Genomic DNA, 144,179 nt, shown 5'->3' with positions numbered 1-144,179 from the left:
ATAAAGCAGTGTGGTTTTGGCTCAAAATGCAATTGCCCTTTATATTACAAATCATCAGACAGTGCACATATATTAAGTCTTGCTACCCTGTAAGTGTAATGTACTTTCAATATTATGTTTTCCCCAAATTTATCTTACATGAGTCTCAACAAGTATGACCACAGTGACCATGACAAGTATGACCAATTTCTATTAATATTATCATTATTATTATCCTGAAAATACAGTTTGACTAATTTTTAAAACTTGAGCAGCCTACATTTTACCTGCAGAGGCTGAATACATATTATTCCTTTTTTGACCCCCTTCCTCTGCATGAGAGATTGGATTCTGGTTTGCTAGCGGACTAAGTAGTGTAATAGTGGCAAATTTCATTTTGTGTTTTCTGTGAGAAGTAAGGTGTGTAGTGTTAACGCAATCCTGAAATGTACCTTCATTGCAGAATTTCTCCAGTAGTGAAACTTCAAAACAACCTGTATAGTCATCACAGTCATGAAGAAAATCTTAAAATAGGAGTAGGTCATAAGCTACTGTCAGATCATTTTTCTTATTCTGCATGCAGGCTGAGACAAGGATTTTTGTTGTATGAATTTCTCCACCCATTGAAATCATCCGTTTGCTAATTCTGAGGCTTAAAGATGACAGTATAAGTCATCTTTGTGTAAGCTTTTGAGGTATTTCACTAGTGACCATTATAAATAAGACATTCAGCTAACAAGCTTGCCCCACATTCCCAGTGGTCTTCTGAGCCTCTCAAGTTGCCAGTGGCCCCCAGTAGTCCTTTTCCAGTTGCCAAAGCTCCTTTTCCCCTTTGAATATTTTGATGTGCTATCAATAAAATATCTTTCTAGGCTCTAGAAACACAAGGACAAGATAAACTCTCATTTAACTGAATATCAACAGAAATAATAGAAAGGCAACCGTGCCGATAATTTTATTGTTTTAATTTTGAATACATGAAACCTTTTTTAATTATTATTATTTGGAAACTCAATTGTAATTTAAATAATGCACCGCAGCATTTTCTGTCTGTCGTGAATCTGACACCCGGGCCCTAAAAATCGTTTATGATCACATAGAGCTACCCTGGTGGGTGCCAAAACCAGAACCTTGGCGGAGCCTCTGAGGTTTGACTGGATGTTTTCCCACACTGCCTCATTTTCCCCCTTTGCTCAGAAGTGCTGAGAAGATGCGTGTGGAGAGGGAGGGGACCCGAGAGAAAAATGTAAATCATGGCAACCTGACTGTCAAGAGGGTATCACTTTTTAATTCCTCGCTCATGTTCCCAGCGGTGGTGGAGCTGCAATATTAAATTGTTTTATTTTACTCCTAGATTTGTTTTAGAGGTGCTGGAAGAGATGCAGTCCCAGCCACTCGAGCACAGAGGTAAGGGACCTTGCAGCAGAAAGCTCGCCTAGAGGTTTTGTTCCCCTTTGATAGGTCGGGCTGGCGCTCGTTGCAGGAGCAGCTGGGAAGAAATAATTAGCATAACAAAGAGCTATATTATAGTATTGCATTGTGCATTTCAAGCCTTCAGATACCTTGACACGTTTGGTTGCACGTTACATAAATCTGAATTCCAGGTAGAACTGGAAAAACACAAAATAAAATGAAAATAAATAGATGCCCCCACATTTAAAGTTAACACAATTTGAATACTCTAATTGCAAATACAGAAATCCTCAGAGTTTTGAGTGTAGCCATGCTGCAAGTGCATTCGTCTAAAACCTGGTGCCAGTGGCCATCGGCGTGGCCGCCTGGCAGTGAAGGAGTGTGGTTCTCCCCGGCTGGCAGGAGGGTTCAAGGGGGATGCAGGGCGAATTCTTGCCGGTGTACAGGAGCTGATGGACTGGGCTGCGTGGGGCACATGAGCTTGGGCCAGCGGAGAGGAGCCAGATGGCCGCAGCCTCCCCAGCAGCCACTTTCTGCCCCTCTCGGCACAGAGGTGGAAGGGCCGTGCACGGGCGGTGCGTTGCCAAGGAGAAGGCTGTGGGTGCAAACACTTCTTGTTTTGCTCCGTTTTCATCGTTAGCAAAGCCACGCTGTGGGGACATTGGGAATTTGTACTGGTTTGGTTGCACAAGAGGTTATGAATTCCATGGAAATCATCTTGCCCTGCGCGGGTGCCTTCCCCTGGGCGCTGCCAGGTGTGGTGCGCTCCCCTCTTGCAGCAAAGCTGCCCCACGTGTCTGCTCCTGCCCCATGGCAGAGGCTGGACGGAGCCTGCTATAGCCTGTGGCATTTGCAAAACCCGTGCTCCCTTCCCTGGCTCATGTGAAATAAGCTGCTTTGTGCAGCTTACGTGCTCCATGCCCACCTGCGGTCTGGCTGCCCACTCACCACAGCCTACCTCTCTCCTCCCTTTTTTTCCCCTCTTTTGTCTGTTTTTTGGCTGAGGAAAATTACCCACCCCAGGAGTTAGAAGAAATGCAGAGAATGAAGTAAAAGGAGCAAAAATATCCCGGGAAAGGTTTTTCAGAGCTGATCCTCCCCTGGGTCCAACGTCTGTCAGACACGCTTGCAGTACGCAGCTGCATTGTGCTGTCGGAAAAAGGGATTTAAAATCTCACCCTCATATGCAACTCTTTCTCTTGCTCTCTTGGATCGAGAGTCCCTGGCAGGGCAGGAGAGTAAATCCCAGCTTAGGAGGGCGGCTGTCAGCCCTGCAGGCAGCCTGTATTGCAGCAGGGAGCTGCGAAAGCTGTGTCATCCATGGTGGTGATTTCTGCAAAACCTGAATATACTTCATCCAGATATTTGTATTCAGCACAACCTCATCAAGCAGGGAGATACAAGTTGAGCAAAGAGCATGGAAGATCCTACTGCTCTGTCCTGGTTGTGCATGGGATAGGAAGGCTGCTGAGCCACTAACAGAGAGAACCTGGGGGAAGAACCAGAGGCAGACTTCGAGGAAGGACAAAAACAGGGCATTACAATAACACATTATGGTTCTTAAATGGTTGTGGTAGTTTTAGGAAGCTGTAACTTTCAAACTGTTACTAAAAACGCAATGTTGTTTAGGCCTTATGCCTCTGATAGTTATAATTAGTAGATAGTAAAATCTATCAGAGAAACATATTTGTCAAAACTAATGAGACTTTTTACATTTAAAACACTGACATTGGGTTGTGCTTTCCTTCACAAGTAACATCTAAAATAAGAGTTGTAGTTGAAAGAGATTCGTGAGGAAAAATTACATAGATCTATTCTTTTGTTTACTTTGTGCACTTGACAGCCCCTGAACACAGTCAGGTTTTCCGCTTTGCCTGTGCAGTCTGTCAGTCAGTTTTCTGACGTTTGTTTGAGCCTTTCACATGGCAGTGGAGAAGACAGAACTGTTTTTTATAAGGAAAATATGTCCGTGAAAACACGAAGGGTGCCGATGGATTCAGCGGAGGGAGAGCCATTGAGTGATGCTTTACATTCATTCATTTCAGGGTGGGGGGATTTAAACAGACTGTTTCTTTTTACAGCAGAGAATGCTTCTTTGCAGCCCGAGAACATAAAACACCACACAAGAGCACTGATGACATTTTAAAAAGCAAGAGCTGAAAAAGCAAGAATCCCAGGTAAGCTCCCTGCGGGTTTGGGAGTGTGGGGCAGTGCTAGCCCACAGCACTTTAATCCTGTCCTCACAGTGCACAGCCACAGACCCTGGACAGTCTCCTCTGTCTATAATAAATACAGTGCACCCCACATGTGAAAAAAATCTCTTTCTTAGGACCTGCAATGGTGCTTACTCTGGGTCTTGCAGAGTCACCATCAGGTCTGTTCTCTCTGAGCCTGTTTCTACCACGGCTTCAGAAAACGGGTTGTTCCTTTCTGTAACAACCATATAGCTTCATCAACCATATCCATTGCCAGTGTCCATTTTCTACACCTCACACTACTTACGTGGAAAAACAGGCTCTACTACTCTCAGCCTAATTTCACTCTTTCATAAGAAGCGTGGTCAATTTAAGCAAAGCATGCCAGACTTAGCAGAGGATGGGCATGTAATATGCTCTGGAACACCTCCAGTGAGACCAGTAACCCAGCATGGGGGCAGGCCCCTGGGCAAGGTTCATCAGAGGAGATCTGCTGGGCGTAGCAGGACACTCATGGAGTCGTCATTTCCTCTTCCTCACAGAGCTGGACTGAGGAAAAAGAAATCAAGCAGGATTGAAAAGTTTTTGGGGTCAGTGAGAGCAGCTGGCTGCAGTGTTTTAAACCCTTGATGCTTGCCAGACCCACTGTACTTCCTTCAGGCCAAAAGTATACTGCAGAGGTCTGTAAGACATAACCTTCCCTGAGAAACAGATTAGGAAGATCAGAGAGCTCTGTGTGTGGACTTTCTGTAGGTATATCTGTATGCAACTTCTGACACCTACAAGGAATGACAAATATTTGGAACTGTGAGGTGACAGCCAAATCTGCACAGTATGAAGGACCTCCGTGCCCCAGCCCTGTGTGTAGCTAAGTGATCTTCTTCAACTGCTGTCTATTTGTCCTTGCATTAGTCATGGGTCCTGACTTCCTTGGGACATGCAGATTCTGCTTGAAAGATCTGCTGATGTTTGAGTGAGACTTGCTAAGAAGAAAAAGCTGTGTTATTGCTCTCGTATGGTTGTCTGGAGAAGAGCTGTAGTCTTGCTGAGGCTCCCAAAAGTGTGGCTACATGGCACCCAAAGGTGCTCCAACAGGAAGATATATCTTGGGCACAGCACTCCACTGTAGGTGACACCATCAATCCACTCTCCTGCCCCTGCTCTGCTCCTCCTAAAGTCTCTCTGATGCTCAGAGGCTGTTGAAGGGACATGACCACATCAGCTCCTGTGCCTTTGAACCTGGGAAAATGGAGGTGATTCGGTGGTGTCTGAACTACAGCCTTTACTCTTTCTTTTTTTTTTCTCTACATCAACACTCCTTTGATTCAAATTCTTTCAAACTCTGCATTTTTGGACAAGAACTGCTGCCAGACCCTCTGCTTTGAAGCAGAAGAGAGACACCTCCATAATTTCCCCAGCCAGTGCCAGAATATGGAGGAAGTCTGCCACGGTGCATGCCCCGATCCTGCTTTGGGGAATCACTTAGAGCTGTTCCTGTTTTGACAGAGCTCATTTACCTCTCCCTAACTGCTGTAATCTCTTAAGAGTGCAATTCAGGTTGTTAATATGAGTACCTTCATAAAGAATTTCCATATGCAAATTCCCAGTCTGAACTTTGCTACAACAAAGTCTGTGTTGCCGGAATATATTTCTCTGTATCCACAATCATCTTGTTTTTATCCTCTGTGCACCATACCCTCCCTTACCTGCTCTGAACTGCTTTCCACAAGCTGGAAGTTGTGAGTGTGAGTCTAATTTCACTCTTCAGTAAGCAGGGAATTCAGAAAATTTAGAAGTGCTGGGATCAACACCAGGCACTCGCATTTGTGATAGCTCTCGGAGTTAAAACCGTGAGTGTAGCCATGTAGCTGCTACGCTGTCCTTCTCTCTGAAGGGGAACCTGAAACCTCTCCAAAGTTGGCTGCCCGCAGGCAGCGGTAGGCTCTGCTCGGTATGCCGGAGGGAGGCTGGGCGCAGCTTGTCGGAGGATGCACACATGTGTGCACACATTTGCTGGGCTGTTTCCTGGAGCCCTGGCCTTGTTCTGTCTTGTCTCTGGACTCCTTAAAGCACGGGCCATTAGGACTGTTCGCTCTGGCATTTGTTCATCCCACATCCTTCTCTGTATTAGACAATGTCTACCTTACAATGTCTGATCCTGATCCAGCAGAAAGTACTCCGTTAATGTGACTTGAAGAGAGGAGCATATTTTTTCCCGGCCTCAGTCTGTGAAGTTAGTTACAGCGTGCTGCTTTGTACATTACAATCAAATCAAACTTTCTTTCATCAGCACCAGCGGCAGCACTTTACGCCTAAACCCATGACATGGAGTAAAAAACCTATGAATCCAAGTCAGAGCAGGAACTGACCTGAAGCCATCCATGGAGCCTCAGGTCGAGTCTGCATCTATCTCCTGTCGTACTAAGCTGCCAAAGACAATTATCTCGAGACAGCCTTTCTTGTGTCTTTACATCTCATTAATTGGTGGGTCCTGCTCTCTGTCATGCTGGCACCTCATGAAGAGTCAAAAGCAGGAGCAGGAAATGACATGATGAGTCAAACCATAGAAATTCAATGTCATCTGTCCAATAAAGACTAGAATTGGTTTAATGGAGGTTGGAAAGGGCATAGCATACATGGAAGTGTGCTGTTTACTCTCTGCTGATCTTGGTCATGGGAAATGATGGCAAACAGAAAAATAGATGTGAATGTACAAAGTGACATAAGGGCAGAAAACAGCAACACGAAGACACCAGTGGGAAAAGGACTATTTAAGATGGCTCTTGGCTATAGAATGGGGCAAGGTGAAATTAAATATCAAGTAAATATCAGCAAGATCTGCTCGAGTGTGGAACAGCCTCCAGAAAGAAACAGGGAGAGCCTTTGCTTGAGCCACTCAAAACTAGCCTGAACAAGGTGCTGGGAGAGATACACTACAGAGAACAACTCTGCAACTGCCATAGGGCTGCAATGATCTAATAGTTTTTTCCCACCTTTAATCTCTGTGATCCTGCAGTTAATCATCACATATTCATTGTGAAATCTCTGCTCAAACTATTTGTTAAGCTTCTATCTAACTAGTGAAATGTTATATTCTCTAGAAAGGACAAACCTAGGAGTTTTAATCCAAAATTATGCCACGCAGTGGGCTTGAAGCCATGATTTTGCAGGCAGAAATTTGCAGCCAGGTCCAAACTTTGTATCTCAACAATGGGTAGATCTGAAATGCAGCTTCTTTGTTCCTGCCTTGTGCTGCTGTAGAAGCTGCTGCCAAGAGCTATAGATAGTGAATCAGAGGCAGGTCCTTTTCCAGAGCAGTGACAGTGACTAGCAATCACAAATAGCATTGGACTTCTTGAATGTAACGGCGTGAACAGAGGCTGGTTGTTCCTTATGCTGTTTTTCCCTTGCATCCTCCCCCACCATTTCTTTACAAGTGCAGAGGTTGGGACTTGGTTTTGATGAAGACAGAGGTGGCCAGAAAAGAGTCCAGACCATTTGCGTGACAAAGCTGTCTTCCTGAAGCTACAGGAAGCGCTTCCTCTGGTTTGTGATCTGCAAAGCATTGAGGTGGCAGGGGCAGCCGCGATCCAGAAATTTGTTTTTATCACTCTGAAAGATGATTATAGATCTGTTAGCAACCGCATGGCGCTATGTAGGCTTGCACAGCAATTACTTCTGCAATTACTTCTACATCACCCTGCTGGTTGTAAACTTTAAGAATATCCCAGACATAATGTTGAGTTTTGGGCTGATGGGTTCCCAAGCAATGAACTGTCAGATGAGCTCTGGCCTATCACTCTTCCTCGGTTGTGGAGCAGGCGCAAAGGAAAGCAAATAGCACTCCAATTGAGGGCTTGTTGCTGGAGGTTATCTGTAAATTAGAGAACGTGGTGATGGCAAAGGTCTACCAACAGCGGACTGGAAGGACACAGAGGTGGGAGAGAAATGTGCTGTAACTGGGTCGTGAATTGAAACATATTTCTCTGAAATTTGCTGCCTCCCTCCTCTGACTCCAGACATGGACAAATAGCTTCTCATTAGAGTTTCCATCTCCTTCCTTTATTTCACCACCAGTTTCACATCGCTCTTCCTTTGGTTTTCTTTAAGTTGATCTTCTCCCTGATGGTACTTTTCCATACGTATGGACCAGTCCTTATGCAGCTGCAGAAGCAGAGAGGCCTGCCCTGTTCTTACCTAAACATTTTTATTAATAATTCCCTTTTCCTTGCCACATTACCAGAGGGTCCTGACAAAAAAAAATCGGTAACTCTGACTTCCCTTGCAAACTTAGTATTCCATGCTCACTACATGCAGCATAGAAAAAAGAAGTCAGGTTTTTGCATAAAAGATACTTCTTCATGTGCTTCCCGCAATGAATTTGACAGGATATGGTTCAAGAATGCACTAATGTCTTGATGATTTTTGCATCCAGATTATGCACATTAATAACATGAGCAGTTCCTGAGTATGAATAGATGAGCTGCTTATGGGATTTTTCGCTGTGTCAAGCATGGGAAGCAGGTGAAGCTGGAGGAACTGGAAGGAAGCAGTCTCACTTACAAAGACTGTCATTCTGAGTTTGAATGTTTTTTTTTTTTCCACCCAGAAACTTCTTCATGATCTGAAGTTTGCAAGTGGGTTTTGTATGTGAGTTCATTTTATTTCCCAATGTTGCTTTTGGAGTGCAAAGGGGAGGTTGGAGATGCTGAGGCAGCTGGGTCTTGGGAGACAGTGCAATGCTGATGATCCTGTCCACCTTCCTGAGCCTCTGACTCATTCCTGGTGGCTCCAGGAGGAAGAAGCAGCAGTTGGTTATTCAGGAACTGCTTCAGGAGAGGGACTGCATATCATTCTGCAGCTTCTGCAGATCAGCTGATAAAAGGCTAGAAGTAAGCTCTGCAAAAAACTAAGGAAGGAAAAAAAGTAAGAGCTTTGCCTTACCCAGCCTTAATGATGGCCCAGAACAATTTCTGGGGAGGCCAGACCCATAAAAAAGCCACAATTCAGTTATGCCTGGGAATAGAGTAAACAGAGATCAACAATAAAGCAGCTTTTGTACAAGTTGGGAGGATGCTGTAACATGCCAGGATATTTTGCTAGTAGTGCCTTTCAGGGCTATGTTATGGCAAGTTACATTTTGCCTGGGCTATGTCCAGAGATGATCTTCCTTTTGCGTTTCTTCTTTTTCCATTAATAAATTTTCTGCTGCATTCGGCAACGGAGCAGAAGCGGTTTATGTGCTTGCCTGGCATTCTTAAGCAGTGGAGTTGGAAGTCAGGCTAAAGGAGTCTTACATAGAAAGGGCAGAGGAGTGTGTTAGCATAGTAATGCTGCATCTGCCAACAGATACACTGGTTAGCAAAGGTTATGAGCTAAAACCCACCCCGATATTTTGTACTAGCTTTCTCAGTGGCTCCAAAGAGGAGTGTCTTTTCACCATCTTTCCAGTTATGCTGCAGATGACTGATCTGTGCCTTTCTTGATTTCTTTCACGATCCTTTCCTTCAGTGGACTTTTCCTGGACTGCATCAGGAAAGATCCTGTCCTATTTAAGAACATTCTTTCTGGGCAGAAAGCCTTGTCTTGCACATAACTAACTTCCAAACCTGCAAATTCAACCTCATGATGAGTGCGTGTTGAAGTGGCGTTCTGTGTCCAGGGCAATCATCAGATAATGGCCCAATTCATCAGGAAGCATCATGAGCACCAGGTCTGGACCACAGTATCAGGGTAACTCTGCTCTCTTCTTATCCTCCTCTCTCTTCTTTCTCTCCTGTGGTTGGTCCAATTTATGATTGTGGTGGGTTGACTGTGGCCAGCTGCCAGACTCTCACCCAGCTGTGCTCTCACTCCCCCTCCTCAACAGGTCAGGGGGCAGAAAATAAGAGGAAGGAAAGCTCACGGGTCAAAATAAAGACAGGGAGATCCCTTACCAATGACTGTTATGGGCAAAACAGCCTGCAGTAACTCCTCTTCTCTGACCTGGGTGTCTGCAGGGCTCTTTTTCGCATTTTTCCTCAAGCTTTCCCTGAGGCACCACCATCTTGGCTGCGGGGCTCAGCTGTGCCCTGTGATGGGTTCATTGGAGCTGGCTGGAACTGGTCATGTCCAGCACGGAGCAGCCCCAGCCTCTCCTCACAGGGGCTACCCTGCAGCCCCCGCTGCCAGCACCTGGGCATGGACACTCAGTGCAATGACTTTCGCTCAGATGGTCAGAAATTCCTTTTTGAAGGGCTAAAGTTGAGTTTTTGCTCTCTGTAACCCAGCAGTGACATGTTGTGGGTACCTGGGGTGTCTGCTGCTGCCTCCAGTGGGTGCTGCTGATGGAGCTGTGGTCAGAGGCACCGAGCATGGCGTGTGGGCGTGCGCCGGGGCAAGCACTGCCAAGCAGGGCTGGTGGCGGAGGCAGCCAGAGGTACGGTAACAGGGTGTCTGTGGAGGAGGGAGAGGGGTGTCTGTGGGGGGGCAGCGGTGGGCCGTGGGTGAAGCCAACCCTGGGCTGCAGCTGCCTTGTGGCGCAAGCACTGCTGCATGGAGCATACAGCAATGTGCACGCATGAGCACGCAGTGGGTGCTATGCCCCGGCAAACCATTGCCTTAGCCTCAGAGTGCTCCAATCCTGAATTTTTGTTTGCCTTTTAAGGCTTCGTTACTGTCTACATTTAGCCCTCACCCAAGGCTTAAACAATAACCAGTTGTTCTATCGCCCAAGACCTCTCCCCAGCTGAGAAAAGAAATTGGGAAAAGGAGGGAGAACTTGTGGGTTGAAATTTAAACAGATTTAATAAAGTAAGAAAACCAATATCAATACTAGTATAAAAGACACAGAGTTATACTCGGCCCACAGAGTGGTGGTAAGTCCCACCAGGGATCACAACCTTTGAGAAGAAAGCAGAACAAAAAGCCCCGCTCATCTCCAGCAGCTTTCCCATTTATAGTGAATGTGACGTTAATGTTATAGAATACACCTGTGGGCCAGCCTGGGTCAGCTGCTCTGGCTTTCACTGCTAATGGCCTTGGTCACCATCCCACAGCTGGCTACAAACTGAAACAAAATGTAACAGAAAATTGATTCTATTAACTTCATCCCTGCAAAACCAGGACAGTTACAGACTGGGGACCTTTGTCACTTGTGTGTATGGCCAGGGTCAGAAGTCTTCTTCCTTTAAAAGTCACAACTTGCCACCAAGTCAGTCCCTCTCTGGCACTTGCAGTTGGCCAAGCGTTGCCCACGCGATTGTGTCCTGGTGGAAGGTGATGCTCAGCAGGGATTTCTCAGAGCTGAGACGGAGGAGGTGTGAGGGTAGTTTTCTTCTCTGGGCTGAAAAGATGGCAGCAAGAGAGAAGCTCTTGAACAGAAGTATTTCAGGGAAAGGCAAGGAGGAGGCATGGGCGGCTGGAGGGAGGCTGGGGCTGAGGCTTTTTGGATTTCCTGAAGCTGTGGGATGTGGGAAGCACCGTGGGTGACAGACTTGGACGGAGGTGAGGAAACGGCCCAGTGCGCAGTGGGCACGGGCCCAGGAGGAGTGTCAGCCGCCCTTCTGCGGGAAGCGGTCCTCCCCCGCGCTGGGCAGTCACGGACGAGCTGTGCTTCAACTACCAGCTCCAGCAAAGCTAGCACCAAGCTCTGCCAGCTTCGCAGGGCTGGTCCCATCGTTCCCGCACGGCAGGGCCCTGGCAGTCTCCCGTGCCCCGTTTGCAGCCCAGCGCAGCCTGGCCCACAGAGCAGGGGTTCCCAGCCTCCTGTGGTGAGTCCTGGGGGGCTGCACACCAGGGCAACGCTGCTTTCCTAGCTGCAGGAGCCAAAATGTCTAACTGTTCGCCAGTGTGTTTTCTGACTGTGTTTTATGTAAGAAGCCAAGAGCTTTAGCTCTTTTTCTTTCTAATCAAGAATTCATCAAGACAACTGCAGCTGAGCATGGTTTGAAGTAACATGCTAATATGGGCTCCTGTTGAAGTTTTAGTTTTGCAGACGGTTGCGTTTTGTAACAGATGCTGGCATGAACCAAACTCCTTGATCCAAATACCTCCCAGGTTTTAGATCTGAATCCTGTATGTTCAGAACGCTTCTACTTAATCATTAGTAAATCAGAATATTAAATGGCATCAAAGTGTGGCCATGAGCTAGAGATTTTGTTGGTGAGGTTTAACCTTTGCAGTTTCAGAGCCAAAGCTTTGCATAAAGGAGAAATTCTAGGGTAAATGTAAATAACACACACACACACACACACACAGACACACACAGAGGTCTGGAGGATTAGCTGTCTCTTGTCCAGAAATGCCACACCTTGTAATTAAAGAAGAGGCTGTTAGTATGCGACATAGGAATGCAGAGGGTGTGGACCATCTCGGATTTACAGGCTATCAAGTTTATGAAAGAGACTAAATGCTGTTTAGTGTTACAAAGGTGGTAAGACCTTTGTTCAGTGTTGCCCTAAAAATCTGGCAAGCCGCTGATGGGAAAACACTTTGCAAGTAAGGTCTTGCTAGGAAAAGAATATGTAGGAAAAATTCAATAGGGAAACTCCAGTAGCTTCTGAAATGACTGCTTTCCTTCATGCACTGCAACAGGATAATGGTGTATAGACTGAACGTGAATGTGTGTGCAAGTTGCCTACTGTGAACTGGAAATTTTGACTGAGTATTTTAATTTAACTTTACAAGTATCCATTAAAATAAAAGTACATGAGTGAACTTGAGTGCCAAAATAAGTGCAACAAAAGCATTTCAGTATGTGAAAAACAGTATCTGTGATGAAGATCTGAATGTAAGCACAGGGCTGAGGAAATAATTTTGGTCGTGTCCTTTCCAGTGAGCTGCTGTACCTCAGGATATTTATAGCTTTGTAGAATAATGAATATTAACACTTGTCATCTCATATCCAAAGTGTCATGTTAAAAAAGGGATTTGAACTCTAGAGATTAATGCAGTGAAAATTATGACAACATTTGGCTCAATGAAAGAAAAGCTTTGAGTTAACCATAAAAGGTTCAAAATGGGTCCAAACTCAGGGAAAGTTTTTTGGTGTTTTTTTCCTTTTTTTTTTTTTTTTTTTTTTTTTTTTTTCCCATTTGACAGACCACCACGGTGACTCTGTGCTCAACGCCATTGTGTCCACATCTCAGATCTGAGTAAGGCTGCCTCCAGGACTCCTCTACCGGTCAGTCGTAACACCTGTCACTAAATCTAGTGAATTTTGCAGTGATTTTGGTACTCATGAATGGACTAGAGAAGAGAATTGAATCAAATGCACTAACAGCGTACTAAAAAATAATCAGAGACCTACTCTTGTACAGCTGTGCTCACTGGAAGTTTGCAACAGGTCTCCTGCAATGAAGGCAAACTAAAGAGACTCAATTACCTGTCTCTTCTGCCTGGTGAATATGCTGTCTTTTTCATTCTTTTGCATGGGCAAACGTTTCACTTTTCTGAAAGAATCGCAGAAATCCCCTCCTCTCAAGGCAATTGGACTTTTAATAGGATAAAGAAACATTAGCTACAGTGCTCTGAGTAAAGGGGGAAGCAGCTGATTCAGATATCTGGAGTCTGGAGGGCACGATTATAATTCAGAGCTTGACCTCCAGTTGGATGGTGTTTCCCTTCCATGCTAGGGCTGGATTTGGTTGTGTCATTACAGACACACCATTGTGAGGCCAGATTTTGCCCAGCTGCTACATGGGTACACAAAGAGCTGAGAAAGCTGCAGGGAGCCTCTTCCTTGCATGTTCCTGGACAGCGGCCAACCTACCATCAAAGGTTGCTCATTCCTTGAAAAAGCACAGAGCTTGCTCCATCCCCCAGCAACGCCATGACCGAAAGGTGTCCAAAGATAGATGGGAAGGGTATTTCCAGTGTCCCGGTTTCTGGGACAGAGTGTACAAGGTGGGCTGGAGAGGGAAATCTGCAGTAACTGACAAGATAAGCAATGCTGGAATGGGAGGGTGGAGAAAACCATCTCTCCGGGACAAGATGTAAGGCATGATAGATCTTGTAATGGGTGAGCTGTCGTCAAATTTCTAGTAATCTTTAGCAGCGCGTTTCAGTACTCCTCTGACTGATTTTTACATGCACTTGCAAAAACTCCTGAAACTCATCTGTAAGCTGGCCTGCCTCTGACCAGCACAACTCTTTGTGTGTGTGTTAGTTTGCATCAAATACAGCCTAATTCTTATGTAAAAATTCCATGGGAAAATCCAGGAATGACTGCATAACTGATTTGGTATGGCACTGGGCTTAATTGTTTTCAGATTTCAGTTTTCAAGGCCAAGAAACCAAAACCCTAAATAATGTTTCATTTCTATCGCTTTGCAAACTGAGTCTCTGTGGAATGCACAACTGTAGCACTCAGCGCTGTATATAGAAAAGCACTTTCAGTGTCCTGCAGATGTCTGCTCAGTAGCTTCCATATGGCAGATTACTTGTTATTGGACCAGACTGTGCTCATGCTTGTGCAATTCTGTTGCAGTTGGCGAGGATGTAAGGCAATCACAGCTCAATCTAGCCCGTTGGGTCAAATAAACTCTCTGCACACTCGAGTAGGGGGTTCAAGCTGAATAATGTTGCTGGAACAATTTCTAGCCCTCGCTCACGCTGGTGCAGCCCCGCCTTTCAGAGCGCTTGAAAGGCTTACAGGTTCGGTAATGGGTAAGAGTTCTCTGCCACCTGGGCGCTGGGCTAGGGTGGAAACTCTTGGATATTCCTGGCACCTGAGAAGCCTTTATTGGCCCAATGCAATAAACTGGTGGTCTTAGTGAGGCGAAGGACCAGATAATTATAGAAACAGAATCTTCCTCCAGAAATCGTTCTCCCTGTCAAGGCTGAAATATTTTGGCAGGAACAGCTTCCTCAGTGTCTCTCAAGCTCTGTATTTTTTGTGGCTTAAGAGAACACTGCATTCACTCAGGGTTTTGAGCCACCAAACTCCATTCTGTTTTCTATTTATAATATTTTCCGTGTTGTTTTTTGTGAGACTTCTGTGTGTATGTCTGAAACAAAGACCAAAATTTGAATTTAGACTCTGCAACCCAGTCTTGCCAGTACTGGTGTCTGCGCAGCCTGGCTCCATGCCCGCTTGGTTTCATGCTGGTGGCACTACGATATGAGCAGGATATGTTTTGTGACGGTGTCGAGTGATGGCTGGGAATTGTTTCTTGCATTCACAACCTCATTTTGAGATATTTTTGATGCAAATGTGCTGGCTTCAGGCAAGTTGGACCCACCTAATTCAGGTCAGGTCCAACCTAACAAATGAAAGCTCATGAGAGCCCACCTGAGGATACCCTAAGCTTTAAAGATCTTGTTATTTAATCAAACCTTTGCAGTAAATCGAAGTTTTGTCCAATTAAAAAAACTGAATTTGACCTAAAGTTTTTAGACAGGTACTGCAGTTAAAGAAGAGTTCAGGCAAGGCATTAGGGCACCGGATAGATAAGGCAGAAATTCAGTGATCCTAACTTGTCTGCTTTTGCAATACAGACAGTGCGGACACATAAATAAGAAGGTTTCTTCTTTTGTCTACCTTGTTTTGGTTTGCAATTTGCAAATCATATTTGTAGCTTAGCTAATTTGGAAATGGCAGGAAACTCCAGTCGAGTTATGAAGAGACACTCGCCATCTGCAGTCTAGCAGTACTTGCCAACTATATGTTTGGGACACAGCAGTCTAGGCAGAAGTGGTATCATCTGACCCTAATATATCTACTTCTCAGTTTATGGTGTTGTAAGCGTATCAACAGAGCAGCTCTCAAACATGGCACATTTTGAAACAAGTAAATTATAGCACTAATCTAATGGCTGATTTTGTTTTTCTGACCTACTTAATTAAAAAAGTGTCTAAAAATGGAAATGCTGTTTAGCTTAACGCGAAGACAGAGCTGGCTTTTTTTTTCTCCCAACATCTGTGTCCAGAAAGGAAGAAAAATCCTGTTTCGACTGGCCTTCCTCCACCAGTCTCTCTTTTTTTTTATTTCTTGTCTAAAGCAAAGTAAGTTACATAAACATTCCACCTCTTTCCATAAATTGGCTGCAGTTTCTGAACAATAGAGTTACTGTGAAGAGAAGAAAACCACAGACACACCCCACAACTGTTGGTCACACAGCCAAAGAGAACTAAAGACACATTCTTTGAACGTACCAAAAAGGAAATCCATGGTCTTAAGGCAAGACCTTTTATGTTATGTTTGGAAATGTTTCTCATTTCTCTCTTTCTTCCCCCACCCCCGCTTCTTTAGCTTTCTTAGTTCAACATGTTTGAGGGAGTGAAATGGCTCTAGACAGAACTTTATTCTTTGTCGAGATGTGTTGATAGTATTTGTCAGTACTCACTAACCTGAGACTGGATAGTGAAAGAAAACTGAAAAGTGGGATTTTAGAAAGAGGAATGAAAACATGTTACTAATAATGCCTTTGAGGCTTCCTCAGTATAAAAAAATAATTCACTTGCAAGAAGAGAGAGGCTAAGACAGAAATCTCTGTTTAAAGCTGATAGTTCTCAGTTGTGAAAGTAATAATTCTCTTCAGAGAACAATAACTCTGTAGAAACAATTGTTTGCCTCTCTGAAGCATCTCAACACGCTGTCCAAATGGGAATTCACACCCATCATAGCCTGCATTCCCCAGCTGGGCAAGCTGATCCACTAGGAGGGTAAATGGTCCTGTCAGAGTCCCACTACAGCAATAAATACACCCTGAATTACTCTCCTCTGCTGTATCCACCAGCCTGCACAGCCTTCTAGACACAGAATACCAAGTGGTTTGGCACTGTCTGTCGATATTCCCTCTTGGAGGCTCCGGGATTATGATCTCAATGAAGGCAAAGTTGCCGCTGATCTTCCTGGGAGTTAAGCAAGCGTAAAGTCAGCAGAATCCTGCAGGCACCAGGAATGCACCACAGAGCGATGCCTATAAATCAGCGACAAGGTGTCTACTCACCTCCTGCTTACTGGTATGTGCTGCAGATATAACAGCAGCCCTGCACGCAGCTGTAAAACCCAGCTGCTCTCTAGCCAGCGAGAGGGCACGGCGAAGTTCGCCGGCTAGCCTTTGCAGCAGCTCACACTCAAGTCTCCCCCCAGCAGACCCAGCCAGGCTTGAGCAGCTGCCCCACTCTCCGGACGGCTGCCAGGGCTCCCTGCTGCACGCCAGCCCTGCCGTCGCAGCCCTCCCCGGCGGGGACACTTCCCCTTGTGCCCCCATCTCTTGCTCCAGAGCAAGTCGGAAGCAACATTCAAATAATCTGCAAGGAGTGCCTGCGTTTCTGAGTGCATCTCTGTATATGTTACCGAACATGCTTTGTTCAGGAAAGCAGCAGAAGTGAGCAAATGTTATACTGGGTAAGGAAGAAAACAACGAAAATAGCTGCTGTTCTGTTAAGGTACCAGCAGAAAGCATGTTCACTTTTCTTCAAAAAAAAAAGAAAAACAGAAACATTCAGAATAAGCTTCAAATGCAAGGAAATAAAGAAAAGGCTTCTGAAAACTGAAGGTGAATTTTTAGAACCTCAGATGGGTCTCTGCAATTTTATTCGGTAGTCATAACTTGCAGTTGTTTGTGTGATGGCACTACTGAGACATTTAGACAGGATCGGGCCCCTCTAAGATACACCATGTACATAAGCTGCTTCCAGGCCTCCAGCTTAAGAAAGAACACAAACAAAGAAGGAGAAAAATGAAGAATTATAATCACTTGCATGCTATTAAACCCAGATATATACAGAAGCTAATCTGGTTTTAGACCCTGCAGTGGCTGGTAGGAGACGTACGCAGCATGTGGACTGAAAAAGGTTAATTTTTTCCTTTTGCCTGCCAAATCGTTTCTCTACTCCACCCTTGGTGTCCAACTTTCCAATCCCTGAGTCAGTGTCTGAAGTCAAAACAACCAGCTGGGCCTCACTGAACCTTTCACTGTGGGAAAGCTCAGCTCAAAATGGCTGCATTGTTTCTCTGAAATCTTATCCTCAGTGTTTAATATCCTCAGCAATTCACAGAATTTTCAGGATTGTGTTTTGGCCCTATGGGAAATGCTGACCTAAATGGTGTGAATTTTTTGCTCTTATGTTATAAGGGAAAATATTATGAAAAATTAAACTATCCATTTACTATCTCTGTTGATATATTTTATCTACCACTTTGAGCAGAAAGCTGCAAGATTGAACAACATACACCTTTTTTCAGAATAATTCCTTAAACAGAATCTGATGACCTGCTAAGATGAGAGACATGACACTGAATGTGTCATAGTAACATATACTAACGGAGAATAGTTTGTCACAAGGTTTTCAAACTGCCTTACAAAATTACTCATGGGCAAAGCATGCGGTATCTATTAATGTCTAAAGATCCTTATACAGGGAAAAAAAAAAGAAAAAAATGTGATTGAGAGTAGGATTACAGGGCACAGGAAGAATCTGAGAACGAGAAGATACATATTAATGTTGGGTATATTGTTGTGTTGTAGCAATGCTTCCAAAATTTTTAATATTGAGGTACAGCAAACAAAGGCCATGTTTGAAGAAAACACAGGAGGATCTCCAAATATAAAGCAATAGAAAAAGTGGCACTTCAGTATAAGCAGTCTGTTACATTTTGAAGGCTGGGAGGAAAGCTCTGCGAGTATTTGCTGTGTGTCAGGCAAACAAGCGTGCCTCCCACTAAAGAGTCTGGTTTAGTGGTGCTAGCTAGTCTCACGGGTGCACTTGTTGGAGCAAGTGTCAAGGCAGGTCTTGCGGGCTGACCTCAGCTTTGGCAAGGAAAACCTGAGGAGAATCCTGTTAGTACAGTCTTATTCTCAGCTGTGAGCTGAAGGCCAGAAATCCTGCCTTTGGTGGTGAGGTTTTAATATCAAGCCCATATTGTGACAAGGTCTTTGAAGTCAGTGGCATGGTGAGGACCTGTTGTATAAATTGCTTGTGTGTACCTGGGAAGGCAGTGGTTAGGCAGGCTGGGAAGCAAAAGCATGACTTTTCATAGCCAAGGTGGAGGGCTGTGGAGTGGAAAAAAATGTAGGGTTTGGTTGGTATAAATCATCTGATTCCCTCATTAAGACCTTGATGTTGATACAGTATCTGTGATGATCGGCTTATGATGATCATGTAGGAAAATCACATACTGGAGAAGCTCTGGAGCTTCCAGTCATTACAGATGTGTAAGTACTGCTGGAGACTTCAGTCTTACAGCAGACAGCCTTCTGCTACTGGACCTTGATCTCCAGCATATGCCCATTTCCATGCCATTCCATAGCCTTGCTCCTATATATGGTCTTCTTTTAGTGATAAGCATTTTTCGTCTATGGGACGTCTTAACAGTGAACATTTCTAATCTAGTCTTGGGGATGGGAGCCCAGGTCTTGAGATATCTGATGACTGGTATTGTTTTGTGTGCTCAGCTTGGAGAATTAGGCAATAAGTATCACTGATGCACAATGTATATGCTTGTATATGTAAATTAGGTTCTTGCTGTTAAACATATGACTGTGAAAGATTTGGTCCTCCCATTTAGGGTTTTTCCTTCCTTAGGGAAAGGAATCCATTTTATAAAACACAGATATCAGACGTCCAGTTCAATTTTTCACTATTACTTAGTTTACATGAAAAATCACCACTGACTCATTCCTCTGCAGTTCAATGTTTGGACAGTTCTCTTCTCCATTGCTTGTGAGGGATCCCTCCTCACCAGCTTGAAATTTGAAAGATCAGTTGTGTTACAATTGCATTAAAAAAGAATGTTGCAATTGTGACCACAGCAAATTATACCAAAAGATGTGTTGCTGATCTATACAAAGAATGTCATAGCCCTTCCACAGCTATTTGCTTTGGCGTTGACGATGGCAGTGTCCTTGGGCACTGCGTGAGGATCATGCAGGCGCCGTGCAGGCGATACTTGGGCTTTTGGCTTTCTTAAGAGCAGTCTGCCAGACAGATCACAGGGACTGTGCAACTGAGAATTCAAACTGATTAGACATGTGTTTTTAAGTGAAATTGGAAATGAGGAGATCAGTGAAGACAGATGCTACATTATGTATAAAAATCTGCAACTTGGTTAAACTGAGTTTCACATGACAATATGTCCTTATAGTGATCTTAATAGAGGAGAACTTTCCCTTCTGTTGACTTTTCCTACTTCTCCTGTTCTTTGTACTGCAATAGCCCTGAGCCGCCTTACTATCCAAATCCAAGCAGGACTTGTAACAAGGCCTCATATTTCGTAACAAGGCCTCATACTTCATAGCAAGGCTTTATCAGCTAGTGTAATCCTTAAATCTAAGCAGCCCACCATAAAAATTACAGCAACAGGTATACCCTTGAAACTTGTCTATTGGCACAGCTGACACAAAGTCACAGCTCAAGGGCTTGATCCACCCTAGAGATATGTGAGGTATCTGAGCATGCTGCAAGGACTAGGAAGGACATCGTGTGATGACCTTAGGGCCATCATGCTACTGAAAGACATAATTGAGATCATTGCTTACAGTCAAAGCAGACTGGCTTTACAGCTTCTAATTTCTGAAAAAAAACACCTTTCCTAGTGCAAAGTTGCAGCCTGGTAGACATATATAAACATAGTCACAGGCAAACATCCCTACCTTTTGAGAAATCACTGTATGTGTGTTAGGCTGTGAGCCAGTCTTGTATAGCTACCTGAAATCCTGATACCAAAGCTGCAGGAGATGTACTCCTGGGAGAATCAGAATATTTTTTTTTTTAGCTAAATTACGCACAAATATCCTTATATAGTTCATCATTCCATTAAATCTTTATTCCATTTCCTTGTTAGTTGGACCAGGCAAGTTTGTGATGCCCTCAGCTGTACTGTGGTCTGTTTTTATTCCTCGCTGTGTTAATTTTTCATTTTATGTTATTTTCATTAGAGAGAGTTTATACTTTTTCTTGTTTAGCACTAGCCAGAAATGCCAGTTCTTTCTACTTGAAGTCCCCAGTCATGCACTTCTACTGTTTTTCCTCAGACCAAAACATAATCTTTGTAAACGTTACTACCTTCTACAGTGACAAAAACATGTTGTATTTTCCAGTAAAACGTCGCAGGTGCCAAGCACAACCCAACTGGCAGTCTGAAGAAACTGTCTCCCAAAAAGGTTGGTGAATAATGTGCAAACATGAGATGTTTTTCTAAAGGCACTTGCCAGAGCCCTTCTGACACAACAAGCTTAGAAAAATATTTGGCATCAAGCCCTTCTTGCAGAATTTCTCCATTTGTAGACAGTGGAAAATGCCTTCTTTTCATGTATTCAGATCTTCTGGGTCAGTGCATAAGCAAAGCCTTCTATCTTTAGTTCAGCAATGGCTGGCAAACACACCCATTCTTTAAGCTTTTACTAATGATACAATTCTTTGTTTAGTTGGACCATTTCAGTCTCCTAGCTCCTCCCTTGAGATGAGAGGATATTTTCTAGGGCAGGAGCCATAGGATGGATGAGATCTTTTGGCTTTTTTCTTTACCCTGGGGGGAGTATGGTCCCCTGCACCTACAACTTGCCAGTCCTCCTGGGACAAGGAACTTACGGCATTGCAGAACAGAAGAGATCATATACCTCTGCATAAAAACCATATGCCGCTGTCCTAGTTTCATTGGGATTTGGTTTCAGTTTGTGGCCAGCCATGGTGATCAAGGCCCTTAGCAGTTAAATGCAGGGCAGCTGACCCAAGCTGGCCCACAGGTGTATTCTATATCATTAACATCAAGTTCACTATAAAAAGGAGGGCTTGCTGGGGAGAGGTGGGGCTGGTTTTGTTTCTTTTTTTTTGTTTGTTTTTTGTTGTTGTTGTTGTTGTTTTGTTTTGGGTTTTTTTGTTGGTGTTTTTTTTTTTTAGCCTCACTCTTTCTCATTCCTAATGATTGCTTTTTCCTGGAGCAACTTGCTGCAACTTTGTAGCTAAGTATAATTTTGTGTGTTTTGTATTATCATTTATATTGGTTTCTTTATTTTATTAAGTCTATTTAGTTTTAAACCGTGAGTCTCCCTCCTCTTCCCAATTTCCTTCCTTGGTTAGGGAAGGGACACTGTGTGAGAGAAAAACTGTTACTGTTTAGCCCTGGGTGTGGGCTAAACATAGACAGCCACATACTGTGAACAGGTTCAAAGACTGGGAATGAGGATTTCTCAAAGCCAAGCAGATGTGAAGACTCATGGAGATGAGGGAAGAAATGAACTAAGGTTACTCTTTTGTGCCACTAAGCTATCTCAACAATCTGGCTGTAGTCTTGGATATCTCTGTTCCTTCCCATCTGGCTTGCAGGTCTTCCTGTAGACTTCCTGTTACCCTTCATCAGTTACCTTTTATACACTATATCATGCTGGGTGGGCTTTTCCTGTATTGCAAAGTGCGAATTTATTAAGTAAGTATGGTACAAATTCTGAAGCAGGTCATGGTATGTCCACAGCAAGCTGGTAAGTAAGTCAATAGAGCAACCCAACTCCATATGAAGGCTTTTCCAACTATGCTTTCCAGGTGTATCTGCCACCCAGTTCTGAACTACAACAGAATATCACTTTTTTTTAGAACTCTTTCATGAAAAATGCAGTGTTAGTCTCTATTAGAAGCCATGGACTCAGCATGTGGACTCTCAGGTTAGACTGAGACTAGATAAAACCCAAATAATATTTGTGACTTTTTCCTAGTTTCATCTCTTGCTACTCACATTTAAGTTATTACAGAAGTTATGATGAAAAACCCCACTGGTTTATTTCTGCAGAAGCCAGGGTACAACATCAATAATCTTTTATTGCTGAAATCTTTATGCAAAGCAACACCTTTCTAGCAGCTCATCACTTTTTTTTGCATAGTTTCCTTATCCTGGAAGAAACAGGTGACCAAGAAATGCAAAGAAAAAATAATTTGGGGTTAAGTTCCAAAGAACAATTCCTTAAACATGCTGTTCATAACTCAAGCTGCTTTATAGTTATTACGAATCATATATGGTCATACATTTCACATGCACTGGGGGTAATTTATTCCATTGCTTAAATATCAATTAGTTTATAATTACAGCACTTGAATATTAATAACATATGTAGGGGCAAGTGATCCTGCAAATATTTCATCAAAATTCTTGATGATGTAACTGTCCAGCTGCTATGTTAAATAGGCCAAGGTCCAAAGGCTTTGCTGCATTACCCAATTAACAAAACCAAGGGCCTTTTTCTGTACAGAAGGTGAATCTTCATACCTACTCATACCAGATAATAAGGCTCCCTTATCAATTAGGCTCTCAAGGATTAAATTTTTTTTTCTATTTTAATTGCTGTAATTGCCCAGAGCCCTCAAATGCTCAACCCTAGACTAGATGGAGGTCTGCTAACATAGGTTATGTTCCTCCATTAGGAGTGAGTTACTATGCAGGCAGGTAGCACCATACTCTAATGTAGGCAAATCCTAGATGTAAGCTTGTCCCATGGACATAATTTCTGGGTAACAGCAGAAATAATTACTCAAAATCAGAGTTAATGCCATGTGCCCTGACTGATAGTAAACTAATAGAAAGAAAGCCTGTGACTTGTGGCTGATAATGAAATGCAAAATATCTTCCTGAAGGGTCTCTTCATAGCTATGTAGAACTATAAGAGACTGCAAGATACGGTCCTTCCCTCATTCTGATTTACACCCACCTATCATTTCTGGCAGCTCTTTGTCTAATTTGTTCCTAAAAGTCTACAAGGATGGGAATTGCAGACACTCCTTTGGTACCCTGTGCCAGTACTAAGATACACTTCTTTAGCAACTGCCTGCTCCCCACTGCTCTGAAACAGGTTTGGCTCTTCAATTTGTTTGCTCTCCAGACATAGCAGGACACTGGTGACTCATCTTAAAGCATGCAGATAATACGTGCTTTTCAGGGAAGAACATATTTGGATGAACAATCTGTAAAACTGATGTTTCTTCCTCTTTCAATTAAACTGTTTGGCAAAAACAGATATTAACTTTGCTTTCCTGTTAAAAAACTGTTCAGGAATTCTGTGGAACTGGTCCCACCCAGCTCGCCGTGACCAGCTGGTTGTCAGTGACTCTAAGTTCTCCATGGGCCAGCTTATTTTTCATACCATTGCAACCGTCCTCCCTTGTGTGCTTGTGCTCCCTTGCAAAGACGTCGCAGCCAAGCTGTGTGCTTTGTCCCTCCCATGCACTTGGGCTGGACGTGAGGCTGGGCGCCCATTAACTCTGCCCGGCTGAGGGGCTGGATGTGCTTCTCCTACGGATGTGCGGACTTTGGGTAGGTAAGGACAGGATAGCCCTCCCAGACAAAAGAATTCCTTGCAATTCCTAATAGGAACATAAAATAGACCGTAAGAGAAAAAGCAGAAAAAAGGAAGAGAAGCTCTACATGCCTGCCATTTTGTCTAGTAACGAACAGGGACTGGCTGTTTCACGCAGCTCGGTTGGAGTCTGTGTTTCTCATCTGTTTCCCATAGTAGTTCCCTGTCAACTACCAGATCCTTAAAAAGAAAGTCACTTTTGTCCCTTTGTTTCAATTTCAAGGGCCTTTGTTATATCCTGAGTGTGGAAATGTGGATTTTTGGCTTGTAACTGGAAACTAAAAAAAAAAACAAAAAAACAAAAAAAACCCACCAAAACACTTTTCCAGAAATTAAACTACCACAACTAAAGGATGCCTGGCATTTTTTTTTATATGTTCTTTATACATAGATTGTTATGTGACCATAATTTAAAACTATTTTCTTTTAATAAGCTTACTTCTTTTTATATGGAAGGGAGACCCAAAATTCTCAGTAGGCTAAAATTCACTCATATTTTGTCACAACTGGCTAAAGCAAAATTCAAGTTTCTGCAAAAACCGTTTTCCCGGGAGACTGCTCCCTGTCACTGGCAGCCAAATAAGTAATAGACAAAACAAGGGCTTCAAATAAGCTTGTTTGGGGGTTCTCTCCACAGGCAATGGCAAATACAATGAGCTTGGGAATTTCTTGTTAATTCCTTTTAGAATAAGCATGATAAAACTGCGGGCCACTTAGCAAAGCAGGGATTTCCCTAAGTGCAAATGCACTTTCAGACATGTGCCAGAGAAATTGAAAGTTGCAGTAGAGAGAGAGAGTAGCATAGTTGGTGGTGATGAACCGGGCAATACGTGGCCTCCCTTGCCTCCTGCAGCCACTCTGGAGGGGTGGCCCAGGGTGAGGGTGCCCAGCGGCCCCCAGCAGAGTCATCCCCAGGGCCACAAAGATGGGGCTTTGAGACGACATTTCAGTCACAACAGTTGCAGCTCAATGCAATGCAAGGGGTGGCCCACAGAAATGTGTATGTAGAGCCTGGATGGCATTGCAAGTGTCATCTCCCACAGCAGGCAGGCCTGCCCACCGCCCACGCTTGCAGGCTGCGGCAGAGGGTTGAGGGGGGCACATCAGGCTGCTCCACGTTACTCCCAGCCCTCACCTAGGATGGTTGCTAGCAGGGGAGAGAGAGGGAGGGCACCTGGCATCCTTTTGGGCACTGTTTCCTCTGGCATTGCTGCCCGTGGCTGCAGCAGGAATGAAACAGCAGGGCTGCATGTGGCAGCATCCAGAGGGGACAGTGTAGCAAGGGGCCCCCTCGGCAGCACTGCAGAGCGAGGGCATGCCCGAGGGGGCCATGCCATGCTGGGGGTGGAAAAAACCACTTTGAAGACTGGAATGGAGAAACAAGAGAGGAAGGAAAAAAAGATATGTTTGGTACAAAATGGAAAGAATCTAGGCGAAGAGAGTGTCCCCTGTGAAAATGGGTAGCGTAATGAGAGAGGAGGGTCACTTTTACTGAACAAGCAACTGGGACAAGGGTGTGATGAAAGAGAGCAATCCAAACCAGAGGTCTGGCTGGCAAACTTCGATCATCCTCAGAGATCTGGTCTTTTTTCTCTGCAGACCTGAGCTCTGAAGGGCCTTGTGCAAAGAAAGAGCCATTTCCATTTTTCTGGAGATTAGGAAACTGTACAATATTTGCAGGGAGAGACTCCTCTAAAAACGTTATGGTGGCGTGTGTTTTTTTATTTGTTTTTCCCAAAGGGGGTTACAGTTTTCATTGTTACGTGCTGCATTTAGGGTTTGTGTATCTATGGCAGTTGTACAGTTTCATTCTAACAGAGCTTTATTTGATACTTTAACTTAATGGACACGTTCAAAATCCTAGAAGTATTTCCCCCCCTATATCTTAAATTGACTTGCTATGCATGTGTATTCTGTGTACTGTGTATCCTGCCATGCATATGCTTTTCCTCTTTCTTTGTGCATATCCTGATGATATGCTATGGTAGCACGTTCTGGTAATAGACTGGAACAATAAAAACACTGCTTTGTTTTTTTTCTTTCTTAGAAAGAACCACACTCCATTAGCAAAGATGTTGAGAGCTTACTCTCTACTACAGCTGGTCCTTTCAGGCATTTATCTTACAATACCATCAGTTCTTGGATGACATTCCCTTCAGTCAAGCTACATGCTTGCCTTTCTAAATTTAAAGCTTGCTTAGTTAACACAGTCTTTGGTAGGAATCCATCACTCAGCAAGTTTGTTAAAGGTGTGATGTTATCGGCAGTTCAGTTTCATGATTTTCCACGTGCTGCGGGACTGTACAAGAAAAGCAAAGCAGCAGGGGAAGCGTGCATGTTAGGGAGGTTTACAGCATAGCAGAAAGCTTCCTGATTCTCAAACAAGTGGGAATTCCTTCTGATAACATGGGATTACAGTGGATTTGCAATCAGGACATTGGGTTTTGCTAAATTGGTGTATCAAAGCTTTTTCTCTGTGTTGTCAGCTAGTTGAGTGATGTTTGCCTGCTCCATTTAAGATGAGAGGTTGAAGTCGGTGTAGAACATTGCCTGCCGAATCTTGTAAAGTGACAGTGACTGCAAGGCACGGGGCTAAATGAGGGGGACTATATGCACACTCTTTTTGTGCTGTGGCGTACAGAGGGGCTCTGTGGGGAGATCAGAGACCTGGGAGGCACAGCATGTGTATGCAGGGTCCTGCTCCTAGCTTCATACCGCTGTGTTTGGGGATGTACCTGTACAATGAGGCCTCATATTAAAGCACAGACTGTTTATATTTGTGTGGTATAGTGCTCTGAGGTACTCATCCACCATCATCCAGAAGGGAGACGTGGCTAGAGAGCACCCAGTCTTCCACCCAGGCTGCCTAGGATTTATGGTGAGATCTTCACCATCAACTCTGTACAAGGAGCTACCTGCGCCTTTTTGTTCTCCGTTTCCCAGGACAGAGTAGTCCTTTATATCCCATTGCTTAACTCTGGAAAGTTAAACTAAATGACCAATACAAAACTAAAATATGAAATAACATTATTGCTAAGTTGTGTCTCCAATTTCAGAGCTGCATACTGTGGCAGACTGTGACTGTGCTTTTGTCCAAAAACTTAGTATGAGTCCAGGAGAGCAAGGAGCTAGAGGTCAGTGGCGTTGATGTCACAGTCACTTTGCCTCTGTGAGAGAATTAATAAAGCTTCATGCAAGCAGAAAAGTGAAGGATCGAAAGGGTGAATGAAACCAGAATGAAAGGCAATTGCACATTTTCTCATGTTTGATGCAAATCCCGTTCAGTAAAAGATGGGCCATGTTCTCTCTCCTTTGAATCTAAGAACAGCTGTAGTGGGTCAGACCAGAGATTTGCCTGTTCCAATGTCTCATGCATGATATGGGCTAATAGCAGAGCCCCGAATAAAAAGTTTATATACTAGACAAGCATACAGCCCTGTTTCTCTCAGTGTACCCTTCCAGTTTCTGGAAGTCTGCAGCTAGGGGTTTCTTCAACCAGAGATTGTATCCTCATCTCCACGCTGAATAGTTTTCCATGGAGTTTGGCAGGGCTCAAAGTCATCTCATTCACAGAGCTGTCTTTGCTTTTGAAGATGGGACACGAACAGGCTGTAGAAATACAAATGACCAGTCCACCAAGAGCTGGTACTTACCAACTCTGTGTTGTGAAAATGAGTTTAACTTCTTTGGTGTTACTCATGACTCTCACTTCTTCAGTGTCACTCGTGACTCCTACAGATGCAAGAAGACAACAGGGCCTTTTTTGTGTATTGTTTAACAGGCAATGCCTGTGCACACAGCGAAAACTTCAGATTTAGCATATGCTGTCAGAAGCTATTAGCTTCCGCCTGTTAACCATAATTTTTTTTCAGAAACTAAATTAAAATGAAAAGCTCCTGAAGACTGCATAGGAAGTCTGTAATTGATATGAAATGAGGATGATGTGCACTTTGCATCATTTCCTAAAGAGCAGCTTCTGGTACTTCTCCTGACCAAGGATTCAATGGAAGCAAAAATCTTCAAAGGAAACAACACTTCGTAGGAGTATCCAGGGTGCTGGGTATGCATGTACAAGACTTCTTACCCAACGTGTATCTGCTCCTTTTACGCTTTCCAAAGGGAGGGACTCTAACCAATTTTTATGGAATAGTCAAATAATTCCATCAAGCCAAATACAAGGAGGAGCAACATTTTATATTCCTTAATTATGCTAACTTTACTTTTGACTGCGTGTTATACATAATTCTGCATGTGCCCAGAAAAAAAAAACCCAGATAATCCTACATACACCCCAAAGCCCCCCACACTCTGATATGGGTCTTTTCCAGATCATAAACCCTGCAGGTGACTGTTAGGGGACTGCTTGTACACTGTCATTATCACAGTACAGGAGCTCACTGTGCTTGTACCCTTGCCAAATTCCCAGAGATTTCCTTTCACATCAGATTGTATGATCAGTTCCCATTAAAAATCCTCAGCCTCTGTATTAGCATAAGCACTGGTCAGGTTTGAAATATACTTTGGCCCTTTATAGAAAAGTAGAATTTTCAGAAGAAAATTAGTGCTATGATCTAATGATTTAGCCTCCCTCTTTTTGTAAAACATAAAAAATTGGCAGTATCCTCTCTTTGGTAATCCTTTCTCGGAAAAACTAAGCTTCTTAATAAATCTCAGTAGCCATGGATGGAAATCCACCAACTGCAACAGTGTTTATTGACCTTTCCAAAGTGTTAGATTTAATTAGACTTTCATTAGTACAACTGTACATAAATTAGTTACGTCAGCTCTTTTCCATGTTTGCACTGATGAGGGTCTCAGCTTCTTTTAGCCTTGACTGGTTCTTCGCTTTAAAGGACATGTTCGTGCTTTAGTCTGCAGTGTGTTGTGGAAATACCTGAGCTGACTCAGATACTTGGATCAGTTTAATTGCAGTGGCCTGGAGATGAGCAGAGAGCTTACCCCGCTTCTTGGCAGGCCTGCAGTTTGACTGTGTCCAGCATTTGAGCGGGCTCATCTGAAGCCAGCTTAGCCAGTTCTGCGCTACGCTACGGTTGTAGTGCAGACGCGCACCTCAGAGGTTTAGTGGTGCGTGATCCTTATTCAGTAAGCCTGCTGAGGGAGCATCTTGCACCAAAGGAAACAGGAGTGGGGTTTTCATTATATACTTTTCTGCTTTCTTCCATGCTTTCAATGTCATACCAAAGGCAGCTGTAGTCAGGCCCAGGAGGGTGTCTGGTTTTCTCCAGCTATATTATTAGAGCAGTACATCTATGGAAACATGACTACAATATTTAGGAAGTCTTTGTCTATCCAATTTCAGTCTCATGGTGGACACGTATCTTTCCACATAAAGGGGAGTATGGAGTGGGAATCAGAGAAAAATATCTGATGTCACACCAAACACAGGTATTCAAACCTTTAGTTGCATCAACATGTTTATTATGAACACTTACCTATCAAACTGCTTATGGTGCCTTTTCAGGATATTTTTTCTCTTAGTAACACTGTCTGAAGTTGTAAGAATCCCTTTCCATATTTAAAAATACTGGCCATAGCCATATGCCCATGCACTCAAATACATACAAATTATAGAAGATAGATAGGTAATAACAGGTGTGGTTTGCAGAGGAAAATCTTCAGAACAATTCAGAAAACTATTATTGATTATTATGCAATAAAAGTAACAGTAGAGAAAACATTTCAGAATGATAAACAGATTTTTTTCATCCCCTGTTTGCTCAACCAGTTCAGAGGGGGGATGTCTGAGAACATTTCAGAATGATAAACAGATTTTTTCATCCCCTGTTTGCTCAACCAGTTCAGAGGGGGGATATCTTAATCTGCCTGAACCAAAATGTATGTAAACATAATTCCTGATGTGATTCCAATGATATTCCCAAATATTACTGTTGTGAGGACTACCGCAGACACATCTGAAAACTGATCAGCTGCACAGCAGATTCACCCCCAGACTTGTAAAGCTAGCCTTGGGTTTGTTGAGGGTATCTCATACATTTGTCCACCTAACACCTAGGCTAAGGTGCAGGTCAAAACCAAGGCTACGGTACTGGAATCTTTTAAGATCCCACAAGCCACAACAAACACTAAGACTGACAGGAATCAGCTGTGCCATGACAAATACTGTAATGCTGAGGGGCTAAGGACAAATCCACACATGGATGTGATACCTCAGTGGGGGGTAGGAACTACACACTAGTTTTCAGAAGATCCCAGTGTTGTGTCGCTGTACCATGATGAAATAATGAAAGCTTAATGTAATGCTTCTGATTAGTTTTTTCATTGGTTAAGTGTGCTGTCATTTGATACGCTGATGGAGAGATTTTTTGGAGAGGAGGGGCTGAGCCCTGTGAAACCTCAAAGCACGCACTTTCCATTGTGGGCAGCTCAGTTAAGCTCTTATTAAACTCAGCTTTTTCTAATTTTGTAATTCACCTCCAGACATTTGTTTTTGCTCCAAACACAATATTAGCTGTAGATGTTTGTCTGTGTTTGTGGTGTGGGTTGTTTCATTGCTTCTTCTTGTCTGGATTATCCTTTTCTACTGTCAGGTATCAATTAAATATTTGATCTTTCTTTGGCTATAAAATAGCTTGCTAATCATCAGACTAACGCTCTTGAATTCAGGACTTAATTGAGATTTACTGGTGAAAAATATATGTATTTAGATACATTTGAAGTAAAATGTTCTTATTATAACTTTTTTTTACATACAATGATCCATAAGCTGCATAAGTTTTCTGGCATCGAAGACAAACTTAGCTGAAGTGGATTCACTTCAGTATTATTTCTTAATCCACCAGAACGTGCTTTCCTTTTCCTGGAAAAAACCCTTTTCAAGTCAGTTGCTCAAAATGTATCAAGTGATGAACTGCAGATAGCAAACTGAGCATTTGTTTGAGTTCATGCTTATTACAGCAGTGTTCTGGAAAGTGTTTGTGCTTAGGCGTTTAATAAACTCCCTCTAGAGATCAATTACCATGATTTGTCTAGTTACTATGGCTAAGAGGTTTTGGGGGGCTGTTGTTGTTGAAATGTTTTGTTAAACTGAAAGAGGCTTGAATGCTTTTATTCAGGCAGAATAAAAAGAGAACAGGAAGCAGAGCACAGTATCTCTAAGGAAAAATAATAATTGAAATAGTCTTAGTAAAAGGACTATGCAACATTACCAGGTCTTGTAGGACAATTTTGTCTGTGTGTTTTAGGCTTGTTCACAGGTAGCCCAGAATATAGGTCAGCAGGAGGAGATGTGTAGGAAGGAGGATAAGCACCGATAAGTTAATACTCAAGACAAAATTTTCTAACTGTAAGGTTTCAGTATAATCAAAACCAGTTTAGCATTTGAGGAAAAGCACCATGAAATGGAGTAATGGAATTAGCTTTTATGTTTTTCCAGGAACCTAAACCACATTTCCTGTCACAACTGTATATTATTAATACAAGGCATCTGCTAAATCAGAGCTGCTCTAAAATGTGCACAAATATCATACATCTGGTTTAAATAATTTATTTTTTGACGTTTGTGGTGAAAAACTAAAGCAAGATGCTGCCTCAATCCATCATAAAAAAAGAGCATGATTTGGAATACAGCAAGTTTTCAGCATGGTCTCGCCGACAGATAGTATAACTCTGTTAATTTAGCAGCCAGGACTGTTACTGCCTGCATTTTTATGTCTTGCTTCCCTTTCATTTTGTATTCTGTGGTTGCAGCAATTAGTTTCCAGTCACAGAGGGAAATGAGCAGCTATCTTGAAACTCACTCACTTTTCTCCTTTAGAACTGGAAGCAGAAAGTTGTTTGGTTTCTGATTTTTGGGGGGTGGGGTATGAGACAAAACTCATATTTTCTCACATTGTAACCAGCCTCTGAAGGCTTAAGGCAAAAGGCCCAAAGTCTGATAATGAAATGGGATCATCTCAGGAATATAATGTCGGGAATATAATTTCCCAGGGGACTAATGCCCTACCCAGACATTTTTCCACATTAATACTCGGTCTGGAAAAAAAAAAACATCTATTACCACATTTTGTTATAGATTACTTCAACATATACCAAAGATGACAGAGGCTTCTCTGGGAGCCAGACAAGCCTGGAAGTCTGGCGCTGAGTCCTGGACTGTGAATCAGGACAACAAGACTCAGAAATTCCTGTGCAGTTTCCCCAGCCCCTTCCCAAAGGCCTGCGTGGAAGGGCTCTGGGTAGTGTCATAGGTACCTGTGCCTGTGCGCTGCTTGTGCCATGTTAGCCTCATCAGTGTGATGAACAGTGGGAGAGGGTATCTGAAATCTCACCTGATTGCACTAGATGACTTACCAGATGCCTCTAAGACCAGCATAAACTTTGCACAAATGTAGCTGTAAGCTGAGATAACATGAGAGCCCTGACGTGGAGATCAGTTCCCTTGCAGAGCTGGTTTTCCAGCCCTCAACAATTCGTTTTATGCTGACACCAACTGCATCTTCCCCCTCTCATGCCCGTGGTGTCAGTGATGCTTGACCACCCCAGCCTTGGTCTCCGCTCTATCCCTTCTCCTGAACAGCTCCACCTGTTCCCACAGATTGTGCCCTGAAAAAATCCCCTCAGCACTTTAAAGGATTTGTTCTCAATGAAAAACTAAAACATACTGAAACAAGCAGTGTGAGGAGCCCCTCTTCTGCTTTCTTCATTATTGTAACTGTGTCTTTTTTCATCCTTGGTCTGTTGTGATCCCTTGGCCATGTTATGTCCAATTCAAGGATTCTGAGATTAAAGGACAAAAGTGTTAGCTAGTTCATGTCTGTAGTGCTGAGCAGGTTTATACCAGCTGAGCATCTGAATCTGTGTGTGCTAAAAACCCTTCTGCAGACTATTCAAGTGACATTTCACATACGGACGGAGGAACCTGCCTATCCAGCCGTACAGCTGGTTTGAGCCCTGAATATTTTGGCTGTAAAATAACGATGATATCCAGAACCCAACAGTGAAAGGAGAATTTTTATAACTTTTTCTTAGAAGCAGATCTGGGGATCTGAAAGCCAAGCTGGGTGTTTTAAGGTTCACACATCTACTAGGGTAAAGATTTTGCAATTATAGTTAATTAATATTTTTTTTTGGTTGGTCAACCAAAACCAAATCCTGCTCACCCAGTTCAGATTGTGAAAAAAGAAAAAATTGTTTGGAGTTTAGTCTCCAATGGGACTAATTATTCTCTTTCACCCATCACATTATAATCCTCTTCAGAGAAAAGAAAGAATAAATGTTCTCATTAAATTCTGAAACAGGCATTTTTTTCTGACAAGTTGCTCTTCCTTTGAAGAGGCTAATATCTGATGATGGAAATTGTAAAGAACAAATAAAAAAGCTTTGTAGAGAATGATTTACTCAAAATTACACTGTCAAAGAGCTTTTTTATAATAATAAAAAAATTCACAATGTTTGTGATGAAAACACTATTGAAACTGCAATCTGCTTACTCACCTGGTGGTATTTTCATGTTTGTTCTTAATGAACACACTCTGTGTTTTGTTATTGTAAGGCTGCCTGGGAGAGCTGGGCTGGTAGCATTGACTCTTTCCTCAAAGACAGAAGGCTCAATTGAGCAAATCAGTCCTATTCAGCAAACCACCTGACAGCACTCTCAAGTTCCATTAAATCACATGATATTCTGACCTGGAGACTAAAGGGTCCCTAGTAGCCAAACAAGGCTTTTGCTCTCATTCCTTGCAGTAGGACCAGATGTTTTGGGTACAGTGTATGTATCAGGGTGAAACTGTGTGAGAACGCTCTCCTCAGTAGCTGTGTACACACGGTTCCAATTTCCCTGTGAGAGCAGTGTGTGTTGATATCCAAGGGAGAACGGACTGCTGGGTGAACGAGAGTTACCTCTTATAGAAGACAGAGAGCAGTTTAACACGTTCAAAATCAAATTGTTTTGGTACTATGCCAATTCAAAAGTGAACTCCCTTAAGAAGGTAGACATGGTCAAATGAGGCTCCTGTGGACCGTTATGAACCTGGACTTTTTCTCTCAAAGAGTAATTTCATCATTCCTGGAAGCCCATCATACAAGTGTGCCTGATGAAACACACCTCTTGGCTGCCAGATGAAAAAATAACTTTTCCTTAGTTAAGGAGTGTCTGTCCAAATGAAAAAAAAAAGCAGCTCCACACTTAGCAGATCTATTTATATACATGAAACAGTGTAATTTGGACCTGTATGATGTTCCTACCTGAATATGTGAAAAAAACTTCCCTCTCATACCTAGGAAAAACTTGTCTTAGCTGGGAAGTAATTCATCTGGAGAAGTGTAGTCTGCAGTAGGGAATGGTTATGTACTTCTCCAGGCCTGCCTGCCTGCCAAAGCGTTATGCAGCGGAGAAAATGTCCCAGAGAAGATCATATCCAATTTTGGTGGTACTGTGCTTGTAAGCTTAAACGAGTTATATGAGGGCAGCCGTAAGACTAAATGGTGGTTGCACCAGTTTGACCGAAGTCTCCTGAACAACACGTCAGTGTTTTAAACGTGCTTGCCTGCCCCGCTGCCACTGGCTCCTGCTATCTGCTCTCCCTCAGCTGCAGGACTTCTCAGTAGCTTGTTCTACTCTCAGCCTTGGAGTTTGTCTCTGTGGGTACCAGGTCTGGATCCATGGACTGCTGCCATGTCCTCTGTGAGTTGTTCTGTGTTACAGCTAGTGTTATCCATCAAAACTGGATTCATTGGTTTTCCTTTTGATCTACATCCTTTTTCAGGCTGACTTACTCTCAGTTTAATTTTTTAATACAGCTACTATCTAGTGTAAGTAAGGTATTAGAGACTCTGGCACTTTGAGATTCTCTGATTCAGACACTTGAATCGCTACATGGCTAATACATGCTGTCAGCCAGCTCCTAAAACAATGTTAGAAAAGAGCTGCTTTGCCCTGGGAAAGTGGCATTATCCTGTACTAATTTTTAAAACTACACTGCACCTATTCTGTGTGCTGTTAAGAAAAAAATATGCTGTGGGCCATACCAAAGAAATATGTATCCCACAACTAAGTCCACATGATTTTTTTTTTTAACACACAAGTTCAGACATGGTTTTTAAGCATGATGGATAGAGAACAATGTCCTGTTTGTGTGGGTGTGTGCGCTGTCAAGCAGGCGAGGTTTAAGTGACTGCAGATTTTTGAATGGGAATCAAAAAAGGTCATTTGGAAACAGGCAACATTTGCTCCTGCACAGTTTGTGACTAAACATCTGGGATTCACAGAGGCCACTAGAAAAAGGTATTAGTAGTAAACAGGATTTTGCTGTTTTTTTCTACAGAAAGAGCAATACCAAGAATAAAAATGGTAACAGAGTAGAAAATCATCAAAATTTGTGCTGTGTGCACTTAAGCTTTTAACAATTATGTTGTTGTTTGGTTTTTTTCTTTTTTTCCACTCAGAGCCTCAAAAATTGACTAATTCTAATGAAAACAAAAAGAGGCTGATGTTACACAGTAGTGGAAAACAAACCAATTTGTTGAAAATTACTGTTGGAAAGTATTCTTTGCTAATAGGTCACATTTATCCTCTTGAAACATTGTGCAAATTTTTAAATTCTTCTGAAGCTATAGTGAATGTTTTTCATCTTTACAATAATGTTTTGAGGAATCACAGATAGCAGGCATCTCAGAAGGGGAACATAAGTACCCTTCTGAAGCAGTTTTTACCATAATATCATACTTCTCTACCTATTTTCTCCCCTCTTCAGAAAATAAAAAAAAAAATTACTTGCTTTCAAGCTATAATATCTTAGCAATTTCTTCATTTATGCCCTTCAAGAAGGTATATATCATAGTTACAGTTTTTTCATCTGCCTCTTTTCTGTTGATTCCCCCTATTTCAGAAAATGGACATAAATGAGAGTAGCTATTGATGTGAAGAATACTGATGCACTATTTTAACATATTTATTCCCTGTAAACATTCATTAGTTAAAAAGGAACGCTTCTCTCAAAGGACTTCCAGCACATTCTTAAAACACAATTATCCAAATAGACTACGCCAAGAGCAGGCATTGCCCAGGCATTAATAACCCAGTAGCTGAAGGCTTGTTGGCTTTCTTACCAGAGCCATTCTCCCAGCTTCTCTCAATTCGGGAAAGCAAATGTGCCTTGCAGCATGCCCTGAAGGATGGTAAAGTCAGACTATTATTGGCAATAGTTAGTCTTTAGAGGAGAAGCATGAAGTATTGTTCTGAGCACAAGACAAAACCTGAAACTCCCAGTCCCGGCTCTGACTATGATTCTCTCCAAGGCTTTGGGTAAATCACTTGATCTCTTCACCTCAGTTTCTTTATCTGTAAAATGGTGATAATATCACTTTGTTTTGCCGAGTAATTTTACAAAATGTTGGAAAATTAATACTTGGAAAACACTTTGATGATAAAAAGTGCATTTTAAGAGTGAGGTTTAATACAAACAGCTCATAAGAACGGTGTTCAGCGCTCTGTTATAAAGTAATCGGGACCAATTAAATGCTTAAGTCATACCGCAGGACCTACAACTGTGTTTTTAGAGCAATCCACAATAGCATTTCTTTAGAAAAAGCTACAGAAAGTGGAAACCAAAAATGCTCCCCACTGTTTCCTTGTGGTAAGAATGTTGCAATAGAAATAGTGGAGAGAGAGATTGTTCAGAATATTTTACTCAAAATGTCCACAGAGTGTTTCAGTTGAAAACAAACGGACAACTCAGTGGAGAGTCATACTGGGCATGAGGTTGCCTCTGAGTGTAGGTCAGCAGCAGTCCTGCAGCTCAGGTGTCTTTCTTTTGTGTTGCAAAGTAGCCATAAATCAGGTGGCAGCAAGTGTGGAGCAGAACAGATCAGACCACGTGAGTAGCAAAAAATGGCATAAGAAGGCAGATTTTTCTCAAAGACCACACTTTAAAACAAACAGCTATTTCAACCATGAGTGGAGTGGAGGACCTTTATTTTTTTAGCCTTGTTCTCTATGTGTGTGCTGCAGCTCTGAATGATGAGACTAATTGAGCCAGGTCTATTGTCTGACCATTCCTCTAGGACCTCCTTTCTGGAGAAAAGGCTGTCAACAGTCAGTTAAATGATGGGCTAATTCCAAAGAAAGATGGTCATCTAAAACAGAAATTGGGTAAACTGCAGGTACCTAGCTGAACACTGCCACTTAAAACCACTTAATGCCAGTGGTGCTGAAATGCTCTAACACACCTCTGTTTGACCCAGAATATCTTCAGGCACCTGGAGCTCTGTGTTATTTCTTGTGCAGATTCCCTGTGTCCCAGGGAGTGCTGTGAAAACTTGTAGGGCATCTCTGAGTTCGATGACCATCCCTCTGTACTCCCCAAGGGCTGCTAGGAGTATGCTTGCCCCAACAGCCAGAGCAGGTCCCACTCTCCACACCCTCAAGGCAGCCATCACCATTTTCTATTTAAAATACAAATGGTTATGCCCCTTTGGCACAACCTGTAGCTCAGAGCAAACCTCAGGATGTGAGTGACAGATCTTGTATTCTCTTCAGCCTCAGAGTTTCCACCTGTCTCCATAACAGAAGTGAGCTCATGAAAAACCATGTAGTGGGGAAAGAGAGCTCTCCGCTTTTCCATGGAAGGGCTATCACCTGACAAAAAAAAAGAATGCAGGGTATCTGGGGCCAAAAGGAGAAAAAAATGCAAGTGTGGTGCTGTACCTAGTATCTGGGACACTCACGAGGGAAAGGATTTTTCTGGTTTTCAGTCTTCCATATAATTGTCTGTATTTTGCACTAAATCTCCATTGGCTCAACTGTGTAAACCACTGTCCAGAGACAGTGACTCTCAGTTGTCTCCTCCAGGCAGCCTAGAGGATGATCTGTCTTGTAGGGCTTGCATCGTTTGGATGGGCTGGTCCTTACTCAGTTCGTTTCCCATGTCAAGATGGTGTTTTAAAGAGGTGAATCGTCTTCTCGTTGAGGCAGGAAGATTATGGCAGTTCATGGCAGATGTGAGGTTTGGAACCTATTCCATATCTACAGTAGTCAATGAAGATGTTGTGCACTGAAAGCAGAACCTTGTCCTGAGGCAGCAATTTGATGTATTTGCAAATCATGTTGCAGTTATAAGCCACAGTTGGCAGTGATACACTTTTTTATTGTACACAATGTTACTCAGTTGATTTGTGCTAGTTGCAGAGCAAAATTTTGGCATTTCAAATAGCTGTCAATTTTTATGAGTTAAATGCAATTTGTGCTAATATTTTAGCACTGTTATATGAAGAGATTATCTGCAAAGGGTGAGATGTTGCTGGCATTTTGCACAGGCACCAAAGAGCTTTTCAATTATTTTTCCTATTGAAAGGCATCATTTCAAGAACAATCTAAAAAAATGCTTCAAGTATGACAGAGCACTTCTTATAATTTATATACATTTATGGCCTGTTATGTAAACACAGAAGCAAAATAGAAGATATCTGCATCCTAAAGTCAGTTTTTTTATGACTTGGAAGCCCATCCTGGAGTACTACCCTCTCTTCAAGGAAAGGTGAGACATAAAATGGAGACAAATTAGGGGGAAGTCAATACACAAATCATAGAATCATAGAATGGTTTGGGTTGGAAGGGACCTTAAAGATCATCTAGTTCCAACCCCCCTGCCATGGGCAGGGACACCTCCTACTAGACCAGGTTGCTCAAAGCCCCATCCAACCTGGCCTAAAACACTTCCAGGGAAGGGGCATCCACAGCCTCCCTGGGCAACCTGTTCCAGTGTCTCACCACCCTCACAGTAAAAAATTTCTTCCTAATATCTAATCTAAATCTACCCTCTTTCAGTTTAAAACCATTATGCCTTGTCCTATCACTACATGCCCTTGTAAAAAGTCCCTCTCCCACTTTCCTGTAGGCCCCCTTCAGGTACTGGAAGGCTGCTATGAGGTCTGGAGCCTTCCCTTCTCCAGGCTGAAGAGCCCCAACTCTCTCAGCCTGTCTTCATAGGAGAGGTGCTCCAGCCCTCTGGTCATCTTCGTGGCCCTCCTCTGGACTATCTCCAACAGGTCCATGTCCTTCTTATGTTGGGGGCCCCAGAGCTGGACGCGGCTGGTCATGTTGAACTTCTCAACCGTCACCCCCAAGTCCTTCTCCTCAGGGCTGCTCTCAATCCATTCTCCGCCCAGCCTGTATTTGTGCTTGGGATTGCCCTGACCCATGTGCAGGACCTTGCACTTGGCCTTGTTGAATTTCATGCGGTTTGCACAGGCCTGCCAGCTCTCAGGCCTGTCATGGTCCCTCTGGATGGCATCCCTTCCCTCCAGGGTGTCAGCTGCACCACACAGCTTGGTGTTGTTGGCAAACTTGCTGAGGGTGCACTCAATCCCACTGTCCGTGTCACCAACAAAGATGTTAAACAGCACCGGTCCCAATACCAACCCCCTGAGGACAACCCCAATACCGACCCTCTTTCTCACCACAAAGAAAGCAAGCTTCTCAGATAAAGCATTTGTTTTCTGAAATATTCTTAGAGGAAGGCTCCTTCTGAACAGTAATATAATGTTAGCTTAGTTCTTAAGATGTCATCCTTGTACTCAGGTAGGAAACCAACTATAAGCTTTTTATTTACAATACAATGTGGAGGCAGGTGCAGACTGATCTAAGCGTGCATACATGTAAAGGAAAAGAGACCATAAGGCCACAAATGCACCAGGTGGCCAAGGAGCATGCGTGACTGTGGCCATGAATATACTTGCATTGACTTTAGTATTCAGTGACTTTTTAATATGTATGTCGTGGTAGAGCTTAGAAGGAACAATTGGCAATTAAAGCATCATTGGCTAGGCCTCACACAGTCATGGAACAAGACAACAGTCCCTGAGGGGAGGGCAGCCTGGATAATAATAAGGGAAATATTGGTGTTGCTCATGGAGTTAATATGTAGCAAAAGTCGTTCACAAAAGGTATCAGAAAGTATCCAATCCACTTAGAAATGTTTGTAAGAAATAATATGTCTACCAGACAGTTGACGTAAAAGACTGAGGTCTATATATTTGCCAGATTGCTATGAGGGAGAAGTTTCTGAGTCCTCTGCTGGTTCTGTCTGGACAGGGCTGTATTGGCTCCATTTGTGATGCTGGGAACAGTCAGCTCCACTGAGCCCTCTTAGTTTTGCAGACCTTAAAAAGACAAAAGAAAAATATTCTGCCAAATAGAAATAATCAATGTGGAATGTATTCCCACTCTGTTACAAAGATATGGCAGACAATAGAAAGTAGGGGATAAATCAGTAAAATGCAGGTGGTTGTGGTAGCTGAAATGATCCTTTACTGGCTGTTCATATGGTGAAGTGATATGAAGAGATGGAGAGTTTAAAAAATTTGCTCAGTAGGCAGGGGGAGAGAGCGTTCTCTCTGAATATTTTTTGTCAATTACCATATAGCAATCTGAGATGTATTTTTTTTGCTACATTTATTCCATTCACTGAACTGATTAAAAAGGCAATGTTTTCAGGAATATAGCTGTGGATTAAATATAGATGTGCACAGATAGGAGTAATTTCTTGTGCCACTGAAAAAGATGTGTATAATATGGTATTATAGAATGAGATTTGCATCTGATTTACAACCTCAGTATAACTAAATTTAAAACACCTTTTTGATCACTTACATTTTGTCAGCTATTTGCCCTGTTGGAGGTCAGGTGGGAGTCCTGCCATCGTTTGTAATAACATAAATTATAATTGAGTAAACTGGCTGTGATCTGGCCAGAAATTTTTTCTGAATTTCATTCCACTATTACTTAAAAATGGTAACAAAAGTAGTACCTGAAGTAGGGAGTTTTTTGAAGAATCCCTTTTCTCATGTTTGGACTGGACCATCTGTTCTCTCCAAGGATGACAGAGATACTGAAATACTGAAGTGTTTAAATACTCCAGTAGTGGATTATCTACTTCCTCACTAGGAATCATGGGAGATTTCAATATGATGGGTAAGGTATGTAGGAGTTGACTCACCATCCCCTTAACTCCCATCATTTCACACTTAAAGCTAGACAACTTCTAAGGAATATTGTGGGAAAAAGAAAAAAAAAACCCTTTCTGTTTAATAGCTGGCTACTTAGAAACTAAGACTCAAGCATGATTAACTAAGACTCCAACATGATCAAGGTAGCACAGTTGAACCTCACCCCAGCTACAGTAACTGTACACAAGTGGACTGTACATCCATGGTGAGAGCAAGGCTGTATGAGTTCACTTACAATACTGCTTTCGTCAGAGGGAAGAATGGAGTAATCAGTAAAGAAATCCATTAAAAGGCTCTGACCAGGAGCCATGGTTTTCAGGGCTTTAGTTAAGCAAAGCAGGTAGTATAGTGACGAGGAAGCCTCTGAGATGTTCAGCATGAATCCAACAGTGAGCTGCTTAGTTACAATACTGTATTAATTTACTGTTTTTTTTCCAAAAGTAATTTTATGAATCCCCAGTCAGAAGCATGATGGTAATTTTCCAGCTTCAGAGCATGAAACAAGTTCTCAAAGATGCAAGGGATTCATTAAAAGGAAGCCAGGAAAATTATTATACCTGCATGCACAGCAATACTGACTTTGCCATTGCAAGGATCTCTTTATAAACAACGTCTACAGAGATACGGCTACAGGTGATGGGGAAAAAAAATTCTTGGAACTTCACAAAGAGCCAGTTTCAGGGTTGGAGGTCAGAGGAGAGAGGAACCTGTAAAGATGGGGCTATCTGCAATGCTGACCAACTTAGTATAATGTTCGCTTTTCATTAAGCCAAGACAAACAAGACGAAAAGGGCAAACTTGCACGTTGTCTCCCTAAAGTCCATAACTCTGTGCCTGACATCTCCGGAGGCAGGGTTCACATTAACTTCAGTTGTGTGCTATTTAACTTGGCTATTGGAGGACTCACTTGGCTCTCTTTGTAAATACCACACCTTTTATATTTCTGACTCTCCCCATTTTAATACTGCTGTTTTGCTACGTGGAGATTTCTTGTCGTACTTGAGATTTCTTCTAAATATACATAGTTCATCCTCCTGTCTGTTCCTGAACTTCTAATCTGCAGACTCTCAGTGGGTTCTGATCATGTCCCATCATTCAGATGTTGCACGCAGGGGGCATTACTGTGTGATTCCCAGAGGGTGAATGAAAACAAGGGGCTTGGTTCAATGCTGTGAGATACCAACCTGTGAGGGAAAGCTCTAGGGCACCACTTGTAATTCCCAGGGGGACTCTATATTCAGAAAAGCAGTGAGAAGCCCTATGCTTTCGCCTGCATGAGGACTTTACTGCTGGATTCATAAATACTCATTTTGACTTCTTAACCGCAAGCGAAACAAATGGCAAGTTGAAAAAAAGAGTTTCCCCAAAAATGCGAGCTTCGGTTTACTTTCCCAGCTGCAAAATGCCTCAGTTGCCCACCTTATTGCCTTTTACACCCCCACTCTGCCTGTCCCCATGGCCATGACAAGGTCCTAGAAATGAGGAGTTCCATAATGAGCTCACGTCAGAAGAACTTGCACAGAAAGGCAATAGTAAGGGCCCTTTTAAAAGGCCTTCTGCTAGCTCTGTCCTCCTTGATTCTGGAATAATTTGCTTCAGTTTCTAATGATCACACCTATAACTAATCACATAAGAAAGGGAGACTTTCACCAAATGGCGTTTGAACTTTACAGTCCAAACCCAGCACTTCCAGCTCAGGTGCTATACCAGCTTCAGAAGAGATGGAAACAAAAAAAGGGGACATGAACATCTGCCAGAGATGAACTCTCTTCTAGCGATGCCTGAACTGATCTGCAAGAGGCTCACACTGCACCCTCCACTGTTCCTCAAGGCCACGGTGGAGATTGGATGCCTTCCTGCTGACTCCCAGTAGTGAAGATGTACATGGACCTTTTTGGCAGGTTGTTGCCTCTTCACTCTGTAGGCATTCTGGCAGAAAGTAAGAGTGGTGCAAACCTTCAAGCAGAAGTGATGGTCTGAATTTGTCCTAGAGAAACACCTCGACCACCACAAATCATCATTCTGCCCAAGGTGGATTGCTTTTTTGGTCTCGGAGAAACCTGCTGCACGTGTACTCAGCATCACACCACTTTCTTCCCAAAAGGCAGATGCCTTGAAGAGGCTGCCAGCCCTGTGCAGCTGCTGGGACACAGGGCAATAGACATTTAGAAAAACTTACCTCCTTGCTGATAAATGAGAAGTGGGGCTTTCTGCTGACGCTTTTCTAGGGGTTTTGCTCTCAGGTTCCTCCGCTGCCTGTTGGTGACTATAGTAGCAGCAGGACTTGCTTTTTATTCATGCCATCTAAAATGGTGAGGGCCATGTCAATACGTAGGTGTTTGTGTCAGCAATGTTCAGCAGCTTAGTTTACAGCTAGTCTTGCAAAGTAATTCACTGAGATTCTTGCCACAATATATGAAATTCTTTGAATAAGGGTGGAAAAAAAAAATCATCTAATGTAGAAGTCCAGGCAGTGAGATCTTCCAGCTGAGACCATTGTCAGAGTTTGTCAGTGTTCCTGCTCCATGGGCTTGGCAGTGACCTTTGTGGAACGGTAGGTGCTCACCTGGTCACAGAGGATGCTTGGGCTCCTGGATGTCACCACATTACTAATGACAAAGATGTCCTTTTCAGTATAATCTGATGTAAAAGCTGTAACTTGTTATACCTTTTCCCTTTTCTGAACTGCAGTACCGCTGTTTGTACTGTTTGTGTTATACAGCCATCTAGAGGGCCTGCTGCCTGTGCAGACTTCACGCTGTTGACCAGCAACCACAAAACTGCGGGAAAATACAAGCTCTGCTGACTCTCAGTGGCCAAACTCGGCTGCAATGCTGTGGGTATGTTTTTCCAAATTCAGGAGTGCTGTTCTGGTGCTGTTATGCAGGTGGTGTCATATTTTTTGGGGGGAGAAGGTACCGACTAAACTGCTGAGGGCAAAAATTAGGGAAGAATTGTCAGCAGAGAAGAGGATCTGGGTACCATAGAGAAGAACGTACCTGACCTTGAGATTTTACAGCAGTTCTACAGAACAAATGCAATATCTTACATCTAGGGGCTATCAAAATTGACACTGTAAACTGAAGGTGAGTCGTTGCCTGGCAAAGAGAGACGGGACGAAAAATTGGAGTCAAAAGGCAAAATGATTAGAAACCACTACATGACTCTGATGGACAGATGTGGTTCTTGGAGACACCAGGAGATGCATGTCTGCTTCAGATAGGGAAGACTTAACCCCTTGTACTGATGAGACTTCACTTGGAGTATCAGACACAAGCCTGGCTTTCAAAGATCAGGAAGTGGGAATTTGAATATGCAAAGAAGACCTCAAGGTGATCAGGGGAACTGAAACCCTATTCTATAAGAGGAACTTAAAGATCCAGCAAGACAACATCCACAAAGGGATATGAAATGTTTCCCCCATTAAAAAATGACATCACTGTTGTCAACAACAGAGACAGATAAAAGTCACATGGTGCAAGATCAGATGAACATAAATTGCCCAAACCTTTTCAGCTGGAAAGTCAATGTGTTTCTAACACTAAGAGCAGTGAGGTTCATTAGCCGTGTGTGAAGTGCCAAGAGGAGAGCACCCTCTCCCCTTGCTAAAATGCAGGTTGATCCACGAGGTGCTTGTCAGCACCCACACTTCCAGCCTCACATTCCCGCTTTGGTGATGCTCTTCAGACCTGCTAATTTTGCAAGTTGTGTCGTGATGACTGTAAAAAGTATCCCTGCATTAGTGGACCTTGCACTCCGGCCGGGGAAAAAAAGTCTGTGAGAGACTGTTACAGACATCCTTTTGGTCTGAATACAATCCTTCAATTTTACTTCAGCGTTAATTTACACGACATCTCTTGGAACAACTTTTCAGAGACTGATACGTTGAAGAAGATGTCAGTGTTTTCACTCTTCCTTGTGGCACTTGACTGTCTTGATGGACAAGGGGCAACGGGCACAAACTGAAACATGGGATATTCTATCTGAATATGAGGAAAAACTTCTTTACTTTGAGGGTGACAGAGCACTGGAACAGGCTGCCCAGGGAGGTTGTGGAGTCTCCTTCTCTGGAGATATTCAAAACATACCTGGACACAATCCTGTGCAGCGTGCTCTAGGGAAACCTGCCTTGGCAAGGGGCTGTACTACATGATCTCCAGAGGTCCCTTCCAACCCTCACCATTCTGTGATTCTGTCTCCCAGTGCCATCTCTGCAGCTTCACCCAGCTCCTGTAGAACACTGAAGCTGGCACCCTCTTCCCAGGATGCCTTTATAAAAGTGATTCTCTCTTACAACCCCTCAGCTGTGAGGGTGCCCGCACTCGCAGTCAGGTCGTGATAAATGCTACGGAAACACTGACCAGAACGGTAACTTCTGACCCGAATCGTTCATGCGTTTGATACAAGCCAACTGACAGGTTCTCAGCACATCCAGGCAGACCTGCCCGGCACGGTTCATGCCCAAAGGCAACGGTGTTTCTCAGTAACCGCGTTCTGCTGCAGCCCCCCCGACATGTGTCGGCCGGGCCGCAGCCGCAGCCGGCGAGCAGGCGGGAGCGGGGCCTGCCCAAGCCCCCGCTCCATGGAGAAGCCGGCGGGGCCTGGCGGAGCCGCAGCCCCGGAGCGGGCGCCGCGGCGAGGCCGGCGCAGGCCGCGGGGTTCGTTCCGACGCGGCGGGGGGGCTGCGGCGCCGCCCGGCGGCCGGGAGGGGGCGCGCAGGGGCGGGGAGCTCCGACCCGCTCCGCCCGGCTCCCGCCCTCCCACCGCGGCGGGCGGCCGCAGCCCATAAGGGGGCGGGCGGGGCTGCGCCCGGGTGGTCTGTGGAGTGGAGGGGGTGTCGTGGACGGAGCTGCCCCTCGCCGGGGCCCCGCCTGCCCGTCCGCGGGGCTAGAGCCTCGTCTCGGCCCGCCTGGGGCTGCGGCTGCTTCTCCTGCTCCCGGCGGCAGAGCCCTCCTCAGGTAAGGGGGGAGCGGGGTCCCCCCCTCCACTCCCCTCTGTCTCGGGTTGGCGAGAGTAGCCGGGGTCCGGCCCTGGCCTTAGTCCTGCCCCGAGGGACCCGCCGGACCCGGGCCGCGCCGAGCCCTCGGCCCCGGGGCCTCCGCAGCAGTCGCGGCCGGGCAGGACTCGCGTCCCCTCCCGGCGGCTGCAGGCGGAGCCCGACCGCCCGCTTGCCCCGAGTCTGCCCCGCCGCAGGGCCCCGGCAGCGCGGGGGCTTGAAGTGCGCTCGGTGGCCGCCGTTCGGCCGCCCGGGTCCCGCGCCGAGAGCCCGGCATGCGGCAGCTACGGTGCGGGGTGCCCCGCTGCTCGGTGCCCGTCCGTCTTCCGTGGGGAAACCTCTCCCGTTCTCCCTTTCCCCGCAGGGAGGTGGCCGGCGGGGTCTGCGGGGCAGCAGCTCCCAGCCCGATGCTGCTGCCGGCCTGGGAAATGCGTCTCTACGGGCTCCTCGCCGTGGGCTCTCATCTCTATGCTTTCTACGAAGCGCACCAAGTGTCCCAAAGTAAGTCTGCGATGGGGATGTGCTTGGACTTGCAGCGCTTCCCACCCGTGGCTGGTCAGGCTGCTCGGCTTGAGTTGTCCTCTCTGTGTTGGCTTCTACTTTGCTCTTCTGCGAGTAGCACCTGTGCTCTTCCTGGCTGCAAACCAGCCCTGTGCGAGGAAGTGGTAGCCATGTGCAAGCTGGGCAGAGAGCTTTGACCCAAGGCTTTTCTGCCTGAGGTGCTGTGAAGGCCCTTAGCAATGGTGTCCTGGTACTTAGCTAACAGGGAACTAATGAGGGAGACTTCTGAAGCTCGGCTACTCAGAGGAAGTTCAGGAAAGTTGGATCTGAATTGGGGTTTTTCCTGACTAGTCTTGAACCCTCTCCCCTGCAGCCCTTTGGAGGTGGGTGGTTCAGAAGCAGCTGTGCCTCCTGAATGGTGCTTGCTGGGGGTTGAACCTGGGAGGCCTCAGGGCAGGTGGGTGCTGCCCAGCCTGGAGATCTGGGGCTCCTGTGCTGGGTTGTGGGCTCAGAGCAGTGGTTGGCTTTAGGGTTAGTTTGTTTTGAAACACCTCCCTGTGCCATGTGTAATCTCTTGGCAACTGCTACAGTGGCTTGGTTTTGGTTCAGTGGGACTGTGTAGTGCAGAGTAGGTGTGGGGTTTTAAACAATTCAAATACAATTTGTAGATGAAAAGAAGCTGTGTTCTGGCACACTGGTATTTTAAGGGAAATGAAAGTAGTATTATCTAATAAAAGTATAGCTGGTTAGAGAGGCTCATTGGGGAAATGTGTATTGCATCTTGTTAGGCTTTAATCACAAGGTGTTCTACATTAATGACCCTATCTGGCTCTCAAAAGTGCTTAAGGGAAGGACAGGAGTGCTGGAAAGGCACTTGCAGGGCAGTGAGGGAAGTGCTGGGGAAATGGGTACAGGGCTGTGCACCCACATGCATGGGATGTCTTCTGTGGACAGGGCAAAAAGCTGCATGGGAAGTGGGCTCTGGAGGTGCTTCTCTGAGTGACTTTGTACTGATCGTTGTCAGGGCTGTGTGTGCCTTCTGCTCTGATGGGAAACACCAGGCAGCCCTAAAAGGAGGGAAACAAGGGTTAGTGTAGGTCCTGTGTGATGAAAGCTTGGTTGCCACCTGCTACTGCCCCTGTTGCAAGGGGGAATCAAAGCATAGGCTCTGGCCAATTCAGTGACTTTGCCTTTGTTGCAGGGCAGAGCCATGGCCTGGTCAGGCAGCTTGCCTAGTGAGTGGTGACATGGTGACGTGCCCTTCCCTGGCTCTGAGTGTCCCCATCCGCAGAGGCAATGCGGGAACGTGTTGCTCTTGAGCAGCAGAGGCTGCATCCCTGACTCTCCCTACTCTGGCTGCTATGTCCTTAGCAAATGTTTGTTCTTCTCTGCAGAGTATGAAGCTGCAATGGATAGAAGGTTTGGCCTGGAACCAGGGACTATCTTTCAGGGTCTCAAAAAGGTAGGATTGATGACTGGTACCAGCATCTTTTATTTTGTGGCAATAATGCTGATATCATGTCTCCATGCCCTTTGCTCACTCAAGCTTCTGATTTAGCTTCAGAGGTTCGTAGTAACTTTGCAGATTTGGATATTCGTAGTTTACTTTAGTGTATTTGTTTCTAATGAGGAAGAAGGACTTGCCAGGTGTGTCTAGATCTAAGAATTGTAACAAAAGTTTTGCTTCTTTTCTTGATCCCTGGCCCAAGTGTTTTTTCCTTTGTTACATCACTTAATAACCTTCTGTTTTACTCTTTGGCCTTAAAAGCTATGATCACCCTTGATGCTTCCTGCAGCCCTTTTCCCCTTTTTCCTGTCACTGGGTGGTTTAGATAATGCTTAACATTAGTGAAGACATGTTCCCCTCTTGGTTGGCCTGTAGTCCAGCATAGAGGAGAAGAGATTTTTGAAGTGTAAGGGCTTAAAGAAACATGGTTGGTCTTAAAAAAAAAAAAAACCAAAACCTCAAAAAACCCCCACACTAGCACCCCTATACCCCAAACCAAAAAAACCAACCAACTCCTCCCCCTACCTTGCTTGCTTTTGACCTCACATCCTTTTGAAGAAGTGCAATTAATATTGAGGATGACTTACACAAGACCAGGAATGCACATCTGTGGAAGTATTTTGGTGTTTAGGCCCACCATCACTGCTGGTAAGGGACCCTTGACATGTGCTTTTGAGAAAGACATGAAGCAATTGTGGAGATGAACTTTTATTGTGGCTCTGTATGGGACATGGGGCTACCAGCTGATCCCTCTTACCTAATTTAGATAAAAACCCCATGTCACAGGAATCTCAAGCTGACCTGACTTCATCTGATCCCACCTAGGCTTTGTTGAAACAAGAAGTGAAACTTCTGTTCCACCAAGGTGCCTTTTCACCCAAACTCTTGGTTTTCCAAGGCAGAGCAGAGTTGATCTTGGAATCCCTCAGGAGAGGTGAGGGGCACATGCAGGGAAGGCAGTGCTTTGCTTCTCTGTTGGCTTTCTTAAAAGCTCTTTCTTGATAGGCTGACAGAAGTTGAAAAAAGAAAAATTCCTGGCTAAATGTTGCATGAGTTAAGTATAGTACAAAAAATCCTAAAATTAAAAGGATTAGGGCAAGCAGAGGTGTGAATTTCTTAGGTTTGAAGAGATGGTCAGGAACAGTTGTAGCAGACTAATCTGTTGTTTCCTGAGAAACTTCCCAATGGGGAACCAAAGCAAGGATGTGTTGGACTGGGAAGCCCTGAGAAGTGGGACCCTTGTTCTAGGCTGCATTTCTGTGTAGTCACCAGCCTGTTCCCCATGTCCTGGGGAGGAGGTGTAGGTGCTTCCCTGCCTGCTTTGTGGTTAGAAAAGTCCCATGGCATTCATAGGGAATGGCAGTGATTGCTGCTTAGTCAGGTTCAGTGCTAGTGTGGGGTTTAGGAGTCATGACACCATCTAAAGCTCTTTTTCTTAATTTCACACCATTGAAAGTCAAAATGGAGCTCTTGGAGCTCACTGCTGTAAGTGATCAGCCTGTGTTGCTGAAACAAGACATTCCCCAGATGTTGAGCTCTGTGGTGCTGTGTGACAGACCTAGTGTGTTATGGATGTTTCCTTGTCCTGTAAGAGCATGCTTTTATGGCCAGATACATGTACTGACCAGTTCCCTTGGTGCCCCAGGACCCCATGGACTTTGAGTGGAGCTACTGGATTGAATGGGGAAGGGAACGTATACTGTGGCTTCTGGCTGGTCACCTGCTGGTATCACAAGTGTCCAGGCTCTTGGTGGAAAAGGTATGTATGGATTTTCTTCACAGCAGGGAGTTTCTGTGGGTTTCAGTTTACTCTGGGCATGGGAAAGCTGGCACTGAGGCTGATGAGTGTGGGAAATGCCATTCTGTGGGGTGAGTTGTGTGAGTGGGTCTGTAACAATGCACAGGTGAGAGTGAGTAGGTAGGTTGTAGGCTGCCTTAGGTCTATGTTTGGAGACTTCAGCCTCCAACCCTTGAAAGCATGTGCTTTGTTGTGGACTGTTAGCCAGTGTCATATGACCTGTACACAAAAGAAGGGTGTAGTTATTCCATTCCAAGACTGTAAAGTGATGACTGCTTGGGTTTTGGCATGATTGCTAAATGATTGCATGATTGTGCGACATGACTGGCATGTGGTGTCACACCTGCTAGTTTGGGGAAGGAAAGGGAGGAGTAATGTTCTCTCCCAGATCAAGGAGGCTCAAGATTTCACACAGGCTGCTACAGAAACCCCCTCCCTTCTGTTTTATGGATACAGTTGGGTTTCCCTGTACTGATTCATATGTGTTCTTAACCTTGTTGACTGCATTTGTTTCTACTATAGACCCTGTGTAGGGCAGCACAGATATTGAGTACTTTTTTTCTTTTAGAAATAATCAAACTAAAAATTGTTCATTTTTCTTTTTCTAACAGTATAAACCATGGTGCTTGATGGTTTATGGAATGGCTGCCTGCTGGTTGTTACTGGGAATCAAGGGCTTTGCTGTCATTTTGTTACATGCAACTATTTCATTTGCGGTGGCTCAGTTTCAGCTGTCACTCCTGACATGGTTGTGCTCTCTTATCCTGCTATCCACTTTACACATACCAGCTGTGGAAGAAGCCAAGGTAATGTGAGAAGCACTAATTAAGCATCAAACTAATTATGGTGGTGTTTGTCCATTATGGCAGCTATCTTTATGACAGAGTGCTGTCCCTTCAGTTTATGTGAGCAGAGGTTGGCTTGAAAAACCTTGGGCAGTAGAGCTGCAGTGACTCATGCAGGAGCTTCTCCAGTTAGAAAAGTTGTATTTCTCAGTCGTGCTGGCCAGTGCATTGAGATGAAAGGATGTGCCTTAATGTGTAAGCGCTATTCAGTAGAACTGGAGTATGATAGTACTTTACTAGTGCTCTAGTAAACACATTTCTTGTTCTTTGGAGCTATAATCCTACCAATTTAAGGTGCTGTTTTTTGGGTTCATATCCAGGAGTTGCTTAGTCAAGCCTGACCATACTTTATTGGTGACTGCAGGCTTCTGTATGGAAAGGGAGACTGTTTCTCTACCACTTTGATTTGTATGAGACAAGCTGCTTGCTCACAACGGTTTGGTGCAAGCTCAGCTTTGCTCTTTCTGTAATGGCTTTTGCTGGACAGTGCAAATTTTAGAGAAACTGCTGCTCCATTGTGAGGAAATGCCCTTGCTGCATTTACTTGGACTAAGGGGAAAAACTGGGCATATGTTATAAGTCTTGTTGTTCTGATATTCGGGGGAGGGCAGATGAGTGAGTAGGGTCTCTTCATGTGGTATAGACAGATTTGTGTCTCGCTGAGAGGAGGAAAGGGCCTGCTGCAATACAGATGTAATCAGCCAAATACATATGCTGATGTTTCTAAGTCTTCTGTGATGATGTGTTTTTGTTGTTGGAAACAAGTGTGACAGGGAGTGTAAAAAAAACTTGATAAAGGCTCAGTAACATCTTTCCAGCCTTGAGCTTTCTCAGGAGTGACAGATGCTCTTCAGATCTGAACTGCAGCCTTGGCTTCAGCCCTAGCAGTCCCTCGGCTGTCAGTAGCATTGCCAGCTGGTTTGGATACTGTATTACTGGACCAAACCTGAGGGAGAGAATGGCATTCCTGTAAGAAAAGCTCTCCTGCTGTCATAGTTCTTCACAACCTATTATGTTTCTGAAATCAAGCTGTTGTCTCTTTGTGCTGGTTGCAGTAGCTCTGGAGGCCCTTCCTCCATCAATGGCCAATGCTTGTTGTTCACACATTAAGTAGTGCTCTTCACTTCAGGTGCTCATTCCATCTGCTGTTTGCTTTAGTTGCGTCCTGCTGCCGATGACCCTGAAAGTTAGGATCTGGGTGGACATCGCTGTCCTGCCATATAGAAAACACAGCATGGCACCATTGTGATCTGGCTCTATTTTGTCTTGCAGAGAAAGTGGTACGACACAGAAAATGAGTATTATCTGCTGCTCTTCACTGTGTCTGTCCGCTGTCTTTTCTGCACTAGCTTCAGCCTGGAGTACTGCTGGCATGGACCTTCCCAGAAGTCATCCCACTCGTTCCTGTGGATGCTGGCATACGTTTTTTATTACCCCATGTTCCACAACGGACCCCTTATGAATTTTGATGAATTCAGTAAGCAGGTAACAGTGTTTTTAAGATCACACAGATTTTCAGTGCATCTGCACCTCAGGTGAATTGAGGGAAGAACTATTCAAGTGGATGTGATCTCTTTTGCAGCTGCCAAATCCAGACACAGACCTTGTACTTTGAGGAATAGATTAAAGCATGATAGGTTGATTTTTTTTTTTCCTCATCTTGAGATTTTTTTTAATACTGATCATGAGAGAATGTTAAGTAGACAATTTCATTAGTTTTCCTTGAGATGCTCTTTTAATGGTGTATTTCATAATGTAGTTTGCAGCTAAGCCTGAGTTTCTATTTATTTTCTAGTTATGTACTTGACAAATTGATATTGATGAGACTTTAAAACAGAAGGTTTTCCTGATGTTAGTCTGTATCTATCATCCTTTTCTCTGTAAGTGTTTAAGTATGCTGCATGCAAAAGGGAAGGCTGTGGTTAGAAACCAGTCTTGAGTATTCATGCTTGTATGCCAGAAGTGGCATAATACTGAACTCACATAAGGCTGGTAACTAACATTGACTAAATAGTCAAAATATATTGTCAAAATAAGACTTTATATCTAGTGCTTGGATGGAGAGAGTTTGATTAGACTCCAATGTTAGAGAAGGTGGAAAGGAAGCAAAACAGTTTTTAAAGGCTGGATGATTAATCTTCTGTATCAGACTCTGATCGCTCTTTCCTTCTGAAATAAATATTTTCCCTCAACAAGGTACTTTGAAGAAAAAAAAAAAGAAACCTACAGAAAAGTTTTCATTCATGCATATTCTGACTTCAGTAAAAGCATCTGTAACTGATTCTATAAAATTTTTCCTCTTTACATGTGGTTTGAAGGATTTCGATTTTTACTTAGTCCTTAGCTTTAGATACCCAACCAATTCTTAATTTCTATCTTCCACATAATTTTGAAAATATCAAATAATGTTCTGGGAACGTGAAAACTGGACAGTTTTGGGCATAGCATTGGGAGTTTGACAGTGTCCTGGATATCAACTTCAAGACAAACCTTCTTCCTCAATTTTTTCTAGTTTACAGGATGGTTTTTTTTGTCTGACATCAGGTTCATCCCTTCAGCCAGGGAGCCAGTGACACATGTTGTTACATTAGGAGCGTGTTCATAAATTTAGCATGTAGCTGCTGAACTGGATTTTTGTTTTCCTTTCCTCCATCAGGAGGATGTTGTAGGAAAAGTCCACATAGACTTGCATAGAAACTGAGGTAATGGGTTTTTTTACTGTTTGTTGTTTTGTAGCTTCTGAAGTGTGTTAAATTGCACCTACATTCTTGTACCCTTAGCAGAGGGAGAGTTCTTGTTTTTTCAAGAAATGTTTCAGAAGACCTATGAGACTCCCAAGTTGAGAGCAACCTGGGGATAGCTGGTAGGAAAAATTGGGGAGGGGCGTGTCTTGCATTTGAAACTGAGCTCATCTGATATGGCTCAGCAAAGACCCATGCAAAGACCACCTGTATCCTTGATGTAAGGAGTAAAAGGAGGATTGAGAATGGGATGCCTGTATGTGCAGTAGGTTCTCATTTAAATATGCACAGACCTATTTGGTTAAAGCTGTAAAGATGGAACAAACTGAACAACTTTAATGTGTTTCTTGTTGGTGTTTGCTGAAGTCCATTGTTAGAGCTCTTACCTGAGCAGATATTGCCTTGACAGGTGAGGTTGGAGAAGGGTTTTGAAGTTTGCAGTGCCCAGCAGTTGATTCAAAGTGCACAATACAAAAAGTGTCTTTATTGCTGCTATCAGAAAAGACCACCTGCAGAACCCCTTAACTGAAGCTGAGACTGAGATGAGGGCTTCTGCTGAGCACACTGGAAAGCAGAAGTTGTGGAGATGGAGACAGAGAAACTGCTGTATGGCCTGAAGAATGGAATACCAATGCTGGCAATTGGCATCCATTGTCAGGCAAAAATGAGAGACTGTGACACTTCACCAATGGCCTTGTTGAATTTCTGTGTTGAAGCAGGGTATAGCAGTTGTAGTCACAGGTTTGAAGGCCTGTTGTGCAAATCCCTGTGATTAAATGGTAGTTTCCAAGCTTCCATCTAGCTGGTACAAATAAACCTTCAAAATTAGTGTCCTGCTTCATTTGTAAGTGAGCAGAGCTGCCTGCATGTTACCAGTACTATGTGCTTGCAATTATGAGGGGTTTTGACTTTGCAGATGAGTTGGTTGCTTATCTTGTACTTGCAGTTCTGGTGCCTAGTTACAGACTGGAGAAGATGTTGCACACACACAAAATGATGGATGTACAAAACATGATTAAATTTTTAGGCAATCGTATGTTTCTGTTATTTGATCATATTTTCTTTTACTGCGGTAAGAAGGTAAAATAATAGTATACCAATGTGTTTACTATAGTTAGCAGCATAAGCATTTGGGGCATCTTGAGAAGCCTGTCAACTGCAAACCTTGTCTTATCTGATATTTAACTTGCACTTGATGTGCTGAGCCAATGGCAGTTATGTAGGTCTTGCTGACCTTGGTAATGCTACAGGAGGAGAATAAAGAACTGTCCTCAAATAATCACTCTTGTGCAGCTGGTAGAAGTTCGAGGTATTTTAAGAGCAAGCAGTCATTGTTTCTGTGTTTGGTAGGGCTGCTGCTTGGAAAACCTCCTTCATAGCTATAGGTTCTTTAAAGTTTTTATTATCTCTAGAGGTTGATCAAGTTACAGGAATTAAAATATTAAGTGTCTCATGTCTGGTTTCTGTTCAGGTTAACAGCACTTGGACTTTTCTGCAATGTTTTGGTGCAGTGTATGTTCACATTTGGCATCTTGTTGATTGCTGCTGCTTACTGAGATTGAGAATGGACAGACCAGTCTCCCTCAAGAGTATGTCAGGAATTTCCAAATGGTGTACTCAAATGGTCCCCTTAGTAATAGTAATGAATAGCAAATGAAATTTAAAAAAAAAGTCTCAGGATGAGTATTTGAGTAAAACAGTCAGTTATGTGCCATATAACCTCTTTGTTTTTCTTTAGATGAGGAGAAAAGAAGCCTTCAGTTTGAAGACCAATCTCAGCATCTTAATTGTGGGCATAATTCGTATTTTCTTTTGGTGGTGCCTGGCTGAGCTGATGATTCACCTTATGTATATCCATGCTCTCTACAGCAGTGCTTCACCTTTGGAAGCTGCATCGTACTGGGCCTTGGGTGAGTATAGAAACAATAGCAGAAAACTTCCTTCTCCTCTCACTTTAAGAACCCCAGTCTACTTCTCTTTTCTGTCCATCTGTAGGTACTTATGAATAGTACATTATGGCCAGTCACTGTCAGAAAAGTGATCTGCAGACTCTTAATCACAGAATCAATCAGGTTGGAAGAGACCTCTGGGATCATCGAGTCCAACCATTGCCCTGACACCACGCTGTCAACTAGACCATGGCACTAAGTGCCGTGTCCAGTCTTTTCTTAAACACATCCAGAGATGGTGACTCCACCACCTCCCTGGGCAGCCCGTTCCAATGTCTAATGACCCTTTCTGAGAAGAAATGCTTCCTAATGTCTAACCTGAACCTCCCCTGGTGAAGCTTGAGGCTATGTCCTCTTCTCCTATCACTAGTTGCCTGGGAGAAGAGGCCGACTCCCACTCCACTACAACCTCCCTTCAGGTAGTTGTAGACTGCAATAAGGTCACCTCTGAGCCTCCTCTTCTCCAGGCTAAACAACCCCAGCTCCCTCAGCTGTTCCTCGTAGGTCATACCTTCCAGACCCTTCACCAGCTTGGTTGCCCTCCTCTGCATTCGCTCTAACACCTCAACGTCTTTCTTGAAGTGCGGGGCCCAGAACTGGACCAAGGTGTGGCCTCACCAGTGCCGAGTACAGAGGGATGATCACTTCCCTAGACCGGCTGGCTACACTATTCCTAATAGAGGCCAGGATGCCATTGGCCTTCTTGGCCACCTGGGCACACTGCTGGCTCATGTTTAGCCGGCTGTTGTTCAGCACCCCCAGGTCTCTTTCTGCCGGGCTGCTTTCTAACCACTCTTCCTCCAGCCTGTAGCGCTGCATGGGGTTGTTGCGGCTGAAGTGTAAGACCCGGCACTTGTTCTTGTTGAACCTCATGCCGTTGGTCTTGGCCTATCTATCTAACCTGTCCAGATCCCTCTGTAGGGCCTTCCTACCCTCCAGCAGATGGACACTGCCACCCAGCTTGGTGTCATCTGCAAATTTGCTGAGGGTGCACTCAATCCCTACATCTAGATCATCTGTAAAGATATTGAACAGCACCGGCCCCAGAACTGAGCCCTGGGGAACACCACTAGTGACTGGCCGCCAGCTGGACTTTGCCCCATTCACCACCACTCTCTGGGCTCGGCCATCCAGCCAGTTTTTAACCCATTGAAGAGTCCACCCATCCAAGCCCCTGGCAGCCAGTTTGTCTAGGAGGATGCTGTGGGAGACAGTGTTGAATGCCTTACTGAATTCTAGATAGACTACATCCACAGCCCTGCCCTCATCTACTAAGCGGGTCACTTTGTCATAGAAGGAGACCAGGTTGGTCAAGCAGGACCTGCCTTTCATGAATCCATGTTGGCTGGCCCCGATGCCCCGATTGTCCTGCATGTGCTGTGTAATGGCACTCAGGATGATCTGTTCCATCACCTTGCCTGGCACCGAGGTCAGGCTGACAGGCCTGTAGCTCCCTGGATCATCCTTCTGACCCTTCTTGTAGATGGGCGTTGCATTTGCTAATTTCCAGTCAGCTGGAACTTCTCCAGTGAACCAGGACTGCTGGTAGATAATAGAGAGTAGTTTGGCAAGTTCATCTGCCAGTTCCTTCATTACTCTGGGGTGAATCCCATCCGGGCCCATAGCCTTGTGTGTGTCCAATTGGCACAGCAGGTCACTAACCGTCTCCTCCTGGATTACAGGGGATTCACACAGCCCCCTGTCCCTAACTTCAGGCTCTGGAGGCCAAGTCTCCTGAGGACAACCAGTCTTGACATTAAAGACCGAGGCAAAGAAGGCATTGAGCACCTCTGCCTTTTTCTCATCCCCTGACACTACACTACCCTCCTCATTCAGCAAGTGGTGGAGGGTCTCCTGGACCCTCCTTTTGCTGTTGATGTATTTGTAGAAGCTTTTCTTTGTTATCTTTGACTGTAGCAGACAAATCAAGCTCTAATTGAGCTTTGGCCCTTCTAATCTTCTCCCTACATGACCTGGCAACATCCCTATAGACCTCCCAGGTTACCCGACCCTTCTTCCAGAGCAAGTAGGCTCTCTTTTTTTCCTTAAGTTCTAGCCTAAGTTCTCTGTTTAACCAGGCTGGTCTTTTTCCCCGACAGCTTGTCTTCCTACAGACTGGGACAGCCTGCTCCTGAATATTTAGCAATTCCTTTTTAAAGCACGTCCAGCCTTCCCGGACTCCTTTGCCCTTCAGGACCGACTCCCAAGGGACTCGGTCCACCAACCTCTTAAACAGGCTAAAGTCTGCCTGGCGGAAATCTAAGGCAGAAGTTCTGCTCTTGCCCCTCCTTACTTCCCCCGCTATTGAAAACTCTAACATTTCATGGTCACTATTCCCAAGACGGACAACGACCCTTACATCTCCTACTAGTCCTTCTCTGTTCACAAACAACAGGTCAAGCAGGGCCCTTAATGTAACATGTAGATCCTCTAAGAAGCTTATAGTTGAACTTATTGAGCTGCTTCCTAAATTAAAAAATATTCTGTATTTTTTCCAATCAAAAGTGTGTGTTTAAGCTTTGGTCTAAAGTGGCTTTTCCCCCCAAGTCATAGAAGTGGACACTTAAAACAAAAAAAGTTTGCTTAGGGTAGGGATGGAGGACGGGAGGTGTTAAGAATTAGTGTTCATTGATCTCCTGTGTTTGATGTTTCTAGTTTGTATTCATGTTGAAAGGTAAAATGACAGTGCTCATGAAAAGAGCAGAGGGAAGGAATTGCAAGCAAGGTGACCTGAAAGTAGCAGTCAGTGCCTCTCAGCTCTGTTTTCCTGCTTGACTTCCCCCTCTTCTGCCCCCTCCCAGCTCCCTGGTATTTCATTAAAATGCCAAACTGCGGGGGAAAAAATGAGCACTGACAAATGTAGCATAAAACAGCAAGAGCCTTGGGTGCTGGTATGTAGGTAGATGTAAGCTAACCCATAAGCCACTGGCATATGTGGTTGGTTTGATTTTTTTCTGCTGTCCTATGTGTATCACCAGGTAGGAGGAACAAAAGCAGAGAAACCCCAGGCCTTAAAATTGGGTTCTGAAAAAGCCTTGGTGATTCCTGAATTGAAGAAGATGCCTCTTACTGTACAAGCAAGTAACAGGGATCGATACACACACTGGTATGGTCCTGTGAAGCATTCGTTGGAGGTCATGTATGATGAGCAGGGTGTGTATGGAGGACACTTGTGTATTGGACTCTGGTCAGTAGAGGGCAATGTGTGTGCTTTGTGTGTATATACACTTAATATATGTTTCAATATATAATTTTTATGTATAAAAAAAGAGCAAGACCAGAGGGAGAGCAGAAAGTAAGAGGTTTGCCTCCATGGTTCATTATACTCCATCGCTGTTTAGAAAGTGGATTCTGAGTTTTCATATCTGTTCTAAATGTCAGTTCATTGATGAATTAAATCTGTTAGCTCCCAGTGCTGTCTGTATGTCTGAAAAAGGTTTGCTGTGTTACTGAGCATGTGGAACCTGGTAAGTGCTGGCCACTGGATAAGGCAGGCAAGGCTACAGAATTAGGGATGAAATACTCCAGCTCTGGTGTTACTGGTGGATTTCTCCCTCCCTTCAAGACTACCAATGTTGATTTTAAAAAAGAAGTGAAAAGAGTTACTTTCCAGACAATAGCTAAATAGGCTGTATATTATTTGACAGAATATATCCTAAGAATTAAAATGCATTTTGAAAAGATGATTAGAAAAGGCTAAAATGCCTCAAAGCAGCAAGTGGTGAAAGTCACTGTTAAAGCAAGTTTGGACTGTAGAGCTGCCTGATTAAAATATGATCATTTGAATTGAGGCAAGTCACCTGTGGAGACCCTACTTTTAGGAGAGGTGTGTTTGAAGTGTTAACCCTATTTTCATTGAGCTTTGTCTTTGTAGTAATGAAAGCAGGTGTTTAAATATTGTAGTACAAATGAGATTTTTGAGACAGAAGTTTGCCACTTCTTAAAAAGTTTTCTCGGCAAGTGTTATCAGAGTGATTATACAGGTCTCCTTAGACTCAAACCAGTGACAGGCCACTGTTGTGACTTGCTTTAGGGAGCCACTGATATATGAGTAAAGGTACTGGTAATATTTTCTGTTGATCCTCACCAGATCCTTATGGATCTTACCATACTTCTGCACCAGTTCTTGTACAGAGCCAAAGACTCCCCTCTGTTATTTTGCATTCTGTGTTATTAAAACCAATTGTATCAGATAACTGAGTCTTGAGACCAAGGAAGCAGCTTGTTGTTGACTCAGGAGTTAAATCCAGTTGATGGCCGGTCACAAGTGGTGTTCCCCGGGGCTCAGTATTGGGGCCAGTTCTCTTTAATATCTTTATCAATGATCTGGATGAGGGGATTGCGTGCACCCTCAATAAGTTTGCAGATGACACCAAGGTGGTTGGGAGTGTTGATCTGCTTGAGGGTAGGAAGGCTCTGCAGAGGGATCTGGACAGGCTGGATTGATGGGCCAAGGGAAATTGTATGAGGTTCAACAAGGATAAGATAAAAGCCGCTATGGATTCCAGTGATCCAGTATCCTGGGTGAACTGCAGCATACCAGAAGAATAGCCACACTGGGCCAGATCAGAGGTTCATCTTCTCTAGTGAGTAATGTTTGGATGTGGTACATAATGAAGCCTGGGAAAAGAAATAAAAAATAAAGGGCAGGTAGATTGATGATCCTTTCCAACATATGTTCTTTGGGCTTCTGTGGCTGAATGACAAATTCACTGACGTGTAGTAACAGGGAGCTCAACAGCACTAGTTGAAATATCGTAAATTAAGTGATTTATTTTTTCCTTCACTATAGCAACATAGAATATCAATGGTAAAATTCACTCTGGTGGAGTGCATTTGGTTATATAGAAACTGGAATGGATGTTGAGTATTGCTAATTCATTTGTGTGTTAAGTCTGATGCTGAAAATGCAGAGGTTAAAAAACACTGCATAGATCTTCCTTATGAGGCTTTATGTTTAGTCTGGTGATTCAGCACCACTTACTCATCTCTGCTCATCTGAACAGAGCTTCCTGTCAGTCTCACAAGGTATAGGGAATGATGAAAGCCAGAATTCTGCATGAAAATGTATTGTCTAATGCAATTTTTGCCCTGGATTAATCCAGGATATTAATAGATATTGTAATTGTGAGAATATACTTGAATAGGAATCTGTGTGTATGTGTGTTGTCAGAGGTGTGTGATGTAGAGACATACATCTGAGATGTATGCTTGTATGATACAATGTTGTAAGTGTTCTGTGGGTTTAATGTATTGGTCTTAACTGTATGCAATTTGTTTGTTCTAGTGAAGCATGCACAAGTTAGTGTCAAGTAGATATTATTGTTCTAATTATTAACTAGTCTCTAGTACTCCAAAAGGGTATTTATTTTCAGGAGCACCAAGTAAGTCAATCTAGAATGATATGATCTGTTCAAAGGTGGAGCCACCTGGTTTAATCTGTAATTGGTGATTTCATCTTTTAATTTATTAAAAGAAGAAATATTACATAAGTTCCTCTTTGAAAGTGAGACCTACAGAGCAGTCCATGTAAGTTGGATGTAGGGTGCTGGTTTTGATGTGTTGCAGTTCTTTTTCTAATGAACCCACAGATAGGAAACTGATTTATCAATTCGTTTTAAGGAGCACACAGTGTTTTGCTGTTGAAATTAGGGTGTCTGTGCATGAACAGAGTAATCTGAGTTCCCCCCACCCATCCTGCAAGATAAACATAAAGATAATCTGATAAAATATTTGGCATCTTGACATCTGTTTTGAAAACTGGAAATGCATCAATCGGAAAGCTTATTAAGATGTTATTCTCTAAAACCCTAGTTCTATGCTGTATAGAAAGAAGTGGTGGTGGTGGTAAGCTAAATATTTTAAAAGTTTTCCTGCAGGCTAAACTTCCAGATAGCATTGGCAATTAACCTACTTTTATGACTACTTTAACTCATGTGATAACTGTTGATTTATTTAGAGTTCTTTCCTGCAAGTATTTACTAATGAACATAATGCCTACTGTAGCTGTTTTGGGAGTATTGAAGGTAGATGGCTTTAAGGCATGTCTATCCTTGAAAAATCTTCTGGTTTTCTTTAAGTAACCTGGAAGACCTGTCTATGCCTTGGCCAAGAGTCCCTTGGCAGCTCTGTTTAGTCTTGTTTAAGTAACTTCACTTTGAGATCTTTATGTCCATTCAACTTTGTTTAAAAAGAAGCACTTAAGACCCCAGAGCAAACATTGTGGTATGTACTTTCCTGCCACTGCTCCATATGTTTTAGGATTTTTCTTGCTGCTTGTGTGCTACTGGAGGGCTGGGATATGAAGCTGGGCTGCATGAGTCCCTGTAGTACCTTTTTCTTTCATCATTCCTTTTGATTTTGTGAGCCAGCATCTCTTTCAAAGCACTGCCAAGAAGCAGTGAAAAACACTGAGCACTATGAGCCTAATTATTAATTGCATTATTTTCTGTTCAAGTAATGAAATTAGGCTGCTTCATGTTTCTTGCACAATACTCTTTTTCAATGGCTAGAGACAGGCGTAACAAAATTGAGTTGTCATTTTTGTGTTTATTCAGGTGAGTGTAGCAGGTATGAGTGGGTAGTTAGCCCTGATGGGGGGACAGCACAACACGATGTACGTGGAATTGCTGGCAATGGCTGCAGAGCTCTGCTTACCTGGCAGCTTGTGCTGAGTTGACTTGGCTCTGTCCTAGTGATATATTCCTATGAAAGCTTTCCCCCAGCATGAGGTGTAGCATCCTGCTGTGATCAATACCAAACTAGGAAGGTCATAGTAGATCCAGTCTCAGGGCTCTTGTCAGGGTGGAGTGTCCTGCTGTGAAGAAAGTACTCTAGCCCAGTGTGTAAAGCTTGTCAATAATCATACTCTTATTGTTTGATTAATGAAGCTGGAAATTCCTGATACATCTTATGATTGTTGGCATTATTGCTGAATTACATCTGTAGCCTCTCTGCTTCAGTGCAGAGCTATATTCTTTCATGGAGATTTTCGTTTGAGGGAATCCCTGCATAATTTTTAATTTTTTTCCTGTAGGCGGAGAAGCATGCAAAAAACTAAGAAAAAGGGTAAATGAACCCCTGAAGCCTGATATTTTGAACTTAATGAGATGGCCCCAAATTCTGAGCTATTTTAAATGTCTGTTTCCTGTTAGACTTGTGCCATGTGTCACTAACCCTTTTGAAATATGCTGCATATTTATCTCTGATACGTGTTTTCTGGTTGAAACCACCCTGGTACTTGACAGAAACAAGCATCTACAATCGTTAATGCCATAGGGTCAATGTAGCTGCAAAAAGGGTAAATTTGTGCTGTTGTTGCTCATAATAAAAGTGCCTGCTAAGTTACAATTCTTGGTGGTGAGTTTGGTGGTGGTTTATGGACAGAAAAATGCCAAGTGTGGTTTCTAATACCTGGATCAAAATCTTTTGTCACTTATTAAAATGTTCTGTTTGATAACTTCTGTCAAAAAAATCAGGCAGAGTTTTGAGTATATGAAAACTACAAAAAAAAAAAAAATCTGTAAATATTCTAAATTCAAATTCTTTGACACAAAGTTCTGAAACTTACGCAGTTTTGCAGTAAATTTAAGGAAGGCAATATTTGAAGGTCTATAAATGCATTTTTAAAGCATAGGAAAATTTAGAATACTTTAAGGATTGCAAGATGATAAATTGAAAATATCAATTTCTATAAATCAGTTAATTTAATCTGGGACTTGAAGCAGCTTGACTGTTGAAGTGCATGGGTTTAAGACTGTATGGATGCTTTAAATTGACAATTTTTTTAATCCCTTGACATGTTTCAGTTTTAAAAAGAAATTAACCTTGACTCTGAATCCTTTGAATTAATTTATTCTGGGGAAAAGATAGCATTTTTCCAATACTTTTTCCCTTAGGTATGTTTTTAATATACACTTGATGCAGGTTGTTTCCAATTTAAGATGATGCTCATGTGTGAGTTCTTTTTGAGCTTTAAGTTGAACACTAGAGAACAAATTATGTGATATTGTTAATGAATTTGAGAAATTTAGCATTGATCTTAAATTGATTTTTTTTATTTCATGTTTTTAAATTGGGTGAAGCAGTGTACTTCTGGCTGCTTTGTGCTATAGCAGAGCAAATGCAAAGCAGCTGGAATGTCTTGGGTATGCAGGAAGGTTTAAAGCCTGTGCCTGTTGCCAGTGCAGTCCAGCAGCTGTGAATCTTGCCCTTAGTGTTCCATGTGTGGCCAGAACTCTCTCACAGCTGGGATGAGTTGAAGACAATGAGAACTTAATATACATATTTTGAAAGGGACCTTCACAGTGCTGGTATTATAAGTCTTAAAAATACCACATGCAGAGTGGCTAGTGTGTACCAGGTTAATGATCGGTGATGTGATGTCTCCATTTGTTTAAGATACTGGCTGTTGAGCTGTCTGCTAGTTAATAGTAATGGCAACTTAGATGTATGTTATTAGAGATGGTGAAAATGCTTTTTTCCCCCTGAAACTTGCGTATTATAACTTTGTATCTGAGATCTTGGGATCTTTCATCATTGTATTTAAAATATATTGATTTTTCAGTCTCAAGAGGGTGGTAGTCCGTGTCTCTAAACCTGCCTTTCCATCATGCACAACCAAAGGATTTTGAATTTTATCAGTGTACAGACAGCTGTGATCTTGATAATCGGCTTGTGTGGGTGTCAGCATTCAGCTCTCCAATGAAATTTGTCAGAAAAGAAATGAGAAACCAAATGAGATGGGAATTAAAGCAGAAAGTTGGCTGTATGGATGATTTAGCAGTAATCTAATGTGTAGCTAATTGGCTGGTATCCAAATTGTGCTTCTGATTGTTTGTTTTCCTCTGGGGAAGAATGTTACTGAATACTAGATAACTGCTTTCCTGAAGGAAAATACTGTAAGCTTCATGTCTAGGTATTTTGTTCTAACATAAATTTTTGTCTTGTATGGCACAACTGTTTCTTATATAATGCACGTGGATCATGATATTAAACCTAAAAATGTAGCAGCAAAATGCTGGCCACGTGTAGGCCAGCAGGAGTTTTGCAATTTACATTATTAGTGCCAGAATTTCACCCTAGGTTGTTGTATATTAGATGAATTTTTAATGTTTAACTTCTGGTTGTTATCCATAGTATGCCTATTAGTCAGCAGAATGCAAAAGGCATGCTTTGCTGAAAAAGATGATGATTTAAGATGTTCCTGGACCTGTACTGATGGAGTCAGATTGGAACTTTGTCTCCAAGGAAGGTCTGCTGGAAGGTTTTAAAATTACATTAAATACCTAAAGGATTCCAGTCAAATCAGAAGTAAGTTAGTATCGGTGAGGGAAAGCAAAGCACTGCAAAGGAAGGAGATGTAATAATTGCATTTCATAATGTAATTTTACTTTCCCTCCTTTGGGACTAGATTTTTACTTAATGTCAACTGTCAGTCAGATGGAAAAGTTTACCAAAGTCAGTGATCTCTTAGGAGTGAACTCTCACCAGTTTCTGTGAAGATGTTGGCCTCTGCTTTTTACCGAATTTTTTCTTATGATTATTCGTCAAATACCATTTTGTACAGCAGAAAACATTTAAAATATTAATATGAATCACCTTGCTTTATTTATAACATGTTCTAAGACTGTTACTCGCATGACTAATAACTCTGAGAATAGCCAGTATGATTTTCATCTCACACCTGTGCAAGGTGCTGCATTTTGTGCCGTACCCTGGGGTTAAGCTGTGAGCAAACACACAGCCAGTTCTCCTTTGGAAATCAGGCAGCTAAAGCACCTAAAAAGAGGCCTTTGTCCTGTGGGTTTAAAAACTGAAATATGCCTTAAGAATTATGCCAAGTGGCGTTTCAGTCTTCCATACTGTGACTGCAGCAGGAGGGATCTTGGCAGCAGCGTTTTGGGGACACAAATAATGTGACAGTACATGGGATGTTTGTGGAGCTGTCAGGACAAGCTGCAAAGATAACCATTGTTTATACCTGTTCTGGAGGAACAAGTGAAGAATGGTTGGTTGGATTTTTTTGCAAAGATAAAAATTTTCTTGTCCCTGTGGTAAATGTTCATCACTTATGTTGAGCTAAATATCAGAACATACTGATATAAGTCAGTATTTGTTTTTCATAGTCAATACCCACAGTCCAAAGATTTTTTGAAAGTGGGACTACAGATGCTTACTTATGTCTTCACATTGGAACAATGGTACTATTTTGTGTGTGTGCCTAAAGTCATAATTGTATGTGCTTGTGTCCTATAGCTATTGCAAAAGTAGGTATTGTATATCCCATCAACCAATGATGCTTGCTTTAGTTCTTTGAATAATGGCTATTTGAAAGTAATCACTAGTAACAGATATTAAAAGTACTTCGAGACTTAAGGTATGATTTTTTTTTTTTTTTCTTTTAGGTGGCCTGGCTTTAGCTCAAGTACTATTTTTTTATGTGAAATACCTGGTTCTGTATGGTGTTCCTGCCCTCCTCCTTCAAATGGATGGACTCAAACCTCCAGCTCTGCCTTGCTGTGTGAGCCTGATGCACAGTTTCACTAAAATGTGGAGGTTAGTCATTATTGCTTTTCAGACAGTTTATTACTGATAATGTAATCATCAGGGATAATGTAATCATAAGGGAGTGGAACATCTCCCTTATGAGGAGAGGCTGAGGGAGCTGGGTCTCTTTAGCTTAGAGAAGAGGAGACTGAGGGGTGACCTCATTAATGTTTATAAATATGTAAAGGGCAAGTGTCAAGAGGATGGAGCCAGGCTCTTCTCAGTGACATCCCTTGACAGGACAAGGGGCAATGGGTGCCAGCTGGAACACAGGAGGTTCCACTTAAATTTGAGGAAAAACTTCTTTACGGTGAGGGTGACTGAACACTGGAACAGGCTGCCCAGAGAGGTTGTGGAGTCTCCTTCTCTGGAGACATTCAAAACCCGCCTGGACGCGTTCCTGTGTGATATGGTCTAGGCAATCCTGCTCCGGCAGGGGGATTGGACTAGATGATCTTTCGACGTCCCTTCCAATCCCTAACATTCTGTGATTCTGTGATTACTGATACATGGCAGTCAATGTGTAAGAACAAGCATGTGTGTTCATGGTCACATACATATTTGCTTTCATGTCCTTGTGCTTTTTCTCTCACCCCCTTGATTGATCTTTTGCGCTTTCTAAATTAACTTCAATGTGATGGTTACTTTTTTCACACTGCAGAGGGTAGGGGCAAGCATCCCTTTCAGCATTTTCATCCTCTTAATTAGAATTAGAATTATCAGCCTACTTAGCTTCATTAACATAGCAATTATTTTTTCCAGATATCTATTAAATGGTTTATTTTTCAGTCTTAGTCTAAACTCCGCGTTTCAGCTAGATAGTTTTCCAGAGAAGAAAAAAATGCTTGATTAATCACTTTATGAGGAAATCTGTAGTTATAACACTTTAATATGTAGAGTCATGCAGTAGAGAAAGTCTTCAACACATTAAAAATACTATGAAAAATGGTAATTGTTTATGATGTAGGATGAATTTCTGGATCCCCTTTGCTTTTAAAGAGTTTCAGCATAATATTTCACAAAAAAGTATTGCTGTAAATCAGTGTTCACTTGTCACGGTTTAAAGCTGGGCCGGCTATTAAACCTGCGGCAGATGCTCTCTGTTATCCCCCCCCCCCTCCCCCCAAAGGGAAAGGGAAAAGGGAGAGAGACTTCCAGGTTGGAAAGTTAAAACAGTTTTAATAAACTATAATAATGGAAAAGAGTATAATAATAATAGAAATAATCAAATATATACAAATATATATACAAAACCAAGATTGAGCTCCCCTGAAGTCAGCCACGTCACCACCGGCACTGCAGGGCAGGCTCCGGGAAGGCCCAGGCTGGGCCTAGCGACGGTCGAGAGCTGGATTCAGGGATGCACGGATCGGGATCGGAGCAGCAGGATAACAGTCGGAGTCCTCCTTGGACACCGGCCATAGCAGAAAGCGAGCGAGACCCTCGTGATCCCCCCACTTTATGCCGAGAATGACGTGTATGGGATGGAATACCCTCGTTGGTCAATTTTTGGTCACCTGCCCTGTCTGCTCCCCCCTGCAGCTGTGACCCCCCTTCGGCTCTTCACTTGTAAGCAGTGACGAATTCAGCAGTGACCTTGGTTTCTCTAAGACTAAGTACAGCAAGAGCCTTTCTGCACAACATCCCTACCGGTGCCTCAGCGATAACTACAAACTTCGAGCGTTATCAGTCCTGGAAGCAGACACTGTCTGCAAAACATGCAGTTAGTTTCAGAGAGTGCAGTTACTTAGAGGAGACTTAGCTGAAAGTAAAAATCACTGAAAGGAAAATCGGCCTGGTTTAGGCCAAACCAGGACATCACTGAAGTATTTTCCCTGAAAACTGTCCCCCAGGTGGATTCTGCTTGCTCTTTAGCCTATATGTAACAGTGGATTCACTTGACTTCTCACCTCCCTTGTTTTCCTCTGCACTATTTCCAGTTCCTCCAGTCTGTTGGACGCTGTGCCCCAGGCTTCTATAAATGTTACCTAAAATGATTTACTCATCAGCTTTTTAGTGCAGAGACTTCTCTTGTGTTGTGTCAGTGCAGAGCCTAGCACAATGGTGCTTACTCTGGTCTCTGACTGCTTTGCGCCAAGAATAAAGCATTTTCATTTTAGTCATAAAACAGTGTGCCTGCTATTATCAGAGCTTTATTGGATGAGATTTTAATTTTTTTTCAGCTTGAAGCTAGTTGTAATAAGAAAGCTTTATAGTTTATAATAGTTGGCAACTGTAGATATGTAATATTCAAAGAAATGCAGCAGAAATAGAGTGCAGAAAACAGGTAAACTGTTAAAAATTATTCAAGCTACTAGCAAATGCCTTGGTTTAAATTCTCTTTCAGAGTTTGAACTGAATTTATTAACTCTGTAGGTCATAAAGATATCTCTGTTTTTTACCAGATGCTCTCCTGAGGGCAGTGTCTCTTGGCCTGCTGGCCCTTGCAAGCAGAGTTGCAAACAGCAGAGTTGTGTTTTCCTCCTATCCCAGTTGTTACTCCAGGGAATCTGTGTATTGCTCTGGAGATGCCAAATGAAACTGAACTTCAGCACAAATAGTAATGACACCGCTGTGTCAGGTGGTTGTAACAGACAATGAAAAGGTACTTTGCGCCTGCAAAGATGTGTGGTGTATCGCAGTAAAAACATTGCTTTTTCTTTAAAAAGTATTCATAACACTTATAAGAAAATTGAAACTAGTATCTAAGCAGAAAGTAAATTGGGTTTTTTTTACAGAAGGAAAAAATGTGAACTGCTGATATTTACCATTTGCCCAAGTATTTCATTCATATATATATCAAACATTCACTGCCAGAAATAATAAAATTACCTCATAGATGAGATTTGTTTGCTTTTGAAGGTTCAAAAAATCAGTTCATGTACAGCTGATTTGATTTCTTGCTCTCAAAGCTGTGTGGGTAGTAGAATTTCCTATAGCTGCTAGTGAATTATGGGTCATTGTCAGTTATCTAAGAAATCTCACGTAGCTTGTCCTCTGAATCCCGGAGTTATGATGCCCTTATGCCTTTACAGTTAAACTCTTCAATCACTACTACCCAGAGGATTTGCAGTCTTTTTATGTGTTTTGGTATGTTATATAGGAATGTCAGTGTTAGAAGTGGAAACAGCCTTTGTTTCTAAACTGTATGACTCTGAACAGGACAGGAAGCATGGAAATGGTGGGTTTAGCATAAAAGCTAGCAAAAAATGGTGAAAGTAAATAGCTTGTGTTGTGAAGCCTTATGAACAGTGACACTGTGTTTCCTTTAAGTGCTAAATGCCTTTTTTTTGTAGTTTGTGAATATGTGGACTTTTAAGTGAATGTTCTTAACACCTTTGTCAGAGTAGGTCAAATTTAAATGTTAATAACACAGTGCCTAGTTTTAAGCTGGTAGAGTGAAGATATTTGTACCAGCCTCTTGTTTTCATAAAATGGTAGCCTGGTAAAGCTTACTAAAGGCTCCTAGGGCCAGGCTGGGAAATGGAGTGGGGTGGAAGGATCCAGATGACATGGAGTGCACCACTGTTACCTGCTGGCTGGCATTGAGGAGGCTGCTTGGAAAAAAAAGTGCTTGTGTACGCTTGGCTCACTCTTAACCTTCTTGCTGGTGGCCATTTTAGGGTACTCTCAGAAACAGGGTATTATGCTAGCTAGGCTTTTGGAAGACTCAGTATTGCTATGTTTATGTCTCAAAGCTATTAGCAGTGCAGATTTTGAAGGTAGCCTGAAGAGAAAGATAACATCAATGTCACAATGTAAGGAATACAAATATGCTACTAAGGACTCTCCCACCACCACCTGGTGTCCTTTGAGCATAACAGCAAAGATTTGATCTGATACATCCAGACCAGTGTCACTTAGAGTCAGTACATGCTGGCATAATTCACTATGTGATAACAGCAGGTGGAAGAGCTTTCAATCAGGAAGGTAAGAAAGATACCACAGTATGTCCAGAACTTCCCTAGAGCTGAAAAGCAAAGCAGGTATTAAAAACAAATCGGGTACTCTCCTCCCTATTTATGATGCTAAATGATAAACCAAATAGTGTCTGTTCAAACTTAACTCCTTTTTAATTAAAGCCTTTTGTTTTTATCAACTTTATAGTAGGTTCTGCCTGATTTGCATTTTATTTAATCAAGACAATCGCTTGAGTCAAAAAATTAGCACTTGTTTACTGTCTCAAGACAAATACAGGTGTTGAATGTGTTACTGTGGTTTCATTTTTACCAGGATATCATTATCTTGCAAAATATGCAGCTGCATAGTTAATAAATGCATGATAAGTTTACTACTATTGAAAAGCTTGATTATAGCTGTGAAAAGGAGATTCTGAGCTCCTGATTTCCAGATAGGGCAGCAGTTCAGTGACACATCAACTTAGAGTTTTTAGCATCTGCTTTATTTTAAGTCATGAGGAATTAAAACTTGTTTTTTGTTACCAAGGTTAAAAGCAAGATTATGAATTGTGTGAGAGCAACCAATGTTGCTGGAAACTTGTAAGTGCTTTTAAAGAATTGGTCAAGGCTGATGGCTGCCATACAGCTTCTCGGGGGGGTGAATTGTCTAGTGCAACTGGAAAAAGTTGTGCTACTGCGGAAACTTGCAAATTAGGTCAATATGGAAAAATATAGTGGAGGAGTAAGGGTGTGTAAACTACAGAAATAATAGCACATAACTAAATTCTGTATCAGTTTTGACATCGGTGAATGACTTTGGTCATGTATTCCACAAACACTTTGCCAGTTTGTAAATTAGGACAATGTTTAGCACAGATGCTTTTCATGGAAAAAAAAAATGCTTCCATTTTTATTTCCATACTATGTTACTGAGTGTGGTGAGTGCTCTTCTGCAAAGATGTTGGACACATTGATCAGATGTTTTGACATGCCATGGGAACACATGGCATAAGAAACCAGTTATCTCTGGTCATAGACTGATTTGGGATGTGTAAAAGCACAACTCCTCCTCCTCTCTGCCTTTCCACCTTAAAATTTTCACATTCCCAAGTATCTTATCCCAAAATAATTTGGAGGCAAGTGTGTTGGGGACAAATTGTGCTAAAACTTTCTGCATCTTTAATATAGGTTAGCTTCAGCAAGGGCAGAGGTTCTTCAGGAAGGCAGTAAGAAGTAGTGTTTGAAAGGTAGAATTTACAGGAAACAATTTCATCCAGAGTAAAGAAAATGGAGTTTAAGAAATGCTGCCAGATAAAAATAAAATAATGCAATAACGGAGAAAGGTCTGGCCATTTTCAACTACTGTACTGTAAGTTCCAGATTCTACCTTGTATTTAACACCCCAGTTCTTGACCAGACAGGAGTCTTGACATAAGTCAACCCCCCTTGTTTTCTTGCATGCTAATGGGCAGACTAGGAAGGCTGTATTTTGCATGTGCAGACATGCATACACACCTTTATGTGAACATGTTACGTTTATCCCACAAATGTTTTGCTGACATCCAAAAATGGCATCTGGGTTAAGCTTTGAAAGAAATGGTCTGCAATTCAGTCTGGTTTATCTGCCTCATTATTGCAAAAGCATTGCTTGCCTTGTATGAGAAAAGTGGTCTATATGCAAGGTGTCAGTGAATTGCTCCAAATCATTGATTAGAATTTTGCTGTAGGCTAATCACATTCTTGCCTATAACCATGCCATAGAAAATGGACCTACAAATGAAAATATAATCTCATTTGCATCTGTTTCATCCTCATACTTCTTGTCTTCTTTCACTGTTCTTGAAACCTTTTCCCCTCTAGAAACAGTTCCTTGTGTATGTCTATCAGAAAGGACCGTACAGAGTATTTTCCCTTCCTTTCAGATTCTTTTCTGGGAAAAGACAAGTCTAATACTGATGCTATGTGTGAGTGTGAGCACAAGAGATCACTGTGACCACATGCAGTAATTTTGGAATGATGAATAGCAAGCAAAAACTTACCATATCTTATTTCTGGCTTAAACACTTGATACTATTTACATCTAATTGCCTATTCTTAGTTTGTGGTGAGGACTGGAGTAGATTTTTAAACAAGGAAAATGGATTTTCTGACCTGTAGGGGAAAAGGTAATTATTTGTCTATTCTGTGCTTCTCACTGCCTCAGCCCAGTTTATCATGTACTTCCCTTCGTTGGGCTTCTGATTTTTGTATTGGAATAAATAATTTTGGGAGTTAACTTATTAAATATATCAAGACTGCTGAAAGGCTTTATGTTATAAGATATAATTAAGGAAATTTAAATAAGAGTCAATGCTTGATTTGGGAAGCTTGCCTACTTAAATTCCCAAATAGCCAATGTCTGGCACAAGTTAACAGAAACATAATTGTTCAACTGTAACTGTGCTACAGCAATGTGTAGTCAGGATGATGTCCCTGCCTCTGGGCTCAGAAAAATGTGCCTTTACAAGTTTAGGGGCTTGTACTGTGGAAAGCTCTTGCTTTCTGTTTGAGTATTGTAGTGCTCGTTTGCTGTGGTGTTTCTGGATAAGTTGATGAATGGTCTGAAATTTGAGATAGTAAATTTTCTCCCTAAATTTCTCCTTATGAGTTTAGTTCTCTGATTATGTGCTAGTAATAACAGCAAATGGCTGTTATGCAACCTGTCATTTGGAAGTAGTTATAGGGGCAAAAGGAAGGATGCTAAATGATGGGTCGTAAACTCTCCTGTGGCAGGTATCCTCAGGAGTCAGTTATGTTACAAATCCTTGAAAAACTTGCATGAGAGAGGGAGAGGCAGGTAGTGAAATGGAACTCCACATCTCCATGGCAGTGTGAAGAAGGGATTCAGCACGAATCACCCAAAGCCTGGTGGAAACTTGAATGGCACATCCAGATCTGTGGCTCAGACCTGCTGCCCACCTTCTGTGGAAGGGGTTGCAGCAGCAACAGCTGCTTCCCAAAGCTGCAGGAGGACCTTCACTGGGGTTCGGTGCCTGGGGAGAAGAAGCTATCTGGGGATCAGAGTAGGGATGCTGGGCCAAGCCTACTTCTGCTATGAACAGAGAATCTCGTTTTAAGTGCTGTAAATGGCCTAGCAGTCAGCTTCAAGAGTATCAGGTATCTTGAAGTGATTTGTTTTTGTATCTATCCTATAGTTCTAGTCAGCTATGTTTTTGAAAGCTCTCTACTCCATGCCTCTGATGGGACTTACCTAGCAGCTGGAACTGAGAGACAAGAAAAGGAAGGAGAGGCTTATGCATATTTCCCTTTCCTCTGGAGATTAGAAGTGTCACTTCTGGTATATTTTGAGCCTTTGATATTTTCAAAGAAAAAGTTGTGCAGTGTGTGTTAGTGTATCAGGTAAAACAAAAATGTCTTAATGATCTAGCTTCTCACTGGTTTTAATTTTAAAAAATGTTAATGCTGCAGGATTTTCTTTAAGAATGAAAAGGCACCTTTTCCTCACCCTATATTTTAGAGATGATCTCTTAAATATGAAAAAAGATTATTTAAAAGGATAGTTGGATTAAATAGAATTACTCCCACAGTGTTGAAATGGCTTAGGGCTCATGAGTAAGGGGAAATTGTATTGAAATCTTAAGAATAGAAGAAATCAATATTGCCAAAGTGTGCAGAAGTCCGAATACATCAATGCCAATGAGCCAAGTTAAGCCTTCTTTTGCAAACTTTAATACCCTGAAGTCATAAGTTCTGGTTTGTATGGCCTGTCTGGACAAGTACACTGAATTGGATCCCAAATCAGTAAAAATAACATATGCAAGAACAGTTTTGTCATGGAAAGCTTGTATTTGCATATGTTTGTGGATGATGTGCTTTAAAAAGCTTAAGGAATATTAGTTTTCATTCTTGAGAAGCTTTTTATGTGTTCTTTGAAGATTCTGGGTGAGAGTCTCAGAAAGGAAAGGGCTCTTTTTTTTTTTTTCCTCCTTCTGTTGGTACATTAAGGACTAGGGTTGAATGTAAGACAGGCCTCACTGTATGTGGTACCCCTGTAGTACTTCTGAGCAGTATGCTTGTGTGTGAAATACACGGCTGCTGTGCAGGGTAACAGCTGGAGTCAGGGTGGTCTTTTGAAGAGGAGAGCCTCCTTAGAAAGGCTATGGAGTTATATGTAACCTTTAAATGTTACACCTGCTTGCCAATAACAGAATACTTAAGCTGCCTGCCCAAAAGTTGGGCATTTAATTGCAGAATTAGCGCACGTTTTTTAGTAGTGGAATAACTTGTTTCCAAGTTGAAAAATAACACTTCCTGATTTACTTGTTGTATCTTTCATTACTGTTGTGATGCTTAAAGCTGAGCATTGATCTATGGCACGTTATTTTTGGCTGGCATGTCACCTGAATATATGATCTGAACTGGTTAGTCATTCTCTCACTGATAGAGACAAAAGATTTAAATGCTTTTGACGTCAGCCAAATTAGTGCATGCTACAGTTCTTATCTACTGTACAGCTCAATTTGCTGGTTATATTAAAGCTTTAAAATGCTCCTTAAATCTCTTCAATAGAGAAAAAAATCTATTATTTGTCTCTTTGGAGTGTAAAAAGAGGCAATAATGAAGCGCCCTAATCCTTCTTGGGTCTAAATTGCATAATTACTGGAAATTTATTTGTGTAGTGACTGCTTTGTTACTGTAATTTGAAATTGCTGGGCTTTTTAAACAAACAAGCTAAGCCCACCTACTGCTAATCACCCGTGAAGCCCATTCTTCACAGTATTTGACATGAGCTCTGCATAGATACAGACTATTACTGCTGCTCACGCTTGGCAAACAGCATTCTGCCTGCTTGCAACCACTGTAGAAAATGAGTAATGGCTGTTAATAAACTTCATTGTTCTGTTTGCAGTAAGGATAAGGATCTCGTAGTAATTGGACAGTCATGCTGCACTGCAAGGGTCTTACTCGAGAAAAACTGAAGGAGAACTTACCCTGTGGGAGTTTGCTACTAATGGGCATTAGGTTTCATCCACTCTCCATGAGCTACCACAGGCTTTTGAAGAATCAGGGAAGGCATAAAATTAAAGTAATATTTCTTCTGAAGGGTTCTAGAAGAGATTAACAGAAAACAAAGAAGATTTCTTCTTTTTAAGAAGGTGTCTGTTGAACTGTATCACCAAGATCCAATGTGAGGGTTACTTGAGAAACAAAACTAATTTCTTGCCTTAAAGCCTCCTAAGCAGGCAGACCTGTGTGTAATTTTAGGTTAACACTGGCAATGACTGATGCCTGCTTAAAATTCTGCTTGTCTCTGGCCAGGAGATGGCAGGGGTGGGGGGAAGTCACTGCCTAGAATCATTAAAACTTTCCTCAGGCTTTCTGATATAATAGAAGTTGTGTGTTTAAATTGAAATGAAACAACAAAACATACTAGATCATGGATCCAATTTGTAGGCTGGAGGCCACTAACAGTTTAAGTTCTTTTTATGTGGTCCACAAAAGAACTTTCTCCTTGCAGCCATCTTACTGTAGATTACTTTTGCTATGCAGGTCTCCAGCCTGAGCTCCCAGCTAATAACTGAAACTCCACAGATGAAGCTTTGGGACTCTTACTGATATTTTCTACTTGGAGGTGAAGGTGTCCATAACAATGCATACCAAAGTTGGACTGTGTCATGCATTATACAGGCTGTCTGGAGTCAGTCCAGGTATTTCTGCTGCTGCTGAAATCAGTGATAGTTTTGCTGCTGATTTTGATTGGGTCAGGATTTAATTGTGGATTCCCACCATTCTCATAGGTACAGGAAGCCCTATGCAGGAAATACTTTGCAAGTACAATGTTTAAGGTTTGCTTTGTTCAACCTTAAAATAATCACATCTTTACAAAGTGCTCTTCTGTGAAGTAACATGAATGTTTATGCGTTGGCCATATTGGTGCTAAAGAGCTGTACAGCACTGAGCAGGAACTCTGGATGGAGGCATCCAGCATGGGCTGAATGCTGTGGCAGCTTTAGTTATCCTAATAACGGAGGAAACCAAAAGGCAACTTGGTGCTGCTGAATCATGCCAGGAAGAAGCAGAACAGAAATGCAAAGTGTTTTATCTAAGCATGAAGTGTTAAAATTCCAGTATGTCCTTAAGCAAGTGTCAGAGAATATGATAAAGATCTCTTCATGTATATACAAGTCCTTATTATTGTAATGACAAGTTGCTTATCAAAGACATGACATAAAAGCTTTTGACGGTCTCCATATTTTTTCTTTCAAATAACAGATTTTTCTTTTTTATCTTAGCTGCATTTTTACATTGAGACAAAAGAAAGCTGCTACTACTAGTTTGCTGCATTGCAGATGGCTACAACTTAAAATCAAAGCTTGTAAACAAAAGACAGTCCATTGAAGCTTGAGATCTAGGCTTAAGCAGGTTCTTATGATCTTGATGTTTAAAAGAACATTGAATTCACTTAAACAGGAATTTTCTCATTGGGTTGAGCCAGGTTTGTTTCATTGTATGTTTTGGTTTTGAGTAGGAAATGATAGGATTTGTTATTGTTTATCTTGAAGGAATGCCAAAACTGCTGCATATGTGTATTTGTTCCTGATTCCAGTACTGTGTCAGTGGGCAGACTGTAAAATCCATATGTGGGTGGAATTCACCAAGTGTCTTGCACTAATTGAAAGGCTGAAGTGAAAAATGAGATCTGCAAGAACATGCTTGTATGTGGCAAAGAGTCCCCAGAATATGTTGCAATGTGACTTTCAAGGCTCAGTGTCCAAAAGTATATTCCATAGTTTGGGTAATAGTTAAATTTAAAGGGGTAGTTGAATTGGATGGGATCTCATTTTTCTGGGTTATCTGCCTTATCATTCATCTTCCCATCTTCATTTTAAAAACTAACCCCACTAAACAGTCTGGGCTATTTAGTTGAGTATTTTCAGTTTGCTTGCTATATTTATTTCTACTGTAAAATATCTTCTGTGACAATTTAATTGTTGTTTTTCTATTTTAAGTTGTGCATCTGCTTTCTAAAGAGTGTATCCTAACATGGTGGCAGTTACATTATTTAGGAAGAAGTGTGCTGATTGTCACTGAAGAGACAGGCTTTGCTGTGAAGGTGTAGTTTCAAGTAAACTTGCAGAAAACAATATATCTGAATCCATGTAAGCTATAGACAGGCAAAAGTGCCTTTTAAAAATATGGATGGCTTTCTCAGCTCTTTATTTAATAATAATGATGATGATGGTGAATCAATTGGTAGCAGTCACTACTTGAAAAATACTTATTCTACTCGGTAGGCATACCCCCTCCAGGGGATTTGCTTTAGCAAAGTTTTATAGTTCATTGAAGCATTAAATAATAGAATTTAGCCAAGTCTATATGCGGGCTTTTTATCGGCTTTCCCTGTAGTAATCTTACTCTTCGGACAAGACTTGAAAACACGTTTCAGACTTACGTTGCGCACTTGTAATTATTTGTAATTTGGAAACTTTTGCCTTTGAGGGATTGCCAGCTGGGGAGGTTGCACAGGCAGTGTTGAAAGAAAGATGAGCAGAAATAGGAGGATCGGGAAAAGTAGTTTAGAACTGCTAAATAGTGGGGCATCCATCAGGAATGCTCTCTTTACACAGTCTTCTGGGCATCCCTGCTGTAAGTCATTGCTGGAGTAAGAGGGATAGTGAAGCAACTTAAGAGCATTGTGTCAGTGAAAGCAGCTGTCATTCAATGGCCTCTCAGTCTCCAGTGCAAAATGCTCTGGTGTGGAGAGACTCTTAGTCAGCAGCTCGCCAGCAAAATGCCAGATTTATTTGCAAAGACTGCTAATGGAAGTGCTGGTCTTGCAAATGCTGTTCTGTGGTTAAATAGGACTGGCTCCTCTGAGGATACGTGATTGAATTAGACTTTCTAATGTCAAGTTTAGCCACATTTGTGAAAGGAAGGGCTGAGAACTGTTGAAACACTGCAGCAACTACAATGTTCCTTTTAAGAGATGGTGAATACTTGCAGAGAACAGAGTACTGAAGCTGTAATAAATAATAACCCCCTTGTTGGATTTCATCACTGACATAAGTGGCAACTAGTCTCACTGATTTGAAGAGATCTAAGTACAGCTATTGTGGTGTTTGCTACAGTGAAATCTGGGATAGCACTACTGCTCGACCTCCTTTCCTGCTTGTAGAAATTACACTATTGCTTTTGGTGTTCAAATGTGTTTGTGTTCCAGTGGCAATGTGACTTTTTAAGGTGCCTGGGATATTTCTGTCTACAATACAATACAGTCCCTGGGCACACAGTATCACATTTACCTGTCTACATCTACGTTGCTGACTTTGAACTCTTCGCAAATGGCAAACTATCCACCTAGGTCCACCCCCCCGAAGGTAGAGCCCAAAGTTAGAATTGTGCCACTATCCCTCTGCATGCTGCTAGTGGGATTTGTTGTCAAATTGTGTTTTAGGTGCTGCAGAAATGGTTTATTAATCCTTGACAGAACTGGCACAGACAAACAAATGTTCTCAATTCTTAAATAAAAATATTGACCCTTTTGAGAACACAGGTGATTCTAGTTCAGGATCTCCAGAATTAGGAAGTGTTGCTATTGAGTGATGGATTTTTTCTGTTAAAAAATGTGCAGAATATACCTCATATTAGCTATAATAGCTCTCCTTATGTCCTTTCCCTATTATAAATGTTTGTTTTCCATATATATGGCTGACATATGCAGTTATTTTGAGTTCACTGGAAGTGTTGGATATATGCCAGTCTTGATATCTAACCTGTTAGTTTCTTAGTATGGAAGAGATTGTGCTTTCTATGTGAGTTTTCCCCACGTAGTACTTTATATCCTGTAACAAAGAAAAATCCGTTCAAATCTTACTCTCTCGAAAGGCCCTTAGGCTGATCAGAACTCTGATAGTGCACAAAAGAAACCTGTACAGATGCTGCATTTGTTGTGAAAGTAATTATTTCTTGCTCTTTGGGGAATGAGGATTTGATTCTTGTCCCTCATTTAAGTGATGTTAGGGCAGTAACTCTCAATATGTGTTTTTTTTAATTTTTTTTGTCTTGAGGAAGACCAGGAGATAATCAGCCCCCACTTCTTTCTCTGAAGTGTCCTGTCTTCAGTCTATGCATAAGGCTTTTCAGAGAGGTGACATCCCATGTACTTGTTGTGGGCATCTTTGCTGAAGTGCACAGCTAGCCAAACACTTCCCAGATTATGCTACACGATGCATGATTTTTGTGCTTTGTTTGCAGGAATAGCATGCAGCCCAGGGGTCCTGGGGAAGAACTAATGGAAAACAAAGCCGTGCTGATTTCTCTTTAGCACATGGTTTAAAATACGTATATGCAAAAACAGGGTTTGACAACTCAGATTATTGAGATTATTGAATAAATTGTTCCAGTAATGAGCTTAGCTTTAAATCGATTGATATGATCCTGACATGTGCTTGGTACTTACTCTTTTAATGCTGTAAATCATTGGGAATGAGGTCTCGCAGTCAAACCTTGCTGTGAGATGGAGTCCTTTAGCCAGCATAATGGAATCGTGGTCCCTAACACAGCTAATGAGTAGCAGTTTCATCTAGGTAGGTGTGGGTCAGATCCTTAAGTAACGTAAGCTGGCTTCATTCAATTCAAAAATTTTATATACTAAAGGCTCATACAACTTCTCTGTTAGGGAATCTGAGTTCAGACCTCAGTAAAAGGAATGCACAGGTTTGCAAAGCAAGACCATAAACAGTCCATTGGATAACATGTTCATGTAGTGCTGACCAGGTTGGATATTTTGATTGTGATGCTTAGGAAACAAGAGTCTCACTCCATGTCAATCTGTAGCTCTTCTGGGAGCCACCCTGTCTGCTGGCCTGTGCTGGGCTCAGGTTGTGCAGGCAGGAAAACGTGGACTAGCTCCTAGGAGAGAAGGTCTTGACCAGTTTTTGATCCTGATCTTACATTAGTATGTGCTAGCCTGCAATAGGCAGATACAGTCAGAAAACTGTGCTCTACAGCACTGTTAAGTGGCAAGTGGCAGGCACAGGATTTCAAAATAAGGATGGACTATAAGGAAATCGGAGAAATGTAAATCTCGGAGCAAGCCCAAAGTACCCATGACACAAGGGGGAAACATGACTGGCTCCTCTGATACCCTAATTGCAGCATGAACAGAAACTTGTCACAATTTTGCTCATGTGGCTTTCAGATATGTATATATGCCTTTTGCATCCTGGGGACAAAAAGAGGGATTTTGTACTTTTTTTTTTTCCTGGGAATCATCAGGATTATCAGTGCATGTGCTATTGCTACTGACCATGGATCATATCAGCATGTTTCTGCCTTTTCATGTCTTTTCTATATGAGGACTTTCCCCCCCTTCCCCCCTCTAAGCTTTGTGCTGCATGCAATTTGGAGAAAGCTTGTTGCATTATGCATTTAGCTTTCAAAGCAGAAACTGCATGTCTGAAATAATTTTTAAAATGTAACTTCAGGAGAGACATGTATGCTTGCAGGCAGAGATTTTGAAGACTGTATTTTGGAAAAGGGCCTTGTTGGTTTAATATATGTATACTGTTGTTCACTGGTTTCTAGTTGACATACTGGGAAAAGATGAAATTGATTAGGAAGGATTATATGTATAATCTTTTTTGAAATGTATCAGAAACTAGAACTTCCATGCTTAACAAAAGCATTAAAAGTTGCATACAGAACGGTGATTCAAAACCAATGCTCTTCAGAGGAACAGAAGTAGACATTTTTATAAAGAAAACATCTATCAAATTGTCTGCAATGAGTAACATGATTATGAAATGGAGATTAAATATCTCCCTGTTATTGTTCTACTGACTAGTCAAGATTTTTCTCTGTTCAAAGACTACTATTACTATTTTGATAAACTAGTTTTTACCCAGTATTTCTCAAAAAATTAAAATATATTGCTACTGACATTTGAGCAGTACAGAGAATTTGACTGGCAAATCATTTTTTGCTTGTATTGCTGTAGATATCCTTTCCCTTGTTTTAAATAAAATCTAAAATAACCTTCTAGAAAATTGTGCTCATTATAGGATTTAAAAAAGCATTTGTGAAACTTATATAACTGAGGCACCCTAAATTGCAAGGGCTACCAGATAAATACTGTATTCTGCAGAGAAGCTCAGGATTGAACAAGCTGTATGAAGTTGATTATAAATTATGTTGCAATATCAAGTAAATATGTGTGTACTTTATAGGCAGTAGATACTGTCCATGTGCATATGGCAGGTGTAATTCTGAGTTAATTGTGGGGGGCACCATGTTGTGCCTGATAAGTAAATTCCTGTGATGTTGAAGGGATCACTATGAAATTTTTAATACAAATGTGGTGTGATTACTTCTTTTTTTCATTTAATGTAGTTGTTTATTCCACCCCCAAGTTGCAGTTTGAACACTGCTATGCAAGTCCTCTTTTACCCATTGTTAGCTTTTCCATCTGACAATGGAGAGATTAATTACACCTTCTGGATCTGTTTCTGTTGCTACTTCACTGTATTTTCATTTCACTTGCGGACTTAAATGCAGTTTGTATTTAAATATGAACAAGCAGAACAGTTGAAAGTGTCTGTGGTAGTGTTTTGTCAAAACCAGCCTCTGGGAATCCAAGCTTTTCTGTATTTTTGCCTTGCACAATATCTCTATTCATTATCCTAAGTGCTTCAAAGTGTAGGTGCCCAATATCCATAGCCTTAAGTAATGCAACTATTTCTCCCATTTACAGTTTGAGATTGTTCGGCCTTGTTGTTCCTGCTTTTGGAACTAATCAACGATACTATCCTGAGGTGTCTTTAAGACTTACGTGCACACTGATGCTACTGTATAGTCTCATAATTCTGTTGGTCATAGTGTAGTTACATCTTTAAATGACTGTTTACACTGTTGAGAATTCAGGATCTTAGGTAGTCAATTGAAATGTAGCAGTACAGCACCAAACTGGGGAATAATGGGGCTTGTCTATATACACTGAGTTATACCTAGTGATGCTCTGATCTTTTTTCATCCTTTTCATTTATTCTAATAAACTGGTTCTATGCATGTTCATTTTTATACTTATTGAAGATTTTGTGGAAATACTTTAATAGCTATAGCCCATATGAAATAAAGTTATAAGTCTTTTTTTTTTAATAGCAAGTGCATTATATTTTGGAAAGAGTGAAAAATGAGAGAAAAGATGGCATGTAAGTTCACAGCAAACGGTCTCATGCTCCCTCTCTGTCTGAACCCATTCTGCCTCAGCTTTGTCCACCCAAAGTCCTTCAGCTCTGATCATCTAAAGTTAACAGGACCATTTAGTTTCCCTGCCTGTTGTAGGCTAAGTCATTTGGCCTTTGGTTCAGTGTCAAAAGCGGCGATGTTCTTATGCTCCACATCCCTGTCCACAAGAAGCTCAGTTGTTGTGTCCCTTCAGAGACTGTAGCAGATTCGGTCGTTGCCATCAGAGTGTAGCTAGGAGAACTTGAATAGATGAGCTTGGGTGAAGATGTGTAAAGATGGCTGTTTAGCATGCAGCCATTCCCTGGAACTGTACAAGGTTCCTTTTCTTCCCATCCCAGCACAAACATATGAAGTGCTTGGTCCTAGGAAGAAAAGGTTTTCAGAGCTATAAATACAGACTGTGGGCAGCTCTGATACAGAATACTGCCTGTATGACATGGAATATTTTAGTGAAGAGGGGGAGCCAAATTACAGTATGTGTCCAGGCAGGAGTAATGGAGAAAGATAACTGGATACACTTCATGCAGTATAATTACACAATAATGTAACAATAATGTCAAATGGGGAATGATTTGGGGAAAGTAATGTGAAAATATAGGTTTAATGATGCCCATGCGCGTGTTCCTGGCAGAATTTCTTTTTCTGTTGTGAGGCAGATTTTAAGTGAGAAATTAGCTCTCCTGCTTTCCACCCTGCTGAACCAGTGGACTTTCCCTCCCTGTTAACTCCTAGAATTCCCACAGCTCATCTGTCTGCTGTTAGGATGCCATTAACTATCTGATGACTTCTCTTACTGTTTCAGGTAGAAGGCAGCACGCCGCAATCAATACTGTCAAAATAAATCCATGTTGTACTCAAATGACCAATTGGGTTTTTTTGGAACAGGATGCTCAAGAGCTTAGTATATACCAATATGTTTTCTGTGTACAGAATGTAAACCCATTTCAGAGCAAGTCCAGCACTGGAAAGAAGATATTTGCATTTTTCAATTGTACTGTTATGCACACAGTTAATCTGGGATTGTATTGATAGTCCCATAAAAATGGCACATATTTCAGATATTAGGTAAATGGCTCAAATCAGCAGATACCTTCCTGCAGCATCAAGGATTTGCTAGTACGTTGGTCATGAGCTTGATTCTCCTGAGCTGGCTGAGGGATGGAGGAAACAGAAAAGGGAAAGAAACACTGGCAGTAACTGCCAATGTGGGTTGTTAGTGCTGAAGTTTTCAGGCATGGTTCTTGTAATTTAGTGTGATCGAACTTGTACTTACTGTCAAAAGTCCTCAAAGTTATTTTCCTCACCAGATCTGAGCAGAACATACTTGCAAGGTCCACTTCTTGGTATATTCTGTGTACCTGAAGGAGACATAAGTTCTTTGATTATTCTGTATCGTGGAGAGAATTCACAGTAATCCCTTGCATTTGAGTGCAGTACAGAGTGGAAAAGGGGAAAGAAAGGATTCCACAGTAGTTTTGTATAAAGGATCTACCTGCATATATGACAGGAAATATGCAGACACTGGGCATCATGATGCTTAAAAAATTATTTCCAATAACAGAATATACACAATTTGTGTTCTGTGTGGGTTATACTACTCTGAATGCTACTGCTTTATTGAAGTAATACTCAAGGAATTTGTGAGCTTTTCAACATGAATCTAAATCATTCCATATGATGATCATCTTAAATTTCACATGTCATTACAGAAAGGAAATTGTATATTACACTTTTGCTTCTGTTTTATCAATTCCAGTAATTTTATATTTATGTTTGGTATTATTGATTGTTTTGAAAGACAGTGTTTGTATGATACCCAACAGAATAATATTTTTTTAATAATTAAAATATGGTGAATCTTTTTTTCTTACAGAAGTTTTGATGTTGGGCTACATCGCTTTCTGGTCAGGTAAGCTACCTTTTATTTTGAATTGCAATTTTATATTAAAAAGCATTTGTGTTTATAAGTAGAGATGGCCATGTGAACTCAATACTACTTGGTATTTTCTATGGCAAGATCCTCTTTTGTTGTCCATTTGTAGATTAGTTTGAGAAACTGTAACTATTTGACTTGGATATCTACCCAACGTCACTCTCTAAGGAACCTCTTCAGGTGTCATTCAGGAAAACCTTGACTGAGGAAACTTCAGTGGCAGTGTTCCACTCATTCCTGAGGAAATCTCTATTTTTCTTTTACAGAAGAAAAACTTTAAAAAAGTTTTTTCTGCTGGAAACTCAAGTACCTTCGTACCTTTTGATAAGGGCTTGAATTTTATAGAAAATTGTCATGTGGAGGGGAGTTTTATTTTCTCAATAGAAAACTTGATTGAATTGATGCACAGGATGGACTATGTTCTGAAGATGAATAAGGGAAGTAGAATAATTGTGTGTTTTGTTTGCTGACATTTAGAGGAATTCAGTGGTTAAAGCAGAGCATTTCAACAAGCAAATGGAGGTTAATGCATTTGAATGCTGCTGAGGAATTGGTTTTGCTGTTTGGAGTTCTTTTGTGTGAGCAAAGTCACAGGTGTTCACCACTAAATGTGTTGCATTCATTTTTAATAACACACTTATCACTATCTGCTGATCTTTACAAAGAAGTGCAATGCGTACCATGAAAGATGAAGTTTGAAGATTCATTCTATCAGTTATTTCATCCCACTAAAATGTTACCATATCCATCTGTGAAGAATTTTAACTTGGAAGAATGAACCTGGTGTGTGAGTCAGAGCATGCTGTTTGGGTCCCACCATGAGGATCAGGTGATCTTAGGCTTCCCTTGATTTGGCCTTGCTACTGAACTTATTATTTTAGGATACTTCGTGATATTTCCCAGATAAAGACTCTGTTAAGCCTTCACACTCGTGAGCCCTTGTGGCCTTAATGCAGAGGTTTTCAGCACTGATTCACAGACTCCCAGATCTCTTAACAGGTTGATTGCTCCTTGTTGCTTTTCACTCCTCTGGTCACCCACTTGAAGCATGTATTTTCTAATGTTTTCAGAACCCTGGTCATAGCTCTTGACTGTAGTTAGTACAAGAAGTATACAGCTCCAGACAGAATAAATGCCTAGAAGCATTTCTCTGCCTTAGGCTCAACATCACTTTCAAGAGTTATTTTCACTTTGTCCTCTAAGTATCTAAGATGCCCCTTTCAGATTCAGCTTCTCTAGATTATCAGTACTGTGGCAAAATCCAGGAAAAAATGGTAATTTTCTGTCCAAGGTCTGGGTGCCAATCAGACAGTAATACAAAGGGTATATCTTAAAGGGAAAAATACTGGGTAGTATCATTTTGAACACCATGCTTTTGTGGTTTAAACTAAATACAAAAACCATGAAAGAAATGAGATCACACAAAGCCTGTGTCACAGGGAAAATCAGGTTTGTTTTAAGGTTGCACAGGGAAACTCCCATCCTGATATCTCAACCTTTGAGCAGTAGGCATTGTAGCATTAGGGTTATTTTATGTTATTTCTTTGCATGTAACACGACAGTTTTTAACAGACAGTGCTCTTCGCTGAAGCCATAATGTTAATATTGCTGAAGATATAAGCATTTCAATGTGTAGATACTGTTTTTAGACAACTGAATGTATTTAAATTCTGGTATCAGTTCTACAAATTGTCATGTCTGTATTTTGACCAGCAGATTGATTTATTTTTTTAAATAATCCTATAAGAAATGGAAATCCTCATCATCATATAAGAGATGGTTTAAAAATGTGATACTGTTGTAAAGGGAATACAGTGCACAAGAAGGTGTCCTGGGAATGCAGACAACTATTAACTAACAATAGAATCATGGTAAGCGCTGATGTACTAAGTTTGAGCCCCCGCCACCAAATATGCTTTCACTTGCTTAGTATGAAGAATGTAATAAGATATTATTCTCTTATACTGCATTGTTTTACATCCTGTGGAGATGCAGTATTGGAGTTGTATGTTCATGCAAAGCCTGGACTGCAAATAGCTGTTGAATTTGAATGAGTTGAATGTCCGCTTTGACTAATGTGTCTTTTTTTTTTTTTTCCAAAGCCTGCTGTGGGTTCTATGCAGTGTAGTATTCTAACCTTAGACGCCTTTAATACTTTGTTCTCAGTCTGTCATCTACCCCTGTTAACAACTTGGGGAGCCATCAGATGCTTTCTCTGTAACTGTACAGCTAAGGAGGAAATATTGTTCCCTTCTGTTGTAGCAGTATGAGTTTTGCTTGGGTTTCCTTAACATAAAAAAAAAATTTCCTTTGTTTAGTAGATGACTTTTGGAATAGGAAACAGAAGACTTTGGTGTTACATCTCTGCTGTTGGTCTGCCATGTGACCTTTAGAAAGCTATTGCATTTGTTTTTGCCTATTTAGACACTCTCTGCTCCTTAGAAATTACAGATCATCTCCTTCTGTGTTCATATAGTATCTGTCATAAATGGTCCTCTTCACAGTTTGGGTTTCTATGTGTGAAATACAAACAGTGGCGGGGGGGGGGAGGAAACCCCAAACAAACCAGAGTTGCAGGAAGTGTTGAAAATCTATGAACTGAGATTTGAAATGTTCAAGAAATACTATGTTGTTTTAAATATAAGGATGCCACCCCACAGTGGAAGACGGAACCAAGTATGACACTTTCAAATATAAAATGTGGTGCCAACAAAAGTAAAAACACTCTGCTGAAAGGACAATCTGTGCCTAATTACTTATTAAAATGCTGATTGAAGGGATTAGGACTGTACATAGCCTGGCATGCACAGTCAATGGCTTGCCCAAGCGAAGCATGACACAAAGTATGACAGAGAATTACAGCTACACAGCTGCTTCTGTGTTCTTAGCAAAACAAATATAAAATAATTTCTGTCCATCCATATAGCTGTGGCTTGAACTATGCTTCTAACACAGTTTTTAAGATAGCTCAGAAATGTTTAAAAATCCCATCTTTTTAGATGTATTTGCTGAAAAGTGTGTATTACACTGAAAAGGCTAATTATGTGGTGTTTACTGGCTTGGGCTGAACTGGATTGTAGGACTAGATTTCTAATCACTTTACTTGCATGCTGAAATATGGTCACATCATGGAACTACTATTTGTGAAATTAAAGTGCAATTGAGTATGTCAGGGTCTGGTCCTTGAACATTTGTTAGCTACGCTGTAGAGTTTGAAGCTGGGATCCTGGAAATTCATGGGGAAAGATCAGTAATTTCATGATGAAAAGTGGGTTTTGATATTACCTATTAAAAATGTACTACCATACTTGGAAGGTCATTTGCCTACTGTTTTCACACAATAGTATAAAAGTAAGTATTTGTCCTTTTAGGATTAGCAAAATTATTAATCAATGTTATTTAAATCACACAAGTACTATACAAACATAGTAATATTTTTTCATTGTGACTACAGGAAAACAACCCTGTTTCTCCTAAGTCTAGGCATTCTCAGAATGGAGCAATGGGTGTATTTTTGGAGTTCAAAATGTATAAAAATAGCCTTTGGGGTAACAGTTCAGAGGGGAGAGAGCAAGAGAGGCTGCCTGGTGCTGTTTGCTCACTGAAGCTATTTTATCCAGGCATTTCATCCAGTGCTGAGAACAGGGCATTGGATGAAATAAAATCGTGAACATATGAGAATATTTACTGTCCTAATGCCAAACAGTGCTTCCTTTAGGGCTGCACTGATGAGGGCAGTGGAGAAGAATGACAGTTCCTGGAGGCATGATCCTTCTGAAAAATCTCCACGCTTTCAGCACTGCTGTGCCTTTGAAAAATTGTGAATCATACTCGTTTCAGTACAGATCTGGCTTTGAAAATAGCTGCAGGACCATGCACCCCCTATGTCTCCCAAAGGTGTCCATCTGTTAGCAGTGCTCACAGCTCACCCCATGGATTGCAATTACTTTAGCTTCTTTAGAGTTGCAGGTTATTTAGGTTTAGCTTATTGCCAGGTGCAAAGATTTGCCAAATACAGAACTTGAAAACCATCCCCTTTTCTAGTTTTCTCAGGTGAAGTAAGGCACAGTTTAGCTTTGGGATCAAAATTTAGTATGTGTTGCCACCTCTGTTGATTTTTAGTCAGAAACTGCACCTCTGTGTAAGGGCAGAATAGTCCCATGGCAAAAGAGGGATTATGGTTCTAAATAAGGTACACTTATGAAAGAAGATGAGGAAAAGTCTGTTCATCAGCTGACTCAACTCCTGTTTTCGTCCTCTGGAATCCCATAGGACCCCACATATTTCCATGCTACCCAAAAGAATAACAGAATAATGATATTAATGAATTATCTGATAACTGGTTTGTTAAGTAAATTTTTTTTTTAAGTCAGGTTTTTACCTTGTTCTTCTGCTCTGTTCAGAAAGGTACCACTGAGATCAGTCCCTGTGAGGCCAAACTTTTTCTAAAGTGCAGACATTTCCTCCCAAAAGTCATCACAATTCTTTACTGAGATGGTGAGAAGTTGCTGTTTAAGTGTAACCCCTGTGGGGGAAGTGTGGACTCACTGAAGAACTCAACAATATTAAAACCAAGCTGAAGACATCTATGTCTCTGCTTAAAAACACAAGCTGTTCTTGCTATCACTGTTTTTGTTTTTTAAAAAACAAACAAACAAAACAACAACAAAAAAACCAACACCAAAAAAAAAAACCCAACAAACCCAAAAAAACAACCCAACAAAAAAAAAACAACCTGACAAAAAAAACGAACAACACAACCCAACACTTGAGTTTCCCCCTCTCTCTAATGCACCCAGGTCTTGGAAAGTCAACATCTGATGCAACAGTCCCTTTTACTTGGCATTGCATCCATCTTCTAACTCCGTTGCTAGAGAAGATCAGAGGTGATTCTGGGCTCCAACAGCAGACATGGAGTCCCTGCTGGAGTGCCACATGGGATGCAGTGTAAAGCATCTCCCTCTTGGGAGCTAAATACTAGTGCTAATGCTATATCGTCTCTCTGCTGCTGCTTTGAATGTGATTGCCCATAAAATACTATTACTGTTCTAATATACTGTAGCTGGGCTAGGCAGCACAGTATTAAAGAGATTACACTTTTCTTGCAACAGGATTGATAGAGATATTTGGATAACCACCCCTGCCTTTGAAATCACTACGTGTCCTGGTCACATAGTCATCCTTACTGCATGCACAATGATCATAGAATAGTTTGGGTTGGAAGGGGCCTTTAAAGGTCATCTAGGCCATCCTGCAATGGGCAGGGACATCTTCAGCTAGATCAGGTTGCCCAGAGCCCCATCCAGCCTGACCTTGAATGTTTCTGGGGATGGGGCATCTACCACCTCTCTGGGGAACCTGTTCCAGTGTTTCACCACCTTCATTGTAAAAAATTTTTTCCTTACATATAGTCTAAATCTACCCTCTTTTAGTTTAAAACCATTATGCCTTGTCCTATTGCAACAGGCCCTACTAAAAAAGTTTACCCCATCTTTCTTATAAGCCCTCTTTAAGTACTGAAAGGCCACAATAAGGTCTCCTCAGAACCCTCTCTTCTCCAGGCTGAACAACACCAACTCTCACAACAATGTGTGCCCAAACTGTCTTCTGGAGCAAATCAAATCATTTCCTCAAGAACAAAAATCTGAGTGTGGTTCTGAGGATCGTTCAAGCCACAGACCCTTTCCAATAGGTGGTGTGGATACAAGTACACCAACTTTGTCTTCCTGCACCCTATGCAATCCCTTGGTATTTTCGCAGTAGCTTTTACTCTCAGGAATTCCATTCGCTTTTTCAGACTGTGCTTTTAGTCAGCATGTAACCATAGTCTTTTGCCATAAAAAATGGCCACAGTGCTGCCCTCACCTTCCTTCAGACACCTTGAGAAAAAACACAGTGCCCTAAGGGGCAATTTCTGTATTGTGTGGATTTGGATGATCTATTCCAAATGAGGTTAATCCTAACCAATTTTGCCAAATGATTGTACTTCTTTGTCTGGGAGTTATGGGTGACTGGTTGGAGCAGGTGTGTTTTGACTTTTATATGTAGCCTGTGTGTCTATGGGAGACCCACTGAATAAGCAGCACTCTTTGTTTTGTGTTACCTGTGGTGTGTCTGACAATTTTATGTCTATTTCATTCTTCTCACTTGGATCAGTGCTGGTACAGAGGTGCTGTATTGATTAAGCAGGCAAATTATTTATATCTATCTGTAATCATCAAAGTAATGTACAGGGTAAAAACTGCCAAAGATGCGAGTGACACTGCTTCATTCCACTTAAATCTGCTTATGGGCTTCCTGGGGAAGGATCCAGTGATGCTGGTACTTAGTTTGTCAAGTACAGGTGGGACCACTGTGTGTAGGGTATGTGTCACTGCTGTACTTTCATTCTCTTTTGGGTCCTTTCTGCTTCTGATCCCTAGCCTTTAAACCAAGCAAGGACTAGTAGGGCGTGAGGCTATAGCAAGTATTTGTCAGTCGTGACTCCCTTGGATCACTGCTGTTGTGGAGCAGTGCAGATAAAGCCAGTGGAAGTAGCAGAAGCAGCGTTTTCAGTCAAAGCTGTAAAACAAGCTTCTAGAGCAGACTAACACAGAAACAGGCTGTTTCCAAGTTTTATATTACAAAACCATCCTTTTGGACAAAAAAGCCCCACTGTAACAATACCCCCTTAGCCAGGGAGCTAGGAGGAACAAAAGATGATTCTTTCTGTCTTTTGTACATCTCATGATGGAGATACGGTGTGCAGGAGACAGCCCTTGTAGAGACTTACTTGAAATTTTGTGATTAAGTTAGCACATTGAAAACTGAGAATGTAGTCTTGTTCCTAACAGAAGCAATTGTAGTAATCACTAGATGTGATTGGATGGCTTTGTGTCTAATTTATAAGTAGTTTTAAGGTTAAAGTGTTTACTTTATTGCTGTGAAGAGGTAGTGGTATTAGCTTATGAATTATTTCTTGTTTAAACTTACTTTCAATATGAGGTCTTTAGGGTATCTGCAAAAACCGTTTTAAAGTTCTGAAATACAGAAGAGAACAGCAATCAGTCTATCTGTAGACACCCCTACGCGGAGGAGCTGAAAGCTATAGATCTTTTTATAAAATATTGCTCTTACATCCAGCCGCATCGAGACTCCCTTGAGCTCTGCTTTCAGACGTGCTGGAAGTTTTGCAATATTTGCTGGTGTTGGCAATTTTTGAAGGGGTCGGCACTAGTCTAATTGTCTTCCTGTTGAAAGCAGTGATAACACTGAAGTGGTATTAGAAAAAAGAAAACAAACAATCTGGGCAGTGCTCGGAAGTTACTAAAATCTTCCCAACCACAAGATCCAGCCTTACTGCCGTTAAAGTCCATAGCTGAGCTCCCGTGAGTTCTGGTGGGAGGCTCCGTGAATGTTCTGCTGCATGTGTGTTGGGTATAAGTATGAACTGTACAAGTGGCCGTGATGTATAAAATCAGTTGAGGTGTCTTGCTTAGAGTGGGACAGTGTCTAAAAAACTTATTCATTAAAAAAAAAAAAGCCCCAAAGACCAAACAACAAAAAAACCTTGATCAGACAGTAGTGAAGAATGATGCTAAATTGCTTCAGAGCAACTGCAGCCTCTCAAACACCTTCTCAGAATTAAACTTTTTTTTTCCTAATAGAGAAAACAATCTGTTGTTACATAATGAATTAGCATCGAGCATGTTGCAAAAATAAGGCTGGGTTTTGTATAAACAAAACTGAGTCTTTATGTAAATGTTATGTAAATGTGACATTTAACTTAAACTGTTGGGAGTGGGGAAGTCGGGATTAACAAGGTCCAGATCTCATCATGTTTATGTGTTGCAACTGTGAATTAAAACAGTTTGTTATTTTTGTTGCAGGGTGTTTGAGTTACTGTCTATGAGCAAGAAATACGTTGTTTGTGGAACGTGAAGTATTTTGAGATTCAGTTCAGGCCACTTTTAAATAATATTACTGAGTAGTGTAATGGAGCTAGATCAAAGGTTATATTTCAATGTAATAGAAGAAAGTGTGTGCCAGGAGTCTTGAACCACCTGAGGCTGTAAGGATTCTGAATTTATTCTTTGTGAAGTCCAGGAAATTATATCACGGGAACACTTTTGTCCCTGACTTTGACTCTAAGGGGCAGAATTCGGCTGGAGTTTACATGTGATTTCAGTCTGAGGGACTTTATGTTGTTTCGTAACTGCAGCAACCTGTATTTCAGAGTCACAAAACTGAACATACAAGAAATGCTATTTATATTAAATGTTATTTATGTAGTGCTTCCAGTTCCACCAAGCACTTGCAGTTAAAGCTAAACATACGTATAAAGACTTTATATGACCTGGAGTATAAATTTATAGATTTCTGCTTAATTTTGTTTTCTTTTTGATTAATTCTTTTGTCTTTCTCACTTTTAATGTTGTCCTTTTTTTTTTTTCTTCCGTGTGTTGTGGTCCATATTTGTACTTTGGCATGCTAAGAGGCATGATTACAGCTTCCAAATAGTAGGATGCAGTTGGTATAAACGTCAATCTCAAAGCTATTTCACGTTTTAGATGTGTTTCGGAAAGCCACGTGCTTTTTTTGCGTGATCATATAGTGGAATTGTTAAGATGTAGACCAGCGCCGGAAAAAAATGTGGGGAAAAAATAGGATGAGAAGAGCATTCCTTTTTACTCCCAGCTTCTGGTAAGTCAGTTGTATGCACAGCTGCCCTAAATTACATCTTAGCCGAACGTGATTGGGACTAAACCTTTGTAACGTGAATCGCTGCCGCTCGAGGTTCCCCTTCATCCCGTCCTGCCCCTTAAACAGAAACGCGTTGCGGACCCGCCGCCTCGTGCGGGAGAGCTGAGTCCTTCCACCGCAGCAGCTTTATTTGTGGCTGGCGGCTGACTCGGTACCGGAGGAATCCCTGACGGCATCCGGCCCGGGGAGCGGCGTCTCCAAAAGCGCCCTCACGGTTCCCGTCCCCGCCGCCCGTCTGGGTCGGGCCCCCGCCAGGGGGCGGCCTTGCCCCGGCGCTGCGTGCCCGCGGGGCGGCTCGCGCTGCAGGGGGCCGCGTTGCCGCCGCGCCGGGCCGGTGTTCACCGGGCGGCCGGGAACCGGAGCCGCCTACACTCTGCCCCGCTGTATCCTGCCGAAGTGCAGGCACAGAGAGCTGACCGTCAGCACCGCGGCGCTCCCGTTTGTCTGTCTGCGCTTGCGCTTCACCTGTACCTGGCGAAGCGTGGGGAGGGATGAACTCGGAGTGTTTAAGCTGCAACGTCTTTCTCTGCGTGGTGAATGTCGCAGGGAATGACACGGGGGTCCATGAGGCTGTCTTTATGGTTTTTGGAAGATGGTTCCATTCTAGGAAATGCGCGTCCCAGAAGATGCAATCTATTGCATGACCTCCTCTGCTTTTGTGCCTTCTCTTCCTGAAAGTACCAGTTCAGACAGTAGGTAGTTCATATAACACGTGGGATTCTCGGAACTGCAGCTCAGAATAACCTGTCTGGGTTAACACAGGGGAATACAGAATGACTCCCTCCATCCCCGTGGGCAGGAAAGCTGTTGGAACAAGTCCAGAGGAGGGCTATGAAGATGATCAGAGGGCTGGAGCACCTCTCCTATGAAGACAGGCTTAGAGAGTTGGGGCTGTTCAGCCTGGAGAAGAGAAGGCTCCAGGGAGACCTTCTAGCAGCCTTCCAGTACCTGAAGGGGGCCTACAGGAAAGTTGGAGAGGGGCTTTTTAAAAGGGCATGTAGTGACAGGACAAGGGGGAACAGTTTTAAACTGAAAGAGGGTAGATTTAGATTAGATATTAGGAAGAAATTCTTTACTTGAGGGTGGTGAGACACTGGAACAGGTTGCCCAGAGAAGCTGTGGCTGCCCCCTCCCTGGCAGTGTTCAAGGCCAGGCTGGATGAGGCTTTGAGCAACCTGGTCTAGTGGAAGGTGTCCCTGCCTGTGGCAGGGGGGTTGGAACTAGATGATCTTTAAGGTCCCTTCCAACCCAAACCATTCTATGATTCTGTTTCTCTTCCTCGGCTACCTTACTGCATGGAGGGTTCTGGATACTGAAGTGTTCTGAATCCTCTCCTGAAGATCATGGCTCTTTGGCTCATCTTTGTGCTTAGGGTCAGTTTACTTGACTGTGCATGGGTCCAAAGGGTTTTTGAGGCAGTTTGTGATGTAGCATGTCAAAACAACCACCTCCTCACTTTAATCTGAAGTCAGAAGTTGCAAAGTTTTCTCAGATCATCACACCTGGATAGTACATTATTAGACGTGTCACTGGAGCAGATAGCATTACTGCTTATTTTATGGCACTGCAGTAGCGTGCAGCAATTTCAGTTGGATCGATACCCCAGTAACCTGTGTGGTTGTTAGTACACAGTCTGCTTTCATTCCTTGTCCCTGACCTGTAAGCTCCAATACATAGACTTGGTTCTAGGTTCTCTGAATAGTCCGGGGTGTTTATAGAGTTGAAGAAGTTTGTGAGTTTAAACACCTACCTTAGAGCAAGGTGCAAAGAGTGAGTGTGAGGAACAAATCTAAAAGAGGGGAGGAAAGGATGAAGGCTGGAGGCTTGATAGCTCATATGTCGTTACCCACAGATCAGGTGCTTTGAGGGTTTCAGTGTGGAGGTAAAAATACTTTGAGACACCCGAGTGGCATTATTAGACCTTGATATCTGTGTATCTGTCTGCAGCAGTATTGATTTCAGTAGTAAAGCCTGAGTAGAGGACTTGACTGCAGTTATTTACAGCACTGGTGGCAACGTTAATGTATTTAGAGCTGTAAGCAGGATAACTGGGAGAAGGTAGAGTACACTGTTAAAAAGTGCTGCCTATGTGGCATGGGGGGCGTTTTAATGAATGTCAAGCTGAATAAGATACCATATTGAAAACCATATTCTTTCTGAATTGATTCCGAAGTGGCGTGTGGAGTTGCTGAGTGCAAATCACAGGCCACCGGTGTTATGGAAGGTTCTGGGATCCGTCTGTGGATACGGATGCTGTTCCGGCTGACTGGTGGTGCTGCGATATGAAGTGCAATCCTAGCTTCACTGTGGGCTGTGGGAATTCAGTGAGATCCAAATTTCACCCTGAAGATCTCCATGTTTTTTCTTTTCATAGATGAAGCAGGATAATGATCATCCTTTGTAAAATGCTTTGAGATCTATGGATTAAGAATGCTGTATAAGAGCTCAATGTTGATATTTAGTATAAGCTCTTTACGTAACACTAAGAACAGATGATAAAACAGGACAGGAAGTAAATATTGGATTTGTGATCATTCTATCACAGATATAAATTTAGGGTAAAAAAAAAAGGAAATGCTGTAATTTTTTACAATCTGTATGTGCTCTTAATTGCATTTGCTTGGGCAGATTATCAATGTAAATAGGGAACTGTAGTAAAAAGTGATCTTTTAAGCAGCTAAGGTGAAATAATAAAGCATGTATAAACTATGTCAGTTAACATCTTTGCAAATATATGTTGTTTATAGTATGCAGTTTAAGGGGAAGCACTCCTTCCGTAGCTCCTAAAAAGTTAGGCCATGTGAAACAAAATCTCATGCAGACTTTCATCTTAAAGGTCACAAATAAATAATGGGGTAGAACTCATATTTTTGAAGGAATGAGGGTTCAAAACCTGCAGGCTTCTATTTATCTTACTGTCTGAAATAAGAGAGTAAAGTAACATGCTGTAGGCTTCCTAGTATATCCCAAAAATGCAGTTGCAGTACCTCCATGCAGTGCTGTCGTGGTTTGACCCAGCAGGCAGCTAAATACCACGCAGCTGCTCGCTCGCTCTCCCCCTGCCCTTCTGAGGAATGGGGGAGAGAATCAGAAAGGTAAGGGTAAAGGGACTTGTGGGTTGAGATAAAAACAGTTTAACAGAAATAAAATATAATAATGATAATAATACTAGAATATACAAACAAGTGATGCACAGTGCAACTGCTCACCACCTGCTGACCAATGCCCAGCCTATCCCTGGCTAGCGATTCCAGAGGAGAGAAACCCTGAAACTGCAATCCCGGAAGAGGGACCAAGCAAGACTTCCCAGCCAACTCTCAGCTATACACCAAGCATCACCTTGCATGATATGGAATATCCCATTGGCCAGTTTGGACCCATTGCTCTGGCTATGCTCTCTCCCAGCTTCTTGTGCACCTGCACACTAGCAAAGCATGGGAAGTTGAAAAGTCCTTGATTTCTTAGCAACAACTAAAAACATCAGTATATTATCAACATTCTTCTCATACCAAAATCCCCTACTAAATCTAAAACACAACACTATTCTAGCTACTAAGAAGAAAATTAGCTCTATTCCAGCCGAAACCAGGACAAGTGCTGAAGAGCAAGCTAAAGTCATGGCAACCAAAGGATAATACTTTTTATCAGCTGTCATACAGTTCTTGTTTGGTTTCTCCCGGAGAAGATTTAGCATTTTCTTGCAAGCAACATAGCTGGACTCTTGAAAAGTAACTCCATTTTCCAGCCTCTGCCGTTCTATGTGAATAGCAAAATGCAGTTTCCTTGCTGAGTTACGTGATGTTACCCCAAACTTAAAAAGCATTAGATAAAGCAGAATTCCACCTTGACTGATGTAAAGAGAATCAGGATATATAAGTAATAAGTATTGCTCTACTATTTTTTGTGAATACTGATATTATATAATGAATATTATCTTCTCTAGCTATAGGGATAATGGCATTCCCCGTGTAGTGCTTTTCAGAGCACTGGTTCTGGTAGATTTAGAGATTATTTCAAAATGTATCCAGCAGTTTGGTACAACGAATTGCTTTTCAAATCTGGATTAGACTATTGCTGTGAAAATATTAAATATTAGACATTTACAACTTGCTAGTGAGGCAGGGTAGTTTTAAATACTGACCTTAATTTTTTGATCAGTGATAGGGAGCTAACATTAGAATGTAAACTTCAGTAGTGTTTTTCTTTGAGTTCTGCCAAAGTCAAATATATATAAAATATGTATATATATAAAAAATATAAAATATCTTTTCTGGATGGATGGAAATGGGGAGCCAAAACAGGCCATGAGTTGCTCAGGTAAATTTTCTCATTTGAATGCCCTCAGAGTGTAGCAACAACTCAGGAGCAAATCTTGTTCAAGAGTAACTTAATTAGAGTTGATCCTGCCATGAAGGAGAAATTAGCTGACCTCTGCAGAATTCACAGATTGTCTAAAAGAATAATACATGTGTTCACTGATAGAAATTTTTGCAAACACACTACAACAGTGAAATGCAGAAGTTTGCCTCTAGGATAGTAGACAGGCTGATCACGTTCAAGCTGCACAACAGTTTCCAGGACACTTTTTGGCTAGGACACAGCAGGAAAAACATCACTTCTTAGAAGAATGTCTGTCTCAGTCTCTGTATGCTACTTCAATAGACTTGTACTGGTCTACTTGAGTCACTGTCCCTGGAGGTGTTTAAAAGACATGTAGACTTGGCACTTAGGGACATGGTTTAGTGATGGACTTGGCAGTGCCAGGTTAACTGTTAGACTTGATGATCTTAAGGGTCTTTTCCAACCTAAATGATTCTATGATTCTACTTATCACCTTGTTCTGAAATTGGTACTGCAGGACTGCTGTCAGTATTGGAGTTAGCTACCTTGGGTTTATTTGTGCTTTGTTGATGTGTGATGACTATGCATACAGCACCTAAGGCTATGTGCCGCCTCTTAACTGAATGAAGTAGATAGATAGCCAAATACCAAGGACTCCAAAATACCTCCACACTTCCCTGTGCTGGGACCTCCGTATAGAACTTCTTGGCTTTTGAGTGCAAGTCTGGAGTCTTCCCAGTACTGGTGGTGTCACAGAGTTACTTGTCATTCCTCCCCCAAACAATAAGAAACCTAGCTAAAATAAAAGTTTCCAGGAAATCAAAATAAAAATGACCTGATTTAGATGATGTTTTTTACTGAAAAGTGCTGTTATACAGAGTTAACCTTTCATTTAGGGTGGTGAATCAAGATAAGAGGAACTTCTTTTACATTAGAAGTAAGTGATTAAAACTTCAGCTATTGAAATGGATAGAGCTTGAGAGCAGCCTTTGGTGATCAGTTAGTTTTAGCTGACAGCCAAGCAAGAGCTTTTACTTATGAGACATCTGCAATTTTATCATTGGTCTCAAGGCAAGGGATCGTCTTCTACTGAAAATAAATTACAGAAGAAATATTAGTAAATGAACTTGAGTCAACGGCTTCCTTTGTGCATGTTCAATAAGGGTTTGTCCTATATAATGTACTTGATGGTGCCAGCAACTAGTAGATGTCAGTGCGTCTTTTAGAGCTTCGTTGAACAGTCAGCTGTTGAAACAGACATGACGTATGATGGGAACTTTCTGTAATGTAGATCTTAATAAATATTTCATTTCTTCTTGTTTATAGTGTCTTGTAGTTTTTAAACTATGTAAACAGCAAAATGGAGATGGTTAACAAAGTAACTATGGAAACCTGCTTTATCCTTTTTCTCTCCCTCTTCCTTTGGAAATGTTTTTTGATGATATTTATGATTTCTTTCCCTCAGTGTGATTTGAACTTAACCAACAAAATAACCCATAAAAATTGTATTTTAAGTTGTTCGTTATCTAGTCACAACCAATAGACCAATATTTGTATGATCAGTGTAAAGGATCAGGGAACTGCTAGAGAGAGTCCAGCGCAGAGCTACAAAGATGATTAAGGGGGTGGAACATCTCCCTTATGAGGAGAGGCTGAGGGAGCTGGGTCTCTTTAGCTTAGAGAAGAGGAGACTGAGGGGTGACCTCATTAATGTTTATAAATATGTAAAGGGCAAGTGTCATGAGGATGGAGCCAGGCTCTTCTCAGTGACATCCCTTGACAGGACAAGGGGCAATGGGTGCAAGCTGGAACACAGGAGGTTCCACATAAATATGAGGAAAAACTTCTTTACGGTGAGGGTAACCGAACACTGGAACAGGCTGCCCAGAGAGGTTGTGGAGTCTCCTTCTCTGGAGACATTCAAAACCCGCCTGGACGCGTTCCTGTGTGATATGGTCTAGGCAATCCTGCTCCGGCAGGGGGATTGGACTAGATGATCTTTCGAGGTGCTTTCCAATCCCTAACATTCTGTGATTCTGTGAAAGAGAGAGTTTGCATTTAAACTCTTTATTTGGGGTAACACTGCAAGAATAAAGTTAAGTGGTACCAAGTAACTGTGTGTAATACTAGTAGCAAGCCATGACTGGACAAAATACATTTCTGAAGAATGGGATCTTCAAATTTGTGATGGCTTTTTTTCATTGTGAAGTGCTGGATGAGGAAAACAGATAAGCAATCATTTGAGTTTTTTATTTATATTTCAAGTATATGAGTGCTAACTTGCATAAGATCAAAGCATCATTAGACAAAATTATTGTACCTTTCAGGGGGGAGATTTTTAAACTGGAGACAGTGCCTCCATGTTGAAGAAATGAAGGTCACCTGAAGTCTTGTTTAGTTCCTCAGATTTTGGGAGACCTTCCTTTGGACAGCCTGCTAGGTTAGAGCAAAAGTTAACTACAAGAGCAACCATGCAGGGTCATAGCATAGCTCACTCTGGCCAAGCACTCCATCTTTGCTAACAGTGAGCACCCAGCAAGGAGGTGTGTACAGCCGGGTCAAGCCTTGTTGGTAAACTGCCTTCAGCAATTTGTCGTTTGTGAACTTCTCTAGTCAGGAGTGGCATCTTCATGTGTGATGGTTTGTAGCATGTGCTGGCTTTTGGACTTTATGGGTTTAGATCAGAATTACCACCCAGCAGGTGAAATGCCCTCCGAGGAGGGGGCTACCTGCAGCACTTTGTTCTTTTTGAACTCCTAGAGTAGGAGCCACACTCCCTTGGCACTTGCAGTCACTTACCAGTTTCTAAATGGGAGAACGTTGCTTACTTTTTGATTCATACAGCCAATATACAGGCAGGTTTAGCAGACCTGATCAGCCCTGAATCTACAGAACTGACAAAGAGGAGTATGAAAGGAAAGAATGTTTTATGTTTAGGAATCATTTGGCTTTAGCATTATAAGTGCCGGAAGAAAGAAAACTAGTATTAGGTATAATTTACCTTTCTAATTAATTCCTCACAAAATGACAATTGCAAATACAAAATATATATTTTATATAATCTGAGACAATTTTAAGATACACGTAAGTATACTAAAACCTGATGGAATGGTTCAGATTCATGTTGTAATTCTGGACTATTATTTCAAGATGATTCTCTGTATATTGGCATGACAGTAAATAAGCTTAAGCTCAGCAGAAAGGGTTAGTGGTCTTTAATTTTTGTCAAATGAACAATTGATTTCAGTAATATAAAACTGAATTTCATTTCTGGTTAACTTAGTTTCAGTGATTAGATACAATGAGACATCTATTACCTGAATGCTTTTATTGTCCCTTGACTTCCATAATGTAGAGTTGGAGAATAAGTTGTTAGTGGTCTCTTTTAGTGGTCTGGAGCATTACTCTGTTCTTTCTTACACTACTGGTTGTGCTGCATTCAGTCTGGTTTTAAGAATTTCAGTAGCCAGGATTTCCATCATGTTTCTTGGAAATTCATCCTTGCTTTTATAGGCATCAGATCTAGTTCTTTGAGATACCCACCTTTGCGAGATTTTACCTGTCTTCTCCGATTCTTGATTCCAGAACTGAAGATTTATTCGTGTTTTGAACTGTCTAATCAGATCTTTGCATGACTCAAGCAGTGGTTAAGGAGCAAAAGTTATAATGAATAGTTTTGCAATTTCTTATTCATGATTTTTCCTTTGGTTTTGGTTTGAGATACAGCAGGGCATTCTGTCTTACGATACAGGTTTCCAGCTGCCTGTAGGACTTATTATAGCAGGCCAATCTTTTGTTATTTGTACTCTCCTGTAGATGTGATATCAAGCTCGCTCTTCTGGTTTTTGATTCTCAAAAATTAATAGTGGCAATGTTAGCATAGCTATAACTAAGTGAAAAGTTGTGATTGAATTGTCTGTGGTTGAATTTCTGGGCACAATCTGTGAAGAACAGTTAAGGCGTGTGCCAACAAAACTGCAGATGTGGTACAGTGATACATAGATTGCTCAAAGTAGACATGGTCTTATTTGCTTAATGTTACCAAGTTTAAAGATATTTCGGTGCTAGGAGGCAAGTATCTGTATTACAGAACATTAACCTTTGTTGCTTTTTGGACAGTGCTTAGAGAAGGGTGTGCAGGTCAGAGGCGTACTTAAAAGCGAGTTTCAAAAAGTGAGTGTCTAGTACCATACCTGCCCTTAGTTCCTCTCCAAATTATTTTTGTGCCTCGCATTGCTGTTTTAAATGGTTTTTTTCCTCTTCCTCTGTAGAACTGATGGAAGATGAAAACTTGATCCCCCCTCAAACAAGGAGCAGTGACACAAGGTTTTATGAAGTGCTGTCAAGTGCACAGACCAAATCAACAGGGAAGGCCTGAAATTATTTTTGTCAAATTTCTTTCACCTTCAGCATGTCTTATAACAAAAGGCTCAGAAAGCAATACTCAGGCAGAAGTGTCTCGCTTCACCTGATGGTGTCTCTGAAGAGTTTGGAAGTAAATTACAAAAATGGCTGCTTTCATTAAGATGTTTCAGCTGTGGAAGCAAATGTGTTGGGAGTTACATGCTTTTGCTAGAGCTGTAGATGCACAAATCATTTTTAGGATCAGGTTGACAAATCATTTAATCACAGAAAGCTGACATGTCTTTGTGGTGATTATGATCAGTGTCTTGGAGGCGGCATACATCTTGACTGCGTTGATTATCATTTCCCTGGAGTAGCATAGACCCTCCAGAACCTGTGCAGAGCGGTCACTGCATGCCAACTCCTCTTATGTATCCTACAGAAATCTCTTGAGTGCAGTAAGGAAACATATGGTTGTGACTTCTTTTGTAGATACTAAATATTTATATAATCAGTCCACAGAATTGCTGACTTGACATTTTATGTTAGCTTATAGTAAGAAGATAACTTTTTTTAAAGCATAGTAGCATGTGAATAACTGCCTATGGGTGAATAAATGTTAGGCAGATTTTCACATGAGTAAAATGATTTTTTTTTCTCCTCATTATTAAGCAACAAAGTTATTAATGCCATGGTATTGGGTCAGCATGTTGTGCTTTATTGTTTGTGTCCTCATACCATACAGCTTCAGACCTTGAAAATACATACAGTTTTCTTCAAAAAGATCCTCATGCTTGTGTCAGGATCAACAGACTTTTTGTTCTGTTTCTATATGTTTTGTAGAAATAAAGATTTTTTCTCTTTGAAGAACAATGTGACTTTAGGTCCTGATGCTGCCCCCAAGAACAGCTGATGCAAAAGTCTGCCCAGAGGTGCATGCAGCAGGTCCTAGTTTTGTCAGAAGGGTCATTTAAAAATAAATCAGCAATCAAATGTCCCATGGTTCAGACTTACAAAGCCTCAGAAGACTAACAGTGAAACTAGTACTTCTACCTCTTGTACACTTCCTTTTGATGTCCCAGTTCAGTTAAGAGCTCCTTGCTCATCCATGCAGGTTCTTGCTGCTGTTGCTTGATTTCTTATTTGTCAGGATGGACCTTTCTTGAGCTTGGAGGAGGTGATCCTTGAATATCAACCAGCTTTCCTGGACCCCGTCCTCTCTCCAGAGCCATATCCCATGGGGTTCTTTTAAACAGATCTCTGAAGAGGATGGTGTCTGCTGCCCTGAAATCCAGGGCTGTGGTCTTGCTTTCTGCCCTGCTTCCTCCTCTCAGGATCCTGAAGCCCATCATCTCATGGTTACTGCAGCCAAGGCTGCCTCTGACTTTCCCATCCCTGGCCAGTTCTTTGTTTGTAAGTACGAGGTCCAGCAGAGCACCTTTCCTTGTTGGTTCCTTCATCATCTGCGTTGGGAAGTTGTCATCAATGCACTTCAGAAGGCTGCTGTGTTATCCATCTAGCAGATATTGGGGTGGTTAAAGTCCCCCATGAGGACCAGGGTCTGTGAACATGAGGCTTATTCTGGTGGTTTGAAGAAGGCCTTATCTCTTTCATTATCAGGAGGTCTGTAGCAGATACTCAGTACAGTGACATGCATCCCCAGACAGAGCTCCATGCACTCCAGCCGCTCTCTCACATATTGGGCAAGTACCCCTCCTGGCCTTCCCATCCTGTCCTTCCTGAAGAACCTGCATCCATCTACCACAGCACTCCAGTCCTGTAACTGCACACAGACTCCTAGCTCCTCCTGTTTGTTCCCCATGCTGCCTGCATTAGTGCAGAGGTGTTTCAGAGAGCCACCCGAGCATGCTGAGTCCCCAGAGCAGGCTTGAGAGCTTTCCTCGTAAGACTGTTCCGCATTATATTGTTGTCTTTTGAACAAAATGTACTGTAAAGTATACAGAGATGTACTTTAGTAGTCCTGAAACAAATTGCAGAAGTGTTTTAAGCCAATATCCTTTGTTGGGCATATCTATTTTTCCTACATTTTGATTTGTTTTTAATTTATGATCAACATTAAAGGGGTATGGGGTTCTTTTTCTGGGTAATCAATTTAGTACTAGCCCTTAGGAAATTATGTTAATGAAGCAAGCTCCCAAATGACTCTGTTTAGATGTACATTGGATGATGAACACGGCTTTCTCTGTTTTTTTGGTTTATCTTGGTTGTGATTTTCAGAGCAGTGTTATTTTTTGAAAGATGTCTAATTAATGAACTTTTTTTTAATACAAAGAAATGAAAAAAAGCTCTAAAGAAAGCTGGTTTATTTGCATTCTTTTTTTGTGTAATAAACCAGTTTGCAATCTATGTTAATTTATTCTGGGTTTAATATCATTCCATCTGTGCTTTTTTGAGTTATTGCTACCAAACAAAAAGGTATCAATGAAACATTTATATATGAGCACCTGGTAACCAGTTGTGCAGTGCATAGTTCTGCTGACTTTGTGAGAAATCTCAGGTCAGGAAAGTTATTAGTGGCAGCCTGCAAGGAGGGGAGCACTGACGTGGCAGTGTCAATGATCTTCTCGTCCTGATAGGAATGGATAATACATGTTGTCAATCACTAGACTTAGAAAGTGGGGGAACAAGAAGGGAGAATGAATGGAGGACAGTAGCACAGTTTTACTTGTTGTCTTATATGTAGTACTGGCGATATAGTTGTGCTAGAAAATGTTCCTTTATTTTCAATAACTTCATGATTAATGATTATTTGAAGTCTTTCATCTTTGTAGAAGCACTCTTACCTCACAACTGATGTAGCTGGAATCAGGATTGAGTCCATTGTTTTTATGATTGCTGTTTTCCACACATAGGGACATAAGTGTTGTTTCTCCTCGTTTCTGCACATTTACCTGTACATGCTCCGTGTACAGCGCACAGTCCCATCTCTGCTGAAATGCCTGAACACAGGGGAAAATACTATTTAGTGACTGTAACTCTTTCCTAAATACTATTAGTGCTTTATTGATTTAATCTGAAATGTAAAGCCACACTGTTTAGACTTCTCAAATCAGAGGAGAAAAAACATAAAACCTGTTCCTACTGTGCAAGTTGTCTGAAACAAAACTTTGTCTATGTGATGTACGTGCTTGTTTCTCTCTGCTTTTTTGTATGCAAGGTAGTGTTGCTGATGTTTAAGATGTTGGAAAGTGAAGATAAGAGCCTCGACTAATCCCATCTGATTGAAGGCACTTAATTTCGTTGTACCTGTGCCTTCACTGGTTTCAGGTAAACGACATTGGAGGAGGTTTTTTTCCTCCATTGTTAAGGAGGAGGAGGAGGAAACGGAACTGTTCCATTATTTCTATTGCATACACAAATGCCTCAGAAGACGTGATCTAAAGGCAGTTGATGCTTCCAAGAGCAACGGCCTTTGATTCCTCTACTTTACAGGAACTGTAGCCACAAAATGTACAAACAGGCTGAAAATTGCGATCGTTTGCTTTTGGTAGTGTCGCCTACCCACGCTGCCAAAGGGTAAATCATAACACTGGGCACTGGAGAAGCGATTCCTCTGTATTCAGGGGAAGAGTGAAATGACGGGGAGTAGGAAGACGGCGCGTGGATTGAGTTCTGACAGCGCGGCAGGCTGGGCTTCTTGGTGGCAGATGGCATTAAAATGTCAGAGCATTAAAATATGCATGTCAGGAATAGGATTGGACATGTAAGAGGTAATTATTCCACAGAAAAGTGATATTTCTATGCAACAGATTCTGAGAGGATTTAGGATGGTTTTTGCTGTAATTAGCTATGTTAGGCTTATCGCCCTGTCTTTCAGCCCTGGCAGGAGACTGGCACAGCCACTTTAGTTAACAGACTCTCAGTTGTTTAAATAAAGGTGGAAATGAATGAATCTTCCAATCCTGCTTTTCTAATCTGGGAAAGGAAAACCTCCTTTGCTTGGAAAAGGTCTCCAGAAAGTCTCTTTCGAAGTTAGTCAAGAGCTGCTCTGAAATAGGTTCCTAGGGGTCATTGTAGGTAAGAGTATTCTTCCTCAGCTGATGTCCAGCATCTTTGCAGCATTTGCTGTTATAGCAGGACCATCTATTTTCCTGGTCCTTAAAGATAAAAATCCCACTTCCAAAGAATGGCATTCATGTATTTTGCTGTCAGTATTTTGCTAACGTCTGGATTCTGCAATCCTGTTAAATCATACAGGCTGGCCAATAAAACACTATATTAATAGAGAAATGTGTTGCTTTTATCTTACAAAAACACCAGATAAGCACTGTGTGCTGAGTTCTAGCTGTCTGTGTTCCTCGATGCATTATTTACACGTTATCCAAACTGATGGGCCTACTGAATACTGTAGTAATAGGTGTGTGTGAAGTACTCTGTAATATGTTGCCTATAGATGCAATATCTGCTTTACTTAGTTGCTTGTAGATGTTTTTTCTAACACAACACCCTGAAGGCTGTGACTTTGCATCTGAATCTAAAACAGGTTTTTGGCTGGGAATCCTCATCTAAATAGATGCCACGGGACAGTTTTGTGTCAGGAACACTTGGCTCTGGTGTCCCATTTTTTCAGCAGTCTGGCTGTTAAAAATTTCTGTTCATCCACCCTCCTGGTGCTTAATTCATCGTATGTATTATGATGGCTCTTTAGGCCATCTTTTGTGTCTCCTCCCTAAAACCCTTGTTTTGAGCCAGAATTCCTGTATGACGAGGCCAGTGCGCTGGCCCATGTAACTATCTTCTGGACAAAGAAACATGAAAATCTGATGGAGTCTCCTTGTCCCTACATTCTCAGCTACTGTGGATGCTCCAGGAGAATTGTATAGGATTCATGAGTTGATTTAGGAATTTTTCCACAGCCAGGTCTTGTATTACTTGGTTATTTTTAGTATTAGGATCTCAATCCATTAATTACTTGTAACCTTGGTCATGTAAAACCTCTCATTGTATCCTAAAGAAGGTAGCTGCTAAGCAGATTACTGCGTTAGCCTGTGTTACTTTAACTCAGTGTTCATAGCAGTCACTTTTGCTATGAACTATATGCATAACTGAGGCTGAGAGTGAAATTTCATTGTCTTTCAGTTCCTTTACAGCTGTTTGTCTTAAACTATCTGGTAAGTCCTCCAATGACCAATTTTCCTTTGGTCATCTGTGCACCCTCTCCTTGTTTGCCCGGCAACTTGCACAAAAAGGACAGTTCAATCTCTACAATGCAGCTACCACAGGAGAAAAGGTGAAGAAATCAGTAATGTGATCTTTGCCTTCTCGCTAGAGAATTATACTGAAATCAAACTCAGATTGCTCTGGCTTGGCCCTTGGAGTTTTTATGGTATATATCAAAGACTGATGAAAGATACCTATCTTTAAGGTGAAGGACGTTTTAAATGTGACTGTGTTGTGAAGCATGTATGTAAGTTTGGTATAAGTTTTGCTCTAATTACCCTTCCTTTTCTTAGACTTTTCCAAGAAACTGCATAGGTAAATGGAGATACCTATTAAGTACCCTACCCTAGGTTTAGGAATTGTATGTTCAATATCCTGCTTTTTGATGGGTTTACATGAAACAAACATCTGAAATTCTTAACATTGAAATAGGTAGGCTATTTTCACTTAAACACTTACTAGTTACATAAAATTTTGTCCCAATCATATTTTTCTGGTATAACACCAGAATTTTCCAACATCTTACTTGCAGTGTGTACATCTAATGAATAGAATTGTAGAAAATCAAATGCAGTAGGTTTTGGTTGTAGGAAAAAAATAGCATTACACCATGTTTACATGATGCATGATAGAGGATTCTAGACAGCCAAACATCATTTTATGCCTCCTTGCTGTCAATCCCAAATTTTGCCCGAGATTTTTCACACATTTGGGGGCTTTTTGCCTAAAAAATGAAAACTGCTTATGAAAATTGCTGAAAATTATGGAAAACTACATTTTTGTATCATTGTGCCTGAGCTGACGAATTTCTGTTGCAGTGCAATCTCTCTTTAAGCTGTTTCTGTAGCTTGTGTTCTTCTGGTAGCCACTGCCTCTCTGCCTTTTAAATCAATTTTAATTTTTTAGCATAACCTTTTCCATTCAGTGCATTTAAGGGTTTGGAATTTTGAGGGTGGCGAGTAAATTTATTTTGTCTCTTTTTAAAACATCTATTAATGTTATCTCTGCTTTTCTCTTTTTCTTTTTCTCAGTCAGCTGGGGTTTTTTTCTAGCCTTTATAATTTCTGCCACTCTTAACTTTTGGTTTTGCCCCTTCAGCTAGCCTGCTTAGTGCTGCGGTGCCATTATCTAGCCACTGTCTCAAAAGAGTTCTTGATGATAAAAAATCACCAGTAGCAAGGATGACCAGTAATTCCAGCTAATTATAGTGTCTGCTCCCTGTCAATCAGCCCTACTCTGCATTCTCCCCAGTCTGTTTTCTTACTTTCAAAAAGTCTGTCTCATTAACTCCCACGTAGGTAACTGAACCAGACGTAGCACTGATGGACAGCATACATGGTATTGTTGGCTATTCTGGAAGAGTTTGTTATGTCCCTGCATTTCCGTGGTGTTCTATGAGAAGTGTTCATGTGTCCTGATGAACATTTCAAGGTTACTCTAAAAATATCTGTGTTGAGCAATGTATATACATCCAACACATATGGAAACACTGTAAATGTAAACTGGGCTCCATGTGGTTCATGCAGGTTGTTCACTGTTACTCAGTGAAGTGGCTTGTTTGGGTGGGATAATGGGGGCAAGATCTGCTCATTTTAAGGTGTTTCACGTATTTCTCTCCCTCTTCTCCCTGCCTCCAGGTTATGTGTTTTAAATCCAGTTACAAATTACGAACTATTTGGCTTCACCTCTGGAAGGGTGACTTTGAGACTCGTTCTTATTGTCCCTTCAAGCAGATTGATTTAGGTTGTTTACAACCTCCTTGTCATTGTTTTTTTTTTTTCCCCTGATGACATAATATGTTTGTAGGCTGTCATTACGCAATGTTTCACATCTATAGATGGCATACCTATTTTCAGACATAGTTACGGAAGTATAATGGGTAGTATAATAAGCAATTTCCTCCTTTGGTGCAGTCAAGTACTAGCTCATACAACTCAAGTGTCAGGCGAGGACAGGGCTGGATTTGGAACTGGATTCTAGGGCAATACTGCTTGATTTTGTGTAGGGTCTTTTTAGGAATTGCTTTTTATACTGTGCAGATAGTCTCTAGCTTGGCTATCTTCAGCGGCACAATGCAGTGTGCCCTTGAAACGATATTGTTACATTCAGAGTTCTCTGTCTTTTGTAACTTTCATTGCTGAGAAACTTCTGTTGTTCTTAGATAGTGCCACAGTGTGATGAGTACATCGAACAGTCCAGTTGGCACTGAATACTCTAGTGCATTTTTTCCACTACCATGGGTGGCTACTAACACGTGAAAGCTAATCTGCATTCTCTATACTCTAGCTCTACTAAGTACTAATCAAGTTCAAAGTTTGGGTTCTGTGGACCTCAGAGACCCAAAAGGTTTCATTGTAATGATCTAGAAGGCAGACTAGGGTTAGTAACCCTAATCGTCAAAGGTAATGAGGCCTTCTATCTGCAGGTTAAAGATGATCTTTTCAATTTATTCTGTCTGGTAATATAGCCCATGGTTTCGTAGTGAGCACCTAGCAAAACTAAGGGCCATGGTATCACCTTTTAGTCTATAGGCAGAGCAGTGTTCTCAAACCTTGCTTACTTCATTTCCAAATGCACTTTGAAAAATGTACGCACAGTCTCCTTCCTTGCCAAACTGCTATGCTATATTGCACACGTGGTTTTCCCTCTGTGGTGAGTGAATAAACCAGAGTATGGTGGGTTTAGGTTTTTTTTTGGGGGGGGGTTTGTTTTTGTTTTTTTTTTAATACAGTACCAGAATGCACTCAGATACTGTAGTGATGGGGATAGGAAAAGTGTTTTTACAGAACAAACAAGGGTGTGGTTTGACAAGCACATTCAAATAAAGTACAGAACACTTACCAGTGCCTGAAAATAATTTTGGAACAAACGGAAATCTTTTGAGTATTGTTTTGAATAGAAATACTATCCTGGATGACACATGACATGCAAAGAATAAACAGTATGTTAAGATGACATTCAATGTAACTTTCTTGTCCGAGATAAGTAGAAAGAATGGAATCTGCATTTTTAACCACTAGTTATGACAAATCTTCTTATGTTTACCTTTTATCTGACTTAATATGGCTTTCCATGTATCTGTTTCATACAGACAATGTATGGGAAGCTTCATTGGACCCCACTGAGAGAACGTGAACCAGCTGAACCCTATTAGATCAGATTGCATATTTTAAAGGTATTTTTCTATGCATTTTAAGAGTGATTGCAACATGATAATTTATCTACCTTGAAAGCAACTCTTCCTTCACAAGTACCAGCAGGAAATGTGTTTTTAGAAAAGTAATGAGAAACTTATTAAAAATAATCTTTAGCATCAAACACATCAGTACAGAATTCATATGTAAGCTGAAGGGTCCAGAGAATAAAGGACTACTAGCTGTGTTCTTCCTATATGTTCTTTCACCCATGAAGAGATACGTATTTGTCCATTGATAATAATGACACTTTATACTTAAATCACTTTATAATTTCCAGGTGCTGCACAGATTTTAATTAGTGTCTCACCTTGCTTCCAGTCAGCTTATTCTCACTGAGTCAGAACACATTATTCCTCGGTATGCAGTGTTTCAGTATAATCAACTTCCAGCTTGCAAACAGGCTAAAATCTGTTCTTTCTAATGTTCAAGCAGTTCTTAAGACTTGTACATGGCAAGGTCACTTGCATTTGAATAATTATGGTATCATTTGAAAACATAATTACCATCTGGGCAGTAAAACCGTTTCCATCATGATAGGTCAAATGGCAAATTTCTAAGATACACTTAATTTCTGTGTATCATTCCTTCTTCAGCTCTGCTTTAATTTTTATAAATTGAGTCTTGTATTTTAGTTGCATAGGAAGAAAAAGAGGCTGAAAAGGAATAAAAAGCATGGTGGGTTTTTTCCCTTCTCCACGCAGACTTCTTTTCATGATGTTTTCTCCACTTCTGCAAACCTACGGATAAAAACAACAAGTAGGGTGCTTGGAAATGGTGCCAGCAGAGTTAGCTAGATCCTTATCTGTGTTTGCTTTGCAGCATGTGTTCAATCACTTGCTATTAGATGAAGCTGATCCCAATGCAATGTAGTAGGGATTAAAACTTTGGGTCTATATAAAATGGTTTCAGGAGTTTGTTTAGTCATGTTTTATCTGTTGTTAATGTCGGAATCACGGTAACTTCAGAAAGGCTACAGTTTGAAGGTGAACATGTTAGGCAATTATTTTCATATTATAATAGAGCTCTTGGTCGTGTTTGACAACTTGAATATTTTGCATAATTGGTGATCTCTTGCCAGTAGCAAACATAAATGAGAGATACTGATTCATGTCTACCTTTGGAGTGGTCAAGTGTTGTCAGTAAAACATTCTCTCCTCTTGGCCCTTTTTCCCTCTCACATGTGCATGCAAGAATCCACATGGAGTGAGCTGAATGATAGCTGGGGGGGTGCAGGCCTTGCTGTGCTCCCTAGCGCTCTAATAAGCCCACTACAACGTTACCGGGCAGTAAGCTATTAAGTGTTCCTCGGAAATGGAACCAGGTTAGCATTGTAAAGTCCTGGCCAAGGCTTACTGGTTCCTGCCAAAGCATGAGTTACAGTGAGTGTTGAGCCAGGGACACTGGATATTGTGTTGAGGATGATAGAGCTGCACTGTGCAAGTCACAATATTGTCCTTTTCGAGAGGCAGAGATGGGGTAGTTGAATACTTTGCACTAAGTGCTGGATCAGTCTGTGTGATTTAGATTTGGTGACTGGTAATCCTAAGGGAGTTTGGTTTTTTTGAGAGAATCCTCTAGGCATAGTAACTAAGAGACAAATTTGCAGCATGGAAAATGCTGGAAAAAAATACTATGTGCATTCCAGGAGCTTGTGAGAAACAGAAAAAGTGGTGAATGTTGGTTACTACTGATTTTGAAAAGACAGCGAATATATAAATGGAAAGCTCCTTGGATCACTTTAAAAGGTTTGGATCCTACATGTCATTGGAGTACGTGCCTGATGTTAAGCATGTACATACTGTCCTAATTAAGCAAGACTGGTCTATGCCTAACATGGGATCAGTAGAGTTTAAATATGCCATTGCTATGTAATTACATCATTTGCCTTGCCTTGTTCATTCACATAATGGCTTTTAGAGCCAGTGACAGCAGAACAGTGTTTGTACTACTGATTTTGTCTGAACTGGCAAAATGGTAAATCTAAGTAGCATTATCATCTAGAAAATTCTGAAATATGGACAGGACAGACTTGTCTTACATGTCAAGCACACTCTGTATGGGCTGCTGCCTGACGTTGGATACTATCTGCCGCCAGTCTTCCTCAGTCTGACATGGCTGTGTGCTGTGCTTGCTACTTGCACGATTATGTACAGAAAAGGTAAGATGCTTGGATTCAGAACAAGGTTCTTTGCTACTTTATTACTTGCTATAAGGAACGTGGAAAGACACTTTCTTAATTACTGAATCTCAATGACTAGACTAGAAGTGGTACTGAAATAATGCTGAAATGTTGATTTTTACTATTGCACTTCAATTTTAACTAAAAAAGGGCTGGAGTGGATCAGTTGCTGTTAATAGATTATATGGTAAACAGATGATGCAGTCCATTTCTTTATCTTGTTTGCACCCAGTGCAAAAAAAAAACAAGACGCAGGAATCAAGCCTGTATGGTTTAAGACTTCTCTGCCTTTTTTCCTGCACACTAACATAAAATAAGCAATATATTTGTGTCGTACTGCTAACCAGGCTCTTCCCTGCAATGATCTGAGTGGTATTAGAGTCTGTCAAGGACCAGTGGCTGGTACTTTTGTTTTCCTTCCCTTTCTTTTTCTTGAATAGTGGACTCAGCCCATGCACCCATTTACTGTGAAGCATACAAAAAGTATTTGATACAAGTTTTGTTCACAAAACCAAAGTTTTATCATAAAGACATTTTCTTGTTAATCTTACCTTTCAAAAATTGTGAGTTAAAATGGAAACAGCGTGGTGTTTTTTTGTATTGCTATTCTCCTTTAGAAAGTGAAAAAGCATAGCAAAGGTGGCTGAAGGTAGAAGATGGAGAAGAATGCCCTTGCTATTGATTTAAACTCTACCTACTTAGCAAAACAAGAGCCATAGGAATCACAGCTAGGCTTCCTTCACCAAATGTACTCATATTTAATATTGAACTCTATTAACAAGGTTAAAAAATGCTGTATGTTAATAATGACCAGGTTTTCTTGCTCAGATACAGCTAGCAAAGAAAAATCCCTATCCTATGCAAAGATCCTGTTGATCACAGGGGTGATCATTGTTAAGAAGTGTGTATTTCAGAACTAGAATTAGGTCTCAAACTCAATTTACAATTTAAATTTTGCCTGCACTCACTTTTCTCCAGTCTTTGTTCTTGTTGCATTAGGAGGTAAAAATCACCTCCTGTTCTGAATGGCAGCAGCCTTGCCTAAAATCCTCAACCTTCTGCCAGCAGTGGATGCTTTAAAGGTTTTAACACCGACTGTTACAGTTGGCTTTATGCTGTCCCCTATAGCTTTAAAGGGATGTTGGAGCTCGTTAAATGAGCCTGTGATCAGATCCTATGACTTTACTGCTTTCTCATCATGCCAGGCAGGAGCAGAAAAGCCGTTACCTATTGGGATCTTGGGACAAGCCCCGGCAGTTTGTGCTTTCTGGCTCAGAGGAGAGGTGATGAGGGAGCGAGGGAACAACGGCTGACCGAGAGGGATTACCTTAGGAGGCTGGGTGGTACGCTCAGCTGATCCCATAATGCCACTGAAGAGTCTGAGCTACAGAGAACGGTGTTTGTATCTTTGTTCTTTAAATAAAATTTGAGCTTAACACTGGCACCTCACAGCATAGCTGTGCAGTTAGTACTGTGCATGTGCTCAGAAAAGGACTTAACTGGCAGGCCTGATGTTAAGGACTGCAGTTTAGTTTGCACTGTATTTTCTTGATGGTTTCTCCACTTTATGGAGATAATTACTTCTCAATCAATATGCAAGTAAAAATATCAATGGATCATGGAAGCGTAGTAAGAGTTCTCATACAGGAATGCTGAGAAGATTAAAGCTGGACAGCCCAGGTCATAATTATGTATGTCTTTTCTGCCCAGCATATAAGACAAGAAAATCATTGTATCTTGCATGTGGTATCAGGTTTTTATAATAAAGAATTTTTAATATAGGAAACATTGTTTTTAACATTAAAATGGAAATAATTTAATACGTATAGTCTGGAAATTGAACAAACTGAAATAACATTCAAATTGGAAAAAATATCTGTCAGGTTCACTCTGCTAAATCCAATCTCCAGACTAAGATAGTGGTGAAAGAATTTATTTTTGTCTTGCTGCTCTGCTAAATGTATGCTCTGCTTAATGAACCCCACCCCTGCATCCACAAAGCATGCAGGCGTACAGCTGAAGCATTTGTGTGAATACACGCAGAAAAATAAATATAAACACACAATTATTCAATACTTTTTTCTCTTGAAATAACAATGAGTTGTAGCATCATCTCTGTAAGTATGGAAAGGTCAAGAAATCTTTCTAATTCTTCTGTCCTCAAATTTTGAAAAGATTTTGATTTGGCTAATTTTAGGGGTAGAGCAGAGGAGGCTTAGTGCAAAACGTACTTGGCATTGAAAACAAGCACAGAACCCAGATCGCTATCCATCTGAAACTGATGAAGAAAATCTTGCTGGCAATAAAAGAAAATATGGTCTGGCCTTTTCTCTTAGGAGCAAATAAACTGATCTTTTGTTATCACTGTCCAAGAAATCCAGTGCTCACCTTGGTAATATTTTGGTGCATATGCATCAACAGAACACTTGCATTTTCACTTTGTCTTAGAAATAACCTAGCAATCTGAACTAATGGTTTGTGTATCTGGTGAACTGTTCATAGCCATCAGTCGTCATTCAAGTTTTTCAGTCGGCAGTTTCAGCCTGTTACTGTCCCTATGCTAGTGATCTGGCTCTAAACTTTACTGTGTTTAATTTCTTTTCAACAGTGTTAAAGTATACTGGATAGAATGGAGACTGAGGCAGTCACAGAAGAATTGTCTTTTAGGACAGATGGTAATGAAGAGAGGATGGAGTGGGCTGTTGTTGTGGGCCTGGGGGCTCTTTAGTTTATAGAAAAAGGTGAGAAACAAATGAAGAAGGCTAGCATCACTAATACAAATGGGTGAGCAAGTAAAAATGAGGAAGTATCATTTTATGGCCACTCCACTCCACATTAATTCTCACTGAACATGAGTAAACAGTACTGTAGAGATGGATCATTGTTATCAGTCTCTCCAGTGGTGCTGTTAAAACATTTGCAATGTAAATGGAAGATGTTCCAGGACATCATCAACACACTTGACCCCAGACAATGGTATTTGACTTTTTGGTATGCGTGAATTCTGTCCATATGGCTGTGCTCTGCCACTGTATGAGCTCATAATTGAGAATAATGAGTTTTAGGTAAAAGCTGGGGGAGAATGGGAGACTTCTCCTTAACCTGGCTGAGCATTTCTAGTCTACTTCAGGGCAAATAGTCAAATCACCAGTGAAGGGTGCACCTGAAATTCAGGTTTCTTTTTATTGCCTCTTAGCTTCTGGTCTCAGCCAGAAGCTGATGGATGGCTAGTAGCCATGTAAATCATAGATACCGTACTCTCACATCCTTCCTTCTGAAGTAACCCGTCTGTGAAAGGGAAAAGTGTTCCTGGAGGCAGGGGTCTGTCTCAGCTTGGAGTCGGAAAGCATTGGATAACATTGTTCTGCTCGTAGCTCTCCAAGTCGAGTGATACCTGTGCAAGCATGTGACAGGGAGAAGCAATTTTCCAGTCAGGTACTGGTCTGTGCAAGATGGTGGAAAATCAACAGCTGAAAGCAGTGGTTGCCCACTGCCTCCCAGTTGAGGCCGGAGTCAAGGAGAAGCGTTTCACCTCCATCCAGTGTCACCCATGATGTGTGAGTGTCTGATACTCTCCCAGGTGTGGAGCTTACAGCCCTGGAAGGTTCTCACACCCTGTTGCTGGGGGATATGAGTTATTGAATTCTGAAGCAGTTTAAATGCTTCGTTCAGTATTTGGTGAATTATTCAAACAGTTTCAAGGCTAAACCATAGCTATCCTACCATGATGTTCTTTCTGTTACTATTTAGACTTTAACTGACAGATTTGGTTTTAGTTGAAGTTTTTCAGCAAAAACACGCCAGTTTGGTGTTGCTGTTTCTATTTAACTCTTTGAAGCTATGTGCTATTTCTTAGCTGGTTAGCCCCAAGTACTAAGGATGATGTGAGCACAAGCTGCTGTTTCATAGTCTGCTCCCAAGCACCACCAGGAATTTGTTAGGCAGTTCCTAAGCTGAGTGGGATTTTCTTGCTCCTGCTTGGTTCCCCCCACTTTTGAAGAATGAAAAGGAGTTTGTTTGCTTTTTTCATTCTGTTGAAATCTCAAGAAGCAGAAAACAGGAAAAACAACCACTGGTGACCCAATGTGTAAGCCAGATGCTTCCTTGAATACCTTTCAGAGAATTTCATGAAGCAGACCAACTGGAATGCTGCTGACAGTCTTAATGGTCTTTAGCCTGTTTTCTACCTTTTCTGGCCTACATTTGTACTTCCCAGTTAAAATCAGTTTTGTTGATTCACTGTCTTGGGGCTTTTTGTGAAGATCAATGGAGTGAAATTCTTTTTTCAATCGTTATTTATTCTCTCTTTCTAACAAACAGACTACCCTTAGACAACTGGACAGATGTACAGCTAAGTGTTGTAGGAGGATAAGAAGATTTATAGTACATTTTCTACTTACCTTTCTGTGATACCCTAACTGATGTTTTTTCCCTGACAGGCTTTTACCATTCCCTTTTCTGTGAACATGCATCCTTTTTTTTTTTTCCCCATTTCTTTCCCCTCCTTACGTATATATTTAAATTTCTGGCTGTAGCTACAGCATTTCTTACTCAAGTATTACCTTTGCATTGGGATAATTTGTTGCTGCATGTTTAAAATTTACTGGTTTGTTTAGCTCTAGTCCCCTGTTGCTGCTGACTTCAGAGGAACTAACATTTCCCACTTAAGTTTTTATTTGGATTGAACCATGTTCCTGACTGGTGTTATGAGAGTGTGTCTATGCTTTCCTTACAAATGAGAAAAAAAATGAGATCATCATTTTTTAAGGACGCTGCTTCAAGGAAAGTAAATATTTTTCTTCACTCAATTAAATTTGATGTCCATTCTTTCTTATATAACAGTTAGACAATGTTGATTTGGGTTGATAAACAAGGATTGTACTCTACATCAGAGGGGTTTAACTGCTGGTGTTTGAAGGGTTTTTGACACAGGTTGGAGAGTGTATAAAAGTTCTTTAGTGTGGAAGATGCTGTATAATCTTAATTTAAGTCATCCCAACTTTGCCTAGATGTCTCAATGCCTTGGCTGTATTTTATAAATGGTCTTTTCCCAGAACTGCAGGCAGTAATTTCTAGGAAATGCGAACTCAGGAGAGTTCAGAATTCTGTTTAAATTGTGCACATGCAACTTGGAGGAATATGTAATACTACTCAATATTTAAGCAAATACATTGATATTCATCAAGTTTCCTGCAATATTTAATCAACATCTCTTCTATATTTCTGCTTTTCATTAATTACGTGCCTTCACCTTGTTTCAGAGTTACATTTTGTTGATGTTGGTTTATAATCTGAAGGTTGTAACGCTTACCGAGTCTTCACTAACTTTAGATATCAAACATTATTCTGGTCTCACAAAAATTTGTAATTCTGATGTACCCAGGTGAAAGTCTTCTGACGCCTTGGTTTCTGCTTGTCTGCAGAACTCTACAGCCCAGTGAGGCAAAGGTATTGCGTGTTTGGTGAAACTGCTGTGTGGTCTGTGGATACTAAGACATGCATGTGTACAAAGTGATATATAAATGGAAAAGAATCATGAAGCTCTCCACAAAGGGGTCTGTGAAGATTAAACATTCTTTTCTGTTACCTAGCAAATTGCAGAGGGCTGTTTAACTTTATCACCTTGTCTCTAAGCAAAAATATTTTAATAAGGAAAATAATATAGGTTCTATTGTAGTAACTACATTTTGTGCAGTCCTTTGGCAGAGGCATGCTGGAAAAGGTAGCTCTTAAGTGCACAGTGATGAGTGTATTTTAAACATCTGAATCCACAGATGCAGATGGATCTGCATTTTTTCTGATGTACCTGGCATACTAAGATTAGCAGGATGGCTAAATAGCTTGTGCTTACACCTATGGAATTTAAAGCGGCTTTCTAAGAGTGGGGGAGATAATGTAGTACTTTGTTCTTGGCATGGTCAAAGTAACAGATGATACATACTTAACAGTCTTTCACTAACTGAACCACAAGCAGTTCAATATGTGCAGACACGCGCACAGGAAGAATTGGTCTCTATTGCTTTAGCTGTAGTTGAAAACTACTCTAAAAAGTGCTGTTGTGAACGCACAGGTAGGATGAGAGGGGAGATGGCAAGGTGTGATGGATGCACTCAACCCCCCTTAACCAAACCAGCAGCAGTTTAGTACAGGCTCCGAAGAAGGTAAAGGCCTGAGCCGTAGCTGGGCCAGGAGCTCCTCTAGAAAACCCACAAAGAAGCAGAGCAACACAGTGAATGCTGCCAAGTTGTGGGTACAAGGAGTCTTGTGCATACCTCTCCCATTGTATGCAATTTGACTACGACCTAACCACTTTATCCCATAAATATGACCGCCTAAGTGAGCATTCTGTGAGCTTACCCTGCTCGGCAGCATGGCTGCACGGCGATGATCTCCTCTTGAGCTGGGACGCCTCTCAAGGCTGCTCCTCGAAGCAACGAGATCTTTTACCAACGACACATCGCTGGATGAGCCCAATTTGAATTCTCCTTAGATGGCAACTGGACTGAACACCAGGCAACTCTCCCCTTTAGCAGGGACACCTCTCAGTGTTAAGAGATATTAGTTGTTTAGCTTAAATAAGTAAGTTTTCAATAGAATGAATCACTTAGAGTTATAATGTGTGATTTAGTATGCTGTTTGCTTAGCTTTACTCACTTAGCATGAGTAGCTAGATTTGCTGAAGAGTGAGGCCACAAGCTGTAAATTTCCACTTAGGTTTACTGAATGTGTACCTACTTAGTCAAAACAGGGCCTCCCAAGCCAGCGTAAATCAGAAGATATGGAGGCTTCAATGCTACAAGCTATCAACAGCAGCTGCAACAAGACAAGGTACCGGCCTGTCTGAAGACAGTGAAGGAATCCAATGAGGAACAAGAAGACCCCAGACCCAAATATTACTACTGGACCAAACCATCATGTGAGGGACAGATGAATAGCCTGTAAGGGTATAATTGCCCAGGGATTTCTTTGTTCCCTGCCCTTCAGCCCTTCTCCAGAGACACGAGCTGACCATGCTGCTGTACCACTCTATTAAATTATTTATTTTATAAAATCCGATGCCTGAGAGTCTGCTTCAGGAAATCCAGGGTTCGAACTTTGGAGCAAACTAACACTGGACACCCAGATCGAAAGTAAGCAAAGTGGGAATAAGCACGATGAAACTTTGAAGTCTTAGCTAAGTGACCTAGAGAATCGGGTGTGATTCTAACTCCTTTTTCTCTCTGTATGTTTCCTCCATGTAGTAAGTAATAGAGTGAATCTTGCCGTTGAACTCTGTTAAGGCACACTTTTATCTAAACACTCCTCCACAACGAGTAGTCGGCAGGGTCTTGGGGTGGTGTTCTGCGACACAAGGGAAGAGATTTGCGGCAAAGGGTTTATTTGTGTGGGGAAAATTATTTCTATTCAGCCTCCAGTGTAGGTTTGCAGAGCTCTGAATTTTGAGCGGGGCCCTCGCATGTGAGAATCAGGAGAAGTAAAGAAAATGAGGAAAAAAAAATAATTCTTTTGTTCATGGTGTTGCTTGTGCATTTTGTCTAATGAATCTTTAGTGCACAGTGAGCACTTCCTGGTGCAGAAAGCAGGACTGGGATCCCTGCGTCTCTCTGGGTAATACTGTAGCCACAGACTTGTTTTTTCTTGCATATTCACTCTCTGAATCTCATTTTCTTTTCTGCCTGGTGGCAGCCTGGTAACAGACAGCTGGAGCACTCCTCTGGGAGACAAGATATGTCGGTCTCCTTGGCAAAGAGCCTGACCTCTACCATTTTATAAGCAAAGAGTGACAGCGCTATTAATAGATCCTTCCTCCAGCCAGGTTTTCAATGGAGTATAGCCTGATTGCTGTGCTTCGTGCTGAGCTTAGATATTATCAGCACATGGTAGGTGTATTGTGAGTATCAGGAATGAATTAGGCCCCTGAGGGGAGTTAAGTTCAGAACAGCTTCAGGGAGCTCTGCAAACTCTACATGGGAGGAGATGCCTGCTTCCTGGCTCCATTAGCCAGTTGGGCACACAGCCCCCTCCCGCCCAGTAGCTGAGCTGTAGGCACTTAACTCTAGGCTGTTTTGGCAATAACATATAGGCTTCTACTGTCAGCAAAAAAGTTGGGGCCCTGGATTGAACTTAGTGATTTAATGAGTCTTTTGGCTCTTTGGTCATCTGAAACCTCTCCCATTTCCATTGTGATCAAAGGTAGTTGACTGGTAGTTTTGCATTTGACTGCAAACAGGTGGTAGGCAGGGTTTCTTTCTTTCCTAGATGTGGCTGGGAGAAAACTAAATGCAGCAGTCCCATCAGTAATGAAACTTTTTTCTATTAAAATGAAGTATTATGATTTAGATTAAAATTTCATTTGAAATAAATTAATCTCTTTGACAACATGAGCTTCCTTGGAAGAGTGAATTCAAAATGATTTGGTCAATATTCCCCATTTATCTGCCCTTTGACATATGGACTTGACTTGGATCATTTTTGGTGTTGAATGGAAGAGAGGAAAAATACATTAAACACTTGTCAGTTTTTCAGTAGGAAACTGCACGCTCAGTCTTTTTTGGGAAACATGCTAACAACTGTGGAACGTCAACCAAAATTCAGGTCATATTTGTAAAGCCGAGTGTTCTTGCATATGAATATTCTCATTGATGCTTTGTAACCCAAACGGACTTAATTTCTCATTAAACATTTTTGTGGTGATTTAACAAGGCTTGCCTGAAGCCAACATTATCTTAAATATTTTAAAGGGTCTGCATTTGTCAAGGTCTCTCTAAACATCGCATTAAGCTGGTGAGGTGAATCTTACAGAGCTTAAAAACCTTTGCCAGCAGCCCAGCAAAATTATTAGACCGTGTAAAAAATTGAGTTTCACAGTAAGAACAAGGCTTACCTCTCCTAATGGAAATTTTGCTAAATGATATTCCAAATACCTCTGGTTATTTTTTTTTATTTCAGGTGCGAATATGTGGGTCTCAGCCTTCAAAGTCTTGTCTATAGGAGATGATTCTGTGATTTAAAACAGATTTATGAGTATAGGAGTCAGTCTTGCAAATACTTACAGGTGTGCTTTAGTTGCGCGCTCTGCGTAGCTCCATCCAAGTCAGTGAAAGCTTGAACTGACAAAACAGGAATCATAAGAACTCACCCGGAACTAAGAATTTGCAGAGCTGGGCCTGAAATCTTTTTATTGTGCAGTAGAGAAAAAGTTTGAAATCAATTGTCTAAGGCCAGAAAAAGAAAACACAGGATTAAAAATAAATAAATTAAGGAAACCTAACCCCAGTTCTAGAGGGAATTCCCCTCTAGTTCTCACCCTGTGTCCTGCCACACTTTTCATTTAAATCAAATCTCTTTCGTGGTGACAATCCTTGGGATAATTTAGACGCAGAATGAATGGTTACTTGGCTATTTAAGTTTATCCTCAAAATTGTTCAGTTTCACATTGAGCATTGATTTCATAACTAATGATGAAGAACTTTTTATTGACTTAAAGGGTCAAATTTTCCAGGAATAATGCTGCCCTGATTAAACTTTGTATACATGTCCACAAACGGACACCATCACTGTACAGAACCTCAAGCGATTTCTGTTGTTGGGATGTAAGATGGGAGACACTATTACTGCTTTTTAAACTTTTACTGTATTGGCTATGTAACTCTCCGACTCAAAACAGTATGGTTAAGCCTTGAATGCTTTGAAATTTAGAGAGGCATTGGAAATTTGAACATCAAATGTTCCCTGAAATAAAACACAAAAAACCTCATACATCAATTGTATTTACAAGAAGTTTGCCATTACAAGCAAATTCACATTTTTTAAAAAAATTACATTTTATCTGCTTCTGGATAAGACATTCCAAGACCAATAGCTAAGGAGAGGGGAAGAAAAGTCATGGATAGCATTCATCTTGCTGTATGGCCTTACTTCAGGAAGAAATCTAAGCACATGTTGAAGAAAGCCCCTGGGCAGAACAGCATTTAAACAGGTGCTTTAGTTGCACTTACTTCAAGTTTTAAATATGTTTAAATTACATGCATGTGGAAGTAAGAGCAGTGTATTGAGGCCTCAAGAGAGAAAAGCTGTTCAGAGTGATTCTTAACTGGTTGCAAATGCTCCTCTTAGTGGTTTTCTAAAGTTATCAGAATAAAAACTTTATACTGTAGATGTCATTAAAAGAAAAGAAACAATGCGTTTTCCAAGGGAAGGGTTGTCAGATCTCTTATGATTGTTCTGTAGATTACCACTTCAAGAAAGCTAACAAAAGGGTTATTGGATTTCAAAGTTATTCTGTGTAAGTAAATGTCACTTTTAAATACCTCAGCTATTATGGTTGTATTTGCATTACTTTATGGATTTAAATGGTACCGTTTACATATTTTATCCAATTCTCTAATGTTCACTTAGTGAGTTAAAATTAAGTTGTGTAAATGGAACAGCTTGCTGGCTGTCGATAAACTGATTTAAGCTACTGTAAGTGGGACTAAAAGTAAGGCACTTAGTTATTCAGAAGACACATACACAGTTATGCTTTGGTTGTGAAAGTAACATGTTTAATAGCATGTAAGTTTTAGTTTGAAATCAAAACAGAGTCTGTGGAAATATGGTAGAGACTGACAGCATCTTTGCCTTGGGAGAGAAAGGCTAAGGATGTATGTTTAGTTGTGTAAGGTGTGTGTTAAAATAATTTTTACTATATAACATTCTCTCGATATTTATTTGTATTTATGTGCCTCAAATGCGCCCCAGATGTTTTGAGATATTTATCTGCTTCCCCCTTCTCTTCTTTCCATCTAATACGCACAACTTTTCTTCTGACAACGTGCAGTGCCTTTCCTTGTTGTCAGTAAGAGAGGTCTAGCCAGTCTAGGAATGGTTGGCAAAGCCTGGCCTGTGGCATCCATGAGTTCCTCTTTGACAGCCTGCCTAGAAATCTCTGTTCTTTCACCTTCAAATTTCACCCTTGAAGTTTTGGCAGGGACTGACTTTTGATACTCTAAGTTGATGTTGTTTGGTTTGTTGTTTTGGTTTTTTTTAAGTACTCACCTAGCCTGCATTTTTTGATAGCAAGCATCTTCCACAGGTCTAATCTTTCTGTCTGTAATTTTCGTGGATCTTAAGGGTGACCAGCATTGCCCATCCCTCTTAAAATAACCTGGAGGGACATCACTAATTACAATCCTCAAATCTACTTGCCTTAACATCCTTTTGTCTTTGCAAAATACTTTATTGCTTTCCTTCGTTTATCTGTCTTTGGCTCATTGACCACCAAATAACTGCTGAGTTTTCTTTTTCTGTATATAAATTAAGATAAAGTTGTTGCACATTGGCACCATGTTTTTCAGCTAAGTCTGCCTTCCTTGCACATCTACAGTAAATGTGTAATCTGCTTATGAGCTTATAAGAAATTCTGCTATGAGGGTTCCCTTTGAGTTGTGTTAGTCTGCCGTGAGGACCCATGATTACTTTTATGTGCTAATAGTCCCTAAACTGGGGGTTTTGAGCTTCTCTTTGGATTTTCTGTGATTAGAGATGGAAATAGTCTTAAAAACTGCGTGGAAGCTTAAAATGAGATATTTATGTAATGCTATGCTGCGTATGGCGCAGCAGATCAGCATGATCTACAGCAACCTCTCCGTTTGTGTAAACCCTGTAGGATAGATGGAAGGTAGACTAGTGTTGATAAGAAAGAAAAAAGTTAGGAAGCATGCAGATGTATAAGACATCAAATGGTAGTAGCCATTGCCCCTTAATCTCTCTCTCTCTCCTTGCCTCCCTTCTTCCCTCCTCACGGATTTTGTCAGTGAACTGGAGGACAGAACAATTTTCCTAATGTACTGTAAGAGGCTCCTTTTCTTCCCCATCCTGCCGGTGGGGAGTGAGCGAGGGGCTGCGTGGGGCTTAGCTGCTGTCTGGGTTTAAACCACGACAATTGTTAGTTACAAAGCACATGTTGTGTCATAAATGATACTACAGAAGTAACATGTTTGTTCTGTCTTCAGCCTAAACACTATTCACTGGTTTATTCTTCACACTTCAGTGTAAATGTAGCTTTCTGTCATTAAATGAGTACTTTTCTGTGTAAACACACAGGGAAGGTATTGAGAAGTTAGATTCTAAACTACCAAAAAATAAGCAAAATGCATTTTTATAACAACAGGGGCTCTTGCGGTGGTTCTTTCGCAAGCCAAATTTGGTTATATCAGAGAGCACAAAGTGGCTGGCACAGAGCCGGGATCTGGCCGTGGCTGCACACTGAGTTGCCTATTGCTTGTAAGCAGGCCTGCCAGTGTAAGAGTGTAAGCACAAGAATACGACATCAATATGATATACATGGGTGATGAGGTAGCAGATTTTTTTTTTTCCCTGATGTGTTCTGTAACATAATAATGGATTTTTCAGGAATTTTTCAATGTAAAAAACACAGGAACATACAGAATTGTTCTTCACATTGCTTGAGAGAAATGACTAAACGTTCATCAGTCCTTTATACCTACTTTAAAATTGCCAGCAGGAATGCCCTGATGAGGGAAGGCAAGACCATGCAGTATGAGGGTGGTTCGTGCCCTTGTGACAAAAAATGGCAGCCAGCCTTCATTCTGTTTTCTTATGGTAGCTAGCAGCAAAGGAGAGAGGCATTGCTTTCTGCTTTGCATTTCTTCTCCGGGCAAGGAGGCAGACCCTCCACAGTACTGGAGGGGAAGCTTGAAGTGTTAGTGAAGATTAAGTGACTCCTTTTTGGCTTCTGTCCTTCTTTAGAAAGGTCTTCACAAAGATACCACAAGTGAATTTTCAGTTGCACAATTGCCATGGGCCTCGCTTGGAGCTAAAACTTCGCTGACCTTGAATGTTCATAAGAATGATGAATTATTGCTGCTCAAATTATCTGTCTGCTGTTGTTAAACACTAAAAATCAGAAAACAGCCTATTTGTTTCTGCAGAGTAATCTGAAAGCCATTCAGGTCAACCTAAACTGAGCTGTGATTGCACATGAACAAGCTGGTGCTGCTGGGCGGTTCCTGGCAATGCCAGTGCCAGCAGAGGCTGCCTGTGCTGACAGGATGGCTGGTGCCTACCCCACAGCTCTGTCTCAGTGCAGGGAAAGGGCCTGTATGGAAACCCAGAGCTGCTTCTGCAGTAAAAGCTGCCTTTTGTGCCATGGATTTAACCTAGGACTCTATGAGGTCAGCAGAAAGGTCTACTTAGGGCTTAGAGTACGGTCTCTGTCACAGAGATGTCTCTTTGATGGTGTCTGGGTTACTTTTAAATGCTGTGTTTCAGTAAATGTATGACAGAGAGTGAGCTTTGCTGAGAGTGGCAGGGCCGGCAGTGTCCGGGCACCTCTGTGTGAAGCTCTGCAGAAGAAGGTACAGCCATGCTCGCAGGGAAGCAGGGGCACGGAGGTGCTGCTCTCAGGGTTGCAGTTTCTCGGCTGCAGAGCAGGGCTGCCAGCCCTCCTCCAGCCAGCCTGCGAGGGGAACTGGTAATGACAGTGGCCCTGCCAAAAAAATAAAACAACCAGCCTTTGAAAAGGGAGAGGGAAGGTGTTGGGAAAGGATGGCCTAAGAGGGGATGATCTGCTTTGCTCTTTCATTTCTCTAGTCCTTTGCATAGAAGGAATTTGTCTGAAGCAGCAGGCTCTGTGGCTCTGCTCTCTTCACCCTCAGTGCCAGAGCCCCGCAGGGGATCCCCCTGGTCACAGACTGCGGAGGCATCCCTCACTGCTGTGAGGCCGATGGATTGCAATTGCATGGGTCTATTATTGCCACACTGTTGCTTTATAGTGAAGAGAAAAGACTAGACCCCAGAAAAACATGGGAAGGGGAGAGAGAAGAAAAACACAGCATAAACAAAAACTATTGATCTTAATTTCTGTTTATTTTCATATACTTAGTAGAAAGCACACTTATACTGAAAATCACTATAAATGTGATCAGATATTCCCTGTAGCAGGTTGAAGTAAAAAAGTGTACTGATGTTATGCTTAGAGAGAATTTGGAGCATTTGACAGTTGTTTTTTTAATGACTTTTCTGTTTACATTTTAATTACTCTCATCACTTTATTTTACCCCATTACTGTATTTCCTTACTCCCTAAGATTAGGAATAAAGCACTATGTTAATTTCTTTTTAAAATTTTTAAGCTAGTATTTATCTCTGAATGTAAAAACTGATAACCAGAGATAAAAATGTCCCTGCAAAAAATTTCCTTTAATTACCTTAGCAAGTAGGAATAGTCTCAAATATGAGTACAGTGTGTCATGCCAAAGGAATGACAGCTGAGGAGAAATGTCACCGTTAGGTCTCATATACCACATCTCCTCGCTGGTACCCATGGGCTGGATGGTGACCCATTGCCTGATGAGCTTCTTCAGAGCGTTGACAGAAATATGTGACTTTTTCAGATAAAGGCTGGCCAGTGGCCATGCCTTACTTGGAAGATACCAGGAGTGGATGTAACTCTCTAGGCAGGAAGGAAGTGAAGTGACCCAGAAAACAGCGTCAGCTTTCAGAATCCCATTGCTTCTGGCATTTTTACTGAATGAGCACTGCTTTCTGGACACATATAAGCATAAATTAAAGACTAAGGTTCTGACTCCTGGTTTCAGTTTAAATACAGAATATAGTTGCATGTAGGGTGCTTCACGTGGATTTTTGGGGTTTTTTTTGGTACATGTGCTCTGATGGTCATTAGGCAGACATGATTCTGAGAACATAATGCAAGAACCAGATAGGAAATATTTTCAGTTCATATAATTTTTAATGAAAGATTTAAAAAGAAAGAAATTACAATCTTTTAAAAATAACACATGTTTGCATGTGCCTACATTCCTGACAAATGGAAAACATTCTGTGGGTTATGACTATATATGACTTTAAATAATGTTTTACATTTTTTTTGTTAATAGTCTTATAATTTAAATTCACATGAAGATTACGTGGAATTTCTGTGTATATGAGTTGACTTACAACTACAGCAGTATAAAAAACCTGAACATTTGTCTTTTGCAATTTTGAGGATATAGTTTATGCTATACACTTGCCTAATGTAGGCCTGTGACCATAAAATTGTCTTTTTGCCAAATGGTATATGCACATATTTCATGAAGTGGTCTACAGCTTTGCAGAAACTAGGGCAAGCTCTGTAAATAGAGAATGTCAGGTAATTATTCAAATTCTTTTTTTGTGCCACAAAATAACAAATTTGTTCTGTAGTGGATGTTTTTCTGAGATTTCTGTGAAATCTCTAATAACGACGTTGCTTATCTGTCGTTTCACCTACAGGTACATTTATGTTCCAATGGGAGGGTCTCAGTCCAGTCTGCTGGGAACGCTCTTTTCCACAGCCCTCACTTTTGCCTTTGTAAGCTATTGGCACGGAGGACAGAGTTATCTGTGGTACTGGGGTGCACTTAATTGGCTTGGAGTAATCGTGGAAAATGGTGTCAAGAGGATACTTTCTATTTCACGTATTCAAGATTTAATTGTAAGTTGAATCTCTCTTCCTTTCATGTTCTTTTTTCCTGGCTCCATGCTCATCTGAAATTCCTGGAGACTTATTTGGTTTAATCTAGATTAAAAGTTGCAGATAACAGATAAAAAAGTTAGCATTCCCTTGCCCACCCTCCAGTATTTGAGGTAAGCCATATAACTAGAATTTTGCAAAGTATCAGCAAAGCAGACACTGAAATATGCATGGTCTTAAAAGCTTCCTCAGCAGTCCTAGAGTAAGGAACTGCTTGTCACATTGTATATGGCTGAACAGAAGACAGTTTTAACATTTGTATTCTGATTTCACTCAGGATAGCCTTAAAATATTCATCTTCACTGAAATTAGAAGTGTATATTTGTAATCGTGTGTTTCCTGGACAAATGTGTGTGTAGCAGCTGCTTGCATCTGGGAACAAGATTACAGTAGGAAATCTTATGCCACTGAAGAGCCAAGTAGAGAAAATATTGTTTTGCTTTGAAGACCTCTGATATTTTCACTTAAAACTTTTGACCTTCATGCTGTCATTTCCAAAAGACAGAATTGTCTTTGACATGCAATCATATGCAAAAAGCACTATTTTAATTTTGATGGTCATTTTAGTCTGCAGGTTTGCTCACTATTAAATCCCAAATCTTCTAGTAACTGTTTGTAAAAATAAAGAATTCCTACGTCTTGCTTCCTTAGTAGTGACAAGCACATGGAATTTGTACTCCTATATAATGTTGTGGTGGTGGTGACTCACTTTGCAGCCTGATGAAGTCTTGATGTAATTGTGCTTGTTCTCCATCCCATCCACCTCAGTTTTCACTGTTGTGGCATCCCATATGTGGCAACTGATACAGCTAAGTAATTTAGTAGCCAATAACAGCCAGTGCTACCTTATATCATCCAACTGTCCATCACTGCAAATTCAGTGACAGTCTGGAAGCAGCTTTTTTCCTTCCTGGAGAATGAGTTTATCAGATCCATTAATCCTCCCTCTAGGGTGAAACTGAGCTTCACCATCTGACCAGCTGCATATGTTTTTCTCTGGACTAGAAGACGACATAGTTTGTTAGGCATCTAGCTGTATGAGGAAATATAAGTGTAGGGGCTTTTTGTATTTGATGTCTCTGTATTAGAACTTTGAAAAGAACTCTTAAGGAATTAAGTGCTTAAATACCATAGAAATGATAAGGACCTGGCATTATGAAGGTGGGGTTATATGTGTTGGATTAATTTCTAACACGTAGTTCTAGTTATAGTTAATCAATGCTTGCAGTAGGGTGGATTTTTTTGTATAAATTAACTCCCTAACAATGAACCAAGTACGTTTTATGCCTTTCCTCCCCTTTGTTTTCATTCAGTGTTTTTAAAGGCCTATCCAATGTCTTCCATGTCTCCCTTGTTTTCCATTTGTGTGTGGAAACATAGCTGTAGAGCATCCTTAGAAGACACTTTCACATCTTTCCCTGAAATATTTCTGAAGCCAACATTTTTAATATGAGTAGTTTTAGAATCTGAAGTAGTGCATTAGGCAGATCTTGCTGCACATTTGGTTATGGCTGAGCCATACTTTGCCTTGTGCCTTGAAGGTTTCTCTACAACATGAGCTACAGTCTTTGCAAACTACCCCTCGTTGCTCTCTTCTCACTCTTCTAACAAACTCCCATTTTCTTCTTGAATGCTGAGACTGGGGAGCAGTTGAGTAGTTGGACTTTGACCCTTCCTTATCAAAGGGTGGAGTGATGTGACATTCCCTGAGAAGTATCACTTACATTTAAAATGAACTGCAAATTCCCTAATGCCCTGTATAAATTTCCTTTTTTTCCCTTGTAATCTGGCTTTTAGAAGCATTCGCATAATCCTGTCTCAGCAAGAGGTGTGCTGCAAGCCTGGTCACCATGGCGTTGAGAACCCCGTTCTGGGGGATGGGGTTTTCACTTAAATTTCATCTGTTGAGAAGCTGAAATCCTTTGCATTCTTGTGCTTTACTCACTTGCTGTGTTGGCTCTTGAAGACTGAAGGCTGTTTTTGAAAAGGAAAGTTTATTTTTGTCCCCAGAACAGCAAATGAGTTTCTGAAAAAATACAAAGCGCAGGTCTGTGCTTTTTTTTTAACCCATTCTATTTACCAAACCTCCTCATATACTTTTGTTAAAGTTGAGTTACATAATTCAGTTGAGCAGGAGGTGTTTAATTAGTAAAATAAAAAAAAAAAATCTTGAAGAATAAGTTGAATATTAATTTTGCTGTTTTTAAAATTTAATTGATCACAAAGAATAACAAGAATTATATGAAACTACTTCCCTTTTTTCCCCACTATATTGTCTCAATTTTCTTTCAAAAGAAAGATTTAGAAATCTAAATAAAGCACATTTGAGTCTCATCCTTCACTGAATCCTTGTGCTGACTAAGAATATATATAAAAAGAATTGGACCCTATATTTATGCAGATTTTATGGCAGTTTAAATCTCAGCACTTGAAACCTAGCGCAATATGAGTAAATAACACTTTTGTAGAAGTATAGCAGGTTTTAAATGTCATCTCAGGCATCTGAACTGGAATGAACAAAGAAGCATGGCATTATTTGTGAGAAGTAAAATCAGGATATAAACAAATATTTACTGAAAACAGTAAATTTCCTGACCCAAAAAATTGGATCTGAAACTTTTCATTTGTACTGGTTGCAAACCAGTGCCTGGCTTCCTATTTCAGCTCTAAAAGAGCTGATGCTCCTTCTTCCATTCTTACCAGCTTACGCTGCTCTGAACTTTCATGTTTCAGTGAGTTGTGTTGTGAGAAGTTATCTACACATCTTTTTTTCCCCCTAGAGATTACGTGTTAGATATCAGTAAATTAGAGCTGAGTTAAGTAATATTGTCTTTTCATTAAAACATTGTGTATAAAACAACAGTAAATGTTAAGCATCATAAGCTAGGGCATATCTGGGAACTTTATATTAAACTGGAGAAGTTTCATTTTGTTTTTATGAGTTTTTGTTGTTTTTTTTTTTTACTTCTTCAGGAGGTATTTAGACCCATACTAAGCATCGTAGTGCTTTGTTTCACTGATTCTGTATTAATTTCTTACAGATGAACAGACTCCAGTAGTAACTTGTCCGAAATCAATGACAGAATTTGTATTGATTTTTAATAAATAATGTATCAGATTTCTGAAAGGAAACGCTAACGGCTCTAATTCTTCCAGTGATTTAAATTTTTTTCTTTCTCCTTTTTCTGTGAGGAAGGCAAGATATAGATCTATGTAAGAAATTAGATCTTGGGATAAAAATAGATTTAGAATGATTTAAACCTTAGAATAGTTCATGTCTTTAAATCAATGGGTTTTTAAAAAAGAAATATTTGGAAATCATCCAAAAGAAGATGTAGCAAAGGAGGTGAAGTTGGCAGATTGTTAAAATTAATGTTTTAATCTCAGTTGAAACAGCAACATTTATCATCTTAGTTCTTTTGTAAAGTGAAAATGTCATTCAGTCTACTAGGAATTTTTAAAATTGAAACATAAAGATCTCTCTTCTAAAAATCATGCTATGATGAATTTCTAGTTTAAGATCTTCTTTCTAGCTTAATTTAGTAAGAAACTAAATAATAATAACTGAATATAACTGAATATATATATATAACTGAATATAACTAAGTAATAAACTGAATAAACGATTCAGTTTGAGAAACCAACTAATTTTAAGCATGGCTTATTTTAAAGTAATTTGTACTACCCTTGTAAGTGTTTTGGTTTTTTAAAGTATAAAATACTTTTGTTTCTACGTTTTCATTTATGGCTGTAATGAGGTGCACTAATTAAGTCTGTTTCAATACACTGTAATTGCCTTCCCAATCCCCCTTTGCAAAAGGGGAAATATTTGTATGATGTTTGTGGTTTTGGTTAGTGTGTTAGATTTTTTTTTTTCCCTCAGAAGAATGAACTCCATACATTTGTCTCTCTAGTTAAAATATCACCATTGTTTTGGGTACCAGAGATGTGGTCAATGACAATTGGCATCCCCAGCTTCGCAGAGAAGAGAATTTTGGAAGTCTTTCAAAATGTCAGATGTGGTGAGGGGTTTTTGTCTGTTTTTGTCTCTATTTAATTTTGAAAATTTCTATAGTTACTCATAATAAGTTATGCATTATGCAGTGGTCCTGCAGACAGCTGGTGTGGAGCATGGGAAGGCACTGACTGGTGAGCCTGGCCTCTGGGCTGTGGTTTGACAGGGAATTAAGCTGATCTAGCAGCTCACTGCTATTGAAGGGGGAAGGGTTTAGTTTCCCTTTCCTCCCTTCCTTGCAGTCTCACCACTTCCTCCTCTGCACGCCTTCCTGCTGGAATCTTTGCCGAGCTGACCTAGCTCTTTACCCCAGCAGAAAGCTTTACTTCCTCTGGTTATTTTATTGCTAGATGATTTGTCTCATGGAGAGGAATCTGAAAAGCACCCAAAGCAGTCCTGTGTAAGAGACAAAAGCCAAGGAAAGGAAGTGGAAGAGGAGTGCTTGGCTTCCCCAGCCTTGAGTTCAGCCATGTCATTGCTCTGACCAGAAATCTCTACTATCCAGAGTAGATGTACTTTGACTCAAAATCAATGGAAACTCCTTTCCCTAAATGTGAACGTTAGCCAGGGTGGACTTGTGACAACTGATCCTTGTGTATGGTACCTAGAAGCAGCAAGCTGAGTTATCAAGGTGCTGTTTGGTACTGAGCTGCTGAATGACTGTCAAAGGTAAATATGTGCTGGCTGATGCATCCTTGTTTTTTTACACTGACTTTTAGGTCTGCCAACAAGAATTCTGAGTCAAGTAATTCTTGCCACGTTTCTGCTTTTCCTTGATTTTATTTTTTTCTCTCTTCTCCGCCCTCTTCTTGTAAGGGTTCATTTGCCTTCGTGGAAGTGAATCCCAAAACGTTTTGAGAGCCCTGCTAAAAATGCGCACACACAGACACACACTCGCACTCTGACTCTGGTTTTCTTTACTGAGCGAACTTCTTGCCTCAGACTCAGTAACAAAGACTGAAAATCTAGTAGGTGTTGTTTTGTGTGAGGAACAAGCATATGTGCTATGATACCGACTTTGATACGGTGAATGGCAGAAGTGGCTGCAGTAAGATTTCAGAGATAGCATTCTATCATTTCCTACCTTTTGAGTACAAGCATCTGTTTTTTTTGTCAAATCTGTGCAAGAAATATTATTTTTGATGCCAGCAGTGGAGAAACTGTTGTGATTTTCCATCTGTCTTTAACCAGATGATTGCGGCTCTGCTTCAGACCGCAATGTCAGCTGGGAAGCCTCATGTGTAGCTGCTCAGTTGTCATAACAAAAAAATGTTTCTCCCACCTACCAGCATTATTTACTTCCTCTTCTGTTTTGGAGACATCAGGCCGTTTTCTGGTGCTCAGGCCATAATGCAGTTTGAAAAACAAGTCAGTCATGCTATGGGGTGAAAACAAGGCAGAATAATGCTGGTTATGCACTTTGTAACTGTTACATGAATACAGCCTCCCTCTGTTCACCTCAAAAATTAGTCCAGACAATAGATGTCCACAGTTACAGAAATGCAAGTTAAAGTACCAAGGAGCAGTCGTGCTCTTGTCTTTCTGCTGTGCCTTGAGCTACAGAAACTTGCCACAGGGAAAGCGAGGTCTGTATTTGCTGAGTGTTTATCAGATGTCTCCGTGGGATTATTACTGCGTATTATTTATTTGTTAACAGTTTCATAGTGGCAGTGTGGGAGGGCCATAAGGGCAGGACCAAAATGCAGCACTAATGATTGGTGAAGTTAGATCCTTTCCCAACTGGTTACAGTTCAAAAGGTGAAAACATTAAAATGTGGATGAGGGAACTGAGAGAAACAGAATGGGCAGAATGGGAACGAGAACAAAAATAAGGATGTCAAGGATCTGGACACAGAGGAGAGTACATGGCACTCTCGACCTGTCCTCCTTGGTGAGAGCTGAGACGTTTATAGCAGTATATACGCTGCCATTACTTGGTTAAATTCCCTGCTTTAAACATTAAACAGAAAAGAGGATGGTGCATTTCGATGCTGTTCATTTTGCACTTTTCACAAGCTGCCACTTTAAAAAAAAAAATGTTTGGGCAGGTTCTTTGAGGGTGAAGAGTAAGTGTAGGAGCAAGTACAGAAATTTACTTCTGTGTATGTCAAACTTTCACACATGCATCTGTAAGTGTAGTGCATACATACGAGCTGGTAGGAGGCTTTCTTCAAACAGAAGGGGGGGTTGGCTGTTTGCTAAGAGATGCTATAAATGTAGATCTTTTGGAAAATCTAAAAATGAACTGGTGCTAGTGCAAGACAGCGTTTTGTTGAGTGGATGTTTAGTAAGACATCAATAGAGAAGATGAGTATCTTCTCAAATACTATATATAGCATTTATTCCTAAATTCAGAAACAAGTTCTATTTGTGAAAATAGATCTTAACTGACAGTCGCTTGAGTTTAATTGTGTGGTCCTCTTTTTATAGGAGTGATGTAGGGAATTACAGGTCATTTGCGTCATCCTGTCTCTTGGAAAAATGTTGTCAGTTCCCGCCTTCATGTGTGAACCTTCCAGGAGCTAATTTTTATGTTTGTTTTGGAAGGAAAGTATATACCTTGAAAAGAAACAGGAGATGACCTCAGGCCACAGTCCAGCTTGAGGAGAAGGAAGGGAACCCACTGCAAGCAAAATAAAATGCCAGAAAAATAAATCAAAGTAAAGTAAAGGGAACTGGTTCCGGGTTAGAGCTAGATGAAGAATGGAGCAAACAGGAATGATTGCCATGATTACTGAAGGGTACAGTTGATGGGAAATTAAATTTATTCTTCCATTTGGTGTGGCAGTTGTTCATTGGTAAGATCTGGTAGCACAGCTCATTCACTTTCTGCTTGCAGGCCTGTCCTTATCTTGTTACTGTTACAGCTCTGGGGATTCCACAATTTCTTTTGTATTATTTCATAAATGGATATTTTGCATGTGTATTCAACCAGAATTCTTTATTTTCATTGCTTTTCTGTTCTGTGGTACAGCCTCTACTCTTATCCTATTCAACATCTGTCCCTCAGCTTCAGAGTGCAGGAGCAGGTATTACATTGACACGTCAGCCTCTCATCACCTGCCTTTCCCTTGCTCCTGCTGCTCTTCAAGCCTAACTTCTACCAACATTAATGAGCACATGTAGTCCCTCCCTTCGTTTCTGTGGTCTCCCAAACACACTTTTGTCACTATGACCCGTTGACAATGTGTGTTAACAAACATTTTAGAAGTTACCCCACTGCTTGGACACAACCCATCTTCATTTCTACTGCTCAGTTTAAAAATTAAATAGATTGACATTCTGTTTGGCAGAGCTTTGTCACAATTTTCAGCCTTTCCTCCATCCCATCTGCTCCCTCAGCTGCTTAGTCACACCCTGCCCTCCATTTTCAGTGTGCCAAACTGCAGATAGATAAAATAGCCGGTAACTGTTAGGATGTGTCACTTCCCTTCCCACCGTCCCATCTGCTCCTCGCTCTCTTTCAGCTCATCACCCATGCTCTTGCTTTTATGCCATCCCATTATTTTTGGCAAATGAACTGCATTGCGGACAACCCAGATTCAAGGGATGCATTGAGGTGTTCACTCTTGTGGTAATGGGGTGATTACCAGGGTTCAGGGATAGACATTGAAGAGCTGGCCTGTCATTTATCTAAGAACATTTTCTAAAAGAAAGCGCTTAGAAGTGCTTTTAAGATTGACTGGGTGGTTTCTGCTACTTCTGTAGAGAAGTAAACAAATTCGGGCCTTACTCTTTAGTTGTGATGCAATGGCGGGTGAAAACCAAAGTTCAGATCCTTAAACTCCACTGATAAAAGGAACCCCAGCAAGTGATTTGAGGTTTTTTTCCAAGCATTTTCCTGATACGCATAATGGCACCACCTGTGCCCCTCCTGTACTGCAGCAACTTTATGGACAAACATTTTACCCATCTGTCCTCTCCCCCCATAAATCCTTGCAAACCCTAGATAACAGACCATTGCAAAGAATATTTAATTTAGGTTTTGTGACGTAAAGATGAGTCAACATTACATTAGCCTTTAACCATTGCTTCTCTAGTAAAAACCTTCAGGAAATTGAAAGGATGGAACTTTAATAACCGTAGGAAACAGACTTACCCCGCTCTCGTACACCAGGAGAGGCAGTGAAAGATACTGCAGGACTAGGTGTTATATTCATGGTAGTTAATTTGTTTGATTTCTTCAAGACAACAAATAGTGCAGTTTGTTGTGTTATTTTAAAATTATTATGGATAAGTTGGCTGATAGTTTTAAGTGGGAGAGGATGAAATCTGTAGAACAGATACTAATTAAATATTACATGTTTTAAAAAAGACAAAAAGCTGTATAGAATTCGGTCTTGGGTGTCTCCTCAAATTCCCCATGGGAGGGTGGATGACTTACTCTGGTCAGTGTTCCCCAAAGTATTTTCTCTGTTGTTGACTAGTTAGGAGATGTACGTGCATTTAGGAAAAACACTTCTGGACCCTCAATTTCATCTCTCCGTGACATTCAGTAATATCGTTGTACACAGTTGTGTAAATCAGTGAAAATGCAGATTTATTGATGATTGGCTCTAACCCACCTTAGAGAAAAGTTCTTTTAAATGATGCTCTGCTATTTGAAGCTGCTTTTCCTCCCGTGTTTGTTTGTTTCACACTCATAGTGGTGTAATTACCTTGTAAAGCAAATGAAATGAGTATTTTCTTTCACATCCTCTCTGACTTCAAAATTCCACCATGTCCTTTAACTTGACTCTTAATTCTAACCTAAATGATCTATTCTGGTACATGTTGTCCTTCATAAGCTATCTTTCTCAAGAAACAACCAGTATACAAGCTTCCTGTTTCTGGCTTAGTTTTCACTTAGAGGCTAAATGTGACATGCATGTATAACTGGAAAGGGATTTAGGAATGGAAATGTTTGGACCGTGCAAATCCTTTTCATGCCTGTCTTCTTCCACCCCTCTCAAACACATACACAGATTTACTTTTCAAGGTATCCCACTATGTGCTAGTATAATTTATTTTTGTAAGATGATTGAGAAGGCCCAATTGAGACAAACCTCATGGTAGCCGATTTTGCTAGACCCAACAATGTTCAGAGAGAGATTTTTCCCAACATCTGGCAAAAATGTCTGAGGCTGATCTTCATTTACAGCAGGAGTTGAATTGGAATAAGAACTCAAACTCCATTCAGTTCCAGAAAAGGTGGCCTGAGCCAACCTTTGTAAGTCACCTCCTATGTCATGCTGCATGCCTTTGGACTGCATATCTTGACATGTCTATGTATGTCTATTTTTTTGTGTAGCTTAAATGCTACAGTCCATTTATTTCACAGTGTGTGGAGAGGTGAGGGTGGTGGTGATTACTAAAAGTATGATGAAGTATGGATGTGTGATTGCAAGTAAGATAGAGCATTGAGGAAGGATGCAAATACAAGGGGTTTCAGCCAGGCAGCCACGGCTTCATTGTCATTTTAGCACTACTTGCTCTTTTGCCACTCTATCTTCTGGCCTTATTTCCAACAGGAAAAGAGGAGAGAGAAAGAGACAGCAGTAAAATCCAGAGAAACACCACAAATCCATAGCAGCTGCTTGTATTGTTGCAATGGAGCATATTGTTAAAAGCATTAAACAGCATAATGAAGAGTTGTGGATGTGGAGGGGTTTTTTAATTTTGTCTGCTTTGATGAAAACAACTTGCTGTATATTCAGAAAAATCCACATGCTGGTAGATATTGAAATCACAAATGTTATTATGGATTATCTAGACTAGCCTCATTCCTTTTTCATGGGTAAATTAATGCTTCCAGTGTATTAATTTGAGCACAATAGCTGCTCAGGTACTTTCATAGTTAGCTTTTTCTAGATGACATGAGATGTTTAAAGAACGTTTTCTTTTTTTTTACCTTTATTGCAGCTGGGTAAAAGCTGCATTGACATCAAAGACTCTCAAGAAAATATGTGCTGCTTTTTGGATCAATGCCTGGCAAAGTTAATGGAAATGAGCTACAGCAAAACCCAGAAAGGGTTCAGTGTTTGTCTAAACTGTTTCTGTCTTAAACTACTCCCTTATACCTTATAAATTACCAAAGGCTTTTATGGTCTGTGCTACAGTTAACTTGTATTGTTTAACATATAGCACTTTTGTAGAGGGTGATGTATTGTATGTGAAAGGTGGTTTGTTTTTTTTTTAGTAACTGTATTCATTTCCTTAAAAAAGTGGCAGAGCTTTTTTAGCTATTCATGTTATTTGTCTGAGTCGTACTGCTTTGGGTTGTAAAACAGGCAGACCTCACAAACTTACCAGGTCTAATCAGTGCCTTGGTGGAAAATGCAGTCCAACACCAGCTGTCTAATGGGTTGTCCATCTCTAACTCTTTCTACAGCTTTATCAGAAGATTCTTTTTTTTCCCATTTCCTAATTAAGACTGTGTCTCTATGGAGTTGATGAATAAGTTTGATAGACAAAGGGTGAGTGAAAGGTAGATCTGATGATAGACTATGCTCTATAGATAAGCTACAGCTCAATCAGAATTCAGTAGCAAGGGATAAGAAGAGGGTAATTTTGGTGACTCTTAACACAAAAGTTCAAGCTAGCGTGATCATAACTGCTGCTTATTTAAACTTGGTTGTTAACATAGATTTAATAGCAAGATTTTGAACATTTTCTCTGTGTGCATACACTTATGCATTCTGAAAAGGCATACAGTTTTCATAAGTGAGACCACGCATTCATACTGTGCGTTTCAGGAGAAGACAAACTTAAGATATCCTCTACCTGTGTATGAACTGAAGGAGAATGTTTTGGAAGTCCTTGGGCAGCTTTGGAGATGCAAAGTACTAGGAAAGGAAAAAGTTTTTTCACTAAGTAACTGTTGGTGTCTGTGAATATTTATATATATGTACTCTACCCTTCTCCTCTGATGCCCTAGTTTTCATCCAGAATTTACAGAGAAAAATCTCAGCCTCTGTTTTCATATGTGAATGTTTTTCATAGTTTTGTATGGAAGACTGACTATTGCTGTATTGCGCATACAGCCTGATGCAGAGTACTTTTCCTTGAAGCTTATCTATCCCCATTTTTGTGCTGACTCAGACTGACTCATAGACTAGATATAGTTCTGACTGGAGCTAACATTCAATTTACCAGAGATCTACTTTGCAGTAATATGTTAAAATAGTATTTTTATGTATGTAACTGTCATTTATTTGAAGATTTCTCACTTTATAATCTAGCAGTTGAAACATTTGTTTTGATGCTTACAAAACTAGCAATTTAATTGTCTAGGAATGTAATTTTAGATCTGTTTTGAGCATGTGTTTATATTATTTCAGGTGTCTGAGCATGAATTCTGGTCTGGCTGCTTATTAAAGATTAATTACTGCTCTTATTTTGGATGCTGCAGTCACAAGACTTTGTTTTCTGCAATATCAACATTTATGACATGAAAGCTGAGCAGCTCCTGATATTTTCCTTAGTTCCCATACCTGGGCAAATGCTCATCACTTCACATGAACCATTCAGTCTTTTGCAGATTCAGGCACTATGTAAAGAGGCTTTCAGCCTGGGGCTGTAATGAACAAGATATTTTTCCTTATGCAGTAATGAGACAGTGTTTCCTTGTGATGTGCTGTAATGCTCTTTAAAATTTGTTCTAACAACTGAATATTGGAGGAAGCTGAGACTTTCTCATCCTTCTTTCACCATCTTCTTGCAGTCTCCATGCTGCACTCCCAGCTCAGGTGGTAATGCAAAATACAGATTCAGAGAAATGTAAGCTAGTAAACTACGGTGGATCTGACTCTAGAGTCTTTCAGTGAAGTGTTATTAATCAACCAAAGCATTAACGGCTTCTGAAGTTGTTGGATGCTGTTGGTTTTGTACTGAAGTGCTTTACTCCATATTGGAACCTATTGGATGGTATTATCCACCTCAGAAGCATGTTGTTACTGTTTAAGTCCATCAGCAAAAATTCATCAAGGAGTACATGTAATAAGAAAATAATTAAGATGTAGAATGTATAGAACTGTGTCCAGTTCTGGGCTCCCCACTACAAGACAGACATGGATATGCTGGAGTGAGTCCAGCAAAGGGCCACAGATGGTGAAGAGCGTGGAGCACCTGCCGTAAGAGGAGAGGCTGAGAGAGCTGGGGCTGTTCAGCCCGGAGAAGAGAAGGCTCAGGGAGGATTTTATCCACATGTATAAATACCTAACTGTAGCAGGGAAGAAGACAAAGCCAGACTCTTCTCGGTGGTATTTAATAACAGGACAAAAGGCAACTGGCACAAACTGAAATATAAGAAATTCCATTTAAAGATAAAATCTTTTTTACTGTGAAGGTAGCCAAACACCAGCACAGGTTGCCCAGCGAGGTTGTGCAGTCTCCACTCTGGAGATACTCAAAACCTGACGGGACGCAGTCCTGAGCAGCCTGCTTTAGCTGACCCTGCTTTGATGACCTTTCTAGGTACCCTCCAGAGGCCCTTCCAACCTGAACTATGATTCAGCACCGCTTTTTGTCATGAAGTCTTACCCAAACTTAAATGGCATCGGTGGGAGTTCTGCTAGATATTTTAAAAGCTTTGGGATCTGTTTTATAAGGATTTGAACTTCTATGTAAAAGTTGTGTGTTTTAACTACAATGTCTTTTTCTAACGTTGCTTGAAAAATTGTAGGGGTTTTTAACTTCATCTGCACCTTTTGTTTTGCTCCTCAGGAGCGTCTCTTCTCGCCAAGAATTCGTCGTCGACTTCATGCTGTCCTAGCATCTGTTAGCACTTCAATGTTGATTTTATCAAATCTAATATTTCTTGGAGGAAATCATGTTGGAAAAATCTACTGGAACAGGATCTTTATGGAAGGCAAGTTTATTTTTATGTGCTTTCTAGATAACAGAACTTTCCAAATATTAGCTTGGGTGGGCTGAGCCGCGTTCTTCTCTCAGTGCTGAGAGTCACTTTTTTCTGTTCCTGTTCAAAACCATCAAAAATCTGTTTGACAGAAATCTAAATAACTATGCAGGCTGTGTGCATACAAAGAAACATTGCCTTTCTCCCATCTAGTCTAGAAAGAGAGTTATCAGGCTTCTCTGTTAGTGAAATCACTGAAGATTGAATAATAAATGTGTGACAAGTTAGCCAGGTTGGATTTCTTTTTTTCTGCTCTGCATTTCAAGTACATCAGTAAGAACAGGCATATTAAAGCCAACCCCGTAGATTCTGTGGAACATTAGTGAATGAGATCTGCATAATACAGCATAATTGAGCAATTAACGTTTTTTTGTAGTGGATCTGTTGTCAGGGTACGGACCTTCTGACTGTTGAGGTCAAGGTTTGAGGACAGGGGAACTTGGGTGGCAGTATCAGCATGTGGTGTTGCTGAATAAGCAGTATGCAGCGTTGTGCTGTGACCTGACTCGGGAGACAAATCCAGCTTTAATTTTTTTGCCAGAGCTCAATGTAAGCAGAACTGGTTTTCTTCTTAGGTTCTAATTGCTGCCAGAGCCCCACATTGTCAAATAAAAGTCTTGTAGAGGAATATTTTTCCCTCGTGAGGGAAGTACTAATAGGCTTCTGTGCCTAGAAGTGCTTACCTATGAAGACCACCACTGTCTATTGCTTCTTCATGCAGTTTTCTCCTCTTCTTCCTTGCAATGGTTTAGAAGTAAATTCTGGAGTTCCAAGGTCCTACTTAAGCATCCCAACATAATGAAACTATTAAAGAGTAAGTTATGTACATAAACTGAACGGTTACTTTTCTGAGCTCAAGCAAAAAAACATTCAAACAGCCCTAAGAAAGGTACATTTTAGCATAAAATATAGTGAAGCTTTTTGTTTGGGTTTTGCTCTTAAAACATAAAAGATTTGTTTTCTGTTTTTGCAAAAAGGCTTCATTTTCTCTTAAATTGTTTCCTCCCAGTTAGTTGGCTGATAGTTTCAGTAGAAAAAAATAACTGAGAGAATAAGTTTGGAAGTTAGACATTACTACTTATCCATTAAAAAAAAGCACTAGTGAAATTGTCCATTTCAGGTTTATGGCTTCATGCAAATTACTGTCTTAGTGCGATTTCTACATTATAAATGGAGAAAGTATGCCTTCCTCTTCGGAAGGGTTAGCAGTTGGCAGAATGCTGGGGTTTGCATCTGATGAAGCGCAATATTTTAGCAAGTAGAACAGTATTTAATTAAACCAGATCAATTATTGATTGGTTTTCTGGGTTTGGTGGTAGGTTTTTTTTAATAGTTTTTTGGTCTATTGCTCTGCATATAACTTGAGTACATATAGTTACATCGGTATTAGGTACCAGGTGTCTAAGATAGGAAGAGCAAATTAGTTTAGTCATTTGCAACTTTGTTTCCATGGTGTGTTAATCAAATTAACTTTATTTTTAGAACATAAAAGCTTTTGCTTAGTGCAGCTCATACTCTACTAGTAGAAATGTCAGTGTTAAGTTTTATGTGCCTGTATCCTTGGATCACACAGATGACTCTGAGCATATATTCTATTACTGAATTATGGTTCTGACAACTCACGTGTACAAACTGAAACATCCGCTAAGATTTTATTGCATCAACACTCCTGCTCCATTGTGGTTTTCCTACTATGGAACAAATGCTGAGCATTGAAGGCCAGTCAAATCCAGAAGGACTGTTCAGAACTATGGTCTTCAATTTAAAGTAAATTTAAGTGCTGGTCTGTAGGACATGTAACAGAAACCTACACGTATATTTGGAGAGTGCAATGCTGAAAGATAAATAAACTTGTGTATAGTCTGCACTGTTCTGGTGAACCCAATTCATCAATATATTCAGACCAAACTAAATACTACAATATATACACTTTGGTTATTCCTTTGTCAGCCCAAGGACAGACAAGATGATCTAGCTGCTTTTCTTCAACTCAAGTTTTTGTCATTACCTTCATAAAAAATTAAATGGGGATGTGCTTGACTTGTCTGAAAAAGTAAGGGTGGTGGTAGTGGTGGGTGAGTGTTCTGCGGGGCAGAAGGGTGTTTCATTTGGGTTTTTATTTTTACACTTTCTTTCTGATGTGACGCAAGCAATATAAAATTCCCATGCATGAAGATTTTCTCTTATACACTATGATGCTGAAGAGCTTTGATTAGAACAGATGTTGACCTTCCATGAGTGTCTTGTGAAGAGTAGTCAAGAAATCTGGCAAGGGACCCCAAACCTCTTCTCTACATAATATCCAAATCCGTGTCCTTGCACTTGGTAGGCAAAGCAATGTTATAGTGTCCAGTACATTACTAAGATCTGCTAGATATGTATCTAGTTACTTTGAGTCAATAAGTGTTAGCTTTGGGTTGAGAAGAGGGAAGATACTTGGTGAATTTCAGGTTAAAATATTAAAAATAATATTCTTGCTCTATTTAAAACCTTTTTGATCTGTTTGAGATTCATCTTAGGTAGGAAACCTAAGCAGGGTTTTGCACCACTCTAAAACCAAATCTAGAGAGTAGACATTTGCATTTGGAGGACATCTCTACATTCTCAGCGACCTGGGTAGCAGGGCTTGAGATTGGTTGGCTGAAGTGACAGAGGGCTCTGCAGCAATAGTGTGATATAAAATCCCTCTGAGGTAAGGAATAGAGATCAGGTAAGGAATAGAGGGCTGTGGAAACAAAGCTTTCCACCTGCACAACAGCTGCAAAGAATAGTCAGTTCCTTTCCTTTTTTCAAATCCCACAGAATTATGTCTACAAAGATTTTTACTTACATGGGTAGGAAGGAAATAGGAGAATAGATGTGTAAATACAATTGGCATTTGTAGGTCACTAACAAAATTAGTCAAGAACATATATGCTAAACTTGAGCAACAAAATGCATCTCAGAGCAGAAATCAGATCTCCAGGTTTAGGTGCAGCTTTAGGCGTTGTGCATGGCATTTTCAGGTCTGGCAAGTAAATGAACCTCAGAATATCATCAGTGTTTTAAACCCTAAATGCCCAGCGTATAGCACTTTGTAGGCAGAAATTATGAGTTCTATTGTATAATATCTAAAAGCAGTGCTTGAGAGCAGCTTCCCGTTAGCACGTGTGTGACAGTGATGCAAATTTAAAATGGCTAACTCTTAAAAGGAAGTTTTACTGAAGCTGAATATGTACAAAATGCACTTCTAGTTTTGCTCTTTGGTTACTGAAGAGGATCTACTGTGTTCTTTTGTAAAGACTGAGTATTACAGAAATCTATACAGTTGTCTGAGAGTGAGGAGGAGAGGACATAGGTATGAAAGCAGTTAAACCCCAGGGCAGCATAGTCAGTGCAAGGAGGACCATGCAAGTGAGATACCTTTGTTATCAAAGCTTTGTGGATTGCTTTCTAGGAACAGGATTTAGATGAGGTTGTTTCTCATGTGTGGTAAGCTTTGGGTGTTGCAATGCCCCTTGCCATGTCATAGTTATCCCTTCTCTTTTCCCAGAATTCTTGCTTGACTGACATTTGAACTGTTTTGCAGTGCCTTGGCAGTACTTTCCACAGCTCCCATACCCACTGATAAGGAGAGTGTGCCAGGTAGCAATATTTTTTAGCATTTGTTTTCCTCTTGTGAAAAATAAATTAAATTTATCTGGCTTTAAAATGAATTGCTGTACATCATTAAAATCACTATTGCCAAAATTATGAGCGCTGGAGTGTACGCGTCTTGTATGTATGAGTATTTGTTCTTAAATTTGTTCTCAAACTGTTCGAACCAGGCTTAGTGCTTCTTTCTAAAACTTAACTTGGCCTCATAAGTTATTTACAAAGAAAAAAGTTACTACAGCAAGCATTTGCTTTGGCTTTTTTTTAGTAAGGCTTTTCTCATATGAGACAGCATCATTCTAATAAGAAAGCAGGAGAAATGTCTTCTACATAAT

General features: G+C 41.2%; 1 protein-coding gene across 1 annotated transcript; it reads left to right on the top strand.

Moving 5' to 3' along the window:
• The first annotated feature begins 45,673 nt into the window (after positions 1–45,673).
• HHAT (hedgehog acyltransferase) lies at positions 45,674–140,625 on the top strand. Its single transcript, XM_068396212.1, has 12 exons — positions 45,674–45,795; positions 46,198–46,334; positions 47,729–47,796; positions 49,487–49,600; positions 50,251–50,445; positions 51,757–51,969; positions 54,964–55,135; positions 65,581–65,731; positions 83,741–83,776; positions 127,060–127,261; positions 140,019–140,163; positions 140,588–140,625. Exons 2-12 carry the CDS (start codon positions 46,241–46,243, stop codon positions 140,623–140,625), a joined length of 1,428 nt encoding a protein of 475 aa, XP_068252313.1. The 5' UTR covers positions 45,674–45,795; positions 46,198–46,240.
• Positions 140,626–144,179: the final 3,554 nt, after the last annotated feature.

Source organism: Nyctibius grandis, chromosome 1 (assembly GCF_013368605.1).
Source record: "Nyctibius grandis isolate bNycGra1 chromosome 1, bNycGra1.pri, whole genome shotgun sequence".
In the NCBI taxonomy this organism is placed as follows: Eukaryota; Metazoa; Chordata; class Aves; order Nyctibiiformes; family Nyctibiidae; genus Nyctibius; species Nyctibius grandis.
The sequence above is the reverse complement of the archived record's forward strand: the minus strand, read 5'-3'. Positions and strand labels throughout refer to the sequence as shown.

Bases quoted from the DNA above. Each gene is read 5' to 3' on its own strand.
- HHAT (XM_068396212.1), top strand. From the start codon at position 46,241: ATGCTGCTGCCGGCCTGGGAAATGCGTCTCTACGGGCTCCTCGCCGTG. The intron at 47,797-49,486 runs GTAGGATTGATG...TTGGTGCCCCAG, and splicing joins TCTTTCAGGGTCTCAAAAAG to GACCCCATGGACTTTGAGTG. The intron at 50,446-51,756 runs GTAATGTGAGAA...TTTGTCTTGCAG, and splicing joins CAGCTGTGGAAGAAGCCAAG to AGAAAGTGGTACGACACAGA.